This window comes from Melanotaenia boesemani, chromosome 21, assembly GCF_017639745.1.
Source record: "Melanotaenia boesemani isolate fMelBoe1 chromosome 21, fMelBoe1.pri, whole genome shotgun sequence".
Lineage (NCBI taxonomy): Eukaryota > Metazoa > Chordata > Actinopteri > Atheriniformes > Melanotaeniidae > Melanotaenia > Melanotaenia boesemani.
In genome coordinates, this window is record NC_055702.1 from 23,479,321 (window position 1) to 23,623,499 (window position 144,179).

The 144,179-nt window shown below is 39.6% G+C and overlaps 2 protein-coding genes across 2 annotated transcripts; both read left to right on the forward strand.

Moving 5' to 3' along the window:
* Positions 1-22,348: 22,348 nt before the first annotated feature.
* Positions 22,349-100,751, forward strand: LOC121632132 (urotensin-2 receptor). The gene is made up of 4 exons (XM_041973322.1): positions 22,349-22,852; positions 24,463-25,178; positions 27,149-27,527; positions 96,352-100,751. The coding sequence occupies exons 2-3, from the start codon at positions 24,465-24,467 to the stop codon at positions 27,524-27,526; spliced, it is 1,092 nt and encodes a 363-aa protein (XP_041829256.1). The 5' UTR covers positions 22,349-22,852; positions 24,463-24,464; the 3' UTR covers position 27,527; positions 96,352-100,751.
* A 7,458-nt stretch (positions 100,752-108,209) lies between these two features.
* Positions 108,210-113,048, forward strand: LOC121633030 (E3 SUMO-protein ligase ZBED1-like). The gene is made up of 6 exons (XM_041974890.1): positions 108,210-108,220; positions 110,276-111,019; positions 111,129-111,450; positions 111,752-111,904; positions 112,325-112,577; positions 112,656-113,048. The coding sequence occupies exons 3-6, from the start codon at positions 111,218-111,220 to the stop codon at positions 113,046-113,048; spliced, it is 1,032 nt and encodes a 343-aa protein (XP_041830824.1). The 5' UTR covers positions 108,210-108,220; positions 110,276-111,019; positions 111,129-111,217.
* The last annotated feature ends 31,131 nt before the right edge of the window (positions 113,049-144,179 follow it).

Genomic DNA, 144,179 nt, shown 5'->3' on the forward strand with positions numbered 1-144,179 from the left:
AGATAAAAAAAACAACAGGAAAACAAAAGGAATGTACAAAAGAAGGAAAAATAAAATAAGTGTTTGTCAAAAGGGAGTGGGAAGAAGCCTTATTCAATCCCACTCCCTTAGCCACACATCATTAACTTCCATATATGTTTTTCATAATATACTTACAGAATCTAGACGAAATCCAGACGGAATTGGCCCACACAAGTGTGGGGAACAGCCTGAAAAATCTGCTGACTGGTACTGTAAATTCTTATGGCTGATGTTTGACAATAACACTGAGACACACACTGGTCTGTGCGCAACATACAAAAATCATTTTATTAAGTAAAGGTTTTCTCTCTTTTACAAGAAACTACCAAGCTTAATGGTACTATGTGTGTAGTGTGTACAATTCCAACCATCCTCTCAGCCTGAGGTGTGCTTTGTCTTCTTCACATTGTGACATGTTTAGCTCACGTGTATTAATTTATAGCAGGTTAAGTTTAATTAAACTAACTAGTTTATTTGTTTTTCTGGGGTGCCAGCCAGGTCTTTCTCCTGGCAAACATGTCTTTCCTGAGATCTGATAAGCCACTACACAAAGGTTGTAAGCAACAGTTAGCAACAGTTAAGCATACAAACACCCTAATAGCAAAGGGAAAAATGTACCCAACACCAATGCGTAAAGAACCTACACATATCGCAACCATGCAAAAAAAAAAAAAAAAAAAATGTTATATCAATCAATTGGCCGCAAAATAGTCCCAGCAAAAAAAATCCTTCAAATAGTAGTTCAGTTCAGTTCAGGCCTTCAGAAGAAGAAAAACAAAAAAGAAAGAGAAAAAAAAACATCATTCCAGTCCAGTCCCAGAAAGAATTATTTCTACCTTTTTGTATGGCCCAGTTTATTACAGTTTTGCTTAATACAAAAAAATAAACCACCTAAAACTCCATTCCAGGTTTTCTAAATGATCCCGACAATGGGACACCAAAACAAGGAAACGATGAGTGTTCCAAAGTGAATCGTTCCTCATCAACACAAAAGTAAGCAGGAGCAAAGAAGCAGGTGGGTTCAATTAAAGAGAGAAAGAAAACACAAATGACATTGCAGATAATCAGGCTGTCAAAACGTCCTTTACATGGCATCAAGCTGACAGCTTGATGTAAGCTTATGTAAGCTGTTTTTAATTTCAAACCCTGCGGTCTGCTAACACCCACAATAATTTAGGTAATACATAAATTTAGGTTAAACACAAATGTCAAAAAACGACACAGTTCACATTATGGAACTACTGGAAAAAGTAGCTAATGGTGAAGTTAAATGTCATAAATAAAATTATTGGCATACTCATCAAGGAATTACTTAAGTGTGCTACTTATTTTCATTTGTATTCTTACTCTGTTAATCATATTAAATATCTCTTATCTTTAAGCTCATATACTTACTAACAGTGTGCTTAAGGAACAATGAGACTCTTCATATGGGATGAGTGAGAAGAACATGTGGGGGCTGATTAATTGTGTCTCCTGGTAAAACAACATGTGAAATGTTACACTTAAAGGAAATGTCTAAGTTAACCGGAGTCCAGAGGAAATCTGCTTGTCTGTGTATTGTCTTCTTCTTCTTGTTTTTTAGGACACAAGCAGATGGGGGTCACAAGGAAGGCTGTAGAGATCTGCATGTGGTCGACCTGTGACTGCAGCCAACCAGACTTCTGCAACTGCAGCATTAGTCAGCAAAACTGTGTATAATCAGACCAATATAAAGGATTCCAGAATCAGTTAGAGGGAGTTCTGACTGTAACAGCAGCAGACTTCATATTGTATTAGTCCAGGGGACAGATAATACGAATCCAGAATTCTGTATTTGCACATTTCTCATATCAATTGTAATTAATAAATTAGTTAACGGAGCGAAGTAGTCTGTCATATTTTGATCCATCAAAGAACACGCAGGGGAAGACCCTGAAGAGAAAGGCATAAAGAAAATATGTGGAACAGTACCTGATGAATTAGGAAAGTGGGAAATTAGTACCTGCCTATTTTAATACTGTGGGAAGAAGTATCTGTTCTTTATTACTTGTGCATTTTTAAGGTTTTCTCCAACACCGTTCAGCTAAAGGGGTTAGGGTTCAACCTGCTAACTGGCCTTTTATGGTCTATAAGTATTTTGATTTTTAACGTTTTGAAAGGTGACACAACTTTCCAAAACAAGATATGTCTAGTTAAATTAGTTTCTAAATGAACTAGTTGTCCAGACCTGTAAATCAGAAAAGATTGGTTTGTTTCCCAGTTTTCTCAGGACTGGCCTTGTAAATTTTGTGCAGCTGCCCTTCTCTTAATTGAAATCGTTATCTCTGACACGCAATTAAAAAAGAAAAAGTTCCCCTCTCATTTCATGACTTTTATTTCAAATCTAAGATAGTTTCAAAACCTAAAATAAGATTACTTTAATGCAAGACATGCTTTGAAAAAGAAATTAATACCATGAAAAGTAAATCTTAAGGGTGGTTATCATGATTTCATTGTGGTTAGAGGAAGGTTTGAATTTCAATGAGCCACTAACTCTTTGGAAAAGATGAGCAATTAAAGCTGATGAACAACAGCTGTGGCACCTGACGCCTGAGCATTATTTAAACTTCAGATGTGCTTTTCCCTGTTAGTTGGTTGCTGGAAAGATGGCGGTTGTTCAGTTTCTGCTTATTTGCGCGTTGATCAGCTGGCTTGGCAAAGGTTTGTATAGTATTAGATGTTTCCTTTTAAATTAATTGTGAAGTAGTCTGCAGCATATAGAAAAGTAAATAAAGGAGGGGTCTTTGTGTAGCTTGAGGTTGGTAAAATTGTGATTAAACCCTCTACAGTGCAGCTAATGTTCAGTATACATGGGTTCTGTAATATGTTGGGTCACTAAACAACTGCTGACATTGGAATGTTTACAGGGTCACCTATGCCAGTTGATGAAACTGGATTAAAGGAAGTGCAGAAGACCAAAATGAGTAAGAATATGCAAACCTCTTTGTTCTTTAACAACCATCTGTGATCTAACAGTATGCTCTTTTTGTATGGCAGTCCTATCTCCTAATGAGGTTTCTCTAAAGAAGACAATTGCCTTCCTCCAGTCATTGGATTCCATGTGGAAGCAAAATACTAGAGGTGAGCAGCCTGTCCTACAGTATAAATGTATTTAATCTGAGCTTCATTTGTGTTGTGACTGGAACTACTTGTAACCTTTTATATATTTTTTTTTTTTTAGTGCTGTTGGAAACCAATGAAGTGGAAGCTGAGATGCCATTTGGTTTTAAGGCTCATGAACAAGTTGTGAAATTGGAGAGCGGAGTTGTCTTGGCTGCCCACAGCGACGACGACTCCGGGGCCAACGGCACGTCTGCCGGCGACATGATGATGACGACGGCCACCAACGGCACGTCTGCCGGCGACATGATGATGACGACGGCCACCAACGGCACGTCTGCCGGCGACATGATGATGACGACGGCCACCAACGGCACGTCTGCCGGCGACATGATGATGACGACGGCCACCAACGGCACGTCTGCCGGCGACATGATGATGACGACGGCCACCAACGGCACGTCTGCCGGCGACATGATGATGACGACGGCCACCAACGGCACGTCTGCCGGCGACATGATGATGACGACGGCCACCAACGGCACGTCTGCCGGCGACATGATGATGACGACGGCCACCAACGGCACGTCTGCCGGCGACATGATGATGACGACGGCCACCAACGGCACGTCTGCCGGCGACATGATGATGACGACGGCCACCAACGGCACGTCTGCCGGCGACATGATGATGACGACGGCCACCAACGGCACGTCTGCCGGCGACATGATGATGACGACGGCCACCAACGGCACGTCTGCCGGCGACATGATGATGACGACGGCCACCAACGGCACGTCTGCCGGCGACATGATGATGACGACGGCCACCAACGGCACGTCTGCCGGCGACATGATGATGACGACGGCCACCAACGGCACGTCTGCCGGCGACATGATGATGACGACGGCCACCAACGGCACGTCTGCCGGCGACATGATGATGACGACGGCCACCAACGGCACGTCTGCCGGCGACATGATGATGACGACGGCCACCAACGGCACGTCTGCCGGCGACATGATGATGACGACGGCCACCAACGGCACGTCTGCCGGCGACATGATGATGACGACGGCCACCAACGGCACGTCTGCCGGCGACATGATGATGACGACGGCCACCAACGGCACGTCTGCCGGCGACATGATGATGACGACGGCCACCAACGGCACGTCTGCCGGCGACATGATGATGACGACGGCCACCAACGGCACGTCTGCCGGCGACATGATGATGACGACGGCCACCAACGGCACGTCTGCCGGCGACATGATGATGACGACGGCCACCAACGGCACGTCTGCCGGCGACATGATGATGACGACGGCCACCAACGGCACGTCTGCCGGCGACATGATGATGACGACGGCCACCAACGGCACGTCTGCCGGCGACATGATGATGACGACGGCCACCAACGGCACGTCTGCCGGCGACATGATGATGACGACGGCCACCAACGGCACGTCTGCCGGCGACATGATGATGACGACGGCCACCAACGGCACGTCTGCCGGCGACATGATGATGACGACGGCCACCAACGGCACGTCTGCCGGCGACATGATGATGACGACGGCCACCAACGGCACGTCTGCCGGCGACATGATGATGACGACGGCCACCAACGGCACGTCTGCCGGCGACATGATGATGACGACGGCCACCAACGGCACGTCTGCCGGCGACATGATGATGACGACGGCCACCAACGGCACGTCTGCCGGCGACATGATGATGACGACGGCCACCAACGGCACGTCTGCCGGCGACATGATGATGACGACGGCCACCAACGGCACGTCTGCCGGCGACATGATGATGACGACGGCCACCAACGGCACGTCTGCCGGCGACATGATGATGACGACGGCCACCAACGGCACGTCTGCCGGCGACATGATGATGACGACGGCCACCAACGGCACGTCTGCCGGCGACATGATGATGACGACGGCCACCAACGGCACGTCTGCCGGCGACATGATGATGACGACGGCCACCAACGGCACGTCTGCCGGCGACATGATGATGACGACGGCCACCAACGGCACGTCTGCCGGCGACATGATGATGACGACGGCCACCAACGGCACGTCTGCCGGCGACATGATGATGACGACGGCCACCAACGGCACGTCTGCCGGCGACATGATGATGACGACGGCCACCAACGGCACGTCTGCCGGCGACATGATGATGACGACGGCCACCAACGGCACGTCTGCCTCCGACATGATGATGACGACGGCCACCAACGGCACGTCTGCCTCCGACATGATGATGATGACGACGGCCACCAACGGCACGTCTGCCTCCGACATGATGATGATGACGACGGCCACCAACGGCACGTCTGCCTCCGACATGATGATGATGACGACGGCCACCAACGGCACGTCTGCCTCTGACATGATGATGATGACGACGGCCACCAACGGCACGTCTGCCTCTAATCAATAAAGCACTTAATCCAACTCTACTTTGAATGCAAACATCTTTTCAAGACGCACACATCCCTCTTAGAAGCTGTGGCATAGGTGTCAAGACCTAAATTGAGTCTGACCTGCATGATGTAAAGTCTCAGTGGTGTGTTCTCCTTTTACACTTGAGGTGGTAAAAGGCTGTATTTGTTCACCCTAGTGAGAATACAGGAGAACCTTTGCATTAGGACTGAAGGAAGGTAACCTGTAATCAGGAGATACTTGGGATTGCTTTATATTCCAGGCTGTCCTGTTTTGTAGTAATTTAAAATTCCACAGGCAAACGAACATCATCCTCAGATGACATTTTCTAAATGTCATGAAACCTGTCTATGGATGTGTACTGTAGCTGAGGAAAACCACTTGAGACCACCGTGGAGCTATTTGTATAAAATCCTACGTTACTATGTTAACATAATCCTAATCCCGTAACATAATCCTATTCCTACGTTAACATTGTTTAGATGTGAAGGGGGGCTGTAAGCCCGCTAGATGCTCTTTTGCAAAAAGCGACGCTGCCAGAGACCACAATTACCTCCCAGCAGGGTCACTTCTGTGCATGTTTCGGTCAGGAAGCTGATGGCATGAAGGCACTGCATTCACACATGGAGCCTGTGCTTGCAGCCCAGTTGGCATTGGCCAGTGAACACCAGGAATGGCTATTGGTGCCTTGTGCGCTTCAGTGGGTTTGGGATGGTCTAGGGAGGAAGGCATCTCCTTCGCAGACTGTACAGATCATGTGCTAACCAGAGGGGGTATCTTGATGGCCATTAGGAGATGGGGTCCTCAGACTCATTGTCAGACCATATGCTATTGTAGTGCGATCTAGGCTCCTTCTGATGCATGACACTGCTCAGCCTCATACGGTTGGCGTCTGTCAGCAGTCCCTGCATGACAAAGGCACTGATTCAATGGACGGGCCTGCCTGTTCACCAGACCTGAATCCAATCCAGCATGTCTGGAACATCTTTTAGTGGTTGAGGTTCCTAGTAATATCTCCCTTTTCCTTTTTCCTGAAAATCCTATTTTTTCTTTCCGAGTGTACACTCTTAGGGGAATTAATATCAAATGTGCCTCTTTGTTAATTTCTGAAACAGCTTTAATAACGTGGTGTGAAAGGTAAAAGGGGATTGTGCACAAATGCCTCACATTAAACATCATTTCCTTAATTTTACTCTGTACTCTTGGTGTTGCAGTTTCCCGTTTTCCCAGATTATGTTCGTACGCATGGGACAGAGTTGCGTGGAGGTGGGAATATTTTCCCGTCAAGTTTGGGTTTCATAAATCCCAAAAGTTGACTCTATTTGGCGTACACCGGTTTTTGTTCCTACACCAGCTTCAAAAATGAGGCCCCTGATATCTCTGCATTCACGACTGGTTTGATAGCAGTGATCACCTTCACATGGATTATGCAGGTCCTTTCATGAGGAAAACACGCTTTTAGTACTGATATAGACACACATTCAAAATGGATGGACGTCTACCAGACACATAGAGAGGGGTGTAAATATTCAAAGAATGATGAAAAAAGTCTGGGATCTTTCAAAACTAAGTTAGCAAGGGCTTTATTCAGCAACAGTGACTCTTCAAACCACAACAGCTCTGTCTCCAGCAGCACTGCTTCTTGGGGGAAATCTGTGCTGCACACTAAATATAACGCACCCACATCTGAGCATAAAGTTTAAAAAAAAACAGCGAGACAGATAAATCAAAGCCCATGATGAAAAAAGCAAAGGGCGAGTGGTCCACACTGAGAAATGTAGTTTTGACTAAGAACTTTGGTTTTTGTCTTAAGTGGGCTCCAGGAATCACGACATCCATGACCAGTATCACACAAGCTAATGCTGGGAGATGGGTGACGCTGGAGAAATGTGCATCAAATTCACACTCAGCATCTTCCATCTGACGGCTCCATCTCAAGACAGACTGATACAGCTGAATCAACCCAGACCAAAATACTGGAGGAGATGACTGATGTTGAGGATGTGGTGCTCAGGGATGACAAGGTGGAGGATGTAGCACTGAACAAGCTGTGACTAATCCAGAAAGAAACAAAGAGGCAGGGTTCAGATATTCTCCCCAAAGGAAAACATCAAAAAGTGTTAGTGTTGATGTTTGACGAAAAGATCCACTGTTCATCACTAGGTGTGAGTAAGAAAAACCTTTTTATTCTGTGTTTGTTGCCAAGACAAAAAAAAAAAAAAAAAGAATAGAAAAGGTGGATGGCTGCTCTGTTAGCATTACAATAAAGATGCTGGTGGTTGACAGTGGTGTCAGACAAGTTACTACTCTTGTGTACATACAGAAACAACGAACTGGGTTCATCTAAAATGCTTAGAATATACACATTTGATCATTTCTTTACCTTTGGCTGTATATATGAACACCAGTGGAGTTTTAGGACAAACGTAAATGATCGAGTATCTACCATGGCTAGTTCATTCTTATACTGTCTTTAGCTAAACTGGCAGAATGAACTGAGCAAAGTGATGAAACATTTTTAGGAAATTTGGACATTTTGCCATTAAAAATGACTATTTAAAAAGCAAATTAGGTTTTAAAAATGAATTAGTTTAAATATATTTAGAGGTTAATTTTTCGAATCAAAGGAGTTGTGAATTTTTAAAGGAGTTGGATAGAGATGTGTATCCACAAGTCGTCACCACCTGTCTAGAATAAATAAGTATCACAATGAGGTCATTGTTGTAAATAAATTTATTGGGATACTCATCAAGGAATTTGCTTAAGTGTGCTACTTATTTTAATTTATATTCTTACTCTGTTAATCATATTAAATATCTCTTATCTTTAAGCTCATATACTTACTAACAGTGTGCTAGTGTGCTTAAGCAACAATGAGACTCTTCATATGGGGTAAGTGAGATGAACATGTGGGGGCTGATTAATTGTGTCTGCTGGTAAAACAACATGTGAAATGTTACACTTAAAGGAAATGTCTAAGTTAATCGTAGTCCAGAGGAAATCTGCTTGTCTGTGTATTGTCTTCTTCTTCTTGTTTTTTAGGACACAAGCAGATGGGGGTCACAAGGAAGGCTGTAGAGATCTGCATGTGGTCGACCTGTGACTGCAGCCAACCAGACTTCTGCAACTGCAGCATTAGTCAGCAAAACTGTGTATAATCAGACCTATATAAAGGATTCCAGAATCAGTTAGAGGGAGTTCTGACTGTAACAGCAGCAAACTCCGTATTGTATTAGTCCAGGGGACAGATAATACGTTTTGGTATTTCCTTTCTGTTCTATTCCTTCACTTCATTCAGTGGCGGAGCTAGAATTTTATACATGGGGGGCCAGGGGGTGGCCAAGACGGTATCAGTTCAAAAAAGTTCTTTTAAAGGTAAGTTGGTTGTTTTGAGATGAGCTTGATCTTAATTGGACTAGTACTTATATAGAGTTTTTCAAGTCACCTTGACTCCTCAAAGAGGGGTCACCTCACATTCACCCATTCGCACCTCAACAGACACAAGGGGGTTAAGTGTCTTGCCCAATGACACTTCAGCATGTACTCGGGGAAAGCCTGGAATCGTACCACCGATGACTGCACTTCCTCCTGAGCTACAGCCGCCAGGCTGATGTGGTCATAGGGGGGTCTATGGCTCAGTTCTGGCTCATTGTCTGGTGGTGGCAGTGGTAGACTGAATCTTTGTGTCTGACCACCATGACTCATGTGGCTAGCTCCATGTTAGGAGCTATGGGGCTATTGCCAATGGAATTGGGGTCTGTCTCGGCCTGCTCTATGGCTATCTATCCCTTTGTTCTTATGTCTTCTTATACAAAATCAGATTGGTTACAAGATATATTTTGTAAGCTATTTTAAAATCAACTAGCAACTTGCAAGTCTTTCATTTAAAGAAACTGGATCACACAGCTGTAGGTTATTCTGCACTAAGTAACGTATCTTAAAATTAATTAATGCTAGCATATACAGCTTAATGCTAACATTTGCCTCAATCAACATTAGTAGTTTTACTTGCACAGTGACAAAATCCTTTCTAAAAATATTTAATTTTAATTTTTTTAACTTGTCTTGTCCAGCATCATAGCAAGCAGAACAAAGGTCTGGCTGCTGTGTTGTGCCCAACAAACTTTCTTTGCTAAGAAGAGCTTTATGGATATAAGGCTCCTCTTGGTACTTAAGTACTATTTAAGTACCAAAATAACACATTTACTTTCTGCAGCTCATCTCTGACACTTTCACAAAGGAAAAAAAGAAAGAAAAGAAAAAAAATCTATATTTGTAAAGGATGACTAATTAGGAAACTACTTTAAAATGTACTTCAAACTGGTCTAGGGACACTGGTGATCCATGCAGGTCTGGAAAGACATTTCTGTACTCCACCTCTTAAGCTCCGCCCCTGATTTAATTTGATAATTTTCCCCATGTAAACATATACTGGCTCATGACAAGTGGATGTATTCGCTTACAGTTGTAGAAATCTACAACCAGCTTTTTCGCTCCATCATTTACTAGGTAATAAGTCTTGATCTGCATCCCTGATCTGGCTGTAAGCTGCACATCAGTGCTCTCTTAACCCCTTTACACACTGCCTCCTATTTTATGAGAGTGACCTCTAAACACAAACATGCACGCAATGCAGAAGCAATGTTACCCCTGTTGTGATAAGATCCCGCGGACACTTTATAAACTGCAGCTACATGCCAGTCAACCTCTCAGAAACACATTATGTAAACTGACTCCAGCTCTGCATAACAGCACATAATTTATTTTCAGTCATTGAGAAGCAGTGCAGAGAAGAGGCAACGTGCTTTTCGACTGACATGTATACATCCAATTCCTCCAGTGCAACTGATGGGAATTTATAAACATTTTATCCTGTCATAAAGTCAACTGCAGGCTGTCAGGAAGATTTGTGTATCTTTCATGCAACTTAAGAGTCGTTTTGCAGGGAATATTTCTCACCCCCCCCCCTTCCTAACAATATGCACTTGTATCATATCCATGAGTACTACCATGTGGGTGCTTGTTGAAGTCAGTTTATCGGAGTTCTGAGCAGCTGAGAACCTTGACCTGCAGCAAAGGAAAACTCTAGAGCTATAAATCGAAGATAAAAGGTTACAGCTATATACATAGCAGCATAAAAGGCATTAAAAAAAAAGAAAAAAAAGGAAAAGGCCATTTTAAACTGATTCCACGCTGCTTACTGCAAAATTGTTTAAACGTTCAGTTTTCTCCAATTCATTTTACTGTTTCACAAAAGTAAACCTAAATATACATCCAGCCGTAAACAAATAAAAGGTCATAAATTGGAAATCTGTCATATTAAATCTAACAAACATAAATCAAGAAACGACCCACTGAGTAACTCAAAATGCCTAAACAATGAAAATACAACTGCAAAAGAAAAAAAGAAAATCAATCAGGACTGTGGCCTGGTTGCTGGATAACTGATGTCAATACATCTCTCTGAGAAAAGAAACCCTCCTTGTCAATTATGCCATAGGATGGATCTGATTTGCAGAGGGACTGCAGCAACTGTCCAATCAATCTATATGCACTGCTAAAAATTTAGTAAGCAGCACAGCGAACTAGAGTCAGAACAGGTATGACTCGCAGGATTCCTACAGATTAGGAAACTGGTAAAGAATTCTTTCAGTAATGTTCAAGTGAATGATTTTAATTCTGTTCAGAAACACCTTAAACCTTTTTTACAATAATAATAACTAATAATAACTATTATTATTATTATTATTATTATTATTAAGAAGAAGATTATGTTGGTAAGAAAAACTGATAAAAGGGGTTTCTACTATATATTTGCTCTTTTTCATATATGTCCATACTGCAGCACACGGTGTGCTGCACACCTGACTCAAATAATGGGTCACTCAGAGGCTGGTGCAGACCTTGACAACAAGCTGTTGGAGAACTATTTCATTTGAACCAGGTGTGTTGCAGTAGGGGTGCAGTGAAAACCTATAGGACACTGGTTTAAGAGGTGTGAAGTTGGTGATCCCTCCCATAGAGTGTGTGCGCTGCTTTTAGTTATTAACACATACCAGGGATTATGCATATGGCTGTCTTCTAAAAATAAAAATGAAAAATATAAAGGCTATATGCACCGCTGGGACTGGGAGGAATAAGTTGCCGACATAAAGGTCTGCCTACTTTGAGGGTACAACGTCAACACAGTGTTCTCCAAGCTTCACCAGATCAATGAAATCCACCTTAATCCCATTTGGTAACTTAGGCGTTTCTCTGGACGCAGCATGCACAGCACAACAAATATGGTTTATTTACACTAAAACTATCACTTTTTAAGGAGGGGGGGGGCAGCTCCGTGCTTCCGTAAAATTGAGACTGACAGCAACCAGTGGCATGTGTCAAGATAAAGTGAGGTGTTAACGTAAAGCCACCTGCAGGTGACAGTCTTTTATAGTATTTGTGGTGCCCCCTCCCCCAACCCCTCCCCAGTGTGCTGTTAAACAGTCTAATGGCCCTGGGTAGGGAGGATTTCCTGAGTCTGTCTGTAGAGCAGCTTTGTTAGTGTATCTCTTCCTGGTGTTTCCTCTCCAGCACACCACACCAAAGAACAGAGTGCTGGAAACCATCAACTGGTAAAAACTCTGCAGCAGTTTTCTGCAGCGGTTAAAGGCTGAGTGAAAAGCTGGGGGGAGGATGGGGGGAGTGGTCAATGGTGCCCTGGTTCCCAGAAGGCTGAAACATCAGGGTGGGTGTTGATCCGCGCTTGATGGCTTGGTCCTCCTAGGCATAGTGTGGGGCCTGTGTCTTTTTTTTTTTTTTTTATGGGGGGGCTTCTGGGCTGGTGCCTAGTTGGGTCGGCTGCTGCTGATTTGGCCCGCCAGGGCCTGTGTCTCGTAACAGTGGGGGGCTCTGGCTGGGGCCTTCCTCTGCCGCCCTTTGGGTGGGTCCAGGGTGGTGGTGGGGTGGCTGGGGTTTGTGCTCCAGGATTGCTGCTGATGGCAGCTAACGGTTCTCTGGGCCACCCTATCTGCCTCTAGCCTCCGTAGAGGCGTAGTCACATTTGCACAATCACACTCATCTCTGACCATTTCTCATACACTAAGAGATACTTTTGTTTTATTTGTGTGTGTGTGTGTGTGTGTATCTGTTTGCTTTTTTTTTGCTTTATCTTTTGTTGTTTTGTTTTTAAAGATTGTCAGCTTTGTTTGCAGTTTGATATTGTGCAGCAGTTGGTTGTCTGGTGTTAGGTCGGATTGAAGGGTCGTTGCCTCTTTCTACTGTGTCTTTGTCTCCTCTTTCTTCTTTCTACTTTACTTTTTCACTATTATCCTTCTTTTTCTGTCCCCTCCAGTCATTTCCAACAAGATTACATAAATTCCATAATTCAAAATAAATAAATAAGATTAAATAAATAAATAAATCAGATTCTCAAGTGGAGCCTCATAATTTTAAAGCTTCTCTTGGCAAAGCAAATTTGTTCGGCCTAACACAGCAGCCAGACTATCATACTGCTGCTATGATGCTGGGCAGAACAAGTTAAAAAAAGAAAAAAAAAAACCCTAAAAACCTTCTTATAATAAGCATTAGCTAAAGATTTATTCATTTATCAATAAAGAGAATCATAAACATATCTACAACAGTATGAAACTGCATAGTTCATATTTGGATTAGCCTTTAGAAATGGGCAAATTAGGGTGGGGAAGAAAGAAAAGATGGAAAACTGTAAAGGAAAACCAAGATAGCAAATCAATGGATGGTTTTGATAAAATATCTTATATTTTGCTCAGCTTTATTTTTAACCGTAACTCCTGTTACCTGACATTAATCTCAGTTACTGCCATGCAAATTTTCTGGTGCTGCGGTCCTGCCACTTACTGAACAACACTGAAGATAATCACAATCCAATTGCCATCTAATTTTACAGTTTACCAGAATGAGTTTAATTTGTATCCAATTTTCTTTGTGGAATATAAAGAATACACAAACAGGCAGCTCAGAGGCCAATGAGCATAAATAATTCCCCATATGTTTGGTTTTCCTACAGTTACTCTTATAGGACACCAGGAACCTCCACTATACATACAGTTAGATCAAGTCCCATCCAAGTTGAAGGAAGGGTTTAGTCGCTCCTTTTTAATATGCAATACCCTTTTTATTCAGGGACTAAAACATAATTAGAAGTATAAACATCCTTTTCCAGGCAGTGACTGCCTGACGTCTAAAGCCCCTGGAAATTACCTAGATAAGAGATAAGAATGGCTTTCTTCTGTTGGGATTAGTCCTTTACTGCAGATTTCTTTGATGGCTGTTATTTTTGTCTTCAGTAAATAAAAAACATTTTTCTAAATGTATATAATATTGGAGTTAAAAAGCAAAATATCAACCATTTACTGGTGGTGTTGACAAGGGTCTGTCAGCAGAAAGTATGTCTATTACAACCATCCACCACTCTAGACTACCTCCAAACAAGATCTCATTTGATGGTTTTTACCCTTGACCTGTCCCTAAAAGTGTCCCTAAAAGTAAAAACAGAAGAGGAAATTAGGTACATAAGCTTCTATATGCAGATAAGTATTTGATTGTTTCATAAAGGCCCATTTATGCTCCCTTACATACGTAAATAGGGACGTTGTCATCCTCATACCTCCATACGTCTTTTACTTTGCCATGGTTATGAAATCAATTCATCCGCTCGTGGGCAATGCTGAGTTTAGAGTTCACTCCGCGAACCGACGTCAGTTTTAGACGCCGGTAATGCTTCGCTATAAAGTTTTTTCCAGCCACCCAACACGCCCTAAACACTCCCATAGAGTTTCTTCAAAAGCTTGCGTAATTTCTACAGCTATTGTCCTTGTTTTCATTCTTCTTCTGTTTTTTGTTTTTTTCTTTTCTTTTCTGGATTTGTTTCTTTTGCTGGTCACATGTCAGCTATTCTGCTCAGCGTTGCTCCCACAATTTCCAGTTATATCACTGCGTCACATGCGTCAAGAAGTGACGGAAGACTAAGCTCTGTGAAAATAGACCAAATTTTGTGTAACCGTTGCAGCAGATGGACAAAACTGTTCATCCGTCTGTATATCCGTCTTCTGCATCGAGCATAAATGGGCCTTTAATGTGAATTGTTGACACCTTTACCTGGATGTTGCAGAGACAAGGGGCACTTAAGCTATGTTCACACTGCAGCTCTATTCTAATTTTTGCCCATATGTGACTCATATCAGTTTTTAATGACAGTCTGAATGGCACAAATCCAATTTATGTTAAGGCAAGGCAAATTTATTTGTATAGCACATTTCCTGTAGAAGACAATTCAAAGTGCTTTACATAAAACATTAAAAGCATTACAGCAGGGTGCAGAAAGCAATAACAAGTGCATTAAAAACAAACTTTACAATAAATAAAAACAGAAAAAAATCTAAAATGAAATAGATAAAATGCAAGAAAAAGTTCCAGTCTAAGGAATTTAACAATTGTTTTGATAAAAGGCTGCAAATAGAAAAGTTTGTATCCCTGATTTAAAACTGCTGAGAGTTTCAGCAGACCTGCAGTTTTCTGGGAATAAAAGCTGAACGCTGCCTCCCCACGTTTAGTTCTAACTCTAGGAACAGAAAGTAGACCTGACCCTGATGACCTGAGCGATCTGGTTGATTCCTAACAAATCAGAAGATCTTGAATGTATTTTGGTCCTAAACCATTCAGGTCTTTGTAAACTAACAGCAGGATTTTGAATTCAGTTCTTTGACAGACAGGAAGCCAGTGTAAAGATCTGAGGACTGGAGTTCTAGGATCTACTTTCTTGGTCTTTGTGAGGACTGGAGCAGCAGCATTCTGGACTAACTGCAGCTGTCTGGTGGACTTTTAGGGAGACCTATGAGGACAGCATTACAGTAGTCCAGTCTACTCAAGATAAATGAATGGACCAGTTTTTCTAAATCCTGCTGAGTCATTAGTCCTTTATTCTCATTATGTTATTTAAGTTATAACAGGCTGACTTCACAACTGTCCTATTATGTGACGCCATGTTTTCCTCTGCGCATGCATGTCACTTCAGGGCCAGGTACCATTCACACTTAAGTGTGATGAAGGGCATTTTGAAATAATAATTTATAATCTAGTATTTGAGCATTAAAACCGGCAGTGTGAACTGATTGATCGATCGATCGATCGATTGATCGAGCGAGCGAGCGAGCTATCCCCTTGGTGAAATTCAGTTGCCCCGTAGCTCATCCTTACACAAACCCAAACGTTCAAAATGCATTTAGAATAGTATAAAAAATTATGTGGTTAAAAATGAGGTAAGAACCCACTATTAACAAATGTGTGGGTGCGTAATAAATAAATAAAAATAAAATTATCATAACAACCTCCAGTAACACCTAGTGTGTTACTCCAGCAAAAATTATGTACAGAGGATGTCTTTTGTTGTCCAGAATGGCCTGAACTCGATGTCCAAGGTTCTGGTGCTCAGAACGGAGCCAGTCTTTTTGAAGAGCTCATTCAGTCTTTTTTTTTAAGTCCTTGTCTTCAATGCTGCCTCCCCAGCACAGAGCAGAAAAAAAAATGGCGCTAATTTCATGCGCTAATTTACATTAGTGTAAAATAAAGTGTAAACAACAAATCTCACACAGTGGCTGTTTTTCCTTAGTCTCACTTAATAAATTAATTTGAAATAAATAAATAATAAAGAATCTATTTTCTGAAACTATTTCTGGTCCGCTTCTTTTACTAGCTTCCATACCTGCACGCTGCTGCTCTTTTGCCGACATAAAATACCAAACGCTGCCTTGTTGTTGTTAGGCAACCGTGGGGAGTCACATAAAGAGCTACACAGTGCACCCAAGTTGTTCCGTCACGTCACTCCTATTTTGAAAGGAGAAAAGCTTGACCAAACATTGTTGATGTAGGAGACAGATTGTTTATATGGAAGCTTCCGTTTATCCCTCACAACAAATGAAAACATTTTAAATTATTTTCACAGAAAAAAATCCTAATTATTTAGCCTTTAACGTACAGTATGGTGGGTCATGTCTTTTGGCTTTATTTCTGGTAACAACATTACACTTTTGCTGTAAATTTTTTGTGAGTGTGCCAATGGATTTATTAAGGAGATGTTACTATTAGGGATTTGGGGGGGAGGTCGATACTATGGAGTCAATACTTCGATATCAGCCAATCAAAAAAATTGATTCTATGCTTTTTTTAATATCAAGATTACACTGCAGATACAAAACATGCCATTTGTTTTTACTTCTGAGAGTTTTAGGCAATGCCCTGCAACAGTGTATTCCTCCTGTGTCACATGATTTTGGTAGCCTATCAGATGTTATGATGATGCTGCTACTCTTAGTGATGATGAGGTTTTGTTTTGATGTTTTACTGGTTTAATGCTGATTATTGTGCATTGTTTTATTATACTTATCATATTACTTGTACATATTATATAATTTATTTTCTATTTAATATATGTGAATAATCTTATATTAATCTCTCTATTATTTAATCTCTATTTTATTTGCTTCTAGGATTTCGTCATCACAGGAGGCTACTTGAATAAGCCAGCTCCAGATATAAAGTCATGCTTTAATAGATAGATAGATAGATAGATAGATAGATAGATAGATAGATAGATAGATAGATAGATAGATAGATAGAAGTACTTTATTCATCCCAAGTTGGGAAATTTAGGTGTTGCAGAAGTACAGTCATTTTGCAGTTGTGCTTCTAAAGGTAGCAAAGTAAAAAACAGTATAAAAATTTCAATATCTACAGACTTGTACAAGGAGGTATTTAGCTATACACAGTAAGAAGTGAGAATAGCCAGCAAATAATATAGTCCAGTGCAATGATTAGTAGTGACAGTTGTTTTCAGTGACACAAGATGAGGAGTTTAACTGTGCAAGGTTGATCCAGTCAGTGCAAAAATTCACCAGTTACAACAGTCACTCATATTGTTATCTCTGACACAATGATGATGAGTTAAACAGTCTTATTGCATGTGGCAGGAAAGATTTCCTGAAGCGGTCCTTGAGACAGCGAAGCTGTCTGAGCCTTTTGGAAAAGGAGCTCCACTGTCTGTCCAGCACAGGGTGGAGAGGGTGGTCCGGGTTATCCAAGATAGATAACAGTTTGTTCAGTGTCCTCCTCTCCACCACTGCTTCTAAAGTGTCCTGTCTGCAGCCAATGACAGAGCCAGCCTTCCTGATCAGTTTGTTCAGTCTGTTGGTGTCACTGGCTGCAATGCTGCCCCCCCAGCAGACCACAGATGAAAACAGGGCACCAGCCACAACAGACTGGTAAAAGATTTCCAGCATCTTGCTGCACACGTTGAACGACCGCAGCTTCCTCAGGAAGTAGAGTCTGCTGCAGGCCTTCTTGTACACAGCTGTGCTGTTGGTCTTCCAACTCAGTCTGTTATCGATAGTCACTCCCAGGTATGTATATTCCTCAACCGTGTCCACATCACTACCCAGGATGCAGAGGGGTTGTGGAGCTGATCCCTTCTTCCTGAAGTCTAGCACCATCTTTTTGGTCTTGTCCACATTAAGCAGCAGGTGATTCTTACCCGCCCACTCCACAAATCCGTCCACCAGCCCCCTGTACTCCTCCTCCCATCCACCACTTATACACCCAACAACTGCAGAGTCGTCAGAAGATTTCTGAAGGTGACATGATTCTGAGTTGTACTGAAAGTCTGTGGTGTATAAGGTGAACAGGAATGGAGAGAGCACATTGCCCTGCGGGGCTCCTACATCACTCATCACCACATCAGACAGGACACCGCCCAGCCTGACAAACTGCGGCCTGTCTGTCAGGTAATCAGCGATCCAGGAGACAGAGGACCCGCCGACACCCATCAGCCGCAGCTTCCCACTCAGTAAAGAAGGCTGGATGGTGTTGAAGGCACTGGAGAAGTCAAAGAATGTGACTCTCACAATGCCTCCACTACCATCCAGGTGCGAGTGAGCTCGCTGCAGCAGATAGATGACAGCATCATCCACCCCCACACGTGGCCGGTAGGCAAACTGCAGAGGGTCGAGAGAAGGTTTCACCAGCGGCCTCAGGTGGGCCAACACCAGCCTCTCCAGCACCTTCATCACATGTGATGTAAGGGCAACTGGATGGTAATCACTGAGGCCAGATGGAGATGACTTCTTAGGAACAGGAACCAGGCAGGCAGTCTTCCAAAGTTGTGGCACCTTCTCCAGGCTGAGGCTCAGATTGAAGAGGTGCTGGAGAACTACAGACAGCTGGCTGGCACAGGTCCTCAGTATCCTGGGGCTGATACCGTCCGGGCCAGCAGCCTTGTGTCTGTTCACTCTCTCCAGCTGTCTCCTCACCTGCCAGGCTGTTACAGTCAAGCCAGGGGAAGGGGTTGGGGCAGGGGGAGGTGTTATGGGTTGAAGTCCAGTCTGATCCAGTGGGCTCACTGTAGGGGGGGGAGGGGAGAGCAGTGGAGCAGTTGGAAGAGGAGGGGAGGTGTGGGATGGCTGGGGTAGGGGCAGAGGAGACAGGGGCAGTCTGAGAGCTAAACCTGTTGAAAAAGGTGTTAAGCTCGTTAGCTCTCTCCCTATTACCATCAGCCAGTCTGCCTCTCCCCCCACATCCTGTGATCTCCTTCATTCCAGACCACACCTCCCTCATGTTGTTCTTCTGGAGTTTGGCCTCCAGCTTCCTCTTGTAAGAGTCCTTACACTCCCTCAACTTGTCCCTCAGTTGGTGCTGCACCCTCCTCAGCTCCTCCCTGTCTCCAGACCTGAAGGCTCTCTTCTTCATGTTGAGTAGGGTCTTCAGGTCGCTAGTGATCCACGGCTTGTTGTTGGGGAAGTGCGTTTGCATACAGTAGGTCCAGAGTTTTATTGTCCCGAGTGGATCAGTCCACATACTGAGTGAAGTCAGTCAGTGTTCTGTCCATGCTAGCATGATTAAAGTCCCCTGTGATTACCATGAAGTCATTTGGTTGCTGCGTCTGCAACCGGGAGACAATGGAGCTGATGACGTCAGCGGCGGCCTCCGCATCAGCTGATGGGGAATGTAAACAGTTACCACAATGGCTGATGTAAACTCTCTTGGCAAGTAATACGGCCGTAGCCCAACAGCCAGCAGTTCCACGTTTGGGTTGCAGAGATGCTCCTTGACACGGACGTGTCCGGGATTGCACCAACGTTCATTCACATAAAGAACAATCCCTCCTCCCTTCTTCTTACCGCTGTCTGTCACGTCTCTGTCCGCCCGCACGGTCACAAAGCCGGGTACAGCAACGCTGTGGTCCGGAATATGTGAGTGCAGCCACTACTCCGTAAAACTCAGTAAACTGCACCCACGGGACTCCCTCTGTGTTTTAATCAGCGCCGCCAGCTCGTCCATCTTGTTCGCCAGAGAGCGCACATTCCCCATTATGATGGCAGGAACAGCAGGCTTGTATCTCCCCTTCCTTGCCTTCACCCTCACTCCGGCTCTGCATCCCCGGCGTCTCCTCCGTAGCTCCTTCGGGATATCATGCCTGACCCCCGGCGACAGTACAGGTTTACTCAGCGCTAACAGCTGGTTGCGAGAGTAAACAATGGGCCTGCCACTGTGAGCGTTGCTCTCGGTTACGAGGAGTAACGAGAGCAGCAGTAAAAGTAAAAAGAAGAACTTGGAGCATACAAAAACCATTGCAGTTCCGTTGCAATAAATAATAAACACAGCGAAAAGCCAAAGGAAAGATAAAATAAATACTAAATAATTACTAAATAACACTAAAAGCACCCGCAGAACTGGAGCTGCTGCAACAGGCGTCCAACCAGGAGGGAGGCGCCAGGTTGATCTTAATGCTGACACAGCTTACACTAATGTTAACGCTAATGCTAAGAGACTAGCCTAAAAGTGTAACACCCTGCAATGTACAAATGAGCCCTGTGTTTTCTTTTTTATAAGTGGGGCGAAGTGCTCTGTCACATAAATTTTTGTAAACATTTTGTTGTAAAAGTGCTTCTTCCACTATCTCGGTATCTTCACTCTTAGGATCGGAGTCTTGTTCAAACATAAATGGCTGAATTCTGTAAGCTGCTGCTTGGTCAGGTTTGCTCCCCATCACTAAGCTGTTGATGTTTTGGAGTCAGACGCTCTGTGCATGCACTGGGCCAGCCCCCCTTCCAACTCTGGCCTCCTTACGGCCAATCAGTGTGCACCTCATGAACATTAGTCAAAAGCTTGCATGAACTCTCATGAGACAAAGTTGTCAGAACAAGCTCTATGTTCGATCTTTTGTTTGTTGGTTGAAGAAGTTTAAAAAAATATATATATTTAAAGGCACTTAGAGGACAGTGGATGCATGAAAAGACCAGGTGATGACACCTTTAAAAAGATTTATTAAATCTTAGTTTTGTTTAATTTACTCAGTATAATTTATTGTATTAAAAGCAATTCTTTCAGTTCCTTTAGTTTTATATATATATATATATATATATATATATATATTCCATATCGCCCTTGCAATAAAGAATTCAACACACAACGTACAATCGTTATTTTCCTTTAAGGAGAAAGAAGTATCTATCGGTGAAAAAATACCATAAACTAATGGTATTGGATCGGCAGAACAAATTTTGGTTTCACCCATCCCTAATCAATATCGACTAAAGATGATACATAATTTCTACATACAGTAGAAAAAAGCCCATTGAATGTCTGTTTTTGTCTGGTTTGTCCCATTTTTGCTCATGGAGGGGATACAATAAATTTGTCACACTACTTCTTTGGATCCAGTTTGGTTTCCTGAAGTTTAACTTTGATCCCTTCTTTTTAATCAGTTCATCCTTGGGTTTAACCAGACATTTGTACAAAAAATTCCATCAAATTATCCCTGTGATGTATTGTTTTTCAAGGCAGAATGGCAAACTCATAATTCAACCCTGTGATGAAGCCACATTATATAACTAAAAAGTGTAAAAAAAAAATGGCAAGGCTCAAACACACACCAAGCCAGATGTAAACAGTACGACGAGTTGAGTTGGATATGATGAAAGAGATAACAAATTTAAAAGAAAAACACCAATCAGCATTTAATCACATCCAATCCGAACCAACCTAATAAAGCAAAACAAAAGGTCTTATGAAAAGAAAAAAGTTACCACGAGTTCTTTATTTAGATTTTCTCTTCCAGGTTCCAGAAGAAAGACACAAGTAGGTAAGTCTTGCATTCATTTTTATTAATGGACAATGCCTTTGCAGCCTGTAGCAAGCACAGAAGGCCAACAATATTGTTTAGCTTGGACCAGCCTTCATGCAGCAGATGATGTTTGATGCTTGGAAGAATTGCTCTGCTGTTAGGCGACATTGACCCCTGGCATCGCTCGTTTTAAATAATGGACACTACACAAAAAAAAAACAAAAAGGTCATTAATGACTATGTTTTAGCTATTGATTTATTTACTGTGTGAGTGTGTTTGAGCCAGCGGCATTGTTCTGTCAGTGTCTAATGTACCTTCAGTCCCAGTGTGCATATCACTTTGTGGCACACGCCCCTGTTGCATGGAAATAGATAGCACGGGGTTTGGAAAGGGAGCAGAACACATTTCCTGCATACCTCTCTGTTGCCCGTTCTATCAGTCTTCTCCCTCCCACTTCAGGCTTCTGAGCAAGAGTGCCTCACCGCCAGCACGTGTCTCTCTCTCTCTCTCTCTCTCTCTCTCTCTCTCGCTTGCTCTCTCTTTTTCTCTCTCTCTCCCCACATCTATCTCCCCCCTCTCCACCTCTGACACTCTCTCTCCTTCTCTGTTACTCTGCCTCAGTCATAGTCAGGATACTCCGTAACCAGCTGTAGCTTATTGTAATCCTCAGTCATCATCATTTCATTGATGTTTTCTCTCCTCTTTAAGGTTTTACTCCTTGGACTTGGATTTTGTGAGCTGCCGATGTCACATTTGACATCCAGTGTTTGGATGCTACAGAGGTGCACAAAGAGCTGAGCGAATGAAGAACTTTTAACACTGCAATTAGCGCACCTCTCGTGACTGTAGACACTTTGGATTCATTAGTTTGCTGTTGAGGGACCATTCAGCAATGCGGGGGTGTTTTTTGTAATGTCTGACTCATTTAGGTTGTTTCTTTATCTCGAGACTGCTGGAGAAGGAATTTTCTTTTTTTTATTCTCTTTTTGCTCCACCTGCATGTTTTTAGTCTGTAGACGATGTGGACACTTTTCTGGAGTGTGATATTTTTATAGTAAGCGTGAAGTTTGGAGAAGCAAAGTGAGACAAAGCATGGCTGATGGAACCACAGCTAAGTGTTAAACCTTTCGGACCAAGAAGGCAGTCCAGGTAAGAGTGTATAAAACCCAATTCACTTTAATCTGCAGACAGATTCGGAAATATTCAAAGAGATATCAGACAGGTCTATGACCTTGGGCTGGCATGTAATATTAACCAAATCTGACTGCTTTTTGGAACTACTTCAGTCACAAGGTGGAATATCTTATTGGTGATGTCTATCAGGATCTTGACAGCTGTGCACTAGTATGGTCAAAGGAAGACTTCCATGACTCTGTACAAAGTACCTATATTAGCAGATCAGCTGTGACACGTTTTGGCTCTGTCTAAGAAAACCAGTTATGTAGATCTAGGATGACAGTATAGTAACTTGGTGATGGGAATGTGATTTATGTACTGGTAGCCCAAAAAGAATCATGTGTCATGCTTCAGGGTGCTGGTGGAGTAATGGTGTGGAGGATATCTTCTTGGACCACTTTGGGCCCGTTAGTACCAGCATAGCCTGGTTTAACCAGCACAGCCTACCTGAGTATTGTTGCTGACCATGTCCATCCCTTTATGACCACAGTGGAGCATCTTCTGATGCTACTTCCAGCAGGATAATGCACCATGTCACAAAGCTCAGATCATCTCCACCTGCTTTCTAGAACATGACAATGAGTTCACTGGACTCCAACGGCCTCCACAGCCACCAGATCTCAGTCCAGTAGAGCAGCTTTGGGATGTGGTGGAACGGGAGATTCTCATCACGGATGCGGCCGACAAACCTGCAGCAACTGTGTGATGCTGTCATGTCAATATGGGGAAAACCTCTGAGGAATGTTTTCAACACCTTGTTAAATTTACGACAATAAGAATTAAGGCAGCAAAGAGTCCAACCCGGTACCAGCAAGGTGGACCTATAATGTGGCCTATAAATGTAGATCTGATGGATCATATTCAGTCTTAAAGACAAAAGAAATGGCCAAAAAACTTTGATATGCGCATCATGAAAGCTGCTTGTATCATTTTGAAATAATTTTGCTTGATTACTCTGACAGAATTATTTATTTTATCTTCAGGGCTCAAACATTTAGCTGACATGAAAATATTTGAACTTACAGCCTAATAACTATAGCTCTCATTTCCATCAGAAATGATTTCCCTGCAAGTTTTTTTTCATTTTTCAAACATGAGCTTTAGAGTTTTACTCTGTTCTGTATTTTGATGTCACTGCTAATGTGAATCAGATTGGGACTGCAGTTCATATTTCATTTATACGCTTTCAAAACTTGTCCAACATCTTTTCTAATGAGCAGCTTGGAAATCTTTCATAACCTCCAGGAATATTTGTAGCAATGCCATTTTGCCTAGTTATATCATTCAAAGTGCATGTCAGCCAAATTAGCAGAAAGTATTTTAACAACTTTGGTTTTGATGATGGTTACTCATCACTTCTGCCAATATGCCATTAGAGATAAGATTTGGAAAACACTAACTGAAACTTGAAATGCTGCTTTGTATTTAAAGCTGACAAGTTTATTCACTGCATAAAGACTTCCTTTGTCATAGACTAAAAACATGAATTATGAAAGTAACTGTTTGAGAATTATTTAATGCAATAAATCATGAGTTAATGATCATCTTCATAAGCCCATACATTTATGTCTCCACCCATCCAGGCATGACAACAATGTCCATGGAGCCTGTAGGAGTCCTAGTGGAAAGGACCGCCAATGCGACCGACCCCCCTCTGAGCTCGCATGAGGATATGGCCGCTACCTTTACCATTGGTACCATCCTCTCCATCATGTGCCTTGTCGGAGTCTCAGGGAACATTTACACCCTTGTGGTCATGTGCCACTCCATGAGGACTGCAGCTTCAATGTACATCTACATTATAAACTTAGCTCTGGCCGACTTGCTGTATCTTCTCACCATCCCCTTCGTGGTCTGCACACACTTTTTAAAAGGATGGTACTTTGGAGATGCAGGATGTCGGATACTGATCAGCATGGACTTCCTGACCATGCATGCCAGCATCTTTACGCTAACAATCATGAGCACAGAGCGTTATTTTGCTGTGCTCAAGCCGCTTGACACTGTAAAGCGGTCTAAAAGTTACAGGAAGGCTATTGCTCTGCTGGTCTGGGCAGCCTCTCTAATTCTCACCCTGCCAATGATCATTAGCATCAAGCTAACACCAGTGGGCACCAAAGCAATGTGTCAGCCCACCTTAACACCACTGTCTTACAAGATTTACATCTCCTTCCTGTTTTGCACAAGCATTGTTGCCCCAGGACTGATCATTGGCTATCTTTACATCCAGCTAGCGCGAACGTACTGGATTTCACAAACGGAAACTTTCAAACAGACCAAGAAACTACCTAATCAAAAGGTCAGTGCACTGCAAATTTGAAATGTCTGTTGCTCATTCATCATTGTTTCTCCATTGGTACTTTCACAAATTTATCTGTGTTTTGCTAACAGTAAAACAAACACAAGTACATACATTTTATTTAGCCTAGCTTGGCCCTCCCTGTTGATCTGGGCCACTGATGTTTCTCTGTGCATTCACATGTCGAACCAAACCTGCCCACAGATTCCAGCTCTTGAATTCTGATATCTGATCAGTTCATATAACCAGACTTAAACCCGTAACCATTAAAGAGGCCACATGACCTAACATCATTGCATTTTACGGTTAGATGACACTGTTTGCTTTGAATTCAATGCAACTAATTTATGAGTACCTGAGTTTACTATATGCTGAAGCCATCCAATGGTGTGACAAAGTGTTGTCCACCTTCCTGATTTCTTATTTTTGTACATGTTACATTTAATGTAAGATCTAATTTAAGATCTTCAAACCAATTTAAATATTAGTAAAAAAAAACAACACATGTAAACAGAAAATACAGTTTTTAAATAAAGACTTTTATTATAAAGAAAGGAAAGAATAATCCAAACCTACATGGCCCTGTGTAAAAAAGTGATTGCCCCCTAAAACTAATCAGGGGTTGGGCCACCCTTAGCAACAACAACTGCAACCAAGCATTGGCAATAACCTGCAATGAGTCTTTTACAGCGCTGTGGAGGAAGTTTGGATCACTCATTTTTGCAGAATTGTTGTAATTCGGCCACACTGGAGGGTCTGAGCATGAACTGCCTTTTTAAGGTCATGCCACAGCATCTTCACGTCAGGACGTTGACTAGGCCACTCCAAAGCCTTCATTTTGATTTTCCTCAGCCATTCAGAGGTGGACTTGCCGGTGTGTTTTGGATCATTGTCCTGCTGCAGAACCCAAGTTTGTTTCAGCCTGAGATCACGAACAGATGGATGGACATTCTCCTTCAGGATTGTTTGGCAGACAGTAGAATTCATGGTTCCATTTGTCACAGCAAGTCTTCAAGAGCCCCAAACCATCACACTACCACCACCATATTTTACTGTTGGTATGATGTTTTTTTCTAAAAGGCCATGTTACTTTTACGACAAATGTAATGGACACACAGCTTCCAAAAAGTTCAGCTTTTGTCTCGTCAGTCCACAGAGAATTTTCCGAAAAGTCTTGAGGATAAAGTTTTCTGGTAAAATTGAGGTGAGCCTTAATGTTCTTTTTGTTAGGCAGTAGTTTTCATCTTGGAACGCTCCCAGGAAGGTTATTTTTGCCCAGTCTCTTTCTTATGGTTGGAGTCATCAACACTGACCTTAACTGAGGCAAGTGAGGCCTGCAGCTCTTTGGATGTTGTTGTGGGGTCTTTTGTGACCTCTTGGATGAGTCGTCACTGCACTCTTGGGGGAATTTTTGTTGGCCAGCCACTCTTGGGAAGGTAGTAAACAGGCCTGGCTAGAGAAATTGATAAACCACAGTTAAGTTACGTTAACTTTTAATATTTTTCACACAGGGTCATGCAGGTTTGGATTTTTTCTCCCTTAATAATAAAACCTTTATTTAAAAACTGCATTTTGTGTTTACTTGTGTTGTATTAGATTAATATTTAAATTTGTTTGATGATCTGAAACATGTAGGTGTGAAAAACATGCAGAAAAATAAATCAGGAAAGGGGCAGACACTTTTTCACACCACTGTAATATTAGCTATGTGCTTCAAATATACTGTATGTCTCAAGATAACCTGTGGTGGTTGACTTTGTTAGACATATTTGGAACAAAGTATTTTATTTATTTATTTATTTATTTATTTTGTAGCTTTTTTAACTGTTTAGCAAAAAGCAATCTATCAGATTGTTAAAATTATCAAATGCCCTAAAAAAGTTTGTTTTAGATGTGGCCACAAAGACTTTCTCATGCTAAATCTGATTATTTTTTTTATATAATTTCTCTGTGGTCTTATGTCCCTGAAGGTGCTGTACCTGATTTTCACCATTGTGCTCCTCTTCTGGGCATGTTTCCTGCCTTTCTGGATCTGGCAGCTGCTAGGTCAGTTCTACCCCGCACTGTCCCTCTCCACTAAAGCCAAACGCAACATCAACTACCTGACCACATGCCTGACGTACTCCAACAGCTGCATCAACCCATTCCTTTACACGCTGCTCACCAAGAACTACAAAGAATACCTGAGGAAGCACAAGCGGTCGTGGACAGCGGGCAATTACTTCAGCCGGCGGAGTCGTTTTCAGCGCTCACCACGCAGGTCCCCATCGGCCAGCAGTCAGCAATGTACTGAGAGCTTCATGCTAATGCACACGGCCTCGCTGCGAGCTCATAACAGCAGTTTGTGAGGTAGGAGCGGCTTTTTCTGACAAACATTTGGGATTTGTGCTTGACTTCCTTGAAGTCATCTTTCTGTTAACAATCAATGATCCAGAGCAAGTGGATGCTTTAGACTTGGTAGCTCTGATGGATTTTTCTGTCAGACAGAAGCTCTGGTGCGTTGTGCTTGTATCTGGTATTTATTTATGGATCTGTCTGTTTCCATTGTTTTACTTCCTGGTATGTAGTCTAAACATGTTCACAAGGGAAAAACGGTGCCCTTTGATGTGTGAAAGTGGGTGAAACATGTTCAATAAGATGGGAAATTTAAAGTGTGGGAAGTTCAGAGTTTAGGACAGGAACTGAATTTTCTTAAGCAACAGGTTTTTGACAGATTTGTTAATAAAAACTAATATTTATGTTTGATGAAAAATACATTAAACTGAGATATAACGATGTTTACATTCCATTTAAAACTATGTTTGGTCACTTTAGATTTTACAATGGCAAAATATGTAGCATGTGGCACTATAATGCTATGATATGTAAATCACAGTGTTTGACTTAATGTGTGTTAAAAGGTATAACAATCTTCATTATGTATTTTATCACTCTCACCCAATGGTTCCCAACCTGGGGTCCCCAGAGAGCACCCTTGTGCTCTTTGGGGTGCTCTTTGGGTTATATGTTATATGTTGTTAATTTAACTTTGACTTTATCGAAGGACAGGATTCACTCAGACTACATTATTTATGGTGAGATTCTCATTTTTGAAAGCATAAAACCAAGCATGGTTTCAGCATAGGGTGGGGCAGGGGATCCATGGGTTTTTAGAATTTGCATGAAAAGGATCCCCAAGGAAAACAGGATGTGAACCACTGCTCTAACCAACTTTAAGTCTCAACACAACATAAATAGGAGTTTGGCTGTTGTCTGTAACATAGATATACAAAAAAGAAAAACTAAAGAAGCATCTATGGATAAAAAAAAAGCGTTTTTAATGATTGGATTACCTATGTGCACATGTTTTGAGTGCACAGCTCAAGGTCAAGAGTTTTCCAAACTCTTGATGAATAACCTCACTTACATTTTCATAAAGAAGACTTACTGATATAAATAACATCTGTCAAACAATCTGAAAGTGTCATTTAGATTAGTTAGTGAATTAATTATTTTTTGTTTGAGAAGCGCTATTGCTTTAGTTTAATATGTGAGTTGAGCTAAACAGTTATGATGAACTTAGTATTTGAAAATGTCGAGCTGCAGTTATATGGTTCAGTTGTGAGTTTGATCTGTGTTTGTTTTCCAGCTAATTTTCAGTTGATGGATAGCCTAAACAAGTTTCAAAAGTTGTTTCCTTTTTCATGTTGTACTCTTGATTGAAAACACGACTGATCTCAGTAGATTCATGAAGTCAATGCATCACGCATCACAATGAATTTTGTAACAAAAATCCAAAGCGCAGGTGAAAAGCACAAACAGTAACTACACTGGTGAGTTTATTTTACTATTTAGCTTTTCTAATCACCTCATCATAAAGCAGATCTTTGCCTATTTTAAAAAAGCACAGCAAAGATAAAGGACCAACAACAGCCTCAACACAACCAAGAGCAGCCAGCTGGTCAGATTATTCCACATATTTATGATTCTGCCCCCAATGAGCAGTATCTAGAGGGCGTTTATGAAGCCCAAATGCAGATAGCAGTTAAACTATGTACCGAGCAAAAGATTGTGATTTGTACAACCAACGTTGTTCATTAAGACACAGTGGTGTAAAATTCTTAGTTTTCTTTCAAACACTGTCTTCTCAAAGAAGTACTATACAACCTTCCAGTTTTTAAACTCTGTGCTTCTGATTCGTTTTGATAGCACAGTGATATTTATTATGCACATTCCTGGAGCTGAGGCTGAGAAAATGCACTTCACAACATTTTTTTTCCCCACATCCCGGAGCATTACTTTATAGAAACATTTCACTATAAGGCACAAACCTTAGCATCTGAATATCAACATATAGCTGTTTTAAATGTGCATGTCGCTGTTTCTGCACATTATTGGAGGAAGTGAGGAAAAGAAAGAGAGAGAAAGGGACAGAGCAAGAGATAAGACAACAGTTGACTCAGGACTAACTTTTACCTGCTGGAGAGATCTCACTGAAGAAACAGGATGGAAGAAAAATAGTGAAGACTGGTCATAATATTAGCATGGTGGACACAAAGTCGCATTTATATTTACCTGTTTATTCAAATGTTTGCATATTGTTGACCTTTTGTTAACAGACAGGTTTTGGAAAATTTGATTTTCCAAGTCTTTGGATATTCATAGAATCCTGATGTAGTTTAAGATTGTAGATTGTTAATTTAGATGGAAGTTCCAGGCAATTATCAAAAAACTGGATCCATAGTTGTGTTGATTGTCTTTTGGCTGTTATACTGATAGTACACATTTTTGTATATTTCTAGTTTGTCAAACACATACTAAATATGACCAGTAGAACAGATTTTATTCATATAAATTAAAAAAAAAAAAAAACAATCACAATATTTTATTTATTTATTTATTTTAAATCAGCTCCTGCGCTCAGCTGTGTTAATTTCTGGGTGGAAACTCAATTGCTTTGAGTTTAAAAAGAATAAAAATAAAATAAAACTTAAAAATCTGAACCTGTGTGTGAAATATCAGTTGTTTCATGCTTCTTCATAGCCACTGCTTCCTGACTGAGCTTTCCTATTTACTCCACAATGTGCTTTCAGTCTTTTATTTTTAACTAGTTATACTATACAGTGGCTGAATTATTGCTTTTGTTGGGAATCCATCCAAAGTTTGATAATTTTTTTCTCCACCTTCCCCTCATCTCCATGTGGCCCAATTGTAGGGATACAAAAATATTTTTCTATATTTATTCATATGCCTGCTAGCCATGACTTGTGCATTCAGTACGTCCATCAGGTAAGCTTTAGATGTAGGTTGCAAATTTTCCTTGCAGAGGCAGCTGCATGACTTGATGACAGTGAGGGTGAAGAACAGGTCAGAGTAGATGACAAATTAAGTGCCTGCAGAGCCAGATCGGACAAGCAGAGAGAAACCAGCTGGCATAGAGGGATTTTGGTTCTATTCCAAGTGATATCTGCTTTATAAATACCTAAATATAGACTCATACAGTGGATTAGATCAATGTCCAGATGGGCACACCAAGATATCACAGTTGAATTTTTGTTTTTAGTTTTTTTTTTATTTGTTAACAGTTTGCTAAAGACACAAAAATACTGTAACCCCAATTCCAAAAAGTTGCAATGATATTTAAATTGTAAAAAAGAACTTAAAACTATAATGTCTAAATCTCATAAACCTATGTTTCATCCATCCCACAGTTTAAAGAACAATAAGATGTTGAAACTGGGACATTTTACCATTTAATAGAAAATATTACTTAGTTTAGAATTTGATTGCAGAAATACATCTCAAGAAAGCCTGAGGAAGGGAAACAAAAGGCTGGAAAAGTACATCAAAATCAGCTGGAGGCGCATTTGACTACTAATGAGAATAATTGGCAACACGTCAGTAACATGACTGAATATAAACAAACATATAAATATGGACATGATTCACCCAACTACGATAAACTGCATCTAAAATTGTGGCACAATTTCAGAAAAATACTATTCAGTGTAAAATTACCATGTACAGGGTGAAATATCAACAAAAGATTCCGACGGTTTGATATTAAATTGAAAATAAGCTGAAATTTTCTTTGAAATGGTAAAATGTCTCAGCTTTAACATCTGATTTGTTGTTTGTATTCTTTTGGGAATAAAACATGAAATTTCATGAAATTAGTAAATCATTGCATTCTTTCTTTTTTTTTTTTTTTTTACATTTTACACAGCATCCTGTTTTTTAGGATTTAGGGCTGTAAAAAAACTAGTTTGGTTTTTCTTCTTACAGAGATAAAACCACTATTTACTGTCAGCTATACAAGGTAATGGATGTGTCTTGTCCTTAGATATTGTGTGGTGTGTGTCCAGGCTACCTGGTGAAAAAGAGTATCCATGACTCATATATTACGTCTCTGTCTTGGAATACAATGTGCTAAATGACACCAATCGTAATTCACAAGGGCAGAGAATGTGACTATGTGTTTGTGCTTGGTTGTACACACACAACTGTTTCTTACTTAACGGATTAAATCCTGATACGTAAAAGAATGTGTTTCCATTAAAAATAGTGTTTCCCCCTCTTGTGTTGTGAAGCATTGTGACCAGGAAGAATCTAATTTCATTGTGTTTTTAAATTTATGTTTCCTGGAATAGTGGAATGTTTAACCCTCACAATTTCCATGTTGGTCAAATGTAAAAAAAAATTTAAATATAACAAATGGTTCAACAAGTATCAGACTACAAATTAGTTCGGTTGTAATTTCAGATTGTCAGAACTAAGTTTCAGTTGTTTCTATAGAGCACAAAGTGTGTTCAGCTGTGTGAGGCTGGCTTGATAAAAAGCCATGTTTCAAAGGTGTTCGGCCTCTTTTGTGCACTAAGTAAAAATCTCTGACCTTTTCAGAGACCCGCTGGTGCCGTCATGGTGTCTTTTTCAGATATGGGCAATCATATGGGTCCAGTCTGTCACCCCGGTAACCTGAAAAACAGAAAACAAACTCGTTCCGTTGGACATCTTGGACAAAGGTGACCAGAAAAGTCTGTGACAGGGCCGGCCACACACTACTTTATGATAATAATGTGATAGAATAAAAATAAGCTGCAGTCTCTCCTGCAGATGAGAGCAGATTATGAAGAGGTTCTGTCCAACCTCTGAAAGTTGACCTACTTAAAATGTGGCCTTGCTTCCAACTGGGCTCCTTCTAATGTCACAAAACTGATATTCAGTGTACTATTGTCTCCGATTGTGTCACGCATCAACCTCTCTCTTCACCACGGCTGTCACAATGAGCTGTGACGGGCGCATCTATTGATAGCATGTGGGCCAGCATCCTTTGTTTGGTGCTCATAGTGGAAAAACATCGTTAGACAAATCCTGACAGACAGACAATACAAGTAAGAATAGAGCCGGTCCATCAACAGCAATTGATGTTAAGATGTAGGCCAGGTACTGTTGGGATATCATCTATCTTCTAGCACTTATCCAAGGGTCATAAAGTCGTCCCTTTCCACTGCAACTTTCTCAAGGCATTCCCAGGCCAGCTGAGGGATATAATCCCTCCAGCATGTCCTGGGTCTTCCACGGGATCTCCTCCTGGTAGAATTTGGTCAGAATACTTCACCAGGCAGCATCTAGGAGAGACATCCTAACCTGATGTCACCCCTTCTGGATGACAAAGCTACTCCACCTTTCTCTAACGGAGGACCCAGACAGCCCATGGAGGAAACTTAGTTTAGCTGCTTGTACTCAGTGCATGATCATAGGTGAAGGCAGGAAGGTAGACTGACCAGTAAATTGAGAGCAATCATTTTAATCTCTTGCTACATTTCCTCTCCCACTCATGAACAAAAGTGTGACCCTTGAACTCCTTCACTTGGGGCAGGATCTTATTCCCAACACAGAAAGGCACTGAGGTTTTTTCATTATTATTATTATTATTTGATAAAACACCTGAGGGCAGTGCTTCCCAGTGCCTAGTCAGCTTTTTTCTACAAAAACAGATGCTACATGGACACAAATCCAAAAGATTTGTTTTCATTGACTGTGACCTGAGAGGGCTAGCCCAATTCTAGCCTTTTGGGTTGGCTAGTTAGCTTAGCTATAGCTTAGTTAATCAGTGGGCTTAAAATTGGTATTATACTTAGGGCTTGGTTGACAACATTACAGCACTGAGACAACTACATTCTCTTCCTATTGGGTTACTTTTGACAGAACTGCACAGCAATGGAGCCATTTTCTTGCTTGTAACTGTTGAATTTTCCATTACTTTGTTTTAGGTTTCTGATCTTCTTTAAACCTGCATATTGCATTGTTCAGACATGACCAAAATATCAAATAATGGATGAACAATTATTTGTCATAAATATTTATAAATGGTTCAAACTGGTGAGCTAAGCATAAATCTAAAGGGATCATTGCTTTACTCAGGAGACTCTTATTTCTTTGTTCAGTAACTTTTAGAGTTATTAAAGGAAAAATGAGATTTTTAATTCCACTTTACATTTACAGTCTCTAAACTCAATATTAATGTGTCACTAACAATGTGTTGATGTAGTGAGGCTGGCTGTTGGTACTTGGTTAGCTTTAATCTATATTGTTCGCATAGAATTGTGTAGAAATGTGCTGCTACTTGTTTGTCTATATTTACTAGTAATTTTGAGTCCATATTTTCAACCCCTCCACCCCCCAAAAAATGCTTTTCTGACAGAAGTCATTAACTGCTAAGCTAGCTGCTACTTCAAGTTTTTATTTTCCATTTGTCCCACTGGGAAACACACAAGCATTATACTCCATGTGTTTAACGCCCAAGTGGAAAAAGGACAGGAAAGACCTGCTAACATCTGGCTTTAGAGTGCAATGGTAAAGTGATTAACCCTATAGTCAGTTCCTCCTGAAATGACTGTGGTAGTGAGCAAGCACTGGTGATTCTCTCTGAACAGTCACACATTTATCAGCTGGTCAACCTGAAAACTGACAACTGCACATGAATAAAAGAAAAATGAGACTGGTCACTAATGTATATACAAGAATAGAGAAATTTGAGATTCTTTCCTCTGGTTTGGGAGCACTTGCAGCTTGTTCTTGACACATCTGGGCAGAACTTTTTTTCTGGTGTGTTATCCAACAATGTTTGTGTGATTGGTCAGAAATCTAAAGTGGGTGTGGTGAAAAGTGGGAAGCGGAAAATTATCATTACAATTTTGCTGAAAGTCTTAACCAGGTGGATGGATAGTTTTAAGTAACAGCTGGCCAAGCCAGTGAAGAAGTAGAACGCATCATGGAAGGCATGTAAAAACATGGACTCCACTCCATGCCAACCCTTCGCCTAGTGATGGGCTATGGACAAAGTTTCTCAGGAAGCATGAAATGTCATGGCTCACAGCAACGGCACACAGAGGGACTAAAATGTATAAATTTGTCTAATTACATCACAAAGTGAGGCTTGTTTGAAACACAGTTTGTAGGATAAATGGAACACCTTCCCTTCATTTTATCACAGCTGCCCCTGAGATTGCCCAATTCTGAGTCTGAAGACCATATGCAGCCATATACAAACCATTTCAACACAATGCAGCATAGAAACGTTGGACAGCTAATCTCTCTCTGAAGGTTATTAGTCTACAATGGCCATCCCAGTTTGGTCCAGCGTGCCTTGATTTAAGTGTGAAAATATCTGTGTACAATATACAGCCTGAGCTGTTTATTGTCATGACATTTCAACAGTTTATTTGCTCAGAAGAAACCCAACAGTCTTACAGCAAACTTGGCTGCTCACCAACTGGAAAATCCTCTCATTCCCTATATAGTGAGGAACATAAGAGAAACAAGGCAGCCATAGTATCCACGTGTGGATTGACTTCATATTAGGCTACTGTGGTTTGGATTTACACACAGCAGTTAAATGGGAGGTAGAAGGATAAATATGTCGGGATTCTTACAGCTTAACACTTTTCTATAATTTCCTCTCCCTACAGAGAAATATGCACTCGCTCTACAATACATAATTGTTTATTTGTATGTTACAATTGTATACCGCAAGGCAATTTGATTTATTTCGAACTGACATTTTATTTGTCATTGTTAAATTGTTAAACATAGGGTTTCGCCTCTCTTGCTCCAAAGACTTCTTGACATTCTTTTAACCTATTCACTTTTGGAAAACACTGCATGCAAACACTGTCTCGGGGCCAGACTTGCATTTCAAACACATCACCTTTGGGGGAAAAGAAACAGTTTGGGGAGAAATGAACAATTGGAAAACTCAACAAGTCTTTTAAAATAATTGAAAACTCACATTTATTTAATTACACTGGTTTCCACACTTGAATGGTCTTAGCAGATTTGGGGAATAGAGTCCCCTTTACATTGCATGGATACTGCCAAATTTGTTTTTATACTAAATTCAGAAGCGAGACATAAAAGTTTCCACCATAAAAGGCAAGTTATGGTAACGGCTGCCTGGCAGGGTATGTGGAAGTGTCCTAACTCCTAATGCACACTGATGTTTATTGCAGTACTGGGCTAACAAGAAGATGGAAAAAAAAGGGGCAGGGGGTGGTAGGAACCAGAGAGTTTTATCCGTTAGTGTGAAAAAGACATGAATGGCCTTGTTAAATCTGGCTGTGGTTTAATATCCACAGTGGTAGCAAAGGTCTGGAATCTCCTCTTAGACAAGCACAGTTATACCATTCATATAAATCAGCACTTTTCCCCATACACTAAGACTTGGGAATTCCCTTGAAATGGGAACGTGGGCATTGCTTTGGTTGAGTCTTTCTTGTCTTTGTAGCTGCAGCAACTTTGTGCATGAAGGTCAAAAATCTGCTAAATGAAAAGCTCATAAGAACAGAGGTTGGGGGACTGGGAGAGGGGGATCCTTCTATTCACATTATCCGTGCCTATGGTGTATGAAGAACTCTTCTGTACATAGCATGTTGTAAAAATACAGCAATATATCATGTACTTTCATTGTTGCAGTGATATGTCTGAATGCTTACTCCTTTCCTTCCAGATAAGAGGAGGAAATTGGCCAGCAAGGCATTTTGGAGGTCTAACAATAGAAGAAAAAGATTTTCAAATAATTTTCCTTCTGTTTGACAGCACAAACTGCTACAATCCTTTTGTTCATAACCCTTTACATTATTCTTTAACTGTTCAGTAGTCTTACGTTGTAGAAGTAAATTTTTACTTTGCTTTTCAGTTTAATTTTTTTTATTTTACTAAAAAGCCCCCTGCTGTGGTTTATTTATTAAATAAGACAATGACAATGTTAAATGTTGGTTTAAACTGTGATCGGTATTGTATTGTTTTGAGGATGCTCATGTTGCTCAGCTGGTCATACTACTTAGGTTTAAACTGCAATGTTGGAGCAAATAAGGAGCTACATTATAATAACATTTTTAGTCTTTAAATGGAGTTTAATCAAGGCCGAACTATTGGTTTATGTAAGAACCAAATGTAATAGAGAAAACGAATAAATATAAGTTGAAACAAGTTGTGGTAGATTCTCAGTAATCCACAAAGCTTGAATAAAGGCCCCATTAAGCCTCCCTTATGCTCCCTTTCTGTTCATAAATAGGTACGTCCAGGATTTAAATCACAGGGAATCTAAGTGGAGCTCAGCTCATCTGAAGGAAGAAACACACACACACACACACACACACACACACACACACACACACACACACACACACATATATATATATGTATATATATATATATATATATATATATTTATTTTATTTTATTTTTTTTTTTTTTGACCCGCTGAGTATTAGAGTTTGACACCTCTGGTGTAAACACTTCTTTAATGCTTATAAGTCAAAACTCCCCAATAACTAGTTAGAACTGGAAGTGAAACATGTTCAGGAACCAAGAAAAAGAAGTTCAGTTGCCTTTATTTGAGCTCTCAGAATGAGTTCAAGTTTCATAGATTTAAGCTTTGCCTGTTAAATTTCTCATCGCCTTTTCATTAGATTGTCCTAATTTTTTTTGCAGATATTATTGATTACTTGAGGATAAGGTCTGCACTAAATCACTCAGCATCGGCATCCTTTAGGTCAAGAAGAGCAACCTTGTAAGAGTTTGGAGTTTTAACATTACTGAAGATAGGAATGCACAAACAACGTTCGAGCTGTTGGTCCCTGTGCCAGTGTGCAGGTGGCCCAAATTGCAATGATGAAGTCAACTTGGGAAACAAAGGATTTAGGATACACAAATGTTTCACACACTAATGCAGCTTCTTTTAACCTTGTCGGGGTTCTACAAAGTGCTTTACATGTGTTACTCATTCACAGACAGTGCTTCATGTGCACATGCACTCTCTATACAGTATGCAGCCCTTTTCCTCTACATTAACTCACCTGTGGGTGATTCAGGATCAGTGTTCCACCCCAGAACACACACCAGAGATGTTCCAAAGCGTACAAAAACTCACGCTGTTTGAGCAAGTTAAACAATTTTGAGGCAGTAAAATATCATAAATGAATTAATTAATATGTAAGATGGGTAGCATTCTGTTCCAATAACTTTTTTTATGCAGAACATCCATATTTAATGTCAAAACCAGTCACCTGCAGTATTCAGAATACAACAGGACTCCCAGCAGTTCCGTCAGAGATTTGAGTATGCCATGCTAAAAGTAGCTGATATCGCCTCAAGCTTCTTGCCTCATGCAGATATGGAAGCAGGTTACCCAGGTCTGGTGATCTACAACTTTCCAGTTTCACTGATTCTTTGCAGAGACATTTTCTTCACAATTCATTAATATTTGCTGCATTAAATGTCCTTTAAATCTGCTGATTTTCTATTTGGCAAAACTTACAGTGATTACACACTAAAGTTCCTTTTTTAGTGCAAATGTTAGACACAAATATGATCACTATAAGCATGCTGCAGTGCTGACATTATCTATTTGTAATACAAATGCACCCTGCAGCCAAAATAATTTCACAATACAGGCTCCAGATAGGGCCAGTTGTAATAAAAAGGTTTTAGATATGGCTGTTTTCTTTTGCAATAATAAAAAAGAAACTAACAAAAAGTAAGCCAGATGTTTATTATACAGAAGCATCTGGTAAGCCGTAGAGGTTTGTACCGTTCGGAGAAGGGGGTGTTCAAAAATGACTAAGCAGAAGGAGCACTGTCTCTGTCACTGTCTATCAGGGGAACTGGTTAGTAACACAAATATCTTGTCAAACCAACAGGGAAAAAATACTACAGTTCATTATTTGCTCATATTTTAATGAAAAGTAGTCTCCATTTCAAATATAACTGTAAGCACAAAATCTCTCTAGGAAAGGTAAGGCAGTTTATTTTTTTTGTACAGCACATTTCATGTACAGGACAATTCAAAGTGCTTTACATAAAACAAAAGCATTACAGATATTTAGAAATAGTAAAAGGCATCAACACATAATCACAATAAAATAATAAATTACATTAAAATGATTAAAAGCAAGATAAGTTAAAAAAAAAAAAAAAAAAAACACCAATGATGACTCAGGTCACACCTGAAACTCACAATTATCCGTCGGTAATATGGTTTCTGAGAACCGTAGAACAACCAGTGTTGCCAATTAGGAAAGCCACAATGTTTTCTTAGATTTCATAATATGCTAACAATCCTATGTTAGTAAGCGGTGTTCTGCTCCGTGTCAACGCTGATATCTTCTATCAGACTGCAAATCACATCTAATAATGTGGTTAGTGTTAATCTGGCGTTGACCTGCTTTTGCATCACTTTACCTGACAACATCATCTTCAAGTTAAGTTAAAGACAAGTTGTGATTACCATGCCAAAAGATTGCTTCACTAAAAATTATATGATTCTATGATTTTATGTATCACCCAAAAATGAATATCACCTGGTCCTTACCTGGTCCTTACCGGTGTGTGAAAAACTACAACTGTTGCAGAAATAATTTAAATGTCTTCTGTGACATAATCAGTCATGCGTCGTTCTGGATCCGGGCACATTCAGGCAGTTTTGTTTTTCATTTTTAATGTATCAGGACTGTCCGTCCTTTGAGAGCGCACATTTTTTGGCTGTTATTCTTTGTTAAATGGCTATCTTGAAAAAAAACTAGATGATTAAGGTGGGCTCAAAAGTAAGTGTGTGACACCTGATTTCAATGATCACAACAGACCTCATGACAGCGGATGGGTCACTGCATAGTAGAATAAAGCTGAGGTCACATATAAATGATAAAGGTCATCCTCTGCTTCATGATGTTGAAAAAGCTATTGATTTCCTCAACATATAAAGCTGATTACATTGTCTTGAGTCATTTTGGAAAGTGGAAATGGGAATTGCTGTTCTTTTTTTCCGCATTGTAGGTGATCGGAAGCTACAGGCAGCATTGCCTGGGAAAGTCTTCAGTGTGATCAATAAACACTTTAACTCCCCCTCCTCGGGATCGATCAAGTGCACCTTTATCTTGGTTCATGTTAATGTCCCAATCCTTGCTTAGAAGGGCCTAGAACAGATGAAACAGGGATCCACCGACTATTTGGGCACATGAATGTGTTACATATTTTCCTTACCTCTGGATTCAAATACTTTTATCCTAATTAGACTATACCTCCTAAATTTCTGCACTTGGCTCTAAGAAGCTTATGCATCATGTTTTTCCCACAAGCTTACATGGACTGGGAATGAATGGCATTTTAAGTCGGCATGCAGCACAGAAAACTCAGCAAATTAAAACTTTTTGACTTTCAGAATTAAAATGTTGTACTCTGAGCTTTTTAATTTGCCATTTCTTTTAAAAAAACCTGCTCTTTTATTATTCCAGTGATACAGTATAAGCCAGATTATTACTTTTCTGGATCTCTGCCATTCTTATATTGCTGCTCTGTGGACAGAGAATATATGGCCAGAAACTCATCTGCAAGTCTGATTGTACAAAACTCACACACACAACTTTAAATAGGAATTTCTATGGTTTGGGAATAAAATACAGTAAAGTTACAGAGAAACTTCATTTTTTAATCTGGGCTTATTTGTGGCAATTCTTGTAAAAGTGCCTTGCTTTAATGGAGAATTATGGATTTATTACATCAGGAAAGTGATACAATCCTCTGAGCATTCTGTTTGAACCTGTACTCTTTTATCTATAAACAGCAGCAGCAGAAAAATTAAATGTAAAAACCTGAAAACCAGGCTTTTACAGCAGTGTTTGGTTTGCCTGTTCTGGGTTACTGGAGAACATGGTAGCATGCATCAGGTTCCCGCAAGATAGAACCTGCTCCAAATTCTCTTTCACAAGCTTAGCTTAGCAATTATGACTACTATAACCATTTCTAGTAAAACATCATCTTATATGCCACGTATTGACCCTTTAAAGTATTTCTTAAGTGCTAAAATTTAAAATATGCTCTCAATTTCTTACATCTTTGAACGCTAAACCCATAATTCAAACTGCTTTCACAAAACCTGACAATTGCTGCAAAAGTAAACTATCTGTGCTCAAAACCAAACACTGTTGTCAATTAATGCCAAGTATATCCAAATATAGTGAGCAATACACATAACAGAGAAAAATGCAAATAAATAAACAAATAAATAAATAAATAATGCTAAGAAGTTGTAGAAATAAGCTTTAATGTCCACAGTAGACTGAATGGCTTATGTCAAGATCAAAACAAAAAACCCGCCCATTTCGAGCAATATATATATATATATATTAGTGCTGGGCATCGATTAAAATTTTTAATCGCGATTAATCGCATGACATGCTGCGATTAATCGCGATTAATCGCATCGTTACGTGCAAAATGTCTCTTTCCTTTAAAAAAAGGCCTACAGCTATAAAAAGAAAATGCAGTAAGTTTTGGTTTACAAAAGCTACATCAGGGGTCTCCAACCTGAAACTCTGGAGCTGCAAGTGTCTCTCTGGACCTTCCACAATGCCTCTAAATACGTGGCTAAAATATTTTTTTTTAAATCTATCTTTCTCGTCATTAGGTTGGAAACCATGGACTTTTTTTTCCTTTCTTTTACATCATTTTCCACAAATATCTACATTCCTTAGCAGAAAGTCTGTCTGTCCTCTTTTTTTTATAAAGGTTTTATGTTTTTCTTTATTTTAAAACCTTAAAAATGGAAATAAAAAATGTGGTTCTTCAAAAATAACAAACATCCTATGGTGGCTCTTCATTAAAAATATATATTAACTTGCCTCTTTTAAAAGTCTCGTAACATTTGCGTCTCTAAAGTAGTTTAATTTAGCTGGCTGAGGGAAAAATGGCTGTTTGGATAGGAAAGGCTGCAGACCCCTGCACTAAACATATAAACAGGTTTAGCAGCAATTTTAAGATAAAATATTTCTTCATATACATTTATAAAATCACATATTTATGACAAAGAAGGATGAAATGTTCAGGATTTCCTAACTAAAAGGTAAAAAGTCAGCAGGATGAATTTAAAGCTGTGAAGCTGCTTCCTTCTAAACACAGAAGGAACAATATGTGATGAATATCGGCATCAGGTGAACAGACAGAAAGCAGGATGAGAATCTCAAATTTTCTTGCTACCAAAATTGAAATTTTTATTTAGAATAAAAGTCTTATTTGTAGTTGTGCATTTTTTGTTTAATCTTCCCCTGTACAAACTATTTTTCTAAAATTATTTATAAGGTTTTTTACAGCCAAATAAATTTAAATGAATATTTAAAAAAAATGTATTAATATTTTAGCATTTAATAAAATCTGCATATTATCTTTCTTTGTAAAATTTCTAAATTTGATTATATTGTATTCAGAATTTTTTATAAATGAAATTAGACATACAGCTAAACAATCATAATCATGAAATGTTGGTTGGCATTAAAATATATTTTATTTTTCACAAAATTACCTGTGTTACAATAGTGACCAAAATGATCTGTTCGAAAAGTTTTATTATTCTAACTTTTTTTGTTGTTGCTGTAAATTTTAGCCATGCTTGTTTTCACCATTAAAACTTGTAATAGTGTGGAGACAGGTAATGGAGGCAAGTCTCCTAGTTGTTCTTTTTAACGGACTAAGCAGTAAATATTGAATGAATGAATAAATGAATGAATGAATGAATGTTGTCAACCTTAATTTCAACCTCTGACACCTTTTTCGATACTTTTCCTCCCTCTTCTTTTATCTCTTGATCTTCAGCTTGCTCTTTCAGACTCTTAACCATGGTGTAGGTTCTGGTGTTTGCTCTGGTGTTGTCTCAGACATCAGCCTGTTGTACAATCACTCTCACTGGAGGTGCTAGGTGTTGTGGAAGCCAGTAGAAATGGGATTCATGGCTCTTTGAAAGGAGCCAGATCTTGAGGAGCCGTTCCTTTCAAAGAGCCATTCAATAGACTGGCTCGTTCTCACAATCAAAATATGTACCTATATAAAATCTACTATACAAGATTAAAGAAATTATAGGAAAAATATAGATTAAAAAAAGGATAAACCTGAGCAGTCAGTGCAAATTCTAGTCAATGTTTTGGATAGAACTCACAGTATTTGTTTCCGAACAACTCTTGGCCCATAGATGCTTCACATGAACGGAGCGTGTTGGACATCAGACTTCTATGATATCACTAATGGGATGAAGGCAGTGTGGAAAATTTGTATATAAAAAGAATGACTCACAAATTAATGGCTCACAGCTTTGACTTGGTTCCCATCGTTCATTTAAAAGAGCCATTCAAAAGAATTGATTCGTTCATGAATGACCATTCTCTAGAAGCCAAGCAAATTTTCTCAATCTTGCCCTTATTTTCACAAATCTCCGGTGATTCTGTTGTCTTTTCCTCCCCTGTGCCCTGACCTTTCTTTTCGCTCTATCTATATTCATTGATGGGTTTCAGCTTTCCTTCTTTTCGTTTCTGGTTTCTTTCTCTTTCCTTTTTAAGATATTATTTGTATTTCATTTCGTTCCCTGTACGCTCTTAATCTCTCTGCCTTCCTTTTCCTTTTTTGGTAGGGATTTTCATGTTTCAATTCTCCCTAGGAAAATACTAGATAAAACAGAAATAAAAAACAACAGCTTAAAAATAGTATTACTGGTGTGCTCACCATGTGGCCATCAAAGAGAGGAAGTATGTCTTCATTGTTGGTGGAAATTTGGCGTGTCTAGACAAACAAAATGGGCCATAACTCATAATGTTTCGGTAGAGACATGAAAACATGGGACAATATTTTATATAAATATTTCTCGACTACACTGAAAAAATCAAAAAATCTATTTGAATATATCAAGTTCCCTTTGACATAAAACAAGAATATGCATTAAAAAATGCATTTTTGACAAAAACAAAAAATCATTTAAATTTTTAAATTAAATTTTCATAGTTGGAAATTTAGGTGTTAGAGGTTGGGACAGCCACTTCCCATCATTAAACATCAATGGTCTGAATACATAATTGTTTTTTAATATGTATTTTTTTGTAAGAGACTGCAATTTTAACTAATTCGGTAGAATGGCTCATATATACTGAGTCATTGTGTTCAGCAGCTGACTCTTGTTCTTCAGTTGTGATCAATTTGTGTTTATCATTTTGTATCGTAAGTGCATCACAATGCAAATGTTCATGAGTAGTGTCTAGCAAGGTGAAATATGCTTACAGTTCTGACTACATGGGATCTGATTTGATACCTGTGTTTAGACTTTTGACAGTTTAGCTAAGAGAATGGAGTTGAGTGTTTTAGCAATTGAGAAACACCGTAATTAAAAAGAAAGAAAAAAAATTACATACACATTTAAGGAAATTAGAAAGTAAAAAGTGTTATTATGTATGTATGTAATTATACAAGGCGTCTACAGGACTGTGTAGCAGCTACAATAAATGCTACAAATTAGCCTTGATCTAAATTAGCATTATGGCTAATGCTAGTCTGTATTTAGCCAAGGACAAGAGAAAACTAGGGATGACTAAAGCGAGAGGCATTCAACCTCTTCATACAAATAAAATCTGCATCGACTTCATCACGATCCAGCTAATAACACTAATTTATTCTTGGCCAAAGTGAGAGACGCACTAAAAAAAAAAAAAACAAGAAATCAGATGACTGAAATTAATATGAAAATTGCTTCGATTTTTCCTCTTCTCCATGTAAATTGGTTTTAACTGCGTATAATTATGCATATAATAAATGTGGAAAGCTCTCCTTTTTTGTGCCCTTTTTTATACAATTGATTTGCCAAAGGCATGATTACCCTAAGTCAAAGTAGGGAAGAAATGTGTGCTGAATTAATCACATCATAGACAATCTCCCTAACCACTTAGGTCAACGTGACTAACTCAATCAGTTTCCAGCTATATAAAACTAGCTTTCAAATTCACATGAAAGTGACTCAGATATAAATGATGTGTCCACCGAATGACGGCCCTCTGACCAGTATGTCTGAACTGTACTGACAGGGCAAACAGAGCTGAGTTTGTTGTTTTAAGGAAACCAGACCATTTATGCTTTAAATCACAAACACATCCTGGTGAAATTAATATCAATATTTCTGTTACATTACAACATCACACTCATATCGTGGGCATATCCAGATCTTGGCATGTATGGAGTGAGAAAGTCAGTCTAGCCATGATGAACTGTCTCAGGTATATGTCTCATCACCTAGTGAAAAACTGTAAACTTATGGGGTGAAAAAAGAGGCTTATAATCACACTGATCTTCAAATCTCCATTACTGTAGCTCAACACTAAATGAACTCAGATTCTCCCAGTAGGTGTGCCAGCACTATGACCTTTTCGGATGGTGACCCTTATCAAAATAATCCACTGCGTGCAGTAACTTCATTAGCTACCTGCACATGCAGTCCAGAAAACCCTCAGGGTAAGACTGTTAACTTGGCCCTCCAACTCAACCTCTAACATCTGCATTGTAATGTACCCAGATCATAACACACTTGCTGCATAGTGACAGCTGATCTGGCTTGGCGGCATGGTGACAGAAAGGATGGCTAACTCTCACATTAGTTCTCTAGACCCTGGCTCTCATATCAAGTGTAATATGCTTACATGCCCCTAGGTACTTCAACAGGTGTTCCCGCCTGATGCTGGGAAGATTTTCAGTCTCTGGAGACAAAATGGAGGAAAAGAGCGATAAATGTGTGATGAGGGAAGATGGAGTCTGACAGTATGCTGTAAATTTAAACAGCGCTGCTGTTCCCATACCATGTAAAAGAGATAAAAGGATGAAAACTTGGCTTAGTGAAAATAAAGAATAGATTCAGTTTCTGTGTCAGCAATGAACAGAAAAGCTATAGATGAGCAAGAAAGTCTGAATGATGACGCTGAGGAGGGTGTGAGGGCTGATTGTGTAAAAGGACTGAGGTGTGTGTGTGACTGACCCAGGACAGCTGTGTGTGTTTATTGTTCTCAGGTTCTCAACTGCACATGTGCTTGTAAATACTTATCCTCTGACCCTGGACAAAAGTGCCTGGCATCTGCACACAATTTGGCACTGTACCAGACGGTAATAATAAGCTTACACAAGCACTGAGGCTTCTAAAAGAAAAAAAGAAAAGAAAACTGGATAAAAAACTCCTTACTCATTACTGAGAATCAGAATCGTCCACCTCCTGCTGTTTTTAATGTAGGTGTTTATGTTCTTTCATAACACCAAGAGGATAAAGTTAAGTGGAATTGTTTCAATGCAGAGAGTCCCGAAGGGATCTTGGCATTTAAACGGGTTATTGCTTTCTATTGTCTTGTCTCATCTCCCAGCAGAATCTATTAATGGTACCATGGAGATACCTGCCACAGTAGCATCAATCAGCTGAACTGTTATGATTGCACCTCATAACAGCAGTAAATGGAGATGCAGAGCCATCAGTTTTCCTCCTCAGACTGGCTTCCTGGGGCGGTGGTGACCTTGTAAACTAAGAGATTTACCCTGTAATACAGAAATTGATTGATTGGATAGAAAAGGTGTCCACCGTGTAGCATACGCTCTTTAATCAGCGGGCAGAACAGAACAGAAGCTTAATGTTGAATAATTCTGTGCATTTAACCAATTTTTATCATCAGTTATATTTAGAGGTTTAACAGGATGTGTAACAAATTTATTATCAGACTAATGAGGACATGTTATTAAATTACCCATCTGCTATTTTCTTCTGCAGTATCCATATGCAAAAGTCATGAAGGTGAAGTTTGACATTAGGGGAATTATTTGATTCCGAACCTTTAGATGAGAGGGCAGATAGCAGTCTCATACCTGCATGATGTGATGCTTCAGCGGGCAGCTATTTAGCTTGGCTTCCCGGTCAGCCAGATGAATCAGAATGATTTTGACTGTAATTTCCCCAAATGAATCCTGAGATTCAGTTAAAAGCCATGCCACGTATAAAACCCAGTGGTCTGGATGTCACTGACAATTCAAGGGCAGCCACCATTACCAGCCCTAAAAGACATGTTCGAGGTTGTGATGTCTGTGCCAGACGAGGAAAAAAGTAAAGTTTTTTTTTGTGTGTGTTCTTTTATTTATTTATTTGTCCTTCAGCGTATTTTCAGTTACATTCAGAAGGAGTTTGATCAACTCCCTGACAATATAGTCTCTCACCGAAATCAGAAGCAAATTTATTTGAATGTACGTGTAGAAAATTCCTTAAAAAGAAAAAGAAAACAACAGCAGGTGAAAGTTAACACACACCTCTAAGACCCATTTCTTTAAATGATCACGTCTGAATTATTGCTGAACCCTCCCAAAAAGATCATTTTCATGGGAGATGGGGCACACTGTGTATCCTATTAAAACAGTGCATATAGAGAGACAAAGCGAGGTAATGTTAGATCAGTTGTAGTCAGTTCATGTAGTGGTCGTTGAAGTATGGATTGAACATGGATATTTTCCCTGAAACCTTATGAATATGTCTGTGTTGGCTTATAGCATTTCAGAAGCAGAATATTTTCTGCCTGACTGGAAAAGTTTCATGTATTTCTGCTAAAAACTCTCTCATGATTAAAATGACCTGATCCCTTTCATTTCTGGGCTGGCACCACTGGTCATACCACTCTAACCTAATGAATGATACACAATCTGGAATCTATAAATAGGTTTTTGTTTTTGTGGGGGGGGGGGGGGGGGGGTTGCTCTCATTTTTGAAGATTTACTGCATTCTCTGTTATTTCCATGTCTGACTCCCTGCCCTGGTCATCAGTTCTGTGCTGCTTGTCACGGCTTCTGACAAACATTATAGTTTTAGTAAAATGGAGCACAAAGCTACTGGGAACCTGCTGGAATATGCTTTAGTGCATCATGTGAATCACAAAGAACAAAATAATCAATTTCTTTGACTACGTGTCAGCTGGAATGGTGCTACATCCAGAGTTTACACTATTAGTGTATAATGTCACAACTCATGTCAGACCACAGAAATAAATAGCAACCAAAAGGGAGGAAAATTCTTCCCATTTTGAGTAAAACAGAACTTTGTCCATCTTCTTACTTAACCTGTTGGTATTTTATTGAATAGATATATCTGAAATTCCATTTATGGGAGCAGTAGACATACTTGGGGACACACTGTTTCCTTTCTGTGACAGAGATGGAAGAGCTGGAGGCAGGGATAATGCCTGAGGAAGAGTCTAGCAGATAATAATAAACCTGCTGCCGGCAGCAGAGTCACCATCAGAGATATTTAGCAATTTACTGGCCTCCCCAAAACTAACAAAACATGTCTGCCCATGTGACAGAATTAAAAAAACAACATGAGAGAAACATAGGAAACGTGTCAAATGTACATCATGAAACTATATTATAATAGTCATGGTAACAACAACAACAATAATTATAATAATAATTATAATGATAATAATAATAATAATAGCCATAGAATAATATTATCCTTATTATGGTACATAATCTATAAGCTTACAGTACTCAATTACAATGATGGAGTTATGCAGTAATAATAATAATAATAACAGAAATACTCCATCTATTTAATGCTTTGTCATTCAAGACCATTTCTGTACTGTTCGAGTACCATGTCTTTATATGCTGATTTAAATATTTGGATATTTGGAGACCGCCTGGGTTCTTCACTCATCCTGTTCCCCCATCAAAGCTCCTATTTTGAGCATTTATTATAGCTCTATTGGAGTGTTTGCTTTTTTAAATAAATAGTATGATTGCTGGCAACAGTCGGTATCACAGATGCTACATTTTCTCTGTGAGCTGAGAAAAGGGGCAAACACACAGATGAGCACATTTAATGGCAGAAACTCTGACGGCACAGGTGTAACCAAAACTATTAACACACCAGGACGCTGGGGTTTCCCACTTCATTATGAGCCTGTAACTACTAAAGGCCTGTTTTGTCCTTGAGCATGTGAGGTTGTCCAGTTCGAACAATTTCTAGTATTAGTTTCTTCTCTTTGAGATATCACATGGTTGGCACCGACATATGATTTAGAAGTTTCCCTGAAATCATGTCTAAATGTGTGCACTATTTATCAGAGAGAATTTATCTGAATCTACAATATTTAGCAGTAATGGCCTCCCTAAGGCCAAGCAGGGTTAAGACTTGATATCATCATCCCTTAGCAGACTTCTCCTGGCTGCATAATATTTTATCATCCGAGACCAGAAAAACTCTAAATAATTTAAACTGTCCCAAAACAAACTGTTGCCTGTCTCTTTCCCCACTTTATTCTGGTTATGCATTTCACAGGTAGGGAAGTTTGGAGCAAGTTTCTCTGGGAACAAATAGATCTTTTGCAGTGAACTGAAATCTGTTTCCTTTTGTTTGCGTGTGGTTGGTTGCTGAGGGATGCACGCTCTGCAGGCGCTAATCTGCTGCAATAAATCGTTGTCATGCAGAGGCCATAAAGAGCTGATGCAATCAATAGGATGTCTGGATGTGTGTTCACAGAGCAGGTCAAGACTGTAATGCAACTCTGCAGCTTTCTCTTTCTCCCTTTCAGCTGTTTAGACTACATGAGCAAAGTCAGTGGAAAAATGCCAACGTAAATTAGCTCCATCAGAAATGTGTAGGAAAAAAAAACATCTTTCAATGCTTAAAATTTTAGTTCTTGGTTGTCTTAATGTTTTCTTTATCAGTTGTACACGTTTCATTTTGAATTGAAAGAAAAAAGTACAAGAAAAAAACAACAATTATACCACAAAATACTTAGTTTCTGGGAACTGGTGTTTCACACAGACTATGGTGACATCCTCATTTTTACATTTAATGCTAAAATTTTGACAATCGGAGAAAGAAAATTATCCTTCTTGAACTACAGCTTGCACAGCTTAATTGTTGGTACACCAAAATCACAGCATGCACATTGGTTTTAAGGTCACAGTTTGGTTCTTTTTCAGTACAGTAAGGAAACATGCAAAACATAACAGTGCTCAACTTTAGTGTAAACAGGAACATGTTTAAAGACACTTAAAATTAAACCAAAAACAAAAAAGTAAATTCTCAAAAAAAAAAAAAAAAAAAAAAAAAAAAAAAAAGAAGATCCTTAAATAAGTTGCCAGAACATATGAATATTGTCAAGATGCAATGGAGGTGAGGACAGAAGAAAAGACAGAAGGCAGACAGATGCAGGAAACAAGGTTTTAATAAAAAAAAAACAAAACAAACAAAAAAAAAACTTAAAAAACAAGACTATAAACCATGGCATGAAGACAGTGATAAAAACAACTAATAGAAACAGTAGACAATGGACTGGCAAGGAAGAACTGAAGCCAATGGCTTAAATACATTGAAGGACCAAGACACAGGTGAGGTGAAAGAGCAAATCTGACCAGGTGAACTAATGAGCAAGAACCAAAAAGCAACAGAGAACTACACATAACTTTTTTTGGCTCTTTCAAATAGAAAGAGTTTAAATGGCATAGGAAAAAAGGCCTTTATGATTTCTGTAGTGATTTTGTGGTTTGAGCAAAGTTCATCCAGAGCTTGCATCCATCCACATATTGAAGGGGCAGGGCTGCAGGGAGAACGGATATCCAGCACAGCTCATCAAAAGACCAACAGACTGTTTTTGTCTTATCCACTTGTCTTTGTCCATTTACACACTTAACTGGGTAACCTTAGTTCTCCCAAGCAGGAGTTTTTAACAATGGAAAAGGGTCTTTAAGCTCTGGTCTCTCCTTAAAATTGTTACTAGCCATAATGTCCGCTAGCATAGTGCAAGGCAGTTTCTCTTCTTTGTGGGAACTTGGTATACCTCTACTTCGAACCGAATGTTCTAAACTGAAAAACCAGAATACAGACACATGTGCCATTACATCCTTAACATTTAAACATACCAGGGCTCCAGACTAACTTTTAGCATTGGTTGCACCAGCAAAAAATTTAGGTGCACCACAATTTTTACAGCAGCTCATTTTAATACATTTTAATGATTGCCTTTTAATCATTCTCAGCATCCTCGTGGAGTTTTTTTCTTTTTTTTTTTTTTTTTTTTTTTTTGCTTCATGTTGCTCAGCAAAAACTCTTAAATTAGTTTGGAAAAAAAAACAAAAAAAAACAACTTGCCTTATATAGCAGAGTTGTTCAACTAATTAAACTATTAACCTCACACTATAGCAGAGGAATTGATTATTCCTTCTGCCACTGACATGGTTTTAACTATAGTTAACACAGTAGTATACAATAGACTTAAAAGGGGGCCCTGTAGAATTTTTGGAACCACCGGTCCAACAATGTATACTGCCCATGTACGGTATTTTCTTTATAACTTTCAAATCTTATGATTCATAGAAACTTTTCATGTTCATTAAAAAGATTTTTATTTATTTTTTTTAACCTGGTCCACAACAGAGTTTGGACCAAGGAGGCCTGTAAGGTTCATCCACACAAAACTGGGGGGGGGGGCTGTCTTTTGCCGTTTTGGTTTGTAGTGAGAAGATTAGCTTCAGCACAGAGATGTGAAAAACATGCCTCATTCAAAGCATTAAAAAACAGCCCTACATGAAGAGTACTGCAAGAAGTGTGTCTAGAGGTGAGAAAGACAATTAAAGTTAAAAGATCTTTAAATTACAATCCATTACAAGACTTGCTTCTGTTGATTTTTTTTTTAGCAATGGCACTCTAATGGCACCCTAATCTCAAAGACACATTGCTGTTAATGTTATGGGCTCAGTTTAAAGGCTGCACATGAACAAACAGATAAAGATTAAATAAGCAAGCAAGGCCACGGACAGCTAAAAACAAGGCTGAAAACACATGCTTTTTTTTTTATTTTTTTTTTAACTAAGACTAGATTTAACTGTTCAATGCTCAACCACAAATGAAAACTTAATTTAAAAAGAAGACATCAGCAACATAACAGCATGTTTTGTTTCTTTTGTTTTGTTTTGTTTTTTAAGAAAAACAGCAGAGTTAAGAGCACTTGTCTTTGTCAGCAAACAAACTGCTTGGCTCATGGCAGTAAGGCTAACAATGAGCAGCGAAGTCTTATCAGCCAAGAGCCTGCTGGTACCTGCATTACTCATACCCATAACAATACAGCTCTGTAAATATCTCATTTATGGACTATTCAAAAATATCAGAAGAGGGCTAGAATTCCCTCCTGGTGACTTCATATACAGAGATGCTATTTGTGTTCCAAAGTCTTTTCATTACAAGTCAAGACTACGTTTTTATAGTAAGTAACTTGATAACCAAAAAAAAAAAAAATTCATTTGAACAGGAAGAAACATCCAGCAGAACCAGCCTAGACAAAGGTTAATAAAGCCTTGCGAGTCCGGTTGGGATGGTTAGGGTGCGGATATAGTCTGTAAACTGCAATCACGTTGCGTTTTCACAGCCAACCGTAACCTCACTTGAGTGGCGGAGTATCAGTCAGATAGCAATTGATGCCTCAGATATGTAACAACATGACACCATCGCAGCACCTTCCTTAAAGTACAACCAAAACACAACTCAGAAACAAAGGATCCGACTCATCCGACAGTTTGTGTTCTTCTTGGTGGTGCTTTGTTACCTTAAACAGAGATTTAACAACAAAAAGAAAATATGTTGCTCAAAACAAGCAGCCGTTCCTCCTTTGTTTTTATGCCAGGTCGCATGGGAGTGACTTTTATTTCTCAACCAATCAACGAATAGCATTGTGTAAAACTCCACCCTTTTGGGTTGGGTCGGTTAGACTTGTACCCCAACAGAAAGGTCCAAACAAAGTAGGGCGGGTCAGGTCACATATTAGGGTACCCTTCCCAGTTTTCCCATGTGGAAACACAAAGCAATGCATCCAGACCTGTCCCAACCCGCACCCGTTGGTGGAAGAGGGGCTTAAGGTGCAACGTGGAGAGGATAGAGTTAGCCAACTCAAGTCATAGAACATGCTGCTTCAGAACCAGACAGAACACCAGAAAGAACAGTGCAAGGGGAAAAGTACAAACTACAAGAAAGAGGAGGAAAATACATTATCGGCTTTTATTTTAACATAATTAATTTTGTCGGGCTTCCCTTCAGCGGGGGGGGGAGTGGCTCTACTCTAAATTCGTCCTAAATGACCTCTCTAAAGCTCTAGCCACGCTTTGGAGGAAACTCATTTCATCTTCTTGTATTACCAATGTCATTCTTTTGGTCACTATCCACAGATCCTGAACATAACTGAGGAATATATATCAAGTAGTAAACAGACAGCTCTCTCTCGGGGCTCTGCTCTCTCTCTCTCAACAGACCAGAAAAATTTTCACATCATTAAAGTAACTGCAACAATCTGCCTGTCCATCTCATGCTACATTCTCTCCCCTCTCGCAAACAAGCCCAAAGATACTTGAAATCCTCCACTCATTTCCCCTTAGCAGGGGATAATCCACCCTTTCACAACAGATAAGCATGGCCTCAGACTTGGAAGCAATAATCCTCATTCTGGCTTCTTCAGACTCAGCTGCAAACCACCATATTTCCCACTAAAGGTGCTACAAGTATGCAGTTGTGTGTTGACTGAGCTAGAAATCTTCCAGCAGTCCTGGTGGAGTAAAAACTTGCGGTGGAATTGAGTCTGACTTACTGGTGGCAATGTGAACTAAGGCTTCACTCTGGTTGTACAAGGACCAAATGTCCTGAAACACAGCACCCAATACCCCATTCTCCCAAAGACCCTCTCACAGACTTTGGTCAACATGTTCCACTAAAACCATCTGAATGCACCTTAACAATGATTTTTAATTGATTATGTGGGTCTGAAGTTTTGCCATAGGAGGATTTATATTTTTCCATACTTCTCAAACCATTCAATGACCTAGTGTGCTCTGTGGATGGTGAAATTGTCATTCTGGAGTAAGGAACTCGCATAAATGTAGTATGTTTATCAAAGGATAATAGTAATCACTCGGAAAAAAATCTTATCCAGTACAAAGATATTTGTATACATTTTTTTTCTTAGGATTGCTGATCTATCAGATGGCTAACTGTAGGTCGAGCATACAGCCTGTACTATCTCTTGGTATACTTTATTAACATGTTACATTACCACCCCCTCTATAGATAATTGTTCTCATTGGCATAGTCTGAACAGGTCCTGGATTGGCTTTCTCAGTCATCCAATAAATCATTGTTTTTTTTTTTTCTTTTGTTTTGTTTTGATTTTCTTGAAAATTGCAGATATTGAAGAAGCAGTTTTAGTTGTACTAGAAAACAGAATAACAATATGCACTGACGTCTTTTCTAAACTGTAGAAGAAACACATGCGTCATTCTAGTTGCTGTTCTTTTTGAGACATGCCAGTGGAGTTGTCTTTGTGACTGAAGTTGCTGTGAACCAAGGATGAACTCTATTTCAAAGTCGCTCAGATCTTCAACTCCTATTATCTTCACCCAAAAAACAGCCTCAAAAAAACCTGTTTAGAACTTTTATAAACACCATTGGGGATATTAGAATTGTCATACCTTGGTGTTTTTATTCTTGGGTTCTGCATTTGTCATGTTTCTTTAGTCATTTTCACTGCAGTTTGCTACCTGTCTAACATGAAAGGGGAAAAAACAGACTTACCCATGAGGAGGGCTTAGATTTAGAAATTAAGTAGTGAATATTACAGTTTCAGATTCAGTTCAGTTTCAGTTTATTTATCAGTTTATTACTGCCGTTTTAGTTATTTCCTTCCATCTTTCCTCTTCTCATTGACGTCCTACATGGTTAAACATGTCAGTAAACTAAGTTATGTGGTGTTTGTTACATTCCTTAAGCTTTAATCTAACAAACTGGTCAAGTAGAAGCAGAATGTGACAAACTAAGCAGTACTGTTGTGTATTACATTGTATTGTGTTCATTAATCTAATGTATTTAATCAATAAATTATCAAGTATGAAGACCTTTATAAGAGCAAGAGTTTTGGTAATTTATTTGGGATTCAGATATGTATCAGACATCAGCAATGAATCAGTAAAAAGAAGCAATTTCTATTGCTTGTAATAATAACAAAGCTAATTTACTATTTACAGTCCAGCATTCAATAAGATATTGAAAATTCAAAAACATTCCAGTCTTCAGAAAATTTTGCCCAAACTCAACCTATGTCATGCTCAGAGAAAGTGCAAAACCCCGAGAGCTACTCTACAGACCCAACAAAGTTCATCACTGAGCAATACAATGAACATGTATGGCTTGTTTGCAAGGGTTGCAGGAGAAAGCCTCTTCTCTATAAAAAGAGCGTGACAACACATCTTGGGTTAACTTATGTTCATGTTGATAAAACCAAAATATTTCTAAAACCAAATCATTTAAACAAACAAGATCAAAGTGGACATGTTTGGCCATATTGCACAGCACCATGTTGGGTAACATTTGGAATCTTCTGTGCAAATTCTCAAGTCAAATGTGAGGGTATCTATCTGAAAGCTAGAATAGTGATTCCCTAACGTTTTGAGCCACCATAAATATGAGAAAAACTGTTATGTCGACCACTTACTACTGTATAACTTATTTTACCAAAAATAGTTTCCAAGTTTTAAAATCTACTAATATCCGTCAATGTTGTAATAACACTATTTTCTATGGTTGAAAATGTAAATTTCCAAATATATCAATTAGTGCCCACTAAAGGACATTTGGAAATGTCCCTTAAAGTTCAAGAATATGGTATAACTTGGTTTTCAGAAGCACAAAATCAAATGTGTATGTGTTAAGGTGTTTTCTGTTTTCAATATTGTGTGCACTGCTAGTGGTCCCAACCTGAAACCACTAACAGGTTTACCTTGTAGAGCAAATTTTTACACCGACCTGGAAACCTTAAGATATGAAGGTGATTAAAGTGCCACACAAGGACTAAAAAAAACGGAAATTTCCCAGAACTTAAGGCTGTTAGAAGTTCTTGTTCAGACAAAGAAATGTAAAGAATGATCTCTAACAATAGCTTGTGGAGATTATCACTTCATATTTATAAGGATGAAAAAGTGAGAAATTAAATTTGATATTAAAGCAGATAGTTGAGATTGGATGGGTAATGAAAGGGCAGCTTTAATATATCGAATAAATGGGAGATTGTAATGGAAATTACCTGTAAGATGAAAAAGTGACTTTGCGCCTTTCTTTTGTATGGACCCCTGGCCTAAGTTGACCACTTAAAGGCTCCTATTGTGAAATCTGAGCCATCATCACCATCACTAGCTCCCCATACAATAAAGCAATTATAAGTTGCCTCTGCTAATATAGCATATTGGCTTTAGCTAGACTTAATTTCCCTCATTGTTAATCTGCAAATATGGGCTCTTGGAAAAATGTTTTCTTTTCAATGCTTAAAGATTTGTTTAATTTAACATAGAATTAAAAAATAGACTAATTTGCATTTAGACCAAATGGCAGAAAGAACTAATTTACTCCAAGAAGCTTTAGTATTTTTGTTTATATACATCATTATTTGCCCTTTTGGTAGCTTTGCACATTATCTTGAGCATGAAATTAAGACTCGCTGTGAAGATGTCTGCATTATTATTGAAATACCTAAGCAATACCTTTGACTGTTCTCAACTAGCATGCCTTTTTATTGTAATGGCAGAGTGTAAATGATGCCAGGTAGTATATTTAACTGCTTTTTAAATAAGAAATCATAGACATCAACACCATAAACAGTCTGGTGTTCTCTGGTGACTGGTGTCAAACTCCAGTCGTCAAGAACCAGTGTCCTGCAGGTTTTAGATGTTTCTCCGATTCAAAACACCTGACTCAAATGAATGGGTCATTGCACAGAACTTGACAACAAGCTTTTTGATCCATTTAATTTGATTCAGTTTTCTTGGGGCAGGGAAACATCTCAGACCTACAGGACAGTGGTCCTTAAGGACTAAATTTGGACATCCCTGCAGTAGAAGAACCACTTATGAATGAGTCAATATGGGTGGTTAAGCTTTTCCAAACTGCCTGCTGTGGACAGTCAGCTACAGCAGGTCCTTCGCTAAAGGCTTGAAAAACACCATCATCTATAATACAGTGAAGTTTATTTGTATTGAATATGTAGATTATTGGAACTTCGGTTGAAGGGTTTCTTGATCTTATGATGGAAGAAGCAAAAATATTTTGTTCAAATGCAAAACTGGATGGATTAAATGGATGAATTCATCATTTAAATTTAGTCCAACAGAAAATAACAGTACTATTTGCACACTTTCACACTGTTTTGTTTTTGCAGTTAGGCTCTAAAAAGTAAACAACTTCTGATATCAACATGATCCATAGAAAAGATTAAAGCTGGGCACACATATAAAATTATCAGGCTGTTCTTGTCCCGATTTTCCCCCTTCCCGACCAAGGACGGCAAATACCTGCTTAGGTCTATTGAGATTCTTTAAACAAAAAACAGGTTAACACAGCATAATATAACAAGATTCAACAGATATGTATAGAAACATCATATATCTACTAAAAAATAAACAGATATTGTTCATTTCTTCTTCAAGGAACCACAGATTAATCAATAATTAAGATTATCCTGTGGTCTGAGGTGAGTTAAGAGCGAAATTGTCCAAACAATTGGTTCTGAAACGGGTCATGACCAAAAATTGCAATTATTAATTATTATCGGTCTAAGCTTCTACAATTACTTCCTCATGTACAATGTTGTGTTTTACGGATGTTTCCATGGTTCTTCTTTATTTTTTCGGTTGTTGCCATGTTTCTTCTTCTTTGTGTTTGTTAGATGACGTCTGATCACGCAAAATTTCAGGCCGGAGTACTGGATTGTAAATTGGCTTTAGGACAGCATCGTTATGTGCTGAGATAAGCGGAGCACACCACACAGGACAATCAAAACTGTTAAATGCTTGATTTTTTACCTTCATGTGTGGGGTCTCTGTACCAGCCTTAAAATTTTAGGATCAAATGACAGCAAAATGAGAAACACAAAATTTGGTATGAATAATGAATAATTTATTACATTCATAACTATTTTTGCACAGTATGTTAGTCTCTTTAATTAGACGTATCCAGAAACATACTAGCAGTGTAATCATTTTAGGAGACAACCCCTGTATAATTAAAGTTTTAATATGAATTAGGAACATGCAGCACAAATATTTGGCATCTGCAAAGTGACCTCCAAAACAGAACAGCACAGCAGGGACAGGGGAAATGACTTCTCTTAGGGGGTTGTTATTGCCCCTTGTAATCTCTGAGGAAGACAAAAAGATAAAGCAGGTTAATTAAGAAGCTTTGAAGCTGTTGGAGGACAAATTTGTTCCACATGAAAAAGCAGGTGGCAGGTGCTGGGCCGTGAAAAACAAAAACAAACGAGCATGCTGCGGTGATCCAATCAACCCTTTAGCTTATTTATTGCAGCACATATGTAATGCGTCAGACACTGCTGGTCTTTGTTGGACCTCCGATATCTAATCAAGTGCAGCAGTGCCTAAAATGTTACATCTGTGGTGCAGTAAATAAAGACTAATTTTGAAGAGCGAGGGAAGCTGTTTTCTCTCCTTCCAGTCCTTATGCTAAGCTCTTTAGCTAATTGTTTCCTGGTTTTATTTAACTTCTTGTTGCCCCTCCTTTTATGTCATTACTGACTCATGGTCCCTCTGGCTCTGACACTTCTCTTTCTAAATTTTAACACTGTCTTTGTGGTGGTAAAATCATTCACAGCCTTCATGATTCTTTAATCATTAGCTCAATAAAATAATTTGAATGGAAGTTTCAGAAAGCAGTGTTGGGTCTTAAGTCTTTAGAGGAAAGCGGAGAAAGAGCAAAAGTTTAATAAGTTAAATTATTTCTATACTAGCTATATAACTATATTCAAAACAGCACTGCAACCTGGGGATTTTTCCACATTTTCAATACACTAAGAGTTGACACAAAAATGCAGAAAAACAGTGCAATTGCATGTTAAATGCAGCTTTAGCATCACATCTGCTCACACTGAAATCTTTCTATTAGGTTCTCTGATTGTCCATCATTTTGTAAACAGATTTAAATCTAAAATCCAATACTGGTCAATAACCCGCCATTTCAAAATGGCAGCAGATCTATAATCTGTCATGCAAATGTTAGTAATTATACATTTATGAATATATGTCAATGTCTTTCAATTGGTCATTCATTTACCTTCTGAGACAAAATATAAATTAAATGTAACCAGCCGGAAAACATGATGTGTTACATTTAATATGTTTATAGTATTTGAGTTTGTAATTTCAAACACAAGACAAGTCAAAAATGTGTATACAGGACCAGACAAAGGTTTGGACACATCTCATTCAAAATGAGTGAATGGGTAAATGTGACTGGTACTGCATCTACAAATTGTTCTTACAGAAATTTAAAATATTGTAAAACTCTTGAGTTCCACCATCAGTTTCATCCAAAAATAGGCTCCCATAGTTAGTTTGCACTCATACAGACACTGTCAGGGATACATGGAGAGCTTCATGCTCTACAGTTTTCACATTATAAAGCCTACACTGGAGATGATCATGATGCAGATGCAAAGATGGATCAGGCTACATACTGACTGTTGTCTTAGCAGCTTTTAGAAGCCTAAAGCAGCTCATGAAACAGTCATGTGTATTTTATGTGTGGAGTACAGTTTAAGTCCTCATATATCAATTACAATTCATTATCAAAATTAACAATCACTCTTCTGTACTTGTGAAACTATTTTTTGTTTCATAATTTTCTATTTGTTAGCCCCTTTTCCCCCTGTCTGTTTTACCGAATTACTTTAAAGTCTAAACAAGAAAGTCTGGCGGCTCCTTGAAGTGCACAGATTCTCGCAGATCATTTTAAATGCCAATTTTGTGGGTAGGAAAATGCTTTTCTATGTCGATGGAAACAGGCATCATGTGTTTTTTGTGTGAAGACAGTTTAGTCATAACTTACTCCAGTTAACTTTGTAAAAAGCACTAAAACATTAAGCATATAGCAGTTAGCCTAATTATAAATCATGATGCTGAAACACTTGTGTTTTATTTGTTAAATATTTACCACATTTACTCCCTAAAGTTAATAAGTTGATGTCTTTGCAAAGCATGTGGCATGTGTGAATAGTCCTGAAAGTGTATGGATGTTCCAGCCACCACATCTTAGCCCTTATGTATGCTTACATTCACTGTAGTCACAATTCTGCTCTGTTTAGTTGAGTAGTTATGCACAGTTTCCCTTTACTTTTTGTCCTTTTCATGTTGCTCAGCTCACACAAAAAGCCTTCTTCCTTTCATTGTCAGGAGGTAACAATCATGTTTTCTAGTGAACATGTCTGGAATGTGTCAACATGAACTTATCAAATCGTGGTGCTTATAGAAGAATGATAAGTCCCCTTGCAATGAAAGTTCCCTTTTGGGTGTGTATTGTAGGAATCCTGCAAGAACCAAAGCTGTCTTTTGAAAGCAGGGACTGTACATATGAACCAACAGAACCGTGTATTTATGTTCAAACGTTAAGACTAACATTTTAAAATGTCACAGCACATGGACTCACTGGCAAGAGGAAACTAGATTTGAGACCAAAAATAAACAAATCCACCAATAGCACTGCAACTAGAATGTCCAATATGTATAAACAAAAATCCAAGGCTGAGGTGTGGGAATAGGACATCACTGACACAATAACCATGACAACAGAATTACAGGCAATTACTGAATGAGAGGACAAGCGAAACAACAAACAAGTAAACCTATCGGTTAACGCGGGACAACTTCCATTTCCGTCACATTATTTGTAGTCCTCTTCCTGCATTCGGTTCACATGAAGCAAACTGAGACATATGTATTTAGGAAGATCGTAGTTTGCTTCTTTGATGTGCATCAAAGTTGCTTTCAAAGCAAACAAACTAGAATTCAGTTCAGAAGCACTGGTGGGAATGCACCATTAAACTGCAGATGCTTAATGCAGACAAGGTGAGGCAGTCAGAAACAGAAACGTGAAGTTAAACTGGCGAGAACAGACAAAGCCAGAACTACACACTAAAACAGGATAACCAAGTTACAAAACTTAAGTAAATTCAAAGACAAACAAAAGTAAAACAACAAAAACCCACCAAACATGACACAAAAATATAGCCTTTTATTTCTAAATGTTAGCTGCTGTTGCTGTAGGTAACTTTGTGAGACCACAGATGTGATGATGGGAACCTGTATATTAAGTAGAAGGGCTGAAAATTTGAACTGTAAATTTAAAAGTTTCTTTATATTTAATCTGCCAGCAAAATTAGAAGGATTCACCATCATGGAAGCAGAGTTACAAATTAACACCCGCCAACTCAAGGGTCGTAGGTTAAAATATATTTGGCAGGTATAAATGAAGCTAATTTCAGTTATTTATCCTGGTGGTATTATTACATTTCCCATGAACACTATTTTATGGCGTACATTCATTGGCTGTGTGCTTGCTTGTGTCATGTGTATGCTACTGCTTGTCCAAAGTGCAGCTGAATGATTATGTCTTGATTATTTCTGCCCAAAAAGTGTCTGTTTTGGGTGCTGATCATAAAAGACTATTTAAAGCCCTGATAGTGAGTAATTGCTGGGTCTGACCTACCATCCTAAACCATCCTAAACTGCCAAACCCCGAAAAGTTGTACAGATGGTCAAATTCTTTCCCAAATGCTAGTGCACTTTGGCTCCTAGAGCGAGAGAGATGGTGATTATGAATACCATACATGGTGTGTGAACTGGAAATGCAAGGTTAAAGGGTTTCTGATAGTGTTTACGCCCACGAGTTTGCTGTTCTCTCCTGGAAGCTCCACCAGTCCTGAGGTTGTTGGTGGTATTAGAGGTCTGTGTGTGTATATGAACAAACACACACTCTAACATGCTCTCCCTTTGACACACTTCTGTGCTTTTGACATCTTGGGGTTCCAGAAAGGCAGCAGTGATTGATGGGGCTCTAAGCCAAAGGAGGGAGACAAATTATGTCCTTGCTGACCATTACACCTTCCACGGACCTTGTAACCTCATTAAACACTTGCACACAAACTAGCCAAAAAAGTGACGAGTTAAAGAAATTTAGAAAGAACGAATGGTGGAGACATTTGATCTCGTTATGGACAGAACTAATTTAGAAAGGAATTTAAAGCCTGTAACTACAGGAATAAAGTTCTAATAGAAGTTAATATAGAGCGCCCACAGGGAAAGTTCCTGATGATTAATAATATTGAATCCTTAATGTTTGACATTCATCAGATCATAAGATTAAATGTCTCTTAGAGATGGTTCTCACAGACTAATTGTGCTGCGAGGCTCTTGACTCTGGCAAGGCCAAGGCTGCAGTTATAAATAGACGGCTTCCCATGGACACGCACACACATGCAGACAATCAGAAATCCCAGAAGCACTCACGCTAATCATAAATCCCACTGTGATAACCCCACTGAAATAAAAAAACAACAAGAAATAACAGTTTAGATGAATGTCACAGGGGACAGGAAACAGTTCACCAGCCCTGAAAAGTGCTTTTATTGAAACAAGTTAAAATGTCTGACCTAATAACATCACACTACGTTAACAAGCACGCCACACTGTGTTCAGTAAAGCAGCAGTGAATGGGAGGCATTAGGAATGTTGATATATGATCAGAGAAACAGCTTTCTCTAATGCATTTGGCTCACTGCTGTATGTAATTTTCAATGGCAGGATTACTGGAGCAGAGAGTTTGTATATTGTTATTAATTTAATTGTGCAAACTGTTTGGATTGTTATTAACTGCTGATCATTGACCTAATTATCCACCTGCTGCTGTGTGTGTCTGTAAATGTGACTGCAGCAGGTCAGTCTTCATGTTGGATGTGAGTTTTATTGTTATGTCTAAAATATAAAAATAACACAACTTTTACCTCCATGTTTTGTTAAAATCTAGCTAACCTACAAATTATTGCATGAAAATAAACAAAAAATATATTATTTTGAGTAATTATAATAGAGTGGTATGCTGGTCAGTAACTGCTGTACACTCTTTAAAGAGGTTGAGATAACTGTGCAAGAATAATTAGTTATTGTTGGGCTAATGTGACTATTAACAATGACCCCTGTAGGTTAATCAATAAATCTCACAGTGCTTTGAAGAGCAAAAATTTGGAGGTCTTGTATTTATTGTGACCACTCTTGAACAGAGAAGGGGGGGTTCACGCTTGCAATGCAATGATTTCTTATTGTGTCCATTGCCATTTTTCTAGCTGTTATTGATTATTCACCAGCCAACATCCATTTTACAATAAATCCATGCAGACCAGGTTGAAGGTTTGAGTTCAGCTGAGGCTGCAGCTGAGTTTTACTTTAGTTCCTGCAATGTTCATATTTGCTATTTTAGACCTAATAACTGCAGTTGATCCTCTACTATCACTCAAGGAAGATTGTGCCATATATTTTGTACCGTTTGTGTCTTCATATTTCCTGTAATGGCTTAATGTTTGTTACAAATGGAGCAAACAGTTAACATTTATTCACTGGAAATAATACTAACTAGCTAAAGTATGTCCCATCAAAATGAAAACAGAAAAAAAAAAAGATTTCATCCTTTCTTGCTAAATAGAGCAGAGATCTGGTGCATGCAGTGATTTAATGAGGCTTGATTCATTTCTGCAGCCCTGCTGAGATATATATGTTAATAGAAGTTCAAAATCATCAGACTGCTGCTCAAAATGCCACAGAAAACCTCCAGGGGAGTTGTTCTCACCTGACACATTCAAATCTTTTGCTTTACATTAACGTCACTATGTTAACGGAAAGCAGTACAGGTCAGAAAGGGCTTTTGCCCTGAGGTTCAATCTACTTTTTATGCTCCAACAAGAAAAGCAAGCAGTCACAAAGCAGTTCTACCCGATGAAAATGTCCAGCCCAGCTGCCAGAGCAAACTGCATGCAGCCATTCTCCCATTTCTATGAACCAAAACTATGTATCATATGTTCATTTCTTAGCCAAAGGAGCCCTATGTGACAGAGTCAAGGCTTGTCCCACACAAGTCTTTGAGTCGACACCAAACCAGGTTTTCCACAAAACTCAGCAGGTATTTTATATTCTGAATGCAGCCAAGTGGTTTTGGTATCTGTATGTAACCAAGGAAAAGATAAATAGATGAAAAAGAAAAGACAAAACACCTGCAAAACAACCTATTACAGAATGAAGGAGTGATTTCCAAGGAGTAACAAGAGGTTTGGAAAGTCTCACTGCTTTAATTATCTGGCTCAAATGTCTGGGTTACTAACAGACTTATGAAAAAACAGTGCTGGAACAGGGAAACAGCAAAAACCTGCAGAGCAGTGGCACCCCACTACCCAGGATAGTAGGAGGGAGGGTTTGAACATGGTTATTTGTCTCTCTGTGTTGGACCTGTGATGGACTGGTGACCTGTCCAGGGTGGAGCCTCACCTGCTAATTGCTGGGATAGACTCCAGCGTCCCTGCAACCCTGAATTGGAATAAGCCGTCTAGAAAAAGGATGGATGGATTTTACCTACAGAGATCAGTGTCTTGTTTTCTTATCAAACTAATGTCTTAATATCACCAGTCTAGTTTACAAATGTAGAATTAAACAAGGAGTTTGTGTTTGTGAATGCTTTTTGGAGTGGCATTTATAAATGGTGCTGTACACATAAGACATAAATACATGCCATTTTAAGCAGGACCTATAAACACATTTCTAAATGGCATTTATGAATATTGCTTTATTTGGTGCATTGACATCATTAACTAGAGCAATTGTAAGTAGTAAGTGGATTTAAAGATGCACTACCAAACCTTGGCAGATTAAATCTCATATTAACTGTCCTGCTGCCTGAAATACTCAGTTACTACTTGAAAATGGTCCATAACAAATGTAAACCCTATCACGGATCAGATCAGATGTTTTTTGGACTTTTTTTCCTTTTTTTATAATCATAGTAAATTGTAGTAGGTTTTAAAGATTTCTAATCAGTAGGAAACAATCTGGGCATGCAGACAGGCATGCATAGTTAAACTATATCAAGACAGATATAGTAGTTCTTCATGTGACATAGGCTAAATCCAAGCTGTCTAGACATGTCCCGTGGAAGCCTGAGAGTGGTCAGGGCTGTCCAAACCCACAATTACATCAAGTGACCATAGGTAGTCTTCAGGGAGTCATCACCAATTCTCCTTTAAGAAACTATTCAAAATCAGTTGTGATATGAATGTGACAAAGTAAAATAATATTTATAAAAATGATTTGACAGCCTAGAAATGAAAAATCTTTAATTCTGTAATGAATTTACTGACAGTTCAAGTATAATACCATGCTGGCCAGTTGATTTAGATTAACCCCTAAAATCCTGGACATTTCGCCTAAAACAGGTTTTTTTGGATAAAAGGCTTGTTGTGCACCAACTCTTTTATTGGAGTGTTTGTACTGGACCCTTCCTGATGTAACTGGGCCATTTTTATGGTCAGAAGTAAGTGTTTACTGAATCTACAGCAATGATTGTAGCCTGGAGTGGTGTACATCATTCACATCTCAAGAACCTTAGCTTTTCAATGGTGTATAACATGTATAGGCCCTTCGAAGAGAGATTGAGTAAAACATGTATGTATTTGTAACGTCCCACCCACGAGATGCCTAGAACAGTAGTTCCCAACCTAATTTCATTGAGGACCCTTTTCTTCCAATAATAAAAAGCTGCTGGATCCCCTGCCCCACGCTGTGCTGAAACTATGCTTGAATTAATGCTTCCTTTAGTAAGATTCTCACCATAAATAACATATTCTGGCTGAGTCCTGTCCTGCAGTGAAGCCAGTTAAATTAACTTTTTTTTGTTTTGTTTTGTTGGGTTTTTTTTTATAGGAACAAATCATCTGCTCTCTGGTGTTTCTCAAACACATTTTATTAATTGCATGTTGCACGAAAAATCCAGGATAGACATGAAGTGCTCCACTACTAGCTCCACCAGCTCACTGAACCTACCTAAACTCTGTACATAGAAGGAAAAGGATTGGATGCAAAAGTTGTAGCCTTAAAAGACAGATTTTATTTTCTTTCTTTTGAGTAAGGATACATGTGTGTTAAAACTGTGACGATCAGTGTGTCTTTTGGTTTTTTACGGTCCTGTGTTCATGGTCTTGTCTGGTTTCCTGTTTTATTTTGTTGAGTTTTCCCCTTGAGTATCATGTTTTGCTTTCTGTTTCCTGTTTGTTTGTACACTTGGTTTTAGTAGCAAATTCACTTCAGCTGTTCCCTATTAGTTCCCCAGTGTATTTATACCCCTTGGTTTGCAGGTTCCTTTGTCAGAGCCTTATGGTTTTTCCCTGTCATGTGGTTTCTGTGTTTCTTTCTTTTGGATTAAAACATTTGTTCCTGCATTCCATCTGCCTCCTACCTGAGTCCTGCAATTAGGTCCTCACCTCCACCGCACCATGACTAAAATAGTTTATAGCAGTTTTTGATGACCCCCATTTATTCGCTGTGTTATCTGGTTTAAAAAGTTTGGGATTTTCAGGATCCCAAAACGCTAGTTCCATGTGAATAAAATTCCCAGATGATTAAATAAAAAAATAAATAAAATAAAAATGACCGGACACACTTCATCTCATCTACACAGAGACGAGGGACCCCCTTTAGGCAAACTTTGTCCATCGCCTTCTTGTAACTCAATTTTTTAACAATCAATACATGCAAGTAAGTTTGAGGAAGTAAAAAAAAGCATGTTTTTACACCGGCTTATTCGAGGAATGCTGCATGTTTGTTCCACCAATCAGAGTTCTTCAGCGCATAGCCCAGCGCTTAAGAATTCCAGGAAATCTGGAAAGTCCCACTCCTATACTAGGTGCTTTGGGGGAAAATTCAGGTATGAGAGAAACTTTTTTTCCCCGGGTGATGTCACCTGAAATTTGCCAAGCTTTAAAATGTCATGTGAATGAAAAAAGGTTACTGCGGTGGAAAAGCGGTGAATGATACAACTCCAAGCACAAACCAAGATCCAGACCTGGTTTAGAAGAGGGCATAAAAGATGAACACACCTCTCATTAAGGAAAATACTTAGACTGACAAGTATATAGAACATTCTTTAGTGCTCTTTTATTTTCACAGCAGGACTGCTGGTCACAGGGTACAACCGCTTTCTAGAGTTTTCTGTTTTATGTTCATTAGTTTGAGACAACTCACTAATGCATTCAGTAAGCCCACTGAATTTTCCTTTAGGTGTCTGCATCCTCTCTCACTTTGTCAAAATCAAGGATGTTTGCTAGCTTGTTGAAGTCTTGAGGCACTTTTAACCTGCATGGTATTTCCTCTGATCTTTTCACTAAATCATGAAACCATTCATCTCACCAAAGGCAGCTTTCTTCTTCTCTGATAACCTTAAGTTAAGAAGGGTCAGTCTGTTGAGATAAAAGTAAGGTTTTGAAGTGAAATATGTCCAAAATTAAATTTTATAACCTTGTTTTGAAAGGAAGTGTTGATAAAAAGCTCACTTTGAAATACAAAAATGCAGAGAAAGAGGTTAGAATTCTAAAAGCACCATAACAATCCTGAAATCAGAGCTTTTAGGTTGGCAGATACAGAGAAAGTAAAATCTTGATATGAGCTTATATACTTTTCAGCTTTCTAGTGATATAAAAAGCTTAGAGCACTAGGTGAGAGAGTGGAAGCGTGACATAAAGCACAAACTGAGTTGTAATCAAAACAGCATTTCAAGTACATCCTGTACGCTCACATCTGCTGAATCAGCAGGACCAGTCAAAGTTAAAGTACTCTGGATATTAAAAGTCTTCATGTGTCCTGATTATAGCAAGAACTTCCTGACATTGTGGACTGCTGTGCAGACTTGGCTTCAATGCCACTGAAACTTTGCACATTCACGTCTTTAAATTTGTTGACACACGTGTGCATTTCAATTACCAAGATTTTAGTTGTCAGCCAGGGCGCGATGATCTCTATAATAAACATCCTGCCTGTCATCTGCTGCAGGTAAATGGATCACCCATCTGAATTAAGCTGTGAATCCAAGCAATTACTCATGATGGTAGCATATGTGGGAAGTAGACTTGGCCAGTTGAAAGACGAGCACACAGCACGGAGGAAGGAGAGGGAGGGAGACTTTAAGAGAAGAGGATGGTAGACAGATGCAGGGCTGATTACAGTCAGATTACACAGCAGGAGGGTTTGCTTTGTGCTTCGCTTAATGGGAACTTCGACACAGTGCCAACATACACCAACAAACAGTAAACCACTGCAGATGCTTGTTCCACACACACAGGTTGCAAACATAAAATTAAATGTAGGATTCTAGGTTTGGTTTTGACATTTTAAACCTCAACTGAAGTAGGTTTTGCAAAAGAGTTTTTGGGCTTGTTTGAGTTGTTTAACTCTTGTCAAGTAGACTTGATATGACGAGAGAAGAAGCAGAAACCTTTTCTCACCAACTAATGATGTAACAAACATTTAAATCATAACTGATCAGCTATATGTATTTTCTTTAGAGAATAAAGATTGCCAATTGTGAAATTCCTTAGTACCGCTGTCTCTATTTCCTCCACGTTTTTGTTAGTTTAACCAGCAGTAACCTTATCTCCATTTCCTTTGTTTATAACAGAATGCATAACATCCTATACTTCCACCTTTTAATGAAAAAGCAACATCAGCCCCCTTCTGTGACCTTCTTTGACCTTCATACTGGTTTAGTGGTAAATAAATGCATTTACATCAAGAAAAAAAGTGATATGTTCCCACTAATGCAGCCACGAGGTCAGCACGCTCACTAAATACTTGCATGTGCACCCAGGTGTTGGGTGCAAGAGCTGGTTACCACCCGTGATGATGATGATGATGGAACTCGTGACTAAAACAGAGTCACTTACCTACAACTGAACACTTTTACTATCCATTAAAACCCAGATGTTAATGGATGCTTTTGCAGTTTATTTATCTTTTAATATGAAGGCATCAGTGTTGCTTGAGCCCTTATTGCCTCTATAAGCTGTATGATGAGGGATGAGGAACTCCAGCCCTCGGGGCTGCAGGTTTTAGATGTTTCCTGCTCCAGTACACCTTATTCAAATTAGAAACTTGGCTCTCCTCAACAGCTTGTTGTCAAGTTGTGGCCAAACATGTTGATCTGTTAATCTGATTAAGGTGTGCTGCAGCAGGAAATATCCAAAATCTGCAGGACCGCCACCCTCAAGGACCAGCTTTGCCATCCCTGCTCTGAATTTTAATTTTATTAAGTTTTGTTTTAAAAAGTTTCTGATTAAAATACTCTGACTGAAAAACGTGCAGCATGTAAGAATTACTTTTATCTAGTGATAAAGATGGATATAGATGGACGTCAAATTCCAAGCACAGTTGTAAAAGTACGGTGGCCGTTAATGGCCAAAATTCTTCCAGACAAAGATGTTTTCATCTGTGGGTGGATCTAGTTCCCCCAGGTGCAATGATGACTGCATTCCAGGTAACTACTTCAGTGTTGTGTAAATGTGTACTGTGCTCTCTGCTATCTGTGTGATTTTTATATGGATCACATGGATTTCACCTTTTATACTTTTGTGTTTTGTTTCTCTCGAAATCTTCACATATATTTCAGCAAAATGGAAATATTTCAATCTGTTCATTTGTGTTCACGAACACTGACAACTGTTCAAAGGAAAAAATGTGATAAAATGAAAATTGCATTTTAAATGTTTAGACATGAGAGTACTTGCATCAAATCAGAAGATATTTTCTGTCATAAAGGATACATCAGTTAATAACCATAAAATTCCAAGATAACCTCCTTTTATCAGTCACCATGACACATTTGCATAAATTTCCATAATTACAGGATTTACCTCACTTTCCATTGATATATGTAAATTACTGACATCTGTCTGAAAAGTAAGCTAACTGGAGACTTTTTGACCGTTTGAATAAATGTTAGATGGAAATTTGCTGTGGCAAAGCCGTGATGTGTGAAAGTTCAATGTCATTTTTAAACAAACCAAAATCTTCAGTAACATAAATTTAAACTACTTACTTCAACTAAATAAGGTGGAATGGATATAAAGTTACAGCAGGTTGTCACAGTGAATATCACTGAAAATATTGACCATTAATCTCTGTTTTTATTGTTGAGTTTAAAAAAAGATAAAATCACTAATTTAGATGATTGTGATACTCCGACTGTAGGACATATTTGCTCCATAATGATAATAATAATAATAATAATAATAATAATAATAATAATAATAATAATAATAATAATAATAATGATAATAATAATAATAATAATAATAATAATAAAGTAGTAGTAGTTTTATAACAGGTTTACATAATAATTTCTATAATAATCTCACTTTTTTGTGAAAATACTTGTGTATCACATTAAAAATTTTACAACACAGTAATGTTTCATTCTTCAATTTTTACTTACTTATATATGAATGAATTAATATTTTACTGTGCTCTTAATAATTTAAATATTTTACTTGTTCAGCAGTTTGTTCAGCTGTTGCTGAATAAATTGAAGATGATGATGATGATAAATGTCAAATTAATTTCCAAAATTCCAAATGCTCAAATGGGGGCTATTTTAAAATGTATAAACATGAAAAAGGAAATTTAATGCAATCCATTCATTTCCTTTTATTTTTTAAGAATTGGTTTGTATGTACACTGTTATAAACTGGAAAAATGTGAAATTGTTTAACTGGATCACAGTGAATTGGCTAAGAGATTCAAGAGATTCAAAGGGTTTAATGTCATTTGCCCAGTAAGGAAACAAGTTTCCCTGAACAATGAAATTCGTACTTTGCCATCCACACTGAATACCATAAATGATTAGAAAATAAAAGTAAACAACTTTAAAAAGTGGATAGAACATAAAGAGAGAAAAAAAAAAACGAGTGAATAATGTATGTACATAAACTGTTCTGCCACATTCAACAATGAATGATTAGCTGTTCAAAAAACTGTCATGAGGTAGACGATGAGATGCATGTGCAATATCTATTAGAAGTAATAAAACACATAAACAGTAAACAATATTGCTAAAATTGATTATCTATTTAAAATGCATGACAATGACTGTGAATTTGTGCTTTGCAAATAAAGCTGAATTGAACTGACTTGAATAGCCTAACGTGGATCATATAATAGGTCCTTCTTTTAAAATCAGGTTAAGATTAACTGGATTAAACTAAACTACATGTAAAAGTGCTTTAAAATTAAATTGCCGCTATATAATATCAGAAAATTAGAATGAAACTTAAATAAATTAATTTGCTTTAATTAGCAAGTTAAAGTAATGAACAATACCTGATTCACTCCACAAATTCCTCCTGTTTTGTATTAATGTTCTTTGTTCAGAAGCCTTTTTTTTTTTGCAGCCACTGCCCTTTAGGCGAAGAACAAGTAATTACAACAGCTAAACCAAAATTATAAAAAGTGACAACCGTATAATGTATTTCCCATCTTATATTAGAACATTATCATTATGCAGCGTAAAGTTATGAATGTACTCATGAAAATGCACCTTGACGTCTGCGTTTTCACAGAGTGCATGTTTTAACATGATAAATTAATTAACTGGAAATGTCTTTAGTTTGTGTGGGAAGAACTCATGCAGACATGCTGCTCAGGCTCTATGAACTAGTTTGATCATGTCAATTTTATCTTTGATGGAGAAATGGTTGAAATACTTGCCGGTTTTGTCTTAACAACAACAACAAATGTCAGGCTTTCACCCAGATGACCTTAAAATGAAGAAAAACAAGAAGAAAAGAGAAACAGCGAGTAGGAAGTGTTCCTAGGGAGATAATATGCAGAGTGTGTGTGAGTCTTGTAATTTATTCTCTCTGGAGTAAAGACAGAAACATAAAACATTAATGAAAGGAGTTTGTTAATAACAAGACAAGTTTCTAAAGAAAAAAACATATTATACAATAATGACAGCCCATCACAGCCCGATGAAAGATGTACGCAAGTGAGTCTAATTATTTTGTTTTACAGCTACATGTGTTACTGGGATTGCTCCCTGGATTTGTTGGAGAGTAAAGACGAAGGGTCTGCAGCACATCAGTGCCTGTGGAGTTGATGGTGAAGCCAAACTCCCAAAAATGAGGAAAACCCAAATCACCAATTACCAAGTCAAATTGTTGCTCTTTGCCCTCCAGTCTGAGCAGTAAGTTCTCCAGGAGTTAAAACCCAGATACTTACACCATATTTGGTCCAGGTCCAAGTCAAGTTTCCTGTAATAAATTGTGGCTTATCCAAGCCAAAACTTTGGCTTATCAGTGACGGCGATGCCTAAAAAGACCAAAATAAATTAGTTGTTTTTTTTTGTTTTGTTTTTTTTCCTTCCCTAAGGACGTTAGGTAATATTAAGACACAGGAGGTTTAATGTATGTGTCAAGCACTACAGTACAAAACCTTGTTTAGTACTTTAGCCTGTTTAGTAATCAGTCACATCAGAAAAAATGCCAAGCATGAATGATAAAAACATTAAACAGGAGCCAAATTAAGTTTCAGAGTTACATGAAAATAAGCTGTAATGTCTGCTTTTCACTAAGGCTGCTGATCTCACAAGATCACAAGTATTTTCAATTCTTCTGTGATTTTGTGATCTTGCGGCTCCAGCTAGGTGGACTGCACTTGTGAGCGCTCCATTTTTTCACTTTGCTTGTGCATTAAGTTGTTGTTTCTGATGTGTCTGAGAAAACTGATGTGTCTCAGATTCCATATAATTATCCATCTTTTCGCAGATTAAAATAAAATATATATTTTAAATTTCTGAATTGGCTTTATTGAGACTTTAAATTTTTTTTGTCTGTCCTCAAGTTTGTGCTCAAGGCTCAGCTTCACATGTAAACTATAACATTGTTTATGCTTCCTTTATGTACATAAATCAGTATGTTAGTTTCAAACATTGTCAAACTTCTGCCCTCACATTCCCATGTGTCCTTTACTTTGGCATGGTTGTTTGGCATTACATCCACTAGAGGGCGGTGCAGAGTTCAACTCTCACTTCTAGGTTTCAATATCAGTTTAAACCAGTGATTCTCAATCCAGGTCCTCTGGACCAACTGTCCTGTATGTCTTAGATGTGTTCCTCAGGATTAAGGAACTTGTTCCTTAATCTGAAGCCTGTTAACAATTAATTTAATTCAGGTGCATGAAGTAGGGTTACCTCTGAAACATGCAGAGCAGTGGGTCCTGACGACCTGGACTGAGAAACACTGGTTTAGACAAAAGCAGACATGGTGGTGGAGGAGATCATGATGATGTTTATTCTCAGAGAGAGACAAAGAAAGAAACTGCACAGTAGACGGTGGTGGTCTATGTGGCCTTTAAATACAGCACAGTTTCTTCTTTTTTGCCTTTCGCTAGTTGCATTTGAGCTGTACTGCACAACAGTGCTATGGTGGTTTCCAGTGGTACTGTCCTGATTGCTATAGGTATCCATCTGCAAGCACTCTGCAAACAGACATAAATATGCATGTGAAGGCCACAGAGGATGGACAGAATCACGCCCCTCCAAGTCTGGCAATCATTGCCCACTTGAGCATTGAAGATCCCCAGCAGAATGAGGGAGTCTCCGGATGGAGTGTTCTCCAACATCCCCTCCAAGGACTCCAAAAAGGCTGGGTACTCTGAACTGCTGCTTGGTGCATAAACACAAACAACAGTCAGGACCCATCCCCCCACCTGAAGGTGGAGGGAGGCTACCTTTCGTCCACCAGGGTAAACCCCAACGTACAGGCGCCAAGTCGGGGGGCAATGAGCATGCCCACACCTGCTCAGCGCCTCTCACTGGGAGCAACTCCAGAATGGAAGAGGACAGGACAGTGGTTCCAGAGCCCAAGCCGTGCGTCGAGTTGAGTCCAATTATATCTAACCAGAACCGCTCTACCTTGTGCACCAGCTCAGGCTCCTTTCCCGCCAGAGAGGTGACATTCCACGTCCCTAGAGCTAGCTTTTGCAGCCAAGGATCAGACCGCCAGGGTCCCCGCCTCTGGCAGCTGCCCAGTTCATACTGTACCCGACCCCTATGGCCCCTCCTGTAGGTGGTGAGCCTATGGAAGGGGAGTCCCATGTCACTCTTTAGGGCTGAGCCCAACCGGGCGCCATGGGCAAAGGCCCAGCCACCAAGCGCTCGCCTCCATGCCCCACCTTCAGGCCTGGCTCCAGAGGGGGGCCCCGGTGACCCACGTCCGGGCAAGGGAAACCCTGGTCCTTGCTTTGTCATCATCAAAAGGGTGATTTGAGCCGCACTTCATCTAGTCCCTCCCTGAGACACCTGTTAGCCATGGGTGACCCTACCAGTGGCATGAAGCTCCCGACAACATAGCAGCTAGGATCATCAGGATGCACAAAAAAAAGTTATTCAAGTAAAACTCGCACCTTTGGAAAACTGGAAAGATCCTCCACTTGTTGCCTCAGTACTTCCCGTTTGTGATTTAATTTCCCCTGCATTATGACGACAATGATTAACAGAAACACAAAAACAACAGTGCATCAACTCATTAAAGCCTAATGCAAGATGTAATGAAAGATGCAAATGTCATGAAAGCACCCCAGGTTCTAATGGGTTAATAAAATACACACACTTGCTTAAAATGGATGGACTTTCTCTGCAACAGACCCCAGAACATCAGGATGGGACACTACACCTCCTCCACTCTCATGCTACACATCTGTACACTGCAGCCCCCTCCTGTTCTCCCTCTTTACACATGAGTACTTCCCCATCCATCAGCAACACCATCATCAAATTTGCTGATACAACCATTATAGGATTGATTGAGAACAACAACAAATCAGCCTACAGGGAAGAGGTGCAGCATCTACGACAATGGTGTAACATCAGTTATGTAAAACTGAACACCTCCAAAACATAGGAGATAATTATGGACTTCAGGAGAAAAACAGACTGAGCACTCCTTCTTCATTTATGGAGAAGAGGTGGAGAGCTTCCATTTCACATCTCCACATCTCGGCCGACTTCACCTGGGCCACAATCATCTCTCACCAAGTGGGGAGGGCATAACACAGATTGTGCTTCCTCAGGAAGCGCCGCCAGACCCACCTCCCCGACCTCTACTGATAACCTTCTACTGCTTCACCATTGAGAGCCTTCTCACCTACTGCTGTACAGTCTGGTCCAGCTGCTGTACTGCAGAGGACAAAAAGAGACTACAGCGAGATTGGGACAGCATTACCTTCCCTCAGTGACATTTACACTGGCAGACACCAGCAAAAAGCCAGTGGAATCATCAGAGACTGCTCACACCCTAAATATCCCCTTGTCTGTCCCCTCCCTTCTGGGAGAAGATACAGGACACTCAGAACTAAAACCAACAGACTCAAGAACAGCTTTTACCCCCAAGCTGTTAAATCACCCTTCCCCCCACCCCTGTTGGGTGAATTACCACCCACACCCAAACAATGCAATATACACCCTCCCTCAGTGCAACATACATATTTATTTATTTACTTATCAATACTCACATGCTATTTATTCACCCTCTTCACTTACAACTTGTATATATCTTTTTATATGTGTGTGTCTGCATGTGGGTGTTCATCTATATAACTCTAATTCTAATTGTAAAGATACTGATTTCTGATCATCTAAAGGGACCAAATACAGGAGGATAAAACAGCAACCTGGTGCAAAGCTTTTATAAGGGCAGCGTAATGGAAAATTCTCTAGTGTCGGCAGCTTTGTTCCTTCAGAGGAAGGCTGACCTCATCGGCACCATCGTACTGAGACAGAGTGATGAAAGACTGTCATTCACCACAGTGAAAACCTGGCTGTGCACACTGCAAATGACATCTACACATGTGCCATCAATAGTGCATGAATAACACACATATTATACGCTAAAGATGTGAGGGTGTAAATCTGTTGTAGCCAATGGAAGTACTTCATTCATATAGAAAGTCATTTCACTAAACAATAACAACATTCAGAGATGGCCCCTCAAATACTCTTCTCCAGTTGGCCTCATCTCAAATCCCTTAAAGTAGAAAAAGATCAAAATGAATAACTGATCAATTCACTAAAAAAGAATTTTTAGGTTTGATTAATTCTGGGCAGCAATAAAGCAAACACAATCGCAAAGTCCCCACAGTTTTCTGTTTATCACCTGCATTCAGCCCTGCAACTGCTCAAGATTACAGCTTTTGTCACAGCTACTGTTAGTCAGTGCAGATTTTACCCCTGAGGACAACCAAGAACTTCCGCTAATCTGCATCCATTAGCTTGAAGCCCCAGATGATCAGAGGAAATCAGCCCACAGCCATTGAACTGAATCAAACAAACCTTTCTGTAAAATGATGATGTGAAATACTTTGTGAAAGTTGGTACTAGTTCATGTAACCATAGTTCTGAAAGAAGATCAATTAGTCTGAAGTAAGTTTTTATGTTGTATTCTTACACCTAGACATCAATAACCAAGGAGAAAGAAACAGGAGATGAACACAAACATATTTGTTTTTATTTATATTTATTAATGTGTTATTTTTATCTTTCCATTGGATGTTAACCGGAACCTCAGAAACTAATTTTATCCCATAGAATGACAAATAAAGTTCTCCGAATCCCTTTGAACGCATATGATACATATATATGTGCATGTGTATATAAGTATTATTATATAGGAAAGTGTGAATGGGAGAGCAAAGGGCGAGAAGGGATAAAAGAAAACTAACGAAACCAACATCTGATATTTCAAGAGTGAAATCATAGGGCTGAAGAACAGTTGCTCAACACATGTGAGGAGAGAAGTGAAAAAAAATTAAAAAATAAACCCCTCTTGTGTTGTTTACATTTTTATAATTGCTTTGATCAAGTAAGCGATTTTGGTTCAGATTGCTGACTTTTTTTCTGGATGCAACAACGATGGCAGCTAATGCACACGTCAGGTCTTGGGGGCCGTCCCCACGATGCCGCATTGTAGTAAAATCGCAAAAGTACTTTAGCAATCCACCCTTTCATCCTCACGAAACCAGGGATTAGCCTCCATGAAACCGACCATGTGTGAAACCAGGTACCAAGGTGGATAGGTTTGAAACCTCCACCGTCTGTGGTACTGTGCGGACAGAGTAACCACACCACTAGAGGATATGACGTCAGTGTGATGAATGTGCACCAAACACAACAACAATCATGGCGTCCGTGATAATCTGTGTTGTGGTGCTGCTCCAGACAGTGACACTGGCATTACTGGTACAGCATTATCATTAAAATGCACGGCTTTTACAACTCAGTGCTGCGCTGCTGTACCACCAACAGCAGGAGCAAGCAGATATGTCATTATCTGCACATGCGCAACGTCTTGTTCTAGCTCTGGAGTGTTAGTATTTAATTATCGCAGCGCCTCCCACAGCATTATGCACAGCAGTATGTACTACAGCTGTTTCATGCGGATGTTGAAGCCTGTCTCCTAGTTTTCACCACCGTTTTCACACCTGAACAGGCTTTGGTGCTGTGTGGACATAGCCTTAGAGAATACAGGAAACTGTTTGCTCAGCTGTAGACAACACAGACGTGATAAATAACAGCAGCTATCTTTCAGTCACTTCCTTCCTTATCTGGGTTGTAAAGAGGTCAAAAGTTTCACAGTGAAAGAGCCCAGCACTTAAAAAGAATGGATTATTCAAAATCTGACATGTTAGTGATTTATTGACTGATTCCCAAAGGGGTGGCTGTAAGGGTGTGGACAGGGTCATAAAACAGCAGGGATGATAAAATAGCAGGGCAAGTTCCATGTGAATAATTCAAGATGTGTTGATTAGGTCTGTATTTTCAAATGTAATTAACATTTCTGAAAATCCTTCCACATGTTCCCCTACATTGTTTGGATAATTAATGTCATATGTTTGAAGATGGGGATGAGTCTAAAGTTACATTCTGTGAGAGACTACAATTACTAGGCTGTTGCCAAATGTTTGATCAAACTTAAAATGTGCGATGATACTGCCAAAACCAACAGAATGGCGTCATTTTCTTTCTTCCTTCAAATTACAATTAAATTGCTTGACCTTTGTGAACCTTTGTTAGGCTGTTAACAAAGCCCAGTTTTACTCACCAATATCCATTCCCAAATGGCCTGTGGGTTAAGAATCCTTCTTCTCAGTTTCCTATCCTTTTATGTCTTTCCAAAGCACAAGTGTAACCGGGTGGTTTTACACCAGGGTAATTATGGCGGTGTGTTTTCCGACCCTATGCGCGGTCGTGAAGGCATCACGGGCCGTACTGCTTCCGTTTCTCTGCGTCGGCTCATCAGGGAGAGTATAAACAGGTGTGGTAGCTAGAATGTCTTCCTCCCTCTACCTTTGGGCGTGTTGGCGGCGGTGCGGCGTGTCGCCACGAGCTGGTAGCCGTGGTTTGTTGGAGCCAGGTCGTCTGGGTTTATTGGTTGGGCCGTGGATTTTCTCCAAGCTAGCTGATGAAGACGGAGCTGCTAGTATATCTGGAGTGGCGTTGGAGTAGAGCTACGTTGCTCGGGAAGAAGATTGCCTCTGCTCCCTACAGTGCTCTCTTTAGTGCTCTGTTTAGTGCTCTGTTTAGTCTATGGTGCTCAAATTAGTTGACGGTGCTCGTAGTAGTGGGTTTTGCGCACCTTAGTTTGACTGTCCAACTTACCCTATGTCCTAACCTAGGGCCCACGCCCTTTAGATTATTTTGTCCGCAGAAGAAAACATGTTTTTTAAGGGTTTGGTAATTTGGGGATTTATGTTTGGTTTGGTTTTGCTATTAATTTACTAACTCTTGGTTTGTTTTGTTTTTTTTGGTTTTGGTTGCAGTGGATTTTGTGTTAACACCCAGATTACTTAACGTGTTTTATTGTGTTGTTTTTTTACATTGTTTAATAAAGAGATTTTTTTTTCTACACTGTCTTGTTTCTATAAATTAATGGCCAGATCCAACTTGCGTACTCCGTAATAGGGAGCCCTAGACCATTCTTTGGGAATTGGGTTGGTCTACCAGTGGGCTCTTGTGGTCCCGCCCTCAGTCACGATCCGGGCCCCATCTCCCCGTGTTACACAAGGAACTTCTGTAAATGACTATTTTCCTCCTATAAGGACAGTGGCTGCACCATTAGTAAAACCAATAACAGGAAAATGTCATTCCATCGTGCTTGCTTATCACTTTGTTTCATGGATCACTCAAAAATATAAGCAAGACATTCTGTCACCACTTGTTTACCTTTTGCAGATTTTGTATGGGAATGTCTGGAGATTTTACATTTATGATAGAAGGTCAAATAACATAACAAGACTAACAGAGTTCCAGTTACTGTTGACATGTAAAATCTGCCTGGCAGAACAAACTAACTGAAAAAAATTGTTTAATGCTGGAAACCTCCTCACAACACCTCAAAGACCCACAAAAAGCAGCATAGACATTGTATACCTGCAACTGTCAACAGCAAGGATAAGCATTGCCCAACTAAACATGACCGCACTTTGGAAGAAAGAAAAAAAAAAGAAGGAGAAAAAGAAAGGTCACACTCTTATCTTGTTGAACCACCTTTAGCTCGATTACACCAGCATTCGCTGTGTTATTGTGTCGATAAGCTTCTGCAATGTCACAAGATTTATTTCCATCCAGTGTTTTAATTTTTCACCAAGATCTTGTAGTGATGATGGGAGAGTCTAACCGCTGTGTAAAGCCTTCTCCAGCACCTCCTAAAGATTCTCGGTGGCGTTCAGGTCTGGACTCTGTGGTGGCCAATCCATGAGTGAAAGTGAAGTCTCCTGTTCCCTAAATCACCTGCTCATTCAGTATATTCAGGTATAACGCCTGAACCTAGACCTGACCAACTGTCCCCAAACACTGTGGCAGTGGAGGTCGGGTGTTCGTGAAATTGGGGAGGGGGTTTAATAAGGTATTAGTTTTAATAAAAACCATGTTCTTTTTAATTTATTTCAGTTTGGTTGCACTTTTGTTACATTGGCACTGACAGATTTATAGATTATTCAAGACAGTCAAAGTAGTGATATGATAAGTGTTTTCCAGTTTTCTTTTTTTTACTTTTATACAAGAATGAGTGGTGGGAGAGCAGCATTCTAACAGGTGGAACTTTCTTTTAAGTCTTCTCACTTCCCAGATGTTTACATGCAGGTGTTAAAAGAATAGGGGCTACATATATGCATGCCATCAAATTTAAAATCACATCATATTTTCCACTAGAGGCACATTAGAGAACTCATGCTGGACAAAGTAGTTGAATTTTTAAAATGAAAAACATGGGGACAAAAGAGGAGATTGGCATTTGGTTTATTTTAAGATTACATCAGAAAAAGATGGCAGCATCAGTATTGTGGGTGGCATGTAAGGCCACTAAAACCAAGCAAACCATGTCTTGTCTTCAGAACAGCAGTTCAGAACTGCTGTTGATTCTGCAATCTCACATCCAGTAAAATTGGTACTACTCTGCCCCTACTGGTTATTCACATATGACATCTTAGGAGCAAAGCAATATTTTCTGAGAAGGTGCACAATGCATCAAACCAATGCAAAATACAAGAGACATCCACGATAAACATGCATAAGCAAAATCAAAAACTAACTATGGATGTGCCCAGGTTTCAGAATAAGTATAATCTGAATAGTATTTACAGTTATTGTCAATCTGCACATTGTTGTGGTTCGTCCAAACAGTTATAGCAAATTAGCTGCTAGGCTACATACCAGCTAGGCTGCAGTGAAGATGAACTACGGTTAGAAGCTGCATTTTCTGAAAAGATTACAGCAATTATTGCCATTAGGTTCATGGAACAGTGTATTTGTAAGAGTTGTTTTTCATGCTGCCCATTGCAGTCTTCAAGCGCGTCATTACACTGTTGGTGGTAGGTGGCCAACAATGCTGTGGGAAAAATTTCCACTTCGAACTGACATGGGATGTACAACATAAATCATATTATATTGTAGAAAATTGCAGAAGAGGGTGTTTGGAACGTGGACAGCCTTGCGTCAGTGAGCTAGGGCTCGTGGGAGAGTTAATGTTTCAGCTCTGGTCGTTAATGTAGCCATGTTTTGACTACTGAGGCTTGTGAGAACGTCCTGCAATGTTTTCACTGTCAGTATGTTTAAATGCAATAATTTAATAGAATATTGCACTATGATGACAGAGGTTCCTGTTCCAATCAATTGGATTGGCCAATTTTAACCCTTTCATGCATCAAGATCACTAGAGTGGACACATATTTAAAACCTGTTTTCTAGCATATTCATAGGTGGGGGTGGTATATTTGTTAATTAACCATTTCAGTTGACATTGTTGAGTCAACCAATACATTACCACTCTCTGAAGAATAAATAATATGGCTTAATTGAACATAAAGGCATACATTGCAAATGATACAGCTATATTTTTATAGAATATTTAAATCATAAAATTGTGATCAGATATTAATTTAGAAATATTTTATAGAATGCATTCAAATATATCAAATAAAACAGAGTAAAATGTAATTAATGAAAAAAAAAACCATAATTGCACATGTCTGTAGAAGTAAAATACTGTATGTGAAAAAATGTGGGACTGTTTTTTAATTAACGCATGCAAAAAAAAAAGGGGGAGAGTGAGTGGATGCTGTGGTTTTGACGTTAAAATAGTGTGTGATGTGCAGAAAAAGCTAACCAAATATCAAATCGAAGGTATGTGATAAGGCCACATCTTCCTCTACATTCATCCACATTACCACCACAAATCTTTCTAAACATCTTTAAAAAGATTTTCATTTTGAGACCACTACTAATATTAATTGCTCATTTGCATGTCTGCTTATGCATTAGCACCTAAATCTTCCTTACAAATTCTGTTTTTAATGTACTGTATAAACTTTGTGCATTTAATAATAACTTGTGACTCAGAATAGAAGTATGGTTCCTTTTATGGGTTCAGATCACATAAATTTCACCAATATGATAATTGCTTTTTCATTACAAGTCCCAGGAAAATCTCTTTTACAATAACAACAAAGCAGATATTTCCATCATTTTCCCTTTATGTTGTAATTTATTGCCTTCTTGACTATGAGGCACATTTGCCATGGTGTGAGGCCTCTCCTGCAATAAAAACAGGCTATAAATTCTCATAATCCATCAGTCTTCGTTTGTTTGAAAGATTTTATCTACATGCTGGTGTATTGGTACACATACTAATCCCTCTATCAATTTTTATGAAATAACATGAGATGGCAAGCAAATATAAGCAAGATTTCTGAGTGTCCCTTTTTTTTTATTTAATTTACTTATTTATTTTACTTATTTATTTATGTTGCTTCATACATATATACATATTTGTAATAATTTAGAGACGACTGGACTCCAAGTTTTGTTGTAAACAAACTCATGTAGAAAGGTTAGCAGCCATTTACAACTTCTCATTTACCACATACACATATCTGCTGGCATTTAATATAATTACAATAATAAAGGAAGTATAAATTGAAGTCTGGTAGCTTTTACAATCAGGATGCCATTCTCTCATTTTGTGCAGCAGTGTTTCAGCCTCAGATCTGTAAAAGCATGTTCAATCTGTTCTCCATTAGTCCTTCCATTAGAATCCACACTTCACACTTTATCAGGCAGATGTAAACATTGCTAAGGGTGACATCCCCCATCTTGCTGTATTAGTTGTGGTTGATTGAACACTCCATGATTAACTTTCAGTCAGATACACAACAGAGGAGCGAGTCTTGCATCTGGTGACAGTGCAGCTAAGCAAAGTCACTACCATCACCACCAGTTAGGGATGGGAATTCAACTCTTTTTAAAGATCCGGTTCTTTTGACTCGGCACCCTTATAAGAGTGGACTGTGTCAGCTCCCAAATGGGTTTTTTATTTAGAGTCACATTTACCAGTTGTGAGCGGTTTGTTTGTTGGTAAGCTATTTGTTTTTATCATAAAAGCCTTATTTTTGTACATTTTTTTATTATAAAATATAAATATGTTTAATATTTCAACAACACAGTACCACACCAACCCAATGCTGTATAAAGCCAAAGTCTGAAGATCATGAAATTTAAATGAGCTAATTTATCCATTACTTTTCTGACACACTTGTAATTTGAATCTGGCTTCCAGCTCTGTGTGAACCTGGTCTGTCCCACTACGTCCCCTGTCTTCTAAGAGGCCCTGCCTTTATTACATATTATCCTTGCCTTTCCGCATATTGAATTGACTGCATGGTGGGCCCATCAAAGTAAAGTCCAAAGACTCAGCTCTGTTAGACAGGAATGGGTTCTTCTTGTTCACTAGAAAAACTGGCTTGTTCATGAAAGATACATCACTACCACCAGAGCTGTAATCTGATTTCATACTGTGGCACAAGAGGTTTTCCTACACAAAGACAGAACCCCAGTGGAAGGAGTTACCCAAACCATAAAGGCTGTAAGTTCTAGCTGACACAATTACTCAGTTGTTAAAGTGGACCTGACATTATCATTTCCACTCATTTATTTCTTAATCTTGGGAACCTTCAGATTAGCTCTGCAGCAATCAGAATTCCAAGTAGTATGTAATTATTTCACAATGAGGGAGGAAGAGTTTTCTCCTGGGGGAAGTGTGAAAAGACGTGTGCAGACCAGAAGGATGTCCCTCATTTCAAATAACGTCAAATTTGAATGAAACCAGACAGGTTTATTTATGATATATATTTTGATAATAATGATAATAATAGCGAATAATTTGCATAAATGAACACACGCAATTTCAAAATATTTTCTTTGTTAACGGTTTATGTGCACTGGTGTAATTTTCTATGTGGATGAGGCCTGTGCTGCTGCAGGCTGAAGATAAGAACCAGCCAGCGTGATGCATGCTAAGCCACGTGAGCCGAGCCAGGTCTGTGGATCCTGCCACACGAGGAACAAGCAGTGGCCAAACCACTCACAGAAGCGGCAACATTGGCTAAGGGTGTAAAAAGTTATACTCTACTTTTTAAACCCATCTTTTCCCCACATATTGAATCCCAAAGTTAAACACATCCACAAAGGATTTAAAGCTGCATGTTTTCTGCTATTTCTCATCCAGACGTGGAGTGATATCATTTAAGTTTTGACCAGCTGGTAGCCAAGTTGAATTTGGTCAAGGTGTGTGAACTACATAATACCTCTAATAACCCCAATAATTACTCAGTAAATTCTTTTTCCTGTCAGCTCTACCAATATTAATAAGTCTGTATTTTGCAGTCAACATGACTTGATCCCCTTATGGGGATCAACACTCCTTAAAATACACTGAAGTTTTTTTTTTGTTAGCCTCACTGAGTAATTTACATTTGTGGAGCTACAGGAAATAGCAGAGGAAACAGCTCAGACTCAGTGAACCCTTACTTCCTGTCCATATTGAGATTCACTCACACTGTCCGATGAGCACTCGATAATGAGGCCCTGGAAGACACAGCAAAAATAAAGACCTTGCTGCCTTGCAACTACAGCCAAGTGGGCTGCAGGGTGGTCTGGCTACCGCTGAGGGAGAAGGACGAGGTGTGCTGAATCTGACACCAGCAGGAATGAGACCGGGGGACAAGGGGAAAATCTCAAACTAACAGGTGGACAAAGGACAGAGAACTGCCAGAAAAGTCATTCAAGTTTCCATCTTCCTTCAACTACTGGCATTAAACAAGGAAGAGAGTCAGCAGCTTAAGCTGTTTACTCTGCATTAATGATGTAACCTCTGGTTAACAATAAACATATTAATTTACTTTTATATCTTGAGCTTAGGATCATCCATAAAGGCCCCAAATTTGTTATTGAGCTGTTGACAAAGGGAACGAGGATTCCCCTTCCCTATTTTTACCCAGTGGGACCTATTTTAAGTAAGATTTGTAAATAGAAAAGGGAGTAAAAACAGTTTAGAGTTTGTATCCTGCAGCCATCCAAGCATGCAGCAACAAGCCAGTTATTAATATTTCTTCCCAGCGTCACTTACTATAACTAATCTGTCTGTGTACGCTGGCGTGTTATTTATCCTGATTGTTCTTTGCATGTCATTTTAGAGCAGTTAATGTCTAGCCTCTTCATCATGAGTGCCCCCTGTACTGAGGCTGAGTGAAATCCGTGCAGCTCTTTTTTTTTTTTTTTGCACAGGCTAGGAAGCAGCAGTCCTGAGATTTTGCATACTAAACTGACAGAAACTCAGCTAAAAGACTACCTAGCATGGAACAACTAAATCAGGTGGTTTAAGTTGGAAAAAAACTCTGGAAACGTGAAAAGATTTGACATTATCAGTGCACCATTGCTGTGTATAAAATGTATTAGCTGCAACATTGGTTTAAAATCTAAACATCCTTATTATGCAGACAATTGCTGAGTCATACACAGCAAAAACAACTTGGAGCTTAAACTGACTAAAACCTGCAGAGTTAAAATAGATTACTTCTTTACTTAAAGCAAATTATTAATCACTAAGTTTAACTGTAATAACAGAGAAATAAATCAAACTGGGGAAGGGGAGGGAAAAATAAATGAAAAACTGCTCGTAGGTTCTCTTTGTGGGGATCACGCCAACAGCAACAGTCTGATAAAGTGGAAAAATCCCAGAGTCCCAGCTGTGTGCCATGTTTTATGTGTGTGTTTTCTACCTATTAATGATCAAATTCTCATTTATTACTGACCAGCTGCTGATTCTGGATGTTCCAGTCAGAGTCCAGTAAACTGGATGTGGAAAAAGTGATGTGAACGTTACTTCAAACCACATCTGCTCATGTTAACACACACACGCTGTGTGTTAACATGAGCAGTTATTATTAAAGCATTATGGTTTAAAGTGCTGTTATCGTTCATGATATTACAGATATCATTCCTAAATCATTCCTCAACACTGCTGCTGGTTAATACTCAAGAATATGATGAGATTAAATCAGACAGACTAAAGATTTTTTTTTAACTGTGTCATTTTTACTCTTTAGAAGTTGGTCATAAATAGACAAGTAGAATAATTCATCCCTATGGGGGAAGTTCAGATACACATTTACATATATTTAGAGTAGCTGCATTTCCATTACAATATTTCGCAAAATAAAAGCAATATTTTGAAAATTTTAACAAAGTAAAATTGCGATTTGCAGGTGTTTTTTTTTTATTAATTGGTGTTTAGTGCATTAGACGTAATTCTTGTAAAATCTCATCCTGCAATAATCACTTTGAGGAGGAAGGAGATTTCTAATTATTTGTGAAACTTTGCATTTTGCTGTTGTTTGCTATCAAGGATGGTGGTTGTATTTTTCTCTTAAATTATTTGTAAAAAGAATTCCGTCTCCTCCTCCATCCATACATGCCGCGCCATCTTTACTTGAAATGAACTGGTCACGTGACCCCCTACGCCACGTCCGGTGACGTATAAATGTGAAAAAGTGTTTCCATTACACCTTTGTGATATACTTTTATATCAACATGTCAGAAAAACCACCTCATGGGAACATAACATTGAGATTTTGCACAGAGGTGATGGAAACTCAGCTAGTAAGATAAGTAATAAAAATGAATAAAATAAGTATATCAGCAAAGATTTAAGAGATATAAGAGTAATAGTTCCCAATTACAACATGGAGAACATGTTGGAAGTCACTGTTCTATGGTTGTGGAGAAAAAGGATTTCCTGAACCTGCAACAAAAGAAATAGCTGGAGCTCACTGAGCTATTTCTTTTTTTTGCTAGTTTGATGTCCTTCAGCTGTGAAGCACGTGTTACAGCCAATGCCCTTTTGGAAGAAGCGCAGAGTACCTCGACTTCTTTGATCTCCTGAACCTCTCAGTCCTGCAGCGTCTCACTGATGCTGCTTCTCTGTCCTGTCAGGGTGTTATGGAGGGGGTGTTTGTCATTGTCCAAAATGCCCTGGAATTTCCTCCTTATCTGCTGCTCCATCTTTTTTCGAATAGAGTCCTACTCCCTACCCAGCACAGAACTGGCCTTTTGTTTTACCAGTTTAAACAGATGCCTATGGTCTTTGTTTGTAGTGCCACTCCACCAGCAGAAAACAAAATAGAAAAGCAGGCTTGCAATGAGAGTTTTGCAGCATTTCACTGCAGACCTCAAAGGACCTGAGCCAGCTGAGGAAGAAAAGGCGACTCCGTCCCTTCCTGTATGATGTGTCTTTGTTGTGAGACCACTCCAGTTTTACCCCCAGGTACTTGCAGAACAGTTGGAACATGTTGCTCTTTGCACAATTTCTCTCTATACCTAATATTCAATAATCAACATGAAAGTGTTTTTAGAAACAATGGTTCACAAAAGAATAAATTCCATTGACAAGTCCAAAATGTGAACAACAATATTGATTTGATCATAGCTTTGATTTAAATGCCTTAAAAAAATCAGTAATCTGATTTTCTGCATGATGTTCAATCTGCTGTGGATCATTGCTCTGCACGTTTTGTTGAAACTGACTCATGGAAAGTGTTTCACACAGCTGATCAAATGGTTTATAGATAGTGCTAAAAATATATTTTTATCTTTAGCAAATATCGCCCTAGATGACTGTGTTTGGATCAACTGTTTTAAGGAGCAGCCTGTATGAATGGAATCCTACTTTGTTTGCTCGGAAGTCTGATTTGTTTGGAGAGGAGTGCATGTGAAACCAAACTGATAAGCATAAGCAAAAATCTCTGCTCGCTTCAAGTGAACCAAATGCTGGAAGTGGACTGCTATGCAAGACATGGTGGTGCGACGCAGGGCATTGTGGGTAAACACAAGCAAAACATACTGGCATCACATGTAGAGTGACAGCAGGGAGAAATGGCTCGTGGTCAGACATGGAACAATAAGATAAATGCTCTGATAAAAATATTTACTGCTATGTTGTGGAAATGGAAGCTGCCCTGAATTAAGTAACAGATGAGCAAATTTTGGTTTTTGTTCCTTGTTTTTTCTTCCCTCTGTAACTCTTGATCCAGTCCCGCTTCAGGCAAGGAGGGAAATCTGTTTTCAAAAGCTTTTGGATTCTTTGACTAAATGCAGAGTGAAAGTAATTTGATCAGCTAAACCCCCAGATGAACTGAACTTAGCAGACTAGGCATGAAGACAACTTTAATAATTTTAGATTAAAATATTTTCTCCTGTGATTGACAGTCCAGCCTTGTGATTGTTGGGATAGGCTCCAGCCTCTTTTTCTAAGCTCCATGAGGAATAGAGTTGGGGGAACTCTTTAATCTTAAAACTTACAATGACGTTAAGGCCTTTGCAGACTTCTTTAAAGCAGTTAACAAAAACTGAACATCAAGCTTATGTTTCTTTTGGTTCTGTAAAGGCAACCAGCATGTTTTTTTTTTCTTTTTCTTCAATGGTTTAATGACATATCACTTCACATGTCTGACTTTCATCTGACTTTGTGGTTTTATTAAATTAGCATGAACATGAGAAACAGAAAACATTCATGGTTGTTAGTCTTGTTCTTTTGGGTGTTTATTTTCATGAAATATAAACAAATGAAATAAATACTTTGGTCAAACTAACACTTGAGCAGCATCTTTTTCTTCCATTAAATTTATATAATCATTCAAGTAGACGGCTTTAAGGCAAGAAGTGGCCCTTGACTCCACTCAACCCCACTCGTTGAGCATGCATTAAATAACATGAGGGCTTAGACTGCACTCCAAACCGACAGAAAATTACTTAAAAATGTATCTTTAAATATTTTTCTTCTCCTCATCTACAGTTGTACCGTGACAGGTTGGTCAACGTTTTGGAGAATTTATGCAGTTCCTCTAACTCCTGTTCCTCTGTGTTTTAAGTTTTCAGCAGCAAACATGAACACAGTTCTGGTAGAGCATTATTAGCTTGTTTATTTATTTTATTGGGTCAACTAAACTTTCATTGCATCCAATGCTAAGCTGACTAGCTGCTATCACTAGCTACATTTTTAGTAAAACAGTTTTTTTTTTGTAATTTTTTAAATGTGTATAGTGTTAAATAAATTCTTACACTAATCTAATTATCCAATTACTAAGTTTGGGTGTGTAATAAAGATTTTTGCAAATGGCATGTCTCAGACAAAGAATGTGTTGACAGCTAAATTATTAAAAATTAGTTCTCACTAAAGTTAAGTCTTCCTAAATCAAATTTTGGCTAAATTTTGATTTCTGTGTAACTCTACTATTATACAATTACTGACTGACTGTGAACTATAATCTATAAGACCTTCAAATATGATTTAGGCAGCTATGGAATGAGACCAACGATATCTGTGCATTTTTCAAATACTCGGACAAAACAAACTAAGTTATTTAACAAATGGTAAATATATAAAAGTATTTTTATAGCATGTTTCTAGTTACATTTGTACACTCAAAGTACTTTAATACTGCATGTCACATTAATTTAATCACACACACCCATACACACTATATACATTAATTGCTTCTATACATATTTATACACATTAATATAGAGCATACATAAGATAAAGTAGAGCAACATTCAACATGAAAATTGAGTAAATAGTAATCATAAAATACGAGATGAGCATTTTGTAACAGCTGTCAGTTACATCAACTGGTATTTAGTGCAGAAAATGCAGAAATAGATTAATCTATTATATCCAGCACATGCATTAGATTTACCAGGGACTGGTGAATATTGAATCAAATAAATCGTGTTCATATTTTGCGTAAGGCAAAAAGAAATTAGGATAAGGATGAATGGTGGAGGAGTGCAGGAATTTGTATTTGACCCACTTTCCATCGATTTATGTAAGCCAAAGGGGGGTTGTAAGACACATACATCTGACAGTGTGTGTTGCATGAGAAACTAGATTTTCTCCTCATTTTTCTGCTTTTAATTCTAAATTACAGCATGTGTTAAGAGTCTAGCAGGGTCTGCACATTATTTATCTTCCAGTAAGATATTACAAATGGTGGAGAGGAACACTCAGTGAAGTGACTCTACTCTGTCATCCAGCTTAAGAACAAAGCACCAAAGGAGCCTCTTAAAGAATTTACGGGTCTATGAGAGCCTGTTTGTAGGTGACCAATTACTTTTCTACAGAGGAATTTACCAATTAATTAAGAATCAGACAATGTGATTTTCTGGATTTTTTTCTTTCAGTTTGCTTCTCATAGTTGAGGTTTACCTATGATGAAAATTACAGGCCTCTCTCATCTATTTAAGTGAGAGAACTTGCACAGTTGGTGGCTGACTTTGTCCCACTGTATCTAAGATTTGTGCTACTAATTTGATTTTCTTTAGGACTCAGTATGATCCATCAGAGCTACCCTCACCTGCTACTTTATCAGGGCTACCTTGCTAGCACCAGGTTGGACCCTCTTTTGCCTTACTGCTTTAATTTTTGGTGTCATAGATTGAACAAGGTGCTAGTAACCTTTCTCAGAGGTTTTGCTCCATATTGACATGACAGCATCACACAATTGCTGCTGATTTGTCAGCTGCATCCATGATGAGAATCTCTTGTTCCAATACATCCCAAAGCTGCTCTACTGCAGTGGTTCACAAATAAATTTTTCTTGAGGACACCCTTCATGCAACTACCATAAAGCTTTTATTTTTCCATCAAATTCTGAGCCTAGCATCTGAATGTGGAGCTGAAATGGAGACTCATCAGACCAGCAACGTTTCTCCATCTTCTGTTTCCAGTGTTGGTGAGTCTGTGTGAATTGTAGCCTCAGTTTCCTGTTCTTAGCTGACAGGAGGCACCAGGTGTGGTCTTCTGCTGCTGTAGCCCATCTGCTTCAAGGCTGGACATGTTGTGTGTTCAGAGATGCTGTTTTGCAGACCTTAGTTGGGACCAGTGTGAGGCTTATTTGAATGAGCTTACTGTAGATTTTCTATCATCTCCAACCACCCTGCCCATTGAGTTGCTGCTCTGTGATTGGCTAATTAGCCATTTATGTAAAGCAGTTGAACATGTATATGTAATAAAGTGATCGATGAGTGTATATCCCGTTTCAATGAAAAGAGCAACGACCCTAACAACTTGGTGTAATGGAAGTGAGGGGAAAGGAAGAAAAAAAAGAGGCTAAGGATGTGATAACCTGTTAACAAAAAGGTATTGGGGGCAAAAACATGTTGACTGGCTTAAAGATTCATAAAGCTGACTTGGCTTTCCTGCAGGAAAAGCTGAACAGGAACTGGATGGGCCAAGTTTACAACTTCTGCTTCAACAATAGAGCACAGTTCCTTTCCCCTACTGCCTCCAAATGTTTCTCAGATCAGAGCTGAAGCTTTTTCATGGAGTCTCAGCTTCTCCTTTATTCTAAAAAATGCATCGACCCCTACCTGTAGTGACACCAAAGGTTATGTTTTCTAACCTTCATGGTTTACCAAATATTTATTAATATTTCTGGTTTTGTTTTGAAAAAGTCTTCCCTTCTGTTTCTCATAGTTTGTTGTTATTTGTCAGACTTTCTCGAATTTTTCTGTATTATTTTCCAGCCATTCAGTTATTTTTTCTGTTTGCCAGAAAGTGCCGTCATCTCAGCCTGTCATGGCTTTTGAGAACCTGTCAAGCCAGTGTTGCTTTGCTCCTGGAGCATTTTTGGACCATTTTTCAGATTCAGACATGATCTCAGACCATCACAGGTTTGGGGTTTGAGATCCTGTCCAGAGCTGACAGCATGGCAGGACTAGAAATCAAACTAAGTACAAGCACACATTCATTATTAATAAATAAGCCACTTGTCATGCTCAGAGCTTTGTGCACCCAACAGATAAACTTGACAATTGGCTTCATTTTTGGGAGTAATGGGAAAAAAAAGAAAAGGATTACTGTATATTGACAAACTTTAAATAAATCTTTGAATAGAGTCTATCCGTGTTTAAGTTTTCAGTTTGTGGGCCTCAAACTGTCCCAAAGTCAAATAATTTTTTTATGAAAGTGAATTACTGTGTTAATGATTATGCTCTCTCAGGGAATAAATTTATTCTGCTCTGCTGTCATAAAGGACACTTTTTTATTTTACTTTTCACCCCCTTTTAACAGCTGTGTTGAATTAGAATGTGATATTGTCTCATTTCGATTTCAGGCTCCTTCTGTTATAGCAGAATTTATGATATTGGAAACACCCAGTCTGATGAGTTGGGCTATGGACTGGGCCCGGCCTTTGCCCTTCTGCCCTTGGTCTTGGGGAGGCGGGGGCACCTACAGTGGCCAGCTGAGGAGTTGGCTGCCTGGGAGAGAGATCTCTCTTCCGGTTGTGCCCCTCACCGAGCCCCTCTCCTCCCCTGCCACCCCACATCATACACACAACACATAGTGCTCTGGAGGTGGTGGGTTTGGCTGAGGGGTCCCCATTGCGGGATCCCCCGGTGGACCCCTGCGACTGCCGGCCCCACTCGATTTGGTTGGCATGGCAGGCGGTGGTTTTGCCTGGGGCGGTTGCGCCCCGTCGGGCTCTGGTTGGCCCTTGGGCCTGTGGGGTGTCTGCTCTCCGTGCGGCCCACGCCATGGCGCCCGCCGGGCCTGCTCACCATTTCCCTGTGTTGTCCGGTGCTTCTGCCCCGTCGCGCCGGGGGACTCCGGTCTGGGGGCCCCTCTGCTCTGGTCTGAGTGGGCTGCTGTTCTGTCTGCTTTAGCCATCCTGGGCTTGTTGCTCTGTGGACCTGCTGGGCCTTTGGGGCCTTGGGCTCCCCCCATCCCCCGCTGATGCTTCGGGGTGCGGCGTGATCACGGCCCCCTTGCAAGCACACATTTCTTCCTTGCTGCATGGCCCCACATGCACGTTCACACGTGCATGCTCTCAAATGTGCTCGTCTCTCCATCTTCTTCTGACTAGATGTTGCTGATGTTTGTGTGTTGGTACGTTTCTCTGCAGGTACATTTGATGACTATTGTACTTTTTTGTATCATCAATATACTATTTTTCTTTATATATCATGTAGTACTGTGGTAGTTTATATTGTTTTTGTGGTGTGTTTTAGGCAGCATAGACAACTGTTATTTCTACATTTTAATCCTGTCATTTTCTAACTTTTTTCCCCCTCTTTCTCCATCTCCCTGTCCCTGGCACTAACAAATAAAGACTAAAGAAAATAAGATTACAATAAAAATAATAAAAATATCAAGGGCAGCCATGTATATAACATGTCTCCCTTGGTAGAGCAAATCTGTTAAGCCAAATATGGCACACAGACCACCGTTCTGTATGTTAGGATGCTGGACAGGACAGGAAAGGGTAAAAAAAAAACAAAAACAAAAAGGAAACACCCTATACACTTAAAATATGTATCTTATTGTGATCCAACTTGTGCTTTACACCCCTAATCATCTCTAAACAGACAAAAAGATCAACTGCTACATCTGTATACAGCATTTCCATAAATATCTAAATTCCCGTTGCCATCAGTTGCACTACATCCTGAACATTGTGTTTCTTCTACTTTTGCACTCCTGCATACAGTGCTGTCTTTTTGAAATTTGACCATTTTAGCTTATTTTTTATTGTACTGATAGTTTTACAGTGTATGTCCATATTTCACAGAGATTTTCATTTTTGTTACCAGATATTCAGCAAAGATTTATTCTAATTCGGGTCACAGGTACAGTAATGCAGCGCTGGGCTCAGAGGACTGGTCATCCTGCTGAGCCCCGAACAATGTGATCACATTTTATCTTCTTAGGAAGGAGACTGCCTCGTACAATGGGATAGCTTGACATGCAACCAATTGTAATCGGCTATTTATCATAGACGTAAGCAGGCCACCCACTGCTCACGCAATAGATTAGGATGTGCTGTTCATTGTGTGTGGACGTTGAATTTAGGCATGTATCTAATGCAACAGACCTGACTGGTAACTGATGAGTCTGAATCACATCTGGTTCTTGCTTATGTCACTCCATGTATATCTACCTTTAAGGTACATCACAGTCTTGCTTATCTGTCACCATGTGCTGGATGTTCATGGCTGAAGGACACACTGAGCCAGATGAGTCCTATTAAAACACAAGTTATAAACATCTGTATCAGAGCTAAAACAGTTCAGAATGTATCCAAGTATTACAACATCATTAAGTTCTATTTTGTGTTATTTTTTTATTGCTAACTTCTTTTATGAATAAGAATGGGATCAGTAAAGTATCTATCTGGACTGAATGGAAGGTTCTGGGGCTCTCTGAGGGTTATCAGGACCTTAAAGCTCTCCAAATGACAACATACCTTCAGGGATCTTCCCTGTGGTTGCATCCCCACCACAAATGGGAATGCTAGAGTGACATAGCAGCCTACTGGGGGTGTGTTAGATGGGTCAATACCACATCACAGTTCCATCGTGTGTTGTGGGCTTAATTGGCAGTTATCTGTAGTTAAGAGGCTAACATAAAGGACTGTAGTTCTGTTGTTTGGGCAGATTCTCTCTAATTTCACATTTTGTCTGTTTTGTTTCTAAATGGTAGTTGTCAGTGTTGTGTTTGTAGTTTCAGCCAATCACAGTATAGTTTGGCCATTACATCACAGATGGTTACCCCCCTTTTTCGGAAAGCTCACACTCTGAAGATCTAACAACGACCTGTTATATCATGGGTGTTACACTCCGATCCTTGGGGGCTGCTGTCCTGCAGGTTTTAGATGTTCCCTGCTTCAACACACCTGACTCAAATTAATGGATCATTGTGGAGAACTTAAAACCAACCAAAGAAACATCTACAACCTAGAGGACAGTGGCCCTTGAGGACCAGAGTTTGACATCCCAGCTTTATATCAAGGATGTCCACTGTTGGTTCTTGAGGTCTGCTGTCCTGCAGGTTATAGATGTTTCCCTGCTCCAACACACCTGATTTAAATGAAATGGATCTCCACAACAAATTGTCATCAGGTTCTGCTCAAGCTTGTTAATGATTCAGGAGACATCTAGAACCTGCAGGATAGTGGCCCTGAAGAGCTGGAACTGGGCATCTCTGTTTCATTTAGAGTTCTATGAATGACAGTGGGATGCATATATAAAAAAGGACGACTTCCTCCTAAAATAGCAGCTAGATATTTATGCTTTTATGCCAACTAGATTTTCAAGATGAGAAGTTTTGCAATTAGAAAAAAAGTGATAATATGAATCCTTGATTAGGATACTCATTAGTTTTCTTGAGGAAAAAGCACCATCATCCTCAGTGTAATGCATTTATTAAGTAAGGACCAAAGTACTGTGGAAGTTTCAGAGTCTGACTTTACTTAAGAGTGGACATCTATAGGTCTTTTTGAACCTGGGTAGAAACAGGGGAATATGAAACAGTTATGAATTATGCTTGATTTGTTGCAACCGCTCAAGATCAGACTGCCTGATGTTACCTGGAAACTCTAAACTATTTCATGTTCTGGTGCATGATTGAGACAGAAACGAACAGCAACTGTTCTGTGAATCACTCTTAAAAACTGGGCTCATTTTTGCCATTGGACTCAAAAACCTCACTCAGATCAAATTATCGGACTATTGAATTATCTCCTTCCACAGCTGTCAAAGCTTCTTTTTATGCCACAACCTTGCCCTCTGTAATCTCGCTTCTCTGTGTTCACTGCTTCCTTTGCTCAGCCTCAAAAACAAATTTCAGAGCAAAACATCACCACAGGTACTTTTCATTTGACTATCTCCTTCCAAATTTTCTTTTAAACACCCAACTTATCACAGTAGATATTAAACTTAACTGGGTCAAGATTACATAAAAAAGGCATTATGTAAAAGGTGTTTGACAGCTGCAGATGCTAAAAGTATATGTGGTATAAAGGGAAGGTTAAAGTGGATTCATTTATGGTATAAACATTTTGTTTTTGTGTGTGTATATAAATGAACTTTTTTGATAACCAGCCAACATGGCTTTTAGATTTCTTGAGTTACAAGCCAGTCAGAATTTCCTCTAGTCACATTTTTTTCAGAGAAAATAAATCAAATCATAAATGCAACTAAATGCATGTATTCAAACACATTTCTTTAAATTTGTATTTTTATAATAAAACAAAAATAAATTAAAAAAAATCAAAAGAAAAACAAAAAACTTTTTTCATTGTTCTCTTTTCCAGCAAGGAACAAAGTGACTTTTGCTCTTAATAATTTTAAATAATCTACTTGAAAATTTGAGCTTATTTAATTTTTAAATCATCTCAAATCCTCTTTGTCAGACCTCTGTCTTTTCTTGTAACCAGCCTTTGTCTTTACACCATCTAACACCTGCCATGTTTCAGTTTTTTCCTTCTACACGTCTCTTCCTTTGTTTAGATTTTGCTTCTTATTTAGCAGCACTTTGTTCGGGTGATAGCATTTAAACAACAAGTAAGGATGCATCTTACTTACCTGTAAGATGTGTCATGGCATAGTGGAAGCACTGCCAGGGCAAATAAGTGAAATTATTTGCTACCTGAAAAACTGAATCCACCAAAATTAATTTTAACCCACATTTGGTTTAAGTCACCCATATCTTTTGTCTATAAACATTTTTATAGCCTTTGATCATTTACATTGCAGAGCAAATAGTAGTTTGTTTGTTGAATTAGTGGAAAAGGAAGTACAAATAATTAAATGAATCACATCAGGTGGACAAAACTGAAAAAAAGTAAAAATGTACATTTAGTTTGACAATAACTCTGGAGTGATCTGGTTCATCTGAAGAGGCCACATATATATATATAATATATAAAGAGCAGTTTAGTTTTCATTGTTTTAAAAAAGGACAAACACCTGAGGGATGTTGTTACTGAAGCATAATCAATTAATTCTTTGACTTCTTTGAGTTTAAAGGACGTGTGTGTTTACTGTAATCAGGAAAAGGTGTGCCTAGCTCACTAAGTGCACACAAGAACTGATATTTGCTCATTTGCTATTTTTGTTTGCATGCTGCTTCCAAACAGAGCATCCTCTGCAAACAGCTACGGCGGGGTGGACGGGGTTTAAAGGTTTATGCATTTAAAGGATTTACAACCGCAGTATTAATAGCTCTGTCCTCTGTCTCCCTTATAGGTAACACTGAGCTGAAGAGGAGGAAGGAGGAACAAATAGAAACAGACCCAGAGCTTCTCATCAGCTGTGAGAGAGAGCAATGAAGACCCAAAGTTTCAGCTTATATTTGCGTTTCAGTGTGTGAGAAGCTTTTTGTCCATGCCAGCAGGACCTGAATGACAAATGGCAGATTACAGCGGTTTGACTCCATGTACAAAACCGCTCGCATTTATTACTCATTAGAGAACTTCCTGTGGCATGAACAGAGGTCATGGTCCATACATTATAAACAGAGGCATTTAAACTTCTGTGATTGTCTCTGTTGTTTGCTGTCTGTACACTTTGTGTTGTAATGAGTCAACCTGCATGCAAAAGTGTTGTTGAAGCTCTCCTTACACAATGGAGAAATCATGCTGTTGATTCACAAGAGATATAAAGTCATTATTGATGCATTTTGTTACATCAATAGTTAAATTGTATTTTTTCTTAAAGGGAAATCAATTGTCATTATAGTTAAACTGACATGGAAAGAAAATCCGACACCCTCAGCTGCAGTTAAGTGACAGGAGACATAAATATTTGAAAAAATGAGGACAAAACAGTCATTTCCTTTTAATTTATACATATATATTTAATAAATAGAAGGATGCAATAAATCCTTCCCAAATATCACATGGACTGCAAAAGCCATAACAATGATCTTTCTGTACCACAAACTCTGAGACTCAAAAACTATTAAAAGCACATTGAGTCACACAGTTACAGTAAATGACTGGATGTGTCTTTATTACATAAAGGATGCACATAAAAAAAAAGCCCTAACAAATGCACAGTGTTGCATAAATGGTAAAAACTTCTCAGTGAAGATGTCTGGTAAAATATATGGTTTGTGTAAGATGGAAATTGGGAAGAAAACGTTTCAAAGTTTTAAAGCTTAAAAAGGAAAATAGACAGTTGGTTTTGCTCTCTCCACAGAAACTAAATGAAAAAACAAAAGAAAACTGCTTTAGATTCACAGAGGGATTTACAAATGTCTGATTTTCTTTGCATGTCAGTACTGTTTTGTGATGCTTCTGAGCATCAGATTCTACAAAATTCTCTGTAAATACTGCAAATGCAAACAGCACCTTTTTTTGAGAGTTGCTTCAGGTTTATTTGGCACCTTTGATGTTGCTGTTGTCATCCCAGGCCAGTTTGATCATCATAGCATAGAATAGATACAAAGAGCGTTAGCAGAGCTGCTGCTCAGAGCCAAGCTGTTACATCTCTATTGATTTATCTCCCAGAGTAACAGAAGACAAGCTGCAATCTTTGCCTGGTTGATCCATCTTTAGTTAATCTATCCTCTGAAGAAATCTTGGTCTTTTGGATGTTTTATATGCAGGAGAACAGAAATAAAAGAAATTTGCACAAATATCACAGAGGGATGGCGAGCTGTGCAAAAGGCTTATGTAGATGGAGCCTACTGGGTTTGCACACATGTAACTGTATATAGACTCACGAGAAATCAACAATGGTTATGCTAATAAGCAGTCGGGTAAAGCCAGATTTTATACCCTGAGATTGAATCTGCCAGGTCACAAATAAACGTATTTACTGGCCACAGATGGCTTTGTGAGCAAGCCAGGGTTTGTTTGCTTTCTCTGCTGTTTGACCGAGCCGTAGGTTACTTGAAACACAAGAGAAGGAAGTGATAATCCCAACACGGTCAAACGGGACAGGCTCCATTCCTGCATATCCTTTCAGCGAGAGCTGAAATTACATGTTTGACTTTTCACCTTCAGCAGCACACACAGCTTATTTGTTGTTCCTGCAATGTCCAAGTTTCACATTATTATTCATGGAAAGATTTGGAGACATTTTTAATACCAAATATGTTTGGACTGTAATTATAAACCACTGCATTCCCGCACTGCAGAGTTTAAGCAATGACGTTGTGAACAGTGGACTGCGGTAAAAACTCTGCAGAACTTAACAAGCTGCACATAACGCAGGCATTTGTATTGATTCAGCTGCAGCTGCATCTAAGTCAATATCTACTTAAATCATACATAAAGAGCCTCTTCATAAACTTTTCATATCAAACTCAGTTGATTTTTTTATGCCCAGAAAATGAAAACAGCTGATCTTCTGTTAAAGGGAATTTTCTAAAAGTCTGGAAAAATAAATGTCATTCCATGGGTATTATCCCGGTTTGGTACAGAATAATAAAACAATGGCGACACACTTGGTTTACGTCTAAATTTACCATGGAGAAATAAACTAATTGAAATTGGAAGATGCAACATTGATGGGACTAAAGGATATCTGGGCCCCTGCTGCTTAAGATTTATTTTTTATTTTTAAATGACAGAACTCTCTAACTTAATGTAGCACAAAATTATCAATTATGGACCAAAATAACAAACAATACTGTATCATATTTAGATTCATCATCTCAGGCATTGTTATTGTGATCGAAACCAGTCATTCAGTCTGCCAATTAATATTCAACCAGTTTATAAAATTGAATCAAAATGCAGCACACTAAATATATTATTTTGGTGGGAAAAAAAAAAAAAGAAAAAACAGAAAATGTGGTGTTTACTTTAAGAAAAGGGCAATCATGACCAGAACCACCATCCCTGCAAAAACAAGACCAATATTTTCTCAGTGTGACAAGTAAGTTTATTCACCACCTGCTGAACTAGTACCACCTCAATGATCATGAAGAATGGTACAAAATATCTGACATGTGGACATTTTTAAACTAATTTTGATCTTCTGCTGATAAAAATATTGGATTGTTAGACCTATTCTGTGTGAAAATTGCAAATTATTTCTACTCATACTGTGATGGACTTAAAACCCCTTCAGTTTAAATTTGAAACAAACTATTTATTTAAAAAAAACCATTTAGACACAACTGTAGGATTTAATCTATACTTTTAAGCAATAATCCTGAAATTAGCTAATGCCAGGCAAAATTTGACCTATCAAAGTAGATTTTTCTTTTTTCTTTATTTTTTTTTTTTTTTAGCCACTTATGATTCATTTTAAACCTTTTGTTGATATCAATGACTTGCCGATATGACTGTGCATCTCTATTCCCAACTTTTATTGCATATTCAGATTATGAAGGGACTTTTGGGTACAAGGTTTCATGTGATGTCAATGAAAAGCCTTAATAAGTTTTTTAAAGAAGTAGGAAGAAAATTGGAAACTAATAGCAAGCATGCATCTTTTTCTAGATAACTAATGTTTGTCCATGTAAAATCCAGCCAAGTGATCCAGTCATAATGTGTTTGAATGCATCTTAATATTTAGAACTAGAGGGACACTTTTCACCAGCGATTAAACACTTAAACCCTTTACATTAATTAGAAATTCCCTCACACCCACTAAGACCTGAGTTAATTTTTTAATGAGAAAATGTTTAATCAATAGCCTATCCAGTGGTCAGTGACTCCAACTGGAGTCACAGCCAATACGTAACTAATTACTTGGTTATTTAATGATTAAGTGCTTATATTCTCTTCCTCAAACCTGCATTGTTGGGGACACAACACCTGGGTGGACACATGCTTCAATGAGGTGCTGAATTCTTGACTTTTTCCATTTCATTAACAGGTTTAAGCAACATCAGTGACTTCCAGACAACTATAGTAATTAACTTCTCAAATGTCCATACTATGTTACGTCAGGCTTGTCAGAAATTGTTGCACTTTCACTCATTAAATTTAGTGGTAATTACTCCAGTTCTGCATCTTTTAGCTCACTGGCAGTGGGAAAAGATTCAACTGGTTTGTTTAATGGGTGTTGAATAAAACCTAAAATTTTATTTAACTTATTCTAGTGTATAATGGTAAAAGAGCCCAAAGGAGCCAGAGTAAAGCATAGAGTTTTTAAATAATTTGGCAGTATGTTAAACCCTTTGCATTACAGATTTCCTTTGATCATCATCAGCGTTATCTATACAGTAATTATCTGTAAATCCACTCCCATTCAAAGCTAAATATCTGAAGTCTTTTCAAATGCATATCACCTTTAATTAATATATTATATTAAATATATATCTAACAAATCAAAGTTGGAATACAGGGTTCAAAAAATACGTTTCAAATGCATGTTGATGTAGCCAAATGATAATTTCATCTTGTGAATTATTATACTTGTAACAGATCATGGTTTATGCATCGTGCCAGTCTCCTCCTGCCCATGTGGAGTATGATGAAATAACTGATCACAGGCACACACAGTCCAGCCGGGTTTTCTCTGCCCTTTGCTGATGTTGGATTTAAATTTAAGTGCATTCTCTCTGTGAGTGACACAGAACATGGACGTTCAGTAAAGTACAGAGCAAAACTGTGGCTGTGGTTGTGTTATCCTCTGTCTGTGGAAGACAATGATTGATGTAAACGATGTGCACTCATTAAAGAAACTGTTTCACCTCTGTCTCTGTTTTCTTTGCAAATAAGATGGTAATCTGTGGAATACATTTGTTCAATCGTATTTTCTGTTTTACCCTGTAGCAATGAAAGGTTATCTGAATGAACCTGCTTAACATCCCTAATAATGTTGCAGAAAACTAAGTTAAAGTTAAAGATATTATATGGATGTGCATAATACATGAAGAAGGGATAGGAATATAATGAGTATGCTGTTCTCCCTTCTATTTTCTAACATTAATTAATAGTGGAGTCATGCTTTGCAGGCATATAAAGCCATATATATAAAGACATGACAAACAGTTCAGGGTGATGCAGGTTTGCTAGTGTGATATGGTTTCACTGCTGTATTTACTTTGCAAAGGATATAATGGGAGCAAAGTTTTATGGATTTAAGGCTCCCCTTGATGCCTGTGTATTGGTTGTTATTTTGTTTATTGCTAATGTACAGTACATGCTTATGTTTATGCTGGACCTGTCAAGGGGAAACAAAGGTGGACTGAAGGGAAGAAAAGAGAAATCTGGCTACAGACAGAGAGTTAGAGCAGTCACTGAGAATCCAGACTAACAGCTGCTACATCTGTAATGAAACATAAAAGAGAACAGCAGCTTCCATAGAAAAAACAGAGCAGAAAATCATCAGGAGCACCTATATTATGAAAAGCTGAGAAAAACATGATTCAGCAGCTATTTTTTCAGCTATTAAACCAGACACACATGTTAACTGTTAACCTAATTTGCCTCTGACTCAGTTGTTAGGAAGCATATCTTGAAATCAGTGCTAGGCACGTTACTTTAAAAAAGTAATTAATTATAGTTAATAGTTACATCTTGCAAAAAGTAACAGTCTTAGTAACTGAGTTACAGTATTATAAATGTAATTAATTACTTGGAAAAGTAACTACTTTGTTACTTTTTAAAAAATGTTCAAATATGCTTACAGCCACCATGGAAAACACATTGTTTGAAGTTATGATGAACATTTCTCATTACGTTTTTGTCTTTTATCTCTGTGAGGGACAAGTGGTGTCTGTGGTTCCATATTAAAACATTTCTTCTGTTTTTTTTTCTGGACTGGCCGTTGCTGCGTTTCCTGGTCGTTTGTGTTAGTGGCTGTGCACACTGACCGGGTCCGCTCCTTCACGGTCATCCGGGCGGTGACCCAGGGAGAAGTGGTGATGAGCGGTGAGGAGGAAAGTGTTTGCCAGTGGAAAAAAATTGATAGTAAAAATAATAAAAAGTTAATAATAAAGCCTTAATTTTGTACACATTTCTTTCAGGTTGTAGTCTGCAAAGTACAACAGTGTCCAATGGAGGTCTCTTAACGTACAAGGACTAGATTAGAATATGACTTTCTAGAGCAGCTAAAAGAATAATAAAATCAACAAAAGTTGTTTGAGGAATTATATTAATGTGAGGTTATCTACTGAACAAATAAAGATGAACACATCATCAATATCAGGCTGGAACATTTTCTTAGAAGTTTCTTGGAAAACCAACTGATTGTTTGTTCCACCCATGTGTTTAAAAAAGGCATTCTCACCAAACAAGCTGTTGGATCTGAGCGGGTCATCCAACTGATTGCCTGGTTCAAATAGAATAAAGAGTCTGTGATAAAAGGTGCGGACCTACTTCACTTGCACCTGGTCACAACACAGCAACTATTGTACTCAAACACTGAGTGTATCCTCCAGTTGAGTCATATCACTCACCCAAAACCAAAACTAATCTTATCTTGCAAATGTAACACACTGTCAGTAATGTTTTATCCTCAATAACGGTAGCGGCGTAACAATGGAAAGAGTAATTACTTAGATTACCAGTTACTGAAAAGTGTAACGCCATTAGGAACACTGTTTATTTTAACAGTTACTGCCATCAATACTTGAAATATAAGTAACACATTGAAACAAGCTTAAATATTCACCTTTTGCACATTTTGTCCTTCTTCTTAGCCAGAGGGTTGATGTTTCGATCCTCAGCCTGTCAAGCTCATGTCGAGGTGTCCCTGAGCAAGACATCAAACCCCAAATTGATCCTGATGGGTCGTGGTTGAGCACCTTGCATGGCAGCTTCCACCATCAGTGTGTGAATGTGTGTGTGAATGGGTGAATGTGATGTATTTTGTAAAGCGCTTTGGGTAAAAGGGCTATATAGGTACAGACCGTTTACCATTATCTTGGTTACTATAGAAACTTAGCTTATAACCTATAAAGACTCAAAGCTTCATTATAAAATCAAGTTGCGTAACTTTCAGCTGTCATTGATTCATTCATTTATTCCAGATTTATTTACATTTGCATAGATAAAAAAGGAATTTTGTTCAAGCATAACATTGCCTAGCACTGATGACAAAAGTGCAATCCAAAGCAGTGGTAGCCTAGCGGTTACAGAGGTGGTCTGGAGGCTGGCAACTGAGGCGAACCACTGTGAGTTTCTGAGCAAGGCCCTTGAACCCCAACTGCTCCCCAGGCACTGGCAGCCCACTGCTCCTAGAGTAAGTGGATGGATGAAATACAGAGAAGGGATTTCACAGCTGGGGTTCTGGCCCGTATGGGCCTGTACCTTCTACCAGGGTAGATTCCTACTTTTCTTAAGTCAACAAACCAAAATACTCAAACTTGTGTTAAAATGGCTTAGTGTCCACAGTAGCAGCAATAGCTATAGTAACACCAGTAGCCACATGATGATGATTGCATGATATAACTGCCCTGAAAAGATGTCATGGCTGCCTATTAGCATGCAGGCCTAAGTCACTCTTAATATCTAGAAATTAAATGTCATATATATGGACAGTTTGTCCCTTTATAACCAGGTGAAAAATTCTGACATATAACCCTAAGAGTTACTATAGGGGTCAACAATGACGACTGCATAATAACTCCAGTGCATACCCACATTTCCTCTACAAAAATTAGCAAACAATTGAACAGATAAATTTACAGCATGCAAAATGTACTTTATAGCATAATTACAGTTTGAGTTGTCCTCATCTCTGTGCTGAAAGCAGTCTCTTAGCTGGCATCCCTAGAGATCTACTTCTAATTAGCATTTTGAGACAGCGTATGCTCTTCAGGTCACGTAACAGGACTGAAGCAGGAAATGGTACAAAAGTAGCAAAGAATCTGATGAATGCAGTTTCAGTTCATTTCACAAAATGCTTGTTGTTATTCTGATATAGTGCCTTTATACATGCTGTTTTTTTTTTTTTTTTAATAACTAAAAAGAAACACACGCTGTATATCTGGCCAGATATACAGCATGTCTCTGTCTCACAAGGTAGGGTGCATAAACTATTCAATAAATTCTTTCACTTGTGTATCTTTATTTCTACATCATATTAATGAAAGATAAATTTGTGGGTTTAGGTGATCTAAACAACATGGCTGTGGGGTTTTGGTAGAAGTAAGGTATATTCTGGTGGGACAATAGATATCAGAAACTACCATCAAAACAACTTTACCAGTAAACATTTGCTTTATTGGTATTTTGTCACCTTTGTTGTTTTTTGTCCCAGTTAGTACATGATTCTTGAGCAGAAATCCCAGCTGCAGACACTTCTTCCAGGCTGCTAGGATGAGCTTTTCTAGCCTGATTCTAAAGATTAGAGTTGTTAACTTTGTCTTCTGTTACAGCAGCTGCTTTCTGCCCCCAGACACCAAAGTTGTCAACATGGAAAGTTTTGCCCGGGTGTGATTCCAGACCACTTACATAACAATGACATTTTCTTTGAAAAGGAAGGGAAAGAATCTTTAGCCTTAAATCTATCCAATAGCATCTTAGTTAGCCTGTTTCACTAGCTGACTTTTCTCAGACATCTTGTCTTATCCTTTTCTGTTCTTCTGAAATATCTGTGCTCCAAAAGTATTAGTTGGTTCATTTGTTTGGTTAGACATGAGAAACATAATCAGTTCAGTATATCAAATCAAACATTTTTAATCCTGCAGGTCTTGTGGTTTCCAAACACATCCTTGATTATAGCATGATTATTATTATGATGTGCTCTGCATCAGTGGTTTACAAGCTGTGGATTCTCAATCTTAGAAAAGATTATGAAGGCTGTCCTATACAGAGATTATGTACTGCATGTCTATTGGTGACTTATGAAAGGTTAGGGCTAATTGGTGGGCAGCACAAGCCACAGCTATAATCTTAGTGTAGCTGTTTGTAAGTAATCTTTAAATACGGCTGTTTAGTTGGTGAGTAAATCACACTGTTGATTATGGTACAATATCCAGTTTATAGGGGGTTTATAGGGGATAGGGATGCACTGATACCGATCAGTATTGGATTGCAGTATATGCGTGTACTCAGTATTCAAAAAAGCTCTTAGATACTACAAAACTGATCCCAATGTGAAAAAAAGAGATTAATCTGTGTAATTGAAACGCATTTTTTTAAATGCACAAACACATAAACCACTAAAATTTGCTAACATGGGTGTCAGTGTGAGGCTGACACCCATGTTAGCAAACGCAACATTATAGTACTCCCAGTGTTGCCAACTTAGCGACTTTGTTGCTGGATTTTTCAGACCCCTCTAACAACTTTTTTTTTTAAAAAAACAAAAACAACTAGCGACAAATCTAGTGACTTTTTCTGGTATTATTGGAGGCTTTTACAAACTGACGTGAAAGACCATAGTTTATTCTTCTCAATGAGGAATGGGTGCTGTGCAGGCTCCTCTCCCGTCCAAAAGCAGTCAGAAGAGGCTTGGTCTTCAGCAGCACACAGCTCCCAGCTGCATTCAGAGCAGATGATCATGTCGGTTTCATGGCTAGGCTGAAAATGAAACACGTAAAGCTGCTGCTGGCTGATCCCATAATGTCTATTAATGAAGAGTGAGGACAAAAATATGTAAAAAGTTAAAAGTGCTGGAGCATGTTGTTGCAGACTCCAAATTAAAAGAAACAAACTACACTTAATAAAACTAAACTAAAAAACAAAGAAAATATTGACAGCATAATTTATTTTTATTCTAAAATGATCTTTTTTTTCTGTTCTGAACATTTTAAGGTTGTTTTAAATCAATTTTTGCCACTCCTATGGCATTCCTCTCCGCAGCATCCTCCATTACAACTATATGCATCAGGTTGACTATGCAAATAAGATCATGATGTCATTCAGCAACTTCAAGCCACTTTTAGGACAGCCAATAGCTACTTTTCTTACTGAGAATTTGGCAATTGTGAGCACTCCTGACCACAGATCAGCCCTGCTCTCTGAGCTTAAGATGTCCTTCCAAAAACTTAACGACAACTTGGACAGAGTTCAAACAACCATCGCTAGCCACCACAACAGAATGATGTCACTAAAAGAAAATGCTGATAGTATTTATCAGCTGTAGGAGGTAGAAACTTTATGCACTTAACTTTAAATTGATAACAGGAAGCTGTAAAGGCTAAGCTAACCCACCTGGAGAGAAAAGCAGATGGTGCAATGCTCGGCTGACTGGGCTCCCCGAGGAAATTGAAGGTCCACAACCTACAAAGTTCTGTTCGAAACTTCTGCAAGAGGCCATGAGGAAATCTTACCTACCGCACCTGAACTGGACCGATCTCGCAGCAGTGTGACCCTCAAACCAAAGCTACGACTTGTTATCCTCATGCTTCCACCACTTCCAGAGAAGGGAATGGCTGGTCTGGAAGGCTCGGAGGAAAGGTACTTCGCTTTACCAGGGTCATTCATTCAGAGTTTATGAAGACTACACCTAGAGGTGCTCAACCAGAGGAAGGAATATAAGAAAGTGATGTCCTTCCTTTACAAGATGGGACTGAACTTTCCTGAACCCTGCCATGCTTCGCATCACCCAGCAGGACGTCTCCCATGTCAGCGACTGAGGCAGAAAAGTTCATCCAAGCATTTGGTAGAACCTCCCAACTGTTTACTTGATCAGTGCTGGAGTTAAAAATATGATGATCAGTGTTTCCTATACACAATTACACCTACCTTAAATTCAACTATTAATCACAATCATTTTAAGTATTCTCCTTTTTAATTTAACTTTTCATTTTATTTAATTTTTTTCCCCTCTGCCTAACATTTTTAATTAATTCTGTTTAAGAAATTCATTAGTCATGCCATATTAAAATCTGACTTTGGCATTATCTTGGCAAAAGAACCTTATTTTTGGGGATGTGCTTTATAACAGGATAAACTCTTTTTTTTAAACAATGATAATGATTCTTTGATCAAATTATATATATATATATATATATATATATATATATATATATATATATATATATATATATATATATATATATATTAGGAAATTCCAAGTATCAGACTAAACAAATCCAACCAAGCCACACTGTTTAAAACCAAGTCCTACCTTATCCCATGAATCTATACATATTTAGTTACCAAATAAGAGAAACTCATGACTGCCATGTCAGTCCAATTAAATTAAACCATGCTCAGAGTTTTAGGGATGGAATATAATTCCTGTTTACATTGATGGCTGTGATAGTAAACCATTAAAAACAAATGTTGCTATCTGCCGTGCAGACCAGGTCCAATAACAGAATACATGTCAGGCAGCTCAGAAAATACATTGGCACATATTAATTTAATGAGTTCATTAGTTGAACTGGTATTTATGGGATTCTTCAACAAACTATATGTTTCTATGCCAGAAATGCAAATCAAGTCACAGGACACATCTGTGCTCACATCTATTCATAGACTAATTATCTGCAATGATTTAATCTTGATGGATGGCTCGTCTGACTCAAAGCATGGCGGCTGCAATACAGTAAATAATTATTCCTCTGGTCAGTTGTGACATTCGGAAAAACAGAACAAAAATGACTTTGTTATTCATCAACATTTACATTAGTGCTAAAGACAAAATCTCTTGGTTTGACCTTTCCAACTTCTGTTAGCATCCTAGAAGTTCAGATGGAATTGAAATGTTAATATGTGTGGCGGTACAACTTTTTTTTTTTTTTTTTTTTTTTTTTGAGCCACTTAGGAAAGTTCCCCATAATCCCATAACTGCATTTAATATAACTTTAATATCAGTAGAGTCCATCATTGAAATTGCTAAACAAAAAACAAACCAAAAAATAAGGCACGAAAAAAAGAATGATGAAATGGTGCCACAGGAGATAAGTAGACGTTGATAACTTACTTACAAAGCAATGTTCTTCATAAACGATATCATTAAGTTGCACTCATAGGACAAGAGGATGCAACAAGACCAGATAAGAAGAAAAAAATAGACTGTAGTGCAGCCGAGTCTCAAACTAAATCATGGTCAGCTACTGTGATTTAAATCAAACATCCTTGTGCTTCTTCCTCTCCAAGGTTTAGAACACAATGCACTGATGATACTAAATAAGGCCTCTCTTTTGTTTTATTTGCTTCTATACATCCACATAAACTCAGCCACTTTATCAGGTCCACCTTCTTAGTACTGTGTTGGACACTTTTTTCCTTCAGAACTATTTTATTTCTTGGTTTTATAGATTCAACAAGTTGTTGGAAACATTCCTCTGAGGTTTTGCTCCATATTGACATGACAGCATCACACAGTTGCTGCAGGTTTGTCGGCTGCATGAGAATCTTCAGTTCCACCTGTAAAATGTAGTCAGTGAACTCATCATCTTGTTCAAGAAACCTTCATCTTGTACATTTGATTCATTATGTGCTTAGACAGACGTGGTGATCACAGAGATTCTCAAAGTTTCTTGTGAATAAAAACTACGACACGGAAGTTAATGGCATGCAACTGTGCAATGTAATCTAGTTTCATCCACAATTAAAAAAAAAAGAAAAACATCTCTTTGTGGTGGTAAATACTGATATTGTGGTCAGTAAAGCTATGAGATGTGAATTGAAAAGAAAACATTCTGTGGGCAGTGACTAAACAGTACAATGCCATTCTTTCCTGCTGGTGCTGGTGCAGCATTGTTGCCTTGGTGACAAGTGCAGACAGATGAAACCAAAAGGCAGTCTCCTCATCATGACCTTGGGAATGCTTCTTCAGACACGACACTCTTCTTTATAATGCTGATAGCTGCCATATTCATTAAATGACTGATAATCCTCTTCACAATTTACTGGGTTATTTTCAACCTGCCACACGGTTCATAACGTCCATTTATAGGACTGAAAACTGAATACCCTGTGCAGTATGGATTATATAGTCCGACTAGCATGCACATATTCTTTACATCAACCCTTCCGACTTATAGATTTATTGCTAAATTAATTAAAACCTGAATTTTGCTACATCCAACAGGCTACAAGGTAAATGTATTAAAATTAAAACAAAATTATTATCTTCCAAAAACTATTCAGTTACTTAATTCAGTACTTTGTTCAAGCCCCTGAGCAGCTGTTGCAAAGGCTAAAGATGTTAAGTCTTTAAGCCGCCGCAGTCTCGATGGTGGCAGATGCCACAGCCACTGTCACAGGCTGTGGGTAGTGACCGGAAGAACAGATCCCAGATAAAAGCAGCTGAAATGAGTTTCCTCCGCAGGGTGTGTGGTCTCTCCCTCCCTTGGGTGAGAAGCTCATCTGGGAGGGCTCAGAGTAGAGCTGCTGCTCCTCCACATTAAAAGGAGCCAGATATGGTGGCGTGGGCATCTGGTTCTCAGGGAAGACCCAGGACAAGTTGAAGGGACTGTGTGTCTTTGCTGATCTGGGAATGGATGCTGTCCAGCAACCCTACCTCAGATAAGCTGTAGAAGATGAATGGATTGTTCTAATTTAACTATAATTGAACTATAGTGAATAGTAATGAATTGGACTGTATCTGTACAGGCAACTTCAGACGACTTTGTAGCGAATTGGTGCTAAACAAATAAAGTCAAACTGAATATTTTATTCACAATGGAAGAAAAAAAAACAGGGAATCAGACATTTGATCATTTCATGAAAGATTTCAGCTCATCTGTCCTTGAACTGACAGTTTCTGAACAAACAAAATAGCACTTGAAAATACATACACATGTCTTGGCTCTTATTTGTTACCTTCGTTTACAAAGCTGTACTTAATGAATAGGATTGTTCTTATGCAATATTTTTGCCTTTTGGGGGGGGGCTTTGTTACCATTTTTGTCTTAAATCAGGTATTTCAAACTCAAATACACAGTGGGCCAAAATGAAAAGAAATTGAGTAGCTTTGCAGAGGGTAAGAAAGACTGCAGAAAAATGAACCAACTGAATTCTGCCCTCTTTGGGGGCATATGTAGCCCAAGGCTTCTCAGTAGCACAAAATAAATTTTAAAATCCAGCTCACGAACTTTTTGCTATCCTCTGGCAGGAAATTCAGAAGCCTGAAATCCCACACCAACAGGCTTAAAACCAGTTATTATATGTTAACTATTAAGGCTGATCAACCAAGCAGCAGACAGATTATCACCCATCAGGTGAATGCAATGTTTTATTCTTTAGACAGTACGTCTCATTTTAATCTTAATATACTGTTTCAGTTATGTGTCTTTTCATACCTAGAACGGCAAATTCTGTTGTATTTTTAATGCAATTACAATAAAAATACAAATTAGGGCTGTCATTTTAACGCGTTAATTAGATCAATTAATTAGAGCGTAAAATAACGCGTTATAAATTTTAACGCACGATTAATTATGCAATTCGAACATTTTAGAGTTGGCCACTTTGACCCCCGAACATGCGACTGGTTACGTCACTTCATGCGCCGTTAGTAGAGGCTAGTCCATACAACAAACAGAGCGGGCTGAGGTGAGCACAGAGAAATGGAGAAGAGTGCAGGTGATGCGAGCCAATCTTTGCTGGGGCCATTGAACGGCAAGTTTATTTACAAGAAGAACGCAGATGGGACAGTCAACAAAAACACGGTTATTTGTAGCTTATGTAGAAAAGAATTTGCTTTTCATCGAAGCTGCTCTAGCCTGACTTATCATTTAAACGCTAAACATGTTTGGGCAGGTTCCAGCGCTAACGTTGCGACTGCTAGTACTTCTAGCGCTCTTCGCCAACCCAAACTTACAGACTATGGTAAACGACTAAGCAAAGGCACCACAGATAAACTGACAAACTCGATCGCTAAGTGGATAGCAGGTGATTGCAGGCCAATTTCAATCGTGGAAGATGAGGGGCTAAATGAGGCGTTTCAGATAGCGTCGTCGGATGCAACATTCAGGTTACCTTCGAGAGGTACGGTAATGAAAAAAATCCATCAGTTGTATAGTGATGAAAGGAAAGCAAAAGAAGAACTGTTGGCAGGTTCAAGCAACCATGTGTCCTTAACAGGAGATCACTGGACGTCGGTGAGCAACCATAATTATTTGGGGGTCACAGCACATCTAATCGATAGTGAGTGGAAGCTTAAATCTTTTGCATTAACTGTGTGCAAAACAACGACCCGCCATTATGCAGATGCGTGTGCCGAGCAGTTTGAAGCTGTGATAAAGGACTGGAAAATAGAAAGCAAAGTGTCAACCATCGGGACTGATAGCGCAAGAACCATGGTCGCGGCAGCACGCCGGATGCCTTACGAGCATATTCCATGTGCAGCTCATATGCTCCAAAGAACCATTACAATTTGCCTTGAGGACAGCAGCTTTGACACCGCCCTGGCAAAGTGCCGCAAAATAGTCGGACACTTCAAGCACAGCCCTGCCAGCACAGAAGAACTGCACCAGCAGCAGGCAGCCCTCGGACAAGCCAGAGAGCCATTGATTCAAGACGTATCCACAAGGTGAGACTGTCCACTACTATCTATAGTTTTTTGCTCCTAAAGTGTGTGTGTGTGTCAATAAATCGATCACTTTAATTTTTGTAAAACCCAATATTGCAACAAACATTGTCTCAAAGGGGCTGAAAAAATAAAAATAACAGTAACATCTATAAAAAATATAAATAACGTAAACAATAAAAATACCAATAACAACAGTAACAATGTGTGTGTGTGTGTGTGCTTTAACTATTGTACAATGTGTTTCTCAAAAGCTAAAGCCCCTTGTGGGACTAATGCAGTTTTTGTTTCATTTTATTATAAGATGGAATTCAACCCTCTTAATGGTCTCACGGTACCTACGGAACCAGGAGGCTGTGAACACCACTTTGGCTCAACAGAAGCACAACCTGGCCACACTGACCAACCTAGAGTGTGTCAAACTACAGAAGCTGGAGGATGTTCTTGAACCCTGCAGGTATGTCCCTTTTTGTCGCTCTCTCTCACATATACACATCCTTTCGCACACCTCACCTCTCATTCTCTCTTCCACCTGTTATACACTCAGCTCTGCCTCTGTGTCATACAACTCTCTCTCTTTCTCACTCTTGCACACAATTCTTCTCTCTCCTTTAATTTTCTCTTCTGCTCCTTCCTACATCTTTCTCTATCTTCACTCACAAACCTCATATCTCCCATCCTTCTCATACTCTCTACTCATTTACACACAAATACACAAACAGACCTCACCTCTCTCTGCACTTTTCATACACTCATATCCCCCTCCCTCCCATACACCTTTTACTCACACTTTAGCTCACACATACACATGCACACACACCCACAATACCACTAATGGATATGAGTTCATTATTGCCCTGTATTTGTTCTACTGCAGGTATGTGACGGAGCTCCTGGGAGGGGAGTCTTATGTGTCATGCTCTGTGGTGCTCCCCGCACTCTGCCATCTTAAACGTGTTATGGAGCCCACTGATGAGGATCAAGGCTACATGATGAAGTTCAAGACCACCTTTTTGAAGGACTTAGACACACGCAAGGCCAACATCAACAACAGATGGCTGAAGATGGCAACTGCCCTTGACCCGCGATTCAAGGACTTGAAGAGCATACCCAAGGATGAGAGAGACGAGGTATGTGGGTGACTGAGACGTTCAGTGTTTTGGAAGTTTAAAAAGTGTCAAGCAAAAGCTAACTTTCCATCTTTTAAGGTGTGGACCTGGCTTGGAGAGATGCTAGCAGAAGCAGGACCTGCTCCTGCTCAACCCACAGAGGACGAGCCAGCAGCCAAGAAGAGCCTGCTCCTGCTATGTTCTTCAGACTCTGACTCGGACAAGGAGGAGCCGAGGCTGCTAGCCCGTTACAAAGCTGAGCCTTGCATTGGAATGCGTGAGTGTCCACTGGAGTGGTGGGCAGCTCACACTAGTGCCTATGGACAGCTGTCTTCTATTGCTCGCAAATACCTGGCTACTCCTGCGACCTCTGTGCCATGCGAGAGACTCTTTTCTCTTGCAGGTAACATCATACAAAAGAAGAGAGCAGCCTTACACTCAGACAATGTAAACAAGCTCGTTTGTCTGAGCAACTGGCTCAAGGAGACTTAGATTCTGTAACTTAAGCAAAGAGGGAAGGTTGATTTGAGGACCTGTAATTGTGGCCCTACTTTCTGTAGTGGGTTTCTGGGTTTGTTATGCCCCACATGATTTTTTTTTTATTTTTTTTTATCTAGAAACAGTGTCATGTCCTCCTAACAAGTAATGCCTCTTGACTTCACGTTCTTGATGTTAAACATTTCAAGGTATGTTATCCTTGTTTTGCTGTTGTTTATTTTATTGAGCACCTGGTTAAGTGCCTAGTGTTATTTATTGTTTTATTAACTTTATTTGCACTGCATTTTTGAATAATGCACCCGTTTTATAGGTTTGCTAGACATTTTTTTTAATTTTATTTATTTATAAAAAACACTGAAAGTGTAATTTGCTTTATGAAGCTTGGTATATATTTTGGGCAAGATGCCCTTTTCAGATGTCAGCAATAAAAGAAATGTGTATTTCATATGCTCTTTTCTTATTTGATTAGTCATTCACTATACTGCAAGTGTTCTAGAATTCAAACTCTTTATTTGGGGGCCGTCAGCAGATATGAGATTAAAATGCGATTAATTAGATTAATTAATTAGAAATCCTGTAATTAATTAGATTAATTTTTTTAATCGTCTGACAGCACTAATACAAATACAATAAAAACACTCTAGTCTAAAAATTCCCAATGGGATACTTTCCTAAATCCTTAAAACCCTGCTAGATCCCCAGTATTGTTACTATCTGGGGTAATGCAAGTCCATATTTATAGCATTATCTGTATGTACTATATATATATATATATATATATATATATATATATATACAGCTACAAGTACCTTGGAATCCCACAAGCAAATGGCAACCTCGAACAGGCCACAAGAAAAGCAGCCACAGCCAAATACCTCCAATGAGTAAGGCAAGTCCTAAGTAGTCAGTTCAATGGCAAGAACAAGGTCTGCGCAATTAACAGCTACCCTTGCCGGTCATCAGGAATAATAAGCTGGACAAAGGAAGAGATTCAGACCACAGATATAAAAACACAAAAGCTGGAGGGTTCCACCCCAAATCCAGCACCCTGAGACTGTACACGAAGCGCAAGGAAGGAGGCAGAGGACTAGTGAGTGTCCTTGAATACATCAGGAAGATGGCCTCAACGGACAAAGTGGTCGGTGAATGTCTCAGGCAGTGGAAAACAGATCATGTGGTGATGGAGGAACCATCATGGGAGGAAAAGCCCCTCCATGGGATGTACCACTGACAGATAACTGAAGTGGCAGATATCGAGAAATCCTAACAATGGCTGGAAAGGGCTGGACTGAAGGACAGCACAGAGGCACTGATCATAGCTGCACAGGAGCAGGCCTTGAGCACCAGAGCAATGGAGGCCCAGATCTACCACACAAGACAAGACCCCAGGTGCAGACTGTGCAAAGAGGCCCCTGAGACAATCCAGCACATAACTGCAGGGTGTAAGATGCTGGCAGGGAAGGCTTACAAGGAGCGTCATAACCAAGTGGCTGGTATAGTGTACAGGAACATCTGTGCGGAGTACAGACTGGAAGCCCAGAGGTCAAGGTGGGAAACACCTCCGAAGGTTGTAGAGAACAACCGAGCTAAGATCCTGTGGGACTTCCAGATCCAGACTGACAAAATGGTAATGGCAAACCAGCCAGACATTGTGGTGATGGACAAACAGCAGAGGAAAGCCGTTGTGGTTGACATCGCAATACCAAGTGATTGCAACATCAGGAAAAAGGAACATGAGAAACTGGAGAAATACCAAGGCCTGAAAGAAGAACTTGAGAAGGCCTGGAAAGTGAAGGCAACAGTGGTGCCCGCGGTCATCGGAGCACTCGGGTCAGTAACCCCCAAACTGGAAGAGTGGCTACAGCAGATCCCAGGACAAACCTCAGACATCTCGGTCCAGAAGAGTGCAGTCCTAGGAGCAGCCAAGATACTGTGCAGGCCCCTCAAGCTCCCAGGCCTCTGGTAGAGGCCCCGAGCTTGGATGGATGAGAGACTTGGATGGATGAGAGACAGCCCACGGAGGGCGAGGGGACAATTATATATATATAATATTTAGAACCACTAACCGACTGATCGTTTTCGCCACTCAGATCCCTGTTCCTCACCAACCTGAACTGAGGACAAAGAGCAGCAGCTATAAAATCTCATTTACTGTGACAGATCTTTTTATGCACAACTCAGAAGAGCACTGACAATGCCAGTGGTGCCCAGTAGCGAGGAGTGTACTGCTTATGCATATAAAATACTGAGGAAATAGATGTAACTTAGCCTGTTTGATTTAAGGCAGCAGCTCTAAACACTGTGGCACAACGATGCCTTCAAGTTAATGCTAATCAAAGCCACCTGTCACTGAGAGACTCAGCAGCTCACGGCTTTGTACAGTGGGAGAAAACTGCTCTGTAGGCCCGAAGTCAAGCTGTTTTCCACCACTGCCCGTCTCTACTGACATAATTCCATGAACTTAAATTATATTGCTTAAAATCTGTGCTGCAGTGTCTCACTTTATAATGCCTGCACCCAATTACAAGCTTTATGTGTGGGAGTATTTCAAATTCGAAATGATAGCCTTAAAGGGGAGCAACTTTAACACCATCAAGGCTTGACCATATCTTTCACACATCACCTTTTTCAACAGGCAAAAAGAAGATAATCTATTCAGTTGACATACCAACGAGAAGATAAAAACACCCAAAATACACAATTTAATTACATAAGGCTGTTCAGTTGTTTCCTTGTCCGCTCCCTCCCTCTGAGATGCAATCTCAGTATGATTCAGCCATTACCATGTGTCATTGTAAGGACAATATTTTCCAAGAGATGGACAGCCTGTGATTCTCAAAGTGCTTCAAATGTCCAACCAAAAGTTAAACTGTTGCCCAGACAATAGAGTCCTGGGTGCCCTCTCTGATTGATTATTTTACTGGGCCAGAAACCAGCTCCATATTTTCCCATTTAAAAGACCTACCTAAATTCTCCCTGTTTGACAGCTATGTATGATCACACTGATGGGAAGGTTTACACAACTAACCTGCACTTTGTCTGCAAGAGCTGCGACAGATCTGATGAATTTCTTTGCTTTTTTACTCTCTTGTGCCTTAACTACGTCCTCAGCCTCAAAACGCTCCTGAAAACTATGAATACATAGAATTCAAAGGATGTTTGCATTCATTTTACCAGTGACAAAACAAAACATAAAAACAGCTATTGAAAGTAAATTTGCATCAATTCACAGCTGAAAATTAGTCCCAGTTGTTTTTGATTGTACACAGTCCTTAAACTAAGAATAATCCTGTCCTCAGAAAACAAAGCAATTAGAGTCAAATGAGCCTCTGCTTAAGAAAGCAAGCCCGGTGGAAGGAAAAACAAGTGTATGTCGAATTTAAAACGTCCAATCTCACTAATTCAGCCTGTGAATAATTAGTAATTTAGGAAGTAAATGACTTTAAATGTGCCACTTAGAACAATTAAGTCTACAGACACACATTGTTAATTATAACAGGCAAAAAGATGAAGTCCCATCAAAATGCTGCTTGCTCTTGGCTGTAAGGTATAAAGCAGAGGAACAGCTGTTTTCTATAAGAATTAAGTCATTCATGTTGCTATAAATATCAGGCCTGGAAGCAGATATTGTTGTATTTAGTATCTGCTTTGCTTTCCAAACAATACAAACAATGCTCTGGTGAAAAAGGTGTTAACAAAACTAATAATGATGCAAAAGCAAGCCCAGGTGTGCCATTCACATTTTATGTATTTTGGAGATGGTATCTGATGATTACAGAGTGTTTTGTGACACAGCGAAGGCTGGTTTTAGCTTCCTGTCCCCAACGGCCAGTTCCACCACCAGAAATCTGAGAGTTGTCTTTCGCAGTTCCATGACATTTTATAAACAAATTGATTATGTTGTAACGACTAGTTTTTATGATTTGTGTTTGCTGAACAAATCTAAACCTTTTCTCAGTCCCTCAAGTCCGGCTTCAGCCCCCTTCAGCTTGTACAAAATATAGCTGCCAGGCTTTTAATAACACATTGCACCTGTCCTCTCTCTCCATTGGCTTCCAGTCAAATTCAGGATTGATTTTAAACTTTTAATGTCAGTTTTTAAAGTTTCTAATGGCCTTACACTATTTTATTTATCTGAGCTTTAAACTGTTTGTGAGCATAGCAGAGCCATAAGCCCCATTTCAACTGATGGGTACAGGTCAGGGCGGGGCGGGACACATTGTTATGTGTTTCCACATGTGAAAACTGGGAAGGGTACCTTAATATCCAACCCAACCCATCCTACTTTTTTGGGACCCTTCAGTTGGGGTGCAGATCTAACCGGCCCGGCCTGAAAGGGTGGAGTTTAACACACTGCAATCCGTTGATTGGTTGACAAAAAAAGGTCACTTCACATGCGATATGGCATGAAAACAAAGCATGAATGGCTCCTTGTTTAGAGCGACAGATTTTCTTTTTGTTGATCAAATCTCACGTTTAAAATACACCGCCAAGAAGAAAGAACACAAACTGTTGCATGAATGCCATTCTCCTCCACTGCTTCCGAGTCGTGTTTTGGTTCTACTTTTATGAATGCGTTGGGCTGCGATGGCGTCATGCTATTACCGTATGTAGCTGGGATGTCTATCAATGTCCCACTGATACTCAGTTATGGTTGGCTCTGGAAACACAACGAGATTACAGTTTACAAACCATATATGCACCTGCTGGTGAAAACGAGGCTTAAGGTCATCCAACCGCTTTTTGCTGGAACCCAGATTTCGACGTAAACACTGGGGTGGACGCGTTTTGTCAGGCTCACCCTGATCTACGTGTTGTTTTGGACCTTGTGCTTTTAAAGTTGAAACTTAAAACCTATTTATGCATGATAGCTTTTAATGTTTAGTAATGTGGTGACACTTATTCTGTTTTATTTTGTTGATTTTTCTACCTTTTTACTTGTTTCTATTTTTTCTATTTTCCTTCTTTTACTAACTTATATTTCTGTATTTACTAGTGTGTTTTCATGTAGTGTTTTTTAGTGATGTTTTATCTTATGTAAAGCACTTTGGCCACTTCTGGGTTGGTGGAAAGGGCTATATGAAGAAAGTATTATTATTATCATTATCTGTGATGGACTGGCAACCTGTCCAGTGTGTACCGTGACTCTCATCTGCTAGTTGCTGGGTAGGCTCCAGCTTCATTGTGATCTGAATTGGACTAAGTGGTATAGAAAATGGATGGACAGATATTATCACCATTAACTCATGAAAACTGCACTTATGACTAATAAAACAGAAGATGGGAAAACAGGACAGACTTTCTCAGCAGTCAGCCGAACTGAATTTATTTAAAAGATCCTATAATACAAGATAATATTCTATATTTTATTAGATTCTGTAATATCAAATGTTGGGAAACAACTTTAAAATGTGAAATTTGTTAGTTCCTTGCAATTAACAAGTATGAAGATTTCTCAGACATAATCACATTTATCCCAAATAACTGCAATTAAATATTTCTTAACCGTGACAGGTTGGCAAATATTAGTCAAACAAAGATCCATTTTAACTGTGACTGACACCACCAGGGACGAATCTAAACTCATCTCATATTTCACTATTTTAAAGAGAGAAATGAAGTGACTATCTCTCCAAAGTCTGTCTTATAAGCAAAAGCTCAGCGAAGAGTGGAAAAACATACGAATAATGATAAAAAAAAAAATACCTTCAGCTTTGAGAAAATAAAACCAAGTGGATATTAGCTTGATCCTAAAGAGTGTTTTTGTAGAATGAGGTCAGTGGATTTGGTTTCTTTGCCCTCAGGATGACTGAGAGCTGGTTTTTGGCTGAAGACCGTTTATTGTCAAACCCTTTCAAAGTCTGGGAGTTTGACCCATTCACACAAAGTTTACTTCATTGTCTCTCATCTCTGAGATCAGAGACGCTGTAGATACAGACTGAACTCTTCAGCATCACCTGAACTGTGGCCAACTCAGCTAATTTACAATAAGAAAACTATAAGCATTATTTATAATTAGTAGGAATGCTGTTAAGTGTAAATAAAAGCAGATTGTAAAGATTGCTAACCGTATAAATCTTATATTTAATTCAGAATAGTACAAAGACATAATATCTTCTAGGAAAATGGATCAAAAATAATTTGATGGCAGAATTCAGCACTCTAAGTCATATTTCTCAACATAATAATTCAAAAGGGAGCTTGTATGTGTGTTATTGTCATGGTAAGTATTATGTTAAAACATCTACATTTTGTAGAGCTCTGCATCGGTCTGTCGTGGTGAAGAGAGAGCTGAGCCAAAAGGCAAGGCTCTCGATTTACCGGTCGATCTAAGTTCCTACCCTCACCAATGGTCATGAGCTGTGGGCAATGACCGAAAGAACGAGATCTTGAATACAAGTGGCCGAAATGAGTTTTCTTCGCAGGGTGGCCGGGCTCTCTCTTAGAGATAGGGTGAGAAGCTCGGTGATCCGGGAGGGGCTAAGAGTAGAGCTGCTGCTCCTCCACATCGAGAGGAGCCAGATGAGGTGGCTTGGGCATCTGGTTAGGATGCCTCCTGGACGCCTCCCTGGTGAGGTGTTCCGGGCACGTCCCACCGGAAGGAGGCTCTGGGGCAGACCCAGGACACGCTGGACAGATTACATCTCTCGACTGGCCTGGGAACGCCTTGGGATCCCTTCGGATGAGCTGGTGAATGTGGCCGGGGAGAGGGAAGTCTGGGTTTCCCTGCTTAGGCAGCTGCCCCCGCAACCCGACTCCAGATAAGCGGAAGAAAATGGATCTACATTTTGGTCTCATCTGTCTAAACGCCATTTTTCCAGAAGTTTGTTTAGATGCAACTTTGCAAACTTAAGCTGTGCAGTGAAAAATCTCCCTCACTCACGAATGATGGGTTACAAATAGTTTGGAAGTGGGCCTACAACCCCAAACCAGACTGGTGGGAAGATTGACGGCAGATTCCCAGGTTGATGATAGCTGCTAGTGATGTGCGGATTGATAACAAACATCGATGCTACCAATACCAGCTTTTTATGTTCTAGAATCAGCTTTTATGTTAGAATATTAATATGTTTTGGGACTTGGGGTAAAAATGCAGTCTATAGCAAGCTGGAATACAGTGGACAGTAACTATAATATCGATCTTTTCTAAATTATACCCAATTGGCAGGACCCACTTTTTCTTTTGCCTGCCATAGTTATGGTCGTAAAATAGCACCACATAGGAGTACAGCAGCGCGGCTCTCCCTCAGTCTGTAGCAACATGTGTGGAGCTGAACAGCAGCGGAGCGATGTATGATGTGTGTGGGAAGACATAGAGGTGTTATAGCAACACCACACACCTCCTTAAGCATCTGAGAGTCGACCTTAACACAGTATGTAATTAAATTATGATGCGGAAGAGGAGAAAATTAGCAGGACATGTGCTGCAAGGGTGAGACACGTCACTCTTGGAGTCCTTTGATGCTGCAGGCAGATACTAATCACTATTCAGAGGGAGGAAATGTGGAGCTGAGTTCCACTGATGCACACTACTGACAGTTTCAGCTACTGTGCAGTTATTAGCACATTATTTTTTTGTAATTAATAATCCTAATTAACGCATTAAAGTCCCACCTCTAATTCCAACTGCTACCATGTAAAAGGAGAACTGCTGTTAAAAAGCAGTTTATTTGTTTAAAGTCTTTAAAAAATGACTGTTATATGAAGAAAAATGCAGTAACTCTTTTTAAAGAACAGTGTGTAATACAGTGCATTTGAATTCATTATTGAATTCAATTAGATTGATTTCAGAAAACCATGCAATCAACTGCAATAAAAACTATTGCTCAGCACTATTTTTGATACACTGCTTCATTTTTTTAACAATGGCACCCCTATTTCACTTTCATGTTCTAATTACCTTGAAGACCTGTAGGGACAGATGACTTTTTAAACTTTAGGTTTTACATAATTGTTGACCAAGTTTTTTTTTTTTTTTTTTTTTTTTCAGGTACTTTGTTTGTTGAATAAATAAATAACCTCTTTGATAATGAAACCTTGATCTGTCCTCTAGCGTCACCATCAGGTCAAACCTATTATTTTCAACATGGCTGTGTGCATATTTGGTGGGACCTGGAACTAGTTTGATAATATTAGAAGCACTGCTGTTAAAGTGGGAAAAGAGACCATATTATTTTCCCAGTTTTGGAAGGGATCATGTCTGCTGGGTCAACACACTCATTCTGATCAGTTGAGAATGCCTCAAAATCAGAGTCCTCCTCAACACACAAGCCTATCTCAGACACATTCATCTTTATGTCAATTTTACTGTGAAAGAGCTCTTCCAAAGCATCTTTTACAGTAAACCTTTTCCCAGAGGACATTTTCAAGCAAGAGAGAGTGTGCAGATTGCAGTGTATACAGAGCACAACAAGGAATGATTTGGATAGAGGCTGCCGTGCAAACCTTTATGTTTGCTCCACCCTTATCTTGCATGAACTACCAATGTCCTTGTGGGAATACTCTGCCCTCCACAGCGTGGGAAATATAATTTCCACTTTGGCAGGTTTGAGTAGAAAAAGTCACACGTACCCACAGATATTTGTCTCCATGGTGTGGGAAAGTTATCATGAGAATATTGTTTCCCCTCCCCCATGTCATTATCAACTCTGAACCTGTAGGTGTGGGTATGTTAAGTCACACATGGGTCACACATAGACAGGTTTTACACAGTTAAAACAGCTTGGGGTCTAATTGACCCCAGAGGAAATCCAATGCGTGCAATATGTGTTCAGCACATTGAAAAATATCATGATCATGCTCAATCAACTGTACCCATCAAATTAGGAAAAGTCGTGAAATGTGAAAAAAAAAAGAGTATTATTATTATTTTAATGATAATCATTTAATTGGGTCCAACTGACCCCAAGGATAATAGGAGGGTTAAGTACCATTTCAGTAAAACACAAAGGAAAAAAAGTGTTTACTCAGTTTTGACTCATGACAGAAGCACAATGGAAATCCACACAACACAAATCCAGCAGAAAGGCTTTTCAAGTTAATTCCCATGAGTAATGCTGGAGCTTCAAATGCTCAGTGCTGAAAGAAATTGGGTAAGAAAAAACAAGCCAAGACATGAACTCCACGTTGAGAAAATCCTGTATATAGATGGCATTCATGGACTGCATAGGAACAGACATTAATATTTAAATCAGCAAACATTTGAGTCCTTTCCCCTGAATATATAATATTGAATACCAGATTTGTTATAGCTGACTTCCTTAATGTTAATCATTTTTAGTGTTATATACTACTTTTAGTTCAGAGACAGAAATCAAGGAGTCATGATTGTGCAGAATGGGAGGGGGGGGGGGGGGTGTTTGTTTTAATTGTTTTTTTTATGTAGTCACTTTTGATGTGTACAAAGACTTGTTTTTTTTTAATATGCATAAACTGATTTTTTTTTTTTCATGAAAAAGCACTTTGTGTTGCCCCAGCATGAAAAGTGCTTTATAAATAAAGTTTGATTTGATTAACGTTGATGCCTTCCATGTCCCCATATTACCATGCTGTATCATGGGATGGGTATCATGTGAAGTCAGGTAGAAGGTAAATATGGTAAATCTATAGAATAGAATGCTTGACCTACCAGATGACAGAATGGCAAGTAGGATTTTTTTTGTGGGATCTCTCAGCGAGAGGAGAACAGGTATCCCAGATGTTTTGTCTTCTTCAGGGGCACAAACTTAAACTTCTCTACAGCCACAGAATGAAGGTGGAAGTGGAAACATTCAAGGAACTTTGTCTGACATATTGTCTGTTTAAAAACGTGTAAGAGAATGAAGATATGTTACGTAGCCAGAGGTCTCTGTGTGCACTGTTTCGCTTTGGGATATTGCCATTACGTTGCCAGGACATGAAGAAGATCAGAGGTTATGTCTTTATTGTGAGCTCAGTGAAGTTGAGATCTGTATTTTGATAGTGATATAACTAAATGGTTATTAACTATGCATTTGCAATATCCAATTATATACATATATATAAAGCCTGCAATAGAAGAAAACAGGCAACTTATGCACAGTAGTGGCTCTGAGGATGGATCATGCTTTCTTTTTTTTTTTTTTTACTATTACAAAGTTGTATGTATGCTGCTCATTGTTTGTTTATTTTATTTATTTATTTATTTTGTTGGTGTGTCAGCGTGATTGCCCAGGAAAAAATGCTTGTTTTTTTTTTTTTGCAAAAGTGCTGAATAATCCCATAAGGGATGGGCTGTGTTGGACAGCCAGACACAAAAATAAAAATATTTGTTCGTTTGTTGCATGTTTGCTTTAGTCACTGGCTCTGAATTCCAGTCTGAGATGACAAAGTCCAAGTAAACACTTAAACAGTTGCTTGAAATACAAAGACCAACAACTTTTTATATATATACTTATCACCGAATTGTGAAGTTGGATGATAAAACAGTTTTTCCATTAACATTTTGAAGTGGATTTTTGGGCTGATCTTACATGAAGCATTCCTGACAGTAAAGTAAAGTCCAACCCTTATAGTAATGAGACAAACGGGCATCCCTACAAAGCACCAGTCTGTGTCAACTTGCTAGCCAAATCTCTGCAGAAATTAGGCCGCTTGCTTAAATGCACAGAATAATAATCTCAACCCATCTCGGATAAGTGGTGGAGAATGGAAGGGTGAATGCACTGAGATTAAGAAAAATATTGATTTATTTTACGAAGCTGAAATGAGGCACTGTTAGATTGGCTACGGATGCATGTGCATGTACTTACCAGAGTTTTGCACAGAGCCAATGTGCTAGAGATTCAAGGATCACCACCAACATTTTTCCTCTTAAAGTTGTCATTATCAGGCGCATTGATGTACACCATTGTAATGACTAGATTGAACCTACTTCTTCCCCACTGGATCTGTCAGCCAGGCACACCTTCAGCATTAACAGGAGAGAACACTGCTCATTCCGTGATGCTGAAACCTAATTGCAGTTGTTTTACTCAGTCATTTGGCTGATTGGTTGCATTTTCTGCTGATGCAAAACTCAAAGGGAATATTTGTTTCTTTATTCATGCTTAATTTAGACATTCAACCAACTGAAGAGGAGCAATGCTTACTGAGAATTTGTCTACATGCACTTTTTTCTGTGTGTGAACTTTAGTGTCAGCATGTTTGTCCCACCGGCAAACTATTTGCAAAGATATACAGACATAACTAAGCCACCTCAAGAGACTACAGGCAATACAGTAGCACAGTTAAAATTTATTATTCAAGCATTATCTCAAACTACGTCGCTACTGCACTTCATCAGTACAATTAGCCTGGAGATGCACTGTTATTCATGGCATCTCTCCAAAAACACCATAATCTGGTGCAGCAGCAGAGCCACCTCCTCAGAGTAAACTCCTTTACTCCTCCACGCTACATGTACTAGAGAAAAGTGCCTTCAATGTCTGTAAATGTTAAGAGCTTCAGCATGCAGCTTCTTCACTTCGTTTTGGGACATCTGCTGCTTAAGGCTTCAAGACCTGTTGATACAGCTCTGCTCCTCTAACAACCAGTAAATCAGACCTCTCTTAAATCAGAGCTGCCTCACCAGTTTCATCCCAGCGGTCTCTGCGGATGATATACTGCCAAAGAACAGCAGCAGTAAAATGTGTCTTTCTCGTTGCGGCCATCATGGTGGGTCAGGGGGATTTCTCAAATCTGCACAGAGCAGGTAAATTGATGGGAAAAACAGCATGGTACTGTCATCAACTGGTATATTTCATCATGTGGTTATACAGGTCCCATAGAGATTCATTTCTCTCTGGTTGAGGGTTATAATCCCACATCAATGTATATATGTATTTGCTTTATCCCAGTTGTCATTAATGCCTCTTTCCTGTTTTTACTCTAACAGATATATTGATGTGATGATTGTAACTTTCTATTAAAACTTTAACTTGAACCAATCACAAAACTCTGTTCTGACTGACTGCAGATCTTTTTACCATGATATCTGTGTTCAGGGACCTGTTTTCCCATTAGCAATTAGAAGTTTAAACAATATAAGATCTTACTAACTCAGAAACCCTGGCATCCTGTTAAATTTAAATCCTACCAGGATCTTTTAGATTTAGTAAATACAACAGAAAGTGCAGCCAGACAAAAGCCATGTAAGAGCATGAATGGGCACTAGACATGGAGACAAAAAGAAAAGCTGATGTGCAGCGAGAAACACTGAATGTTTTAGTGCATGTGTGGATCCCTTGGAGAGCTTTTGAGTTTAAAATGTTTTCTTTTGGCAGCAGCAGCAGGAAACCTAATCGCTCACTGCTCAAGGAACAAAACTGAGGTTTTAACCACAGATTCATGTGCTTGTGCTTAAGGATACCTGATATTTTTCAAATTCACTTCATATGATATTTGTTTTGTTTTTTTAAATTGGTAAATACAGCCATGTAGTTGACCTTCATACCTAAACGCTTCTATGCTTCTTCAAGCTGACATTTGCTGGGCAGGTCTGTGGGTCTGATGAATTTGCCAGCAGCACAGCTCATACCGCAGTGACAGCACATTTCCTCTGGGCAGCCCAAAGCCAAATGACACCAGGGAATTTCAAGTCTGTAAAGAAACTGCAGTGGCCGATCTTCACAAAATGATCTTCACGTATATGGCCTGAGGGAACACAGTGGGTTCCCTTAGGCCACGTATGGAAGGGACCTGCTTTTGCACATTTTATTTTCTTTTTCACAGCAAGTAAATGTGAAATGAAAGCGGTTCCTCTGTAATCAGACAGCTTCCCTCTGGTTTACTTGGGAGGATAGATGAAAGCTGACACAAAACTACTAGAAAAAGAATCTATAAGGGTGGAATTGGTGCTAAAGGGTTTAAACTAAGAAAAGGATGAAATCATAAAACATGTCTCCCCACAAATACTGAAAATATATCTTTCACACACCCCACACCCGGTGACCCAACCAAGGTTTGGGTTTGATAGTAGTATAGTGATTATTAGAAGCAGGTATATAAAACCAACATATATTGATTAGAAAACAAGTTTATTTAGACCAAAAGAATAAACCAGCAATGGTTCCAACCAATCAGACATTTAATAAAAAAGTTGTCTCATCATCATGTGGATATTCACCTTTGAAAAAGAAAACAGAAAGCACACTTTTATAACCTCTTCTCCATTTACATGAGCATGAACACCAAACATGATGTTAAGAACCACCCTTCTGCATCCTCTCCACCGTCGCTCCAGACATTCAGAAAATAAAGTACCTAATGTAGCTTTAGAGCAGTGGTTCTCAAATTGGGGGCGGGCTCCCCTGGGAGGACATAGCAACATGACGGGAGGGCTCATGGGATTGGGAAAATGTAGCAGACAAACTAATGTTTTGATAACGGGCTCTTGGAAAAATTCTGGTCCACATTCTAGACCACTTGATGGACGTAATGCACAAATTTGTTTTTGCCAGCTGCCAAAGAATTTAAAGAAGAAGACGAAGAAGAAGAAGAACTGCAGAACAGAGTACAGTGTTTTCTTGAATGCATTGAAGGGAGAAAAGAAAGACAGAGACATGGAGAAACAGGTAACTGGGATCAAAGAGGGCAGATATCTTGGTCTTGGTTTAACAGTAAATGTGTTTCTTATTACATCTTCCTCACATCTGTAATGTTATGAGTATAGTAAAAAAAAAAAATATTTGAGAACTGCTTAAGAGGAACAAAGGATTGTCAGTAGGGTGTACCCTCAACTGTGGATAATTGCCCCCTCTAATTTTGTACTTGTAAAGGCCAGTATTGCTAAATTAGCAAACCCCCAGGGGTACAGTACTGGAACAATAGCAGTATCTTTGAGGCTACCACCTTTGTATGACTTTGAGGGAATGACCAGCCAAGAATATTTTAGCTTTTTAACTTCAAAAAAACCCCGAACCCTGGTGGCCTTTCTGTGTGGAGTTTGCATGTTCTTCCCGTGTATGCGTGGGTTCTCTCCGGGTACTCTGGCTTCCTCCCACCATCCAAAGACATGCATGTTAGGTTAATTGATTACACTCCCTAGGAGTGTGTGCAAGTGTGAATGGTTGTTTGTCCCCTATGTGTTGGCCCTGTGATGGACTGGTGACCTGTCCAGGGTGTATCCTGCCTCTCACCTGTTAATGCTGGGATAGGCTCCAGCTTACCCGAGACCCTTAATGGACCAAGCGGTACAAAGAATGAATGAATGAACTAAAAAAAAGCCCCTAAACCAAGCCCATTGTGTCTTATCTTCAAACTTTTCCATCATTTTTACCTCTGCCAACGCTATGACCATCCATCCAAATTGGTCCCTATACTGCCTTTACTGCTTTCTTGCATATTGCAGCTTGCGAAAACATACTGTTAATATCTGAGGACGTACACAAATTATGCTTGTAATAATAATAATAATAATAATAATTATTATTATTATTATTATTATTATTATTCGAGGCAAACATGATTGACTCACAGACACATAATTAAAAGCAAGTGATTTTCATGTCTAACTTGGCAACTAAGTGCATATCCACTCAGTAAAATGATCATGTCTGAACAGAAGATCTCAAGATGCACAGTGTCGCCCAAGGCAATAAACAAATAAAAGAACACAGTTTTAGTATACAAGTAAAGACAAAATCAGTTTAAAAATGATCAAAAATGCTTCTTTTCATAAAATTTGTTTTAAATGCCATTGATTTATATTTAACACAAATTCAAACATGTTGAAAAACGATGTGCATCTTGCCCAATGGTGAGACCAATGTGAGGACCAGATATGCGGTTTGTTGCTAAGGGCAACACCATGCCGTGGAGGGCTAAATTATGAATCCAAACAAAAATATTTTATTGTTTATGCCCTCAGAATTAACTGTGCATGTGTATTTGATTAAAGCTATTAATGTCACTCATGATATTTACATGACATCATATTAAACATTAAATAAAGGAATGGTGGTTACCACTGTTGCTTCACAGCAACACAGCCCAAAGACATGTATGTTCAGTGATTCATATTTTTCAATAGGTAAAAGTATATGTGTGTGCATGCTTGTCTGTCTGCGTGCATGCGTCAGTGCTTTGATGAATTGCCTTCTCCACCCTTCCATGACAAAATGAAGCAGGCATAGAAAACTGATTGTTGAAAGGAAATATGGGAGGAATGCAAAGAAATACTGATGTTTATAAATGCTGGTGTTTATTTCATTCCAAATCATCAGTGACAGCATAAAAACCGCCGAGCTCGTGTTAGATGTACAATTCTCACAGAGGATATTCTGATAGGTAACAAGTGGAAAAGCCCAGGTACAATTAACTGCCAACTGAATTTTCTATTGAAGACAACATTGTGCTAATTTACAATTTTATATTTTACTCCGATTCTACCAGAGAAACTGTGCATAATTCACAGTTTACAGAGGTTTACTTATTTCACAGAGGACTTTACCAATTAATTAATTAAAAATCAGAAAATGCGATTTTCTGGATTTTTTTTTCTCATTTTGTCTCTCATAGTTGAGGTTTACCTACTATGAAAATTATAGGCCTCTCTCATCTTTTGAAGTGGGAGAACTTGCATAATTGGTGGCTGACTAAATACTTTCTTGCCCCACAGTAAATCTCATTGCACTCTATATAATGACAATAAAGGCTTTCTTTCTCCCTCTCTTTCTTCATTATCAGCTCATCACATGGTGCATGTAGTCATGTAGACATGGTGAGGACAACTTGCTGAAGTTAAAATTGAATGAGAGGAAGAAAGGGGATTTAAGGTACTTTGAACGTGGCATGGTTGTTGGTCTGAGCATTTCAGAAACTGCTGATCATCGCCAGATGCCATTCCTGTCAGCTAAGAACAGGAAATGGAAGCTCCAATTCACACAGACTCGCCAAAACTGGTGGAAAATATTGCCTGGTCTGATGAGTCTCCATTTCAGCTTTTCTGGGCTTTACTTAGAAAACATTCAATTCTAACATGGCATTCTCTAAATTAAAATCAGGTAAAACTTAATGAGTTTTTTTAAAAGACAAGACATGACTGAAAGACTGCTGCAAAATTTCTAATGCCAACATCTAAAGATTATCATATATAACAAGTTTCAAGCCATTTTTTAAATGGGCATCATATCAGTACATCATCATCTAAAAAGGAAAAATAATAACATTAGCTACATGTTACTTAAAACTGGCAACTTTATCCCCAACAGAGGGAAAATAATAATAATAATAATAATAATAATAATAATAATAATAATAATAATAATAATAATGCTTTGTAGATGTGGAGAAGAAGTTTGACCATGTCCCCCGGGGACTCCTGTGAGGAATGCTCTGGGAGTATGGAGTGCCGGACCCTCGTACAAGCTGTTTGGTCCCTGTACAACTGGTGTCAGAGCTTGATCCGCATTGCTGGCAGTAAATCAGATTAGTTTCTGGTGAGGGTTGGACTCCACCAAGGCTGCCCTTTGTCACGATTCTGTTCATAACTTTAATGGACAGAATTTCTAGGTGCAGCCAAGGTATTGAGGTGATCCGTTTTGGTGGCCTCAGGATTGGATCTCTGCTCTTTGCGGATGATGTGGTTCTGTTGGCTTCATCGGGACGTGATCTTCAGCTCTCACTGGAGCGATTCGCAGCCTAGTGTGAAGTGGCTGGGATGAGAATCAGCACCTCCAAATTCGAGACCATGGTCCTCAGTTCACGTATCACGGGGTCTTGTTAACGAGTGAGGATGGAGCGGGAGATCGACAGTTGGATCGGTGCATGGTGAAGAGGGAGCTAAGCCAAAAGACAAAGCTCTCGAATTACTAGTTGATCTAGGTTCCTACCCTCACCTATGTTTGCCAGCAGGGTGGCCGGGCTCTCCCTTAGGGATAGGGTGAGAAGCTCATCAGAGTTAAATACTAGAAAGTTCATAATCAGCATGTCAGTATTTAGATGTCAATAACTACCAACATATCTGTTAACATGTGCATCATCTTATGTGGATTATGAAAGTGCAATACTCTTATAAAAATTCATTTAATGTTGACATATCCTCCTGACTACCATTAGTATAAATTTGTCCTCTGTGGAGGACATTTGTAAAGCTGAATATCTCCATCCCCCTGCACGCTATTAAACCCACTCATTTTCTTCTCTAAAAAGGACATCCAGGGCTTTTGAATGGTACCACATTTATAGGGGTGGGGCTTTGGGAACATCCTGTTTTTCCTCAAGGAAAATGGCATTCATTACCACGATCACATTTCATAAGAAGAGGAAAAGTAAGTGCATAACTTCTTTTTGTGCAAATGTAGTCCTTAAGTATTATTGTAATATTTCTTTATGATATCTCTTGAGAACACATTAAACCATTTTCTAAATGAATACAACAACATTTTACCACAACATTTAAGAGTTTGAGAATTGTCTTCTGTAGTGGACATTTGTAGCTATTTCCTGAATTTTGTTCTGTATTTTTCAATTAAGAACGAGTTTCATTGTCAGAGTTTTCTCATTACCCTTCAAACAGTCGGGGAAATTAAAAAAAATATTGATTAAACAATTTTTTTTTTTTCTGGTAGTCAGGAGGATATTTTTCAAAAACAAAGTTCTCATTTAAAAGTCATTTAAAGTTTGCAATGAGTAATCCAATCAATAGTTTGAAGGACATTATGTGATGCACTGTGTGATACGATGCAGAAGTTAAACTGATTTGTTCTGTCAATGTGGGAAAAAAAAATGTGAGCCCTGATTTCTTAAAGGGAACAATTTGGAGTCTATGTGAAAATATGGAAAATATGTTGCAACTTCAAATTTAAACTTTCATGCGTGTCACTCCTTCATTTTCATTTGTTTTTTGATAAGTAGAAGCACTTGGAGAATAATCTGTTTCAATCTTATATAATGTGGTGTCCTACTGCTATACAATACCTGTCTGCTGTATATTAATAGGATGCTTATAAAAGCTGCTTTTCTTTGAAAACAAATCTAAGGTAAAATCAGGGCAAAATAATGTTGCAATGTGCCATTCATTACAGGAACTATATGAATGTACAGAGTTGTATATGCTACTTGCATAGCTTTTTAATAGATTTAATAGATTTTTAAATAAATTGATAAAAATGTCAGCACACTGACAACACTTTGAAATAATTTGTTGGCTCCATCAGTTACCACCACCTAATTGCAAGCTTCCTATTCTATAATATGATGGCGGGGGAAAGCTGAAAGGAAGTCGATGGGTGAAACAAAACTTTACTTTTTTAATTTTTTATATATCTTTAGTTCTTGCTTCTCTTATATTGTTGAAGGTAAATATGGAAAGAAAAAATAAAGAGAATGTAAAAAAATGTATGGTTCTTTAAAAACAGCTGTTCAACAGCACTGAACTGTTGTCAATAAATTGTGGCCACCATCACGTTGGCCAAATTAAATGAGTTTTTCTACTTCCAAAAATGATCTGGGTGCCTTGGTCCAATTTTAAGAGCCTTAATTTGGCACAGTTTCAGACTGACTGACAGCTTTACATTTATTTTAAAAGTTTGGCTGTGGTTGGACTCAGAAAGCTTAAGAAGATCAAGAAGACCAAGGTTGACTTGTTTCACCTGGAAAGCACTGTTGTTAAAGTGTTGTAAATGGGAAGTTGAGTTCATGTCTGGACTCTGTGGTGGCCAGTCCGTGTGTAAAAATGATCTCTCCTGTTCCCTCAACCACTCTTTCATAATCTGAGCTCCATCAGTCCCCATTGCATTGTCCTCTTGGAATATGGTCGTGCCATCAGGGAAGATGGAATAACCTGCTCATTCAGTATATTCAGGTATCTTCTGACCATTGTTTGGGCAGATGATGTGGCTGATCCTAGACCTGAACCTAGACTTGACCAACTGCATCAACCCCACTAGGCATGATGTCTGCATCACTTCATCTGCCTCTCTTCTTATCCTGATGCTCCCATCACTCTTGAACAGGATAAATCTGGACTCATCAGACCACACCACCTTCTTCCATTTCACCAGAGTCCAATCTTTGTGAACACACAGCCCAGGCTTATTAGGGGTGACTGGTTAGTTAGAAAGGGAACAAAGAGGACCAAACTAGGAACTAATGAATAGTTAATCAGTACTTACTGGTGAACACACATCCCAGGCTCATTAGGGGACAACTGGTTAGTTATTGGGAGATAAAAGGGGAATTCGCCGATAACAAACCCACTGTCTCCTAATAAGCCTGGGCTGTGTGTTCACCAGTAAGTACTGGTTACCTTTCCATTAGTTTCTGGTTTGTTCGTAAGGTGTCACCTAGTAATGAAGGAAATGTTGCATTCACTGTTGTAAAGTGTTAACTTTAACCCTTCTTAAACAGACTTAACACTTTTTCCATGACCACGGGATGTGTCTTATCACATGGTTGTTTAAGACATGAGAAGCTACTCATTGCATCAGCTGAAACCTTGCCAGCTGAAAGATAATCATCCATGTAATTATCCAATAGGAGGCTTCAACCTATTTGCTTTGTTGCTTTTGCCAGGTAGAGTATATTATAGTGAAAGTGGCAATAAAACTGAGGGAGAGCTGATGTTTTATTAAATGTTTCATCTTCCAAAAAATTCATCTTACAGCATGAAACCATTGTAAATCAAACTTCCAAATGTCTTTTATAAACTGGCTTTACCACCACCTCATCATCCTTTGTGCCTCATACTCAGAACTAAAAAGCAATGCAGTTGTCAGGTTTAAACACAAAGAAAACTAAGCTTCATCTTCTTGTTTCATGTTTGACTTTGCCTTTCTGTGGTGTTTAAATTGCAAGCAGCAGACTCTCCCCACTGTGGCAAAGCATCTTCTTTAGATCTCCTTTCTGGAAGATTCTTACAGAGGATGGCATCAAATCAGTCTACCTTTGTTCAATATTAGACAACGCTGACAAGATGCAGGGCTACCTTGAAACCAGTTTGTTCTCCAACTGTTTAGTTTATCATGCGTAATTTCACAAGACAGGCTGTTTCACTCATGATTCCATACAAGGTCATGTAAACAGATACCCGAAGGTGGTAACATTGCACTTCTGTCTGCTGTCACACAATCTTTTTTTTTTTTTTTTAGTTTTCCAGAAACAACACCTGGCTGCTTTCTCTGGATATAATCTAACATGGCATCCATTTACAGCCAGTTTTGCCAAGTCTGCTTGGTTCAAACGACTTTGGGCTTGTTTTTCACAGTCACATGGAAGTATTGTCAGTCATGAGTTTGTGGGCTTGTTGTTCTACGTGTAGATCCTTATTTGGGCTTGTTCTGCTTCCTTTATAAAGTCCTCCTTATTCATTCTCAGCAGTAAACAATAGGGCAACAACTCCTGACTGCAGATCAGGAAACGTGAAAGCAACAGACCGCTTTTTTTTTTCAGGAAAGACCACAGCCCTGTTTCTTAATCCACCATGGCCATCGTGTCCAAACACCTCTACCAGCACACATACGCGCACAACTTCACCTGACCAGAATGACAATTGCTGAGAAAAAATAAGGTCATATATATATATATATATATATATATATATATATATATATATATATGTATATGCGTTTAGTTGCCAATACACGGGGAATATCAAGTTTGATTAAATCACAATGTTCAGGAAAGAAAGAGCTTTTCAAGGATACTATCATGGGGCGGTGTGCTGTTCCAATGAAACGGGAACTCTTAGGAAGAGGTAACAAACGTTTATTGTGATTGGTTGGTGGGAAGAAACAGGAACGCTGGAATGACAGGCTGGAGCGGGCAGACAGGAATCCTCAGAGACACAGGTGAAGTCCGGTTCAGGTTCTTGTGGAGAGAGAGAGCACACATTAGTTTCAGTCAGGCTAGAGATAAAGACAAGACTTGGGGCACGACTGGTTACCACAGACTGTAGTATAATCCAGCGATGACTGGAGGTTCGTCAGGGGTTTATATGTGGGATGAATGATGAGCTTGATGTCCCTCAGCTGTGCTGTCCTAATAGCGTTGTCACATAGTGTTCCCAAATAAGGGCCTCCGGAAGAAGGAGAGGTGGGGAGACGTGGGCCATGACAGTGCCCCCCCCTCAAGGGGAGCCCCCAGGCGACCCACCAGCCCGGCAACGACGAAAATCCCGGAGGAGGCGGTCGTCCAGGATGAAGGAGCGGGGAACCCAGAAACGTTCCTCCGGGCCATACCCCTCCCAGTCCACCAGGTACTGCAGCCCACGACCCCGGCGGCGAACATCCAGGAGACGGCGGACCGAAAAAGCCGGACCACCGTCAACAACCCGGGCGGGCGGAGGGGGCCTGGACGGAGGGACCAAGGGACTGGACAAAACAGGCTTGAGTTGAGAGACGTGGAAGACAGGGTGAATGCGCATGGACCGGGGCAGCCGCAGCTTAACCACAGCAGGATTCCGCACCTCCAAGACCTCAAAGGGGCCCAGGAATCTGGGGGACAGCTTGCGGGACACCGTCTGTAGGGGGATGTGCCGCGAGGACAGCCAGACCTGCTGCCCCGGGCGATACGGAGGTGAGGGAACGCGGCGCCGATCAGCGCCCCGGCGGTTCCGTTCAGCAGTCCGAACCAAGGCCGCCTTTGCAGCCCTCCACAGCCGGCGGCACCGGCCCAGGTGCCGTTGCACAGAGGGGACAGCAAGTTCGGCCTCCTGCTCAGGGAAGAGAGGCGGTTGGTAACCCAGGGACGCCTCAAAGGGGGAGAGTCCTGTGGCCGAGGAGACGTGGGAGTTGTGCGCATATTCCACCCAACACAGGTGGCTGCTCCAGGCGGATGGATTGTTGGCAGCCACGCAGCGCAGGGCGGACTCCAGCTCCTGATTCAGGCGTTCCGCCTGGCCATTGGTCTGAGGATGGTAACCAGAACTGAGACTGACGGTGGCCCCCAGCTCGGCGCAGAACGCCCTCCAGACACGGGACACGAACTGAGGACCACGGTCAGAAACTATGTCGGCCGGAATGCCATGAAGGCGGAAGACCTGAGAGGACATGATGTCAGCGGTTTCCAAAGCCGAGGGCAGTTTGGGCAACGCTATCAGATGGGCGGCCTTGGAGAACCTGTCCACGATAGTTAGGATTGTGGTGTTACCTCGTGATGGAGGAAGTCCCGTGACAAAGTCTAAGGCGATGTGCGACCAGGGCCTCCCAGGGATAGGGAGCGAACGCAGGAGCCCCGCCGGAGCCTGAGAGGAGGTCTTCCCACGCGCACAGACCGGACAGGCAGCCACGTACTCCCGGACGTCCTTGTCTAAGGTGGGCCACCAAAAGCGCCGTCTGATGAGGGTGGAGGTGCGTGCACGGCCTGAGTGGCAGGCCACCCGGGATGAATGTCCCCACTGAATCACCTGTGAACGGACATTATCAGGGACAAACAGTCTATTGGGCGGACCTGTACCTGGGTCCGGCTGGGTCTGCTGGGCATCCCTGACGTTCTGCTCGACTTCCCACGTGACGGCTGCTATCACACACGAGGCGGGCAGAATTGTGTCAGGCTCTGAGGAAGGACCCTCGGGGCTGAATTGACGAGAGAGGGCGTCAGGCTTGATGTTCTTGGTGCCGGGTCTGTAAGTCAAAGAGAAGTTGAAGCGACCAAAGAATAGAGCCCACCTGGCCTGCCGGGAACTCAGTCGTTTGGCTGACTGGATGTATTCCAGGTTTCGATGGTCGGTCAAAACGATGAAGGGCTGCGATGCTCCCTCCAGCCAGTGTCACCACTCTTCCAGGGCCAGCTTCACCGCCAACAGCTCGCGTTCTCCGACGTCGTAATTCCGTTCCGCCGGGGTGAGACATCGGGAGAAAAAGGCACACGGATGCAGTTCACCTGATTGCGCAGACCGCTGGGACAGGACAGCTCCCACCCCTGTATCGGAGGCGTCAACCTCCACCACGAACTGTTGGGACGGATCGGGCTGAGTGAGCACCGGAGCTGAGGCGAAGCGCTCCTTCAGCCCCCGAAAAGCGGCGTCTGCCTCTTCAGACCAGAGAAAGGGCGTCTTGGGGGACATTAACCGGGTGAGCGGGGCAGCCGTCAGGCTAAAGTTCCTGATAAAGCGACGGTAGAAATTAGCGAAGCCCAGGAAACGTTGCAGGTGTTTAACAGTTTCGGGCGTAGGCCAGTCTAGTACCGCTTTTACCTTGGCTGGATCGGTCTTCATCTGCCCGCTCATAAAGACGAAGCCCAAAAAGTCCACTGTGTCCGAGTGAAAATGGCATTTCTCCACTTTGACGTACAGTTTATTTTCCAAGAGCCGCTGTAGCACCTGACGGACGTGTTTTCTGTGTTCAGACAAGGACTTGGAGTAAATGAGTATGTCATCCAGATAAACAAAAATGAACCGGTTGAGGAAATCACGGAGAACGTCGTTCACTAGGGCTTGGAATACAGCTGGGGCGTTAGTGAGACCGAAGGGCATGACCAGATATTCAAAGTGACCGAGCGGAGTCTTGAAAGCGGTTTTCCATTCATCCCCCGCCCTCACTCGCACCAGGTAATAGGCGTTACGGAGGTCTAGTTTGGTAAACACCGTGGAATTGAGCAGGGAGTCAAAAGCTGAGTCGATCAGGGGTAACGGATATTTATTGCGAATGGTGATCTTGTTCAAACCTCGATAATCAATGCAGGGCCCCAAGGTTTTATCTTTTTTGGTGACGAAGAAAAAACCCGCGGCCACGGGGGAGGATGAATGTCTGATAATGCCCGTGTCTAAAGACTCCTGAATGTATTTCTCCAGCGTTTCTCTTTCTGGTCTGGAAATGTTATACAGCCTGCTGTTAGGCAAAGAGGATCCGGGCAGTAGATCGATGGCACAGTCGTAGGGTCTGTGCGGTGGCAGCGAGGAGGCTTTATGCTTACTAAAGACCGCGGCTAGGTCATGGTATTCATGGGGGACCGCGGATAAATCCGGAGCCGTTGTCCCGCTGCTGTCCGCCTTCGTGGGGGGTATGGCGGCCCGGAGACAGGACTGATGACAGTCCTCGCTCCAACCCGAAATGGCCCCAGTTGTCCAGTTTATTTGAGGGTTATGGAGTGACAGCCAGGGATGACCAAGAACCAGAGGGGATTCCGGAGCTGAAATAAGCTTGAGTTCGATTAGTTCTGAGTGGTTGCCAGACAGTTTCAACTTTATCGGTGCTGTGGTGTGGGTTACCTGAGCGAGGGTCCGGCCATCCAAGGCTTTGGCGGTGATAGGACTGGGCAGCGGTACCTGGGGTATCCCGGCTTCTTCTGCCAGGCGGACGTCCAGAAAGCTGTCTTCGGCGCCTGAGTCAATTAGAGCCGGAACAGAGAGGGTTTGGTCTGCGAAGATGATGGTGGCCGGGAGTTGGGTCTTTGCCTGAGTTGGACCCGTCAGAACCCCGACCTTGACTGACGGGCCAGATCTTTTGGTCGAACCGGACAGGTGGCGCGGAAATGCCCTGTCTCTCCGCAGTACAGGCATTCTCCAGCCCTCAGCCGCCTCTGTCGTTCTGTCGGGGACAGATGCGCTCGGCCCACCTGCATCGGCTCGACATCGGACACCGTGGCGAAGACAGGAGGTGGTCGGCGTGGAGGAGTCTGGACCTCCAGCGGGGGCGGAGCCAGGTTCAGATGTCCACGTTCCCGATATCTCTCCCGGAGGCGATTGTCCAGCCGAATGGTCAGGTCGATCAGTTCGTCCAGAGTTGCCGGGAGCTCTCGGGTTGCCAGTTCATCCTTGAGGGGATCTGTCAAACAATTCAGGAAGTGATCGATTAGTGCTGCGGAGTTCCACTTAGAGTCAGCGGCCAGGATACGGAAGTCGACCGAGAACTCGGCCACACTCAGGGCTCCCTGGCACAGGGACATGAGCTTCTTGGCCGCCTCACGACCCCGAATGGGACCGTCGAAAACCTTCAGTAATTCCGCTGAAAAAGACTGGTAAGAGAGAGTGGGAAGGGGCGTGGTCTCCAGATACGCTTCTGCCCAAGATAGGGCTCGGGAAGTGAGTAAGCCGATGGTGAATGATACCTTAGAACTGTCGGTTGAGTAGGTGAGGGGTTTCTGATTGAAAATCAGAGCACACAGGAGCAGAAAACCTCTACACTTCCCCAGTTCCCCAGTGAAGGGTCTGGGGTCCGGTATGTGTACCTCCCGAGCAGGGGCGGGTGGAGGTGGAGCGAGGACCGGATTCGTGCCTGCTGGAGCCGAGAGCTGAGAAACATGGTTTAGTATTGTGGACATCTTTTGAGTGACATCGTCCAGTTGGGACTGTAAAGCAAGTTGGCCGTCCCCGAGAGATCTGAGTACCTGCGCGTGTTGGCCCAGCAGGTTTCCCTGCGATGACACGGCGAAATGGAGTTCATGTCCGGCATCAGATTTCCTGGCAGCGGCGCTGGCTTGTTCCGTTGGATCCATGTTGTGGCTGGATTATTCTGTCATGGGGTGGTGTGCGGATCCAAGGAAACGGGAACTTTTAGGAAGAGGTAACAAAGGTTTATTGTGATTGGTGGGAAGAAACAGGAACGCTGGAATGACGGGCTGGAGCGGGCAGACAGGAATCCTCAGAGACACAGGTGAAGTCCGGTTCAGGTTCTTGTGGAGAGAGAGAGCACACATTAGTTTCAGTCAGGCTAGAGATAAAGACAAGACTTGGGGCACGACTGGTTACCACAGATTGTAGTATAATCCAGTGATGACTGGAGGTTCGTCAGGGGTTTATATGTGGGATGAATGATGAGCTTGATGTCCGTCAGCTGTGCTGTCCTAATAGCGTTGTCACATAGTGTTCCCAAATAAGGGCATCCGGAAGAAGGAGAGGTGGGGAGACGTGGGCCATGACAGATACCAAACATGACGGTTACATACAACCTCCACAGTGTTGCGCTCTGGGTGTATCTGGGTGTAAATGCAGGCAATGTATGTGAAACAAACACCTAAAATGTTTATTTGACATCCAAATCTCAAAACTGACCAGGTGATGAAGAAAAAAACACAAACATAACAACAACATTTCCTGCCGTGATTCACCTTAAAAGGCAACATATATAAACTAATACAAATAACAAAGAATAACCTAATTATTTTAAATTACATTAAGAGGCATCAGTAATTTAAATATTCAATAACAATATTGCTGTTTCAAAAAATTAGATACTGAATAATTTTTTGCTTTAGTTTCACTGTTTAGACTCAGCACTTTGTGAGGGTAAGCGGATGGTTATGGTCTGTTTTGATATAGAAAAGACTGATGAGCTCAAAGAGGGGTAAAAAAAAGCAGTGCTTTACATTTGACCAAGCCAATAATCTTATCGTGACCTCAACCATTTCCACTCTGGATGTGCCCTGCAGAGAGACACATTTCTTTTGAAAGCTCTCCCAAGTTTTTTTTTTTATTTTTTTTTATTGAAAGAGCCAAAGGATCTTTTTATTTTAGTCTTAAAGTTGTGGTGCTGTGCTGAGGTGAAAGTGTATATGATTTTCAAAGTGGAAAGAGCTTAAAATAATCAGGCTTAAAGGATTGAGCAGACCTTAATCTTTGTTGCCCAAGTCCAACCACAGAATCTGGAGGCAAACACAAAATTTCTGTACGAGAGCTGAGCCTTCAAAGCCACCCAAAGCATTTTCTGCCATGAACTCAGAATTTATAAACATGGCACCTTGACTATTTAAAGTGTTCTGCTTGAGCTGAATCCAACCAGCTAACATTGGTAACTTCGGAGACAAGTTGTGTAGAAAACCAATTTAAAGTTGACAGGAATTCAAATTAGTTAGAATAAAAAACACATGCCCCAAACCAGAAAATGTGTCTTTACTGGTAATGACAAACTAAATTAGCTAAGCATTTAGTTTGTCCTAAACAATCTGACACAAACAGGCAGTTTTCCACATTATGCATCCAATTTTCTTTCAGCATGCTATAATCATTCACTACTGGCAGCTACAGAAGTTGTGGTATTTAGTAGAATGTGTGAATGAACTAGCAAGATAACATTACTGTGCTTCACTTCCAACTTTTATTCCTCTTCTTCTCTTCACAGTAACAAGTCATTCATTGTAGCATTGTACCTCCCTTTCTTTGTGCTCATCCATATAACAAAAGACAACATTTACCCTTTCCTTCAAGGATTAGCTTTTGCAGAATCACTAAATGAAGCATTTTTTAAGTATAAAATGCATTAGACATAATAAACAGCAGAAGTATGAAAATGCATAACTTAAGTATCACAGAATCATCCACCACGTAGTTACTTTCTCTCCAAATCCGAATGCAGGTTAGCTTCAAATAACAAAGTAACAATGATATTTCAAATCAGCACAAAATAACATTACCCTTTTTTTGTATTTGCATCATGATCTTTAACTGCACTCCTAGTGTTACATGTAATAACAATGCCAAACTATTATAAAATTATGGAAGCTGGGCTGCCATAATTGTATAAACATTTTTTAGTAAAGCTACAAAATCAGAACATTTTCCTTTGTATTACAACCTAATTTTTAGCCCTGTTAGCCACTGAGGTGAATTTCTTTTTGTCTGACTTCGTCTTGGGCCTGGTCCCAGTGCATTAAGCTGTGCATTCTCCTGCAACATAAATCCATAATTAGTAGTGTCCTTGTCCATACCAGTGCATGTCAGAGTCTCTTTAGGGAGGAATACTAGCTTGGATGCATTCCATTTCCGACCAGCACTTAGCAGGTAATTGTTTGATCCCACTTTTTGTGATTTTGTGATCCCTTTGGAATGTGGTCAGGTCTCCAGGCACTCACAGTGTCACTTACTTGGAACATGGGTACTCTTGCAACAACCTTTCTGTCTTTGTACTCTTTGTTCTTTTGTTGCTTTTGTTTTACTGTCTCTTCCACTTGTGTGGGTGTCTTTATGTTGAGTGAGACAGGGAGTACATGTAGTTCTTCCTGTTCCTTAGTAACTCGAACGATGTAGCTCCTGTCGCAGCATGTTGTGTGACACGATAGTTCTGCAAGAACAGCAATGCAGTTTGTTTCCATGATTTGTGCATTTTGTCAGCAGTATGTAAGCACCATAGACTGTATATAAAAGATGGACGGAGCTTCCGTAACGTCACCCACAGGTTTCTGAAGAGCTGAATTGAAGCTCATTGGGCAGTTCCCACCATCGCCATCTTGGCAGCATCACATGTGTCATGGTTCCCGGAAAATCCAAAAATGGGCAAAGAGGTTGAGCTGAGAGGGGGACTGTGAAGGTGGAGGTGGCTGACTGACACCCATCAAACTCCGAGCTGCCTGTAGCTAAGAGCTAACCGAGTTATCCCAGAGCTTACGGTAGCTAACCAGCTAACAGAAGTAGGCGGCCTAAAGCTAAGGTGCTGTTAGCTGGCTAAAAACTGCAGTTTTTGCTGCACTCGCCCTTCTTTCCATGGATATTTAATACCTGTCAATCAAAAGGACACACCCCTAATTATGCCGAATTTCAAGATTAAAAAACATCCAAATGGATGAGTTAGAAAAAAAAAAATGCAGCCCCCTCACAGTTGTCATGAAGCTTGACCTATTAATCCTAAATTTTTATTTTTATTTATTTTTTTTTTTTTTGTACCAGGGTTTAAACATGTTTATTTCTGCTGTGAAGTTGGTTTTTAACATTGGAGTCTACGGGGATTGACTGTTTTGGAGCCAGCCCCTAGTGGATGAGGGGTAAACTGCAGTTTTGTGCACTTCAGCATAGGCTCCACATTTCACTGCCAGAGGCTACAACTTGGTAAGCACTCTTTAAGCACCCTGTTGAACCTCTCGATGGCTCAGTTAGCTCTTGGATAGTATATCTTTGATTGCGGGTGCTTTATCTCTCTTCCTTTAGAAAAATGGCAAAGGCATGGGAGGTAAATTGACACCCATTGTCTGAGACTTAGTAGGAAGGATTTCCTTCACGGCTGAACACAGTTGTCAGAAACTGAATAATTACATCAGTACATTAGGGGCAAATGTTACTTCAGGCCACTTACTATAATAGTCAGTAAGAGTTATAGCATCGTGGCAGTCCCATGTTCGAAAGGACCTGTAATGTCAATGCCCACCTTTTCCCATGAACCATTAGGAAGATCCACAGGCATAAGAGGTACAGTTGCAGTTTTTTGTAGTTTTATCAGTGTACTAGCATGGCACACATAAAAAACATGTCCATTTTTAGCCAACATCAGAGTTCACAAAGTCTGGTATTTTCTCTTTTGAGTATATGCACAGGGTCACAGTAGGTTCAACAAGTAGAAGGACCGATGTTTACCAGTGTTTTGACCTGCAGGCACCATTTTCTTCTTTTCCAGTGGCCAGTTCCTCTGCAACTGCAAATGTATGGCTCTCACTGATGCAGCAGATGCAGTAGCAGCACTTTTGTCAGAAAGGACATCGGCATTATGTAGTCCGGCTTCAGTTTGTAAAGCTAGTGCAGTAGTCTTACCCAGATTCAGGTCTGATTCCAGCAAGTCTGTCTAGTATTTGTGTATATACGCTCTATTAGTTGATTATAAAGCATCTGATCCTCCAAATCCTCAAACTCACAAGTAGCAGCAAGCTCATGTAGTGCAGCCGGAAACTCATTAACAGACTCAAAAGGTTTCTGTGTCCTCTGTCAAAATTTGTGATGGTCTGCAACCATGTGTACTTCAGGAACAAAGTGCTTTTTCAGTCCCTCCACAGCAGAGGTGTAAGTTGTACATGTAGCCCACAAAATGTAAAACAGTTTATGTCCATCTACGCTGTGTGCATGGAGAAGAATGGCATGTTTCCTGACTTCAGGCCAGCTATCCCTGGTAGCACCAATAACTAGTTTGTAGTTTCAAGACGATAGCAGGTTTTCCTGAGCAGGGGATGAAAGGCGCAGGTAACGGCTGAGATATACTTGGAGTGTGTCTCAAACCGCGCACTTACATGAGTGCACTGGAAGGTAGTGCATAGTGCGCACTAAGCACTACCTTCTGTAGTGCACACTATCGTGGGTAAGTCCTGATCCAAATTGAGCACTAACGTTTTGCACTTTCCGGTAGTGACGTACCAGCTTACCAGCGCCGCGTTAATATACTTTTTTTCCTTACAAAATCCAAAATCACGTTAACATACGTGTTTGCATGTCATACTTTTATGCTATTAAATGCCTTTTAAAAGGCCTCATTAGTGAAACAAAGAACAGTGGCCTCCACTGTATTAATCTATCTCAGTAGATAACAATAGAAACCATCAGCACACGTTCATGTGTCTTTGCATGTCTCCCCCATACTTGTTAGTATAAAGTGCAATTTAAAACACTAAAAAACAGCTTTTAAATAAGCAAAGATATCTTAACTGAATTAAAGTATTTTACATTATACATCTGTTTTCATTGGTGTTTACACTGATACCGTTCACGTCTGGCAACAGGACACCGATTATACTAGAAACCATCATTTAAAATATGAAATGCAGTAATGAAGACGCTAAAACAGGGATGCAGAAAACATTTTATTTAAACTTTTTATTAAAACATTTCTCTCTTGCTGCCTCCTCTTCTCCACAGCAGCGTCCTAGCCCGCAGGTGGTAAATGCCTCAGTGCCACTGCTGGCTCGGTAGTTTGATGCCAAAGTGACCTACGGTGAACACAGAATGGCAGTTTATATAAAAGCAAACATTATTATATATATATATATATATATATATATATATATATATATATATATATATATATGTACTTTATGGGTACTTTGCAGACGCTTATCTAAAGTGATGTACAATCAGCTACGGCTTCGTCAGCGGTACCAACGAAACGGGCCGGTTCTCTAAACCAGCGGTGTTTCCTAATCAATTTCGTTTACACCAGAGACCCCGCAGTGTTTTATCTGGAGGTTCAACAATCATGAATAACATACGGAACCTATAGCATTAATCATTTTAACACTTATAGCCCATCTACATCCGCGAAATCGGCTATAAAACTGCTAAAATTTACGTGGCTAACTCTACTGCAGCCTCCAACAAATGATCAGATCCATAACTGTCATCAGGGATAGAAGAGATAAGAAGCATGCTGCAGTCTATATTAGAATTTTGATCATATATCTTCATACTTACAACAGTTGAAAATACCCTCCGTCTGCATCGGTACCGCTGAGTCGGTGGCTGCCAGCTCTGAAAAACTGGTTGAAAGTCCCTCCCCTTCCGCT

Coding starts and splice junctions, on each gene's coding strand:
- LOC121633030 (XM_041974890.1), top strand. CDS start 111,218: ATGGTCGCGGCAGCACGCCGGATGCCTTACGAGCATATTCCATGTGCA. Junction 111,451..111,751: donor ATTCAAGACGTATCCACAAG/GTGAGACTGTCC, acceptor TTTTATTATAAG/ATGGAATTCAACCCTCTTAA. Junction 112,578..112,655: donor CCAAGGATGAGAGAGACGAG/GTATGTGGGTGA, acceptor CCATCTTTTAAG/GTGTGGACCTGGCTTGGAGA.
- LOC121632132 (XM_041973322.1), top strand. CDS start 24,465: ATGACAACAATGTCCATGGAGCCTGTAGGAGTCCTAGTGGAAAGGACC. Junction 25,179..27,148: donor AGAAACTACCTAATCAAAAG/GTCAGTGCACTG, acceptor ATGTCCCTGAAG/GTGCTGTACCTGATTTTCAC.